The 144179-nt window shown below is 45.0% G+C and overlaps 2 protein-coding genes across 5 annotated transcripts; one reads left to right on the plus strand and one right to left on the minus strand.

Annotated features, from left to right (window-relative positions):
* The first annotated feature begins 3394 nt into the window (after positions 1-3394).
* On the plus strand, positions 3395-7832 carry anapc11 (APC11 anaphase promoting complex subunit 11 homolog (yeast)). Its single transcript, XM_038777881.1, has 2 exons — positions 3395-3906; positions 7146-7832. Exons 1-2 carry the CDS (start codon positions 3798-3800, stop codon positions 7289-7291), a joined length of 255 nt encoding a protein of 84 aa, XP_038633809.1. The 5' UTR covers positions 3395-3797; the 3' UTR covers positions 7292-7832.
* Positions 7833-16060: 8228 nt separating this feature from the next.
* card14 (caspase recruitment domain family, member 14) lies at positions 16061-114488 on the minus strand. Of its 4 annotated transcripts, none has more exons than XM_038777726.1 (22): positions 97083-97189; positions 95565-95656; positions 83255-83477; positions 82214-82351; positions 73747-74072; positions 69872-70042; positions 67410-67529; positions 65836-65961; positions 60092-60244; positions 54887-55006; positions 52841-52971; positions 52047-52135; positions 48911-48989; positions 43387-43576; positions 39022-39145; positions 32940-33183; positions 28088-28151; positions 25929-26052; positions 24980-25141; positions 22473-22597; positions 21204-21319; positions 16061-17167 (listed from the first exon to the last, which is right to left on the minus strand). In XM_038777726.1, exons 3-22 carry the CDS (start codon positions 83463-83465, stop codon positions 16963-16965), a joined length of 3018 nt encoding a protein of 1005 aa, XP_038633654.1. In that variant the 5' UTR covers positions 83466-83477; positions 95565-95656; positions 97083-97189; the 3' UTR covers positions 16061-16962. The 4 variants fall into 4 exon arrangements, with proteins under 4 accessions (XP_038633654.1, XP_038633655.1, XP_038633656.1 ...); XM_038777727.1 differs by lacking the exon at positions 97083-97189 and adding an exon at positions 114471-114488 and having other exon boundaries at positions 16963-17167; XM_038777728.1 differs by lacking the exon at positions 97083-97189 and adding an exon at positions 96402-96419 and having other exon boundaries at positions 16963-17167.
* Between the last annotated feature and the right edge of the window lie 29691 nt (positions 114489-144179).

The following is a 144179-nucleotide window of genomic DNA, read 5'->3' on the forward strand; positions in this document are numbered from 1 at the left end:
ATACTTCTTTGCAGTAGTCTGTTCTGTTCAGTATGACGGTGGCCCCTCCTTTGTCTGCTGGTTTGATGACGATGTTGCGGTTGGTCTTGAGAGTGCGGATGGCGTTGCGTTGTGCTTGGGTGACGTTTGAGGCTGCCTTGTGATTGCGAGTGATGAATCTGGCATTGACACGACTTCTGACGGCTTGAGCATACATGTCGAGTCTAGGGCAGCGGCCTTCCGGAGGGGTCCAATTTGACTCTTTCCTTTTTGGTTGCTGCACTGCAGATCTCGCGGTCTCGACCAATGTAGTCTACCTCATACGCTGCAGGAAAGGATGTCCCGAAGCGTGGTACATTGGCGAGACCATGCAGACACTGCGACAACGAATAAACGGGCATCGTGCGACTATCAACAGGCAGGACTGTTCCCTTCCAGTTGGGGAACACTTCAGCAGTCAAGGACATTCAGCCTCTGATCTCCGGGTCAGCATTCTACAAGGAGGCCTTCAGGAGACGCGACAACGCAAAATTGCTGAGCAAAAACTTATAGCTAAGTTCCGCACGCATGAATGCGGACTCAACCGGGATCTGGGATTCATGTCGCATTACATTCGGCCCCCACCAACAAGCCTGGACTTGCAGAGGCCTACCGACTGAACTGGCTTGGGACAATTCACACCTCTTTAACCTGGAGTTACCTCTCTCTCTGCATCTTTGATGATTTGATTGCCTGCAGGTGCTCGCATTCCGGGGCATCTCTGACTGTATCTATATAAACATTTCTGGAACAAGCCTTTCCATTCACCTGAAGAAGGAGCCGTGCTCCGAAAGCTCGTGTTTGAAACAAACCTGTTGGACTTTAACCTGGTGTTGTAAGACTTCTTACTGTGGAAACTTAGACATTGTGGAAACTTAGACATTGTTTCAGTGAATGTTTCATATAATGAATAGACTACTGTATTTCAGTGCATTTAGCAATAAGAATGTATCAATTAATTAGTTACACCAAGGTCTATGGCCAGCAGTGGCATAAGAAACCTATTCTCATGAGGCTGCGCAATGTAGACATTGAATTACCTTTGAGGGACACCAGTCAATCTTAAGTAAATGCCAATGTTTGATTAATAAATAATCTACTAAGTAACAGACATCTATTTGAACAAATCAGCTGAAAATTAGGGACCAATGACAGTAAATGAGGGATTAGACCATAGATAAGGATTCCCTGAAAGTAAGATCATGTGGCCAAGATCTCATTCTTAAAATTCTGCCTTCCTGAATTCTTGAATCATCTATCCGTTTGTTTGTGTTTAAAGTATGGTCAGCACGATAGCACAGTGGTTAGCATTATTACTTCATAGCGGCAGTGTCCCAGGTTCGATTCTCAATTTGGGAAACTGTCTGTGCAGAGTCTGCACGTTTTCTCCGTGTCTGTGTGGGTTTCCTCCGTGTGTTCCGGTTTCCACTCACAAGTAGTCCTGAAAGATGTGCTGTTAGGTAATTTGGACATTCTGCATACCCAAACAGGCGCCAGAGTTTGGCGACTAGGGGCTTTTCACAGTAACTTCATTGCAGTGTTAATATTTTTTTAAAATAAATTTAGAGTACCCAATTATTTCTTTCCAATTAAGGGGCAATTTAGCATGGCCAATCTACCTAACCTGCACATCTTTGGGTTGTGGGGGATGAAACCCACGCAGACACGGGGAGAATGTGCAAACGCCACATGGAGAGTGACCCAGGGCCGGGATTCGAACCTGGGTCCTCAGCGCCGTAGTCCCAGTGCTAACCACTGAACCACGTGCCACCCTATTGCATTGTTAATATAAGCTGACTTGTAACAATGAAGATAATTTATTTTATAAAGTGATTTCTTTATGCTTTTATGTTTAATGCTTTTCTTGCCATGTATTTGATCCGCTTATGTATTGTTTGATATTTTGTTTCTAAATTTTGATTCAGTTCTTATGCAAGTGTATTAAAGTTGTACATTTGACACCTCCAATCAACCAATCGAGTCTTATTAGAAGAAGGTAGAACAAGAGCTGTCAATCGTCAGATTGGTTGATAGACCAACCATCAATCAGGGTGAGGGATCCATTAATCATCACACAGGCGGATGGATCCATCAGTCATCACACAGGCTGGGGGGGGGGGGGGGGCAAAGTGGTGCAGTAGTTAGCACTGCTGCCTCAAGGTGCCAAGGACCCGGGTTTGGTCCCGGAACGGATCACTGCCCGTGTGGAGTTTGCACATTCTTCCCGTGTTTGTGTGGGTCTCACCCCCACAACCCAAAGATGAGCAGGGTAGGTGAATTGGCCACTCTTTTTGAGGCCCACCAACAAAACAGAAGAAAGAAAACAAACTGAGGGACAAAGCAAAAAAGGGACGCTCCTGTTAGGGGCACTGCCCGAACATAACAAAGATCAACGAAACTTTAAAAACATCAATTAAGAGTGCAATTAAAGGGGTCAATAAAGCACCCCAACTCCTGTGGAACTAGGTGGATTGGCTATACTAAATTGCCCCTTAATTGGGGAAAAAAAGAATTGGATACTTTAAATTTATTTAAAAAAGATAATCACACAGGCTGAGCGATCCATTAATCATCACAAAGCTGAGGGATCTATTTATAATCATACAGGGATCCATAAATCATCAAGCAGAATGAGGGATCCACCTATCATCAAGCAGAGTGAGGGATCCACCTATCATCACAGGCTGAGGGATCCATCAATCATCACACAAGCTGAGGGATCTATTGATAATCATACAGGCCCGGGGGATCCATCAACCAGAGTGAGGGATCCACCTATCATCATGCAGAGTGAAGGATCCACCTATCATCAAGCAGAGTGAAGGATCCACCTATCATCAAGCAGAGTGAGTGATCCACCTATCATCAAGCAGAGTGAAGGATCCACATATCATCATGCAGAGTGAAGGATCCACCTATCATCAAGCAGAGTGAGTGATCCACCTATCATCATGCAGAGTGAAGGATCCACCTATCATCAAGCAGAGTGAAGGATCCACCTATCATCATGATGTGGAAATGCCGGCGTTGGACTGGGGTGAGCACAGTAAGAAGTCTTACAACACCAGGTTAAAGTCCAGCACTTTGGACTTTAACCTGGTGTTATAAGACTTCTTACTGTGCTTACCTATCATCAAGCAGAGTGAAGGATCCACCTATCATCAATCAGAGTGAAGGATCCACCTATCATCAAGCAGAGTGAGGATCCACCTATCATCAATCAGAGTGAAGGATCCACCTATCATCAAGCAGAGTGAGGGATCCTCCTATCATCACGCAGGCTGAGGAATCCACCTATCATCACGCAGGCTGAGGGATCCACTTATCATCACGCAGGCTGAGGGATCCACTTATCCACGCAGGCTGAGGGAACGAGTGATCATTAATCAATCCCAATGTAACGCCGGTTTTTAGGAGGAGGAAAGCCACTCGCTTCTGCTACGGCGGACCAATCAGAGGCGTGCCCGGTCAAGAGATCGAGCCAATGACGGAGAGGCGCTGAAGGCTGGGATCGCGGTCTGAGCCAATCAGAATAACACGTTTAATCCCCCGAACGGCGGGGTTCTCGCCGCAGGGTTTTAAACATTGCGGGGGAGAGTTGGAAGTCCCCGCTGGGCTGAGGCCGGGGCGGAGGCCGAGAGAGAGAGAGAGGGGCGGGCGGTGTGGACTCCCCGCCGCAGGAGGATTGATTGCAGGCGGAGCCGGTCCCGCCACCGCTGCCCCGGGAAGTGAGAGGAGGCCCCTCTGCAGCCGGCCTGCGCCAGGCCCACAGCTCAGCGATGCGGGTGAAGGTGAAGCGCTGGAACGCCATCGCCACCTGGTTCTGGGTGGCGAACGATGAGAATTGTGGCATCTGCCGGACGGCCTTTAACGGCTGCTGCCCGGACTGTGAGTACCCGGGGGTAGGAGGTCAGCCGGGCCCGGGGGAGGTCAGCCGGGCCTGGGGGAGGTCAGCCGGGCCTGGGGGAGGTTAGGAATCCTCGGGCCCGAGTTAGGAGCCCCCACCCAGGCCCTGTCTAACACCCGCAGCCGGTCTCCTCTGGCTGTGTCGATCCCCTGCCCCATTGGGCTAAACCAGGGGCTGGTTTAGCTCACTGAGCGACATCGCTGGCTTTTAAAGCAGACCAAGCAAGCCAGCAGCACGGTTCGATTCCCGTACCAGCCTCCCTGAACAGGGGAATGTGGCGACTAGGGGCTTTTCACAGTAACATCATTGAAGCCTACTCGTGACAAGCGATTTTCATTCATTTCATTGGGGTCCGGGTCCGCCTGTTTGACTGACTGGCGCCTGGTGGGTGGGTGGGTGGAGAGGGATCTCTCCGTCCCTGTCCTCCGAGGCCTCCAGGCCTCTGCCCTGAGGTGGCCAGACTGCTGCATTGGCCCCACCGCCTGTTATGGTGACAGAAAGTCTGGCACCAGATCCTGCCTTCCACGGGCAGTGAATGAGCCTCCTGGATGTATCTGGCTTGAGAGGATAATGGCCACTTTGTTCATGGGACATTGTTTAAATCTTGGGGTGTCTAACATTTGAATGATGTCCACATGCGTGAGTAAAATGTATTTTCTAATCTTTTGTTTTGTTGGATTTAAATAAGTGGAGTGATGACCCGAAATCACATTTGTGTTTTGTTTGAATTCATCATTGGAAGTGGGCTTTGCTCCCTGGTCCAGCGTTTATTGTCCATTCCTCAATGTCCTTCAAGTGATGGCTGATTAGGACATTTCTGAGGGCATTTTGAGAATAAATCATATTGCTCTGGGCCTGTAGTCGTGTGTCGGCCAGACCAGGTACGGATGGTAGATTTCCTTGGAGGGCATTAGCGAACCAGATGGGGATTTTTTTTTTAACGTCAGTGGTTTCATGGTTATCTTAGACCTCCAATTCCAGATTTCTGTTCAATTCAAATTCCATCATTTGCCCCAGAACATTGCCCTGGGTCTCTAAATTACTAGCCCAGTGATAAAACCACTGTGCCACCAACACCTCACAGCAAAGCTGTTGTCTGGTCAACACTTTCCTTTCCATTTTAACTGTTTATATTATAAAGAGAACTACATTTTAACTTGAGTGGAGTTAAAAATGTTTGATTGGACTGACCTCTTGCACTTTAATTGTTTCTGTTAATAATACATATTGAATATTTTCTGCTGAATCTAGTCCTGTACCCCAAACAATACCCTGTTTACTGAATATATTAAATGATGCATCGTACTGAGAAAGCAGCTTTTAAACCTGCAACCTCTATTTCCCAAAGAACAAGAACAGGTTTTTTCATTCATGGGACGTCGGCGTCGCAGACTGGGCCAGCATTTGTTGCCCATCTCTAATTGCAGCCAAGAGTCAACCACGTTGCTGTGGATCTGGAGTCACAAATAGGCCAGACCAGGTCATTAAAGGACATTAGTGAACCAGATGGTGTATGACAATTGCCAATGGTTTCATGGTCATTGCTAGATTTTTAATTCCAGATTTTAAAAAAATTCAAATTTCGCTATCTGCAGTGGTGGGATTTGAACCTGGTTTACCTGGTCTCTGGTTTACTAGCCCAGTGACAATACCACCATTGATGTTGGAACTCCTTCCTTAAAGGTATCTGGTTATATCTACAATACCTGGACTGCAGTGGTTCAAGAAGGCTGCCTACCACTACCTTCTCAAGGGGAATTAGAGATGGACAATAAATACTGGCCTTGCCAGCAACAATTGTGTTGCAAGAATGAATAATAAAAATACAGGTATACCACTCTAAAGCTATGATTTCCTGAGCTACAACAACAATTTGTATTTGCAGAGTGCCTTTAACGGAATGAAATAACCCAAGGCTCTTCACGGAGGCATTATTTAACAAAGTATGACATTGAACCACAAAGAAATATTAAAGCAGCTGACCAAAATCTTAGTCAAAGAGAGAGGTTTTAAGGAGTGTCCTAAAGGAGGAAAGAGAGGTTTCAAGAAGAAATTTCAGAGTTTAGGGCAAGGGCAGCTGAAGGCATGGGTGGAACGATTAAAATTGGGGATGTTTGAGGCCAGAATTAGAGGAGCACAGATTTTTGGAGGCTAATGTGAGTGTAGGAGTGGCAGGCGAAGGGCATTTGGTGAGAGTTAACAGACTGAATAATAATAATCTTTATTATTGTCACAAGTAGGCCTACATTAACACTGCAGTGAAGTTACTGTGAAAATCCCCTACTCGTCACATTGCGGCACCTGTTTGGGTACACTGAGGAAAAATTCAGAATGTCCAATTCACCTAGCAGCACGTCTTTCGGGACTTGTGGAAGGAAACCGGAGCACCCGGCGGAAACTCATGGGGAGAATGTGCAGACTCCGCACAGACTGGCCCAAGCCGGGAATTGAACCTGGGACCCTGCCGCTTTGAATCAACAGTGCTAACCACTGTGCTACAGTGCCGCCCATAAATGAACATGCTGGAATCTAATAAAGTTCTGTAACTAAATAGAACATTTGACCTAAGTCCATGTTAATTTAGCAGATGTTAGGTTGCAAAACAGTGAATTTGGTTGGTTTTGGCATTAAAATTACGCTTGAGATGCCACAGATTTCTAGGAATGCTGTTAAGTTTTGAGACTTGAGTGCTTGCAAAAAAAGAGCAAAGAATGATTTCCATTTACATGTGATAAATGATTTTTGTGCTCAGTTTTATTACCTTTCCTAAAAGTTGCAAGATTGTAATTTGAACAGGGCACAGTATAAACGTGGATGCAGAAGACAATGACAGCAGGCTGAATTGCATATGGGTAGTTATAGCTGGGATTTCTTTCAACACCATTCAAGCAGGTTTTCTGGTGGGTGATCACGCGCAGATATGTAAAGTCACTAAAATCCATTAATAACCCCAACTCATTTAAAAAAAAAAAAAATGTTTAAACTGAAGTTGGACTCAGACTAGTGGCACCAATGTTAACTTTTGAGTAGAAAACTTTTTTTTTCAATAGACCTTTTTGGCTGAAGAAGCCAAACTAAAACTTTTATTGCACCTTGTGTTCCGAATGTTGCTTTTCTGATGTGAACCAATGATTTTCATTTTGTGCAAACAAGTACGTAAGAGAAGTTGGTGCTGGGAAATGTTGCACAGATTTGCTTACAGAGATGTGTTGTGTTTCAGGTAAAGTACCAGGTGATGATTGTCCGCTGGTGTGGGGTCAATGCTCTCATTGTTTCCATATGCACTGTATCCTGAAATGGCTGAACTCCCAGCAGGTACAGCAGCATTGTCCTATGTGTCGACAGGAGTGGAAATTCAAGGAGTGATAAGCAACTGGACAAATTGAGTGATGAATCCAAAGTCTCCGAATAAGACTTTGTACTGACATTTTCTTTGATTTCTCATTGATGGTGCAAAAAAACTTGAAACATGTTACCAAGGAGACTAATGCTGGTCAAACATATTGTTTTTTTTGTAAGTATTACATAAAATAGTGTAAAACTAGAATAACTAATCTGCGTGAAATAGTTGAATATCAAGTGAACAACCAAATGCTAAACATAAAAATAAACAGCCAATGTAATTTAATGGACTACTGGTCAATTAAAACTTTTTCATAAACATTGCTATGTAGGTTTTTTAAAATTCTCAAATCATTAAAAAGACTGACCCAGTTAAACCAATGGACGTCTATGGCTGCAATTTTGAAGATGTACAGTTTTAATTTGTACCTGTAGAAAGGAAGAAACCGGTTAGCTTTGGCAAAATATTTTGTAATGGAGAAACGACTTGTTTTTCAAACCAAAACTGACCATTTTTTGGATATGCTAAAATAAAGGATGGACTTCTTTAGAAGCTATAAAATTACTGAATTGTCATTGAATTTTACAACACAACGAGGCTATTCTTACTCTTGTGACATGTTCCTTGCCCTTTTCCTGGAGGTGAGTGATGGCAGGCAATAAATTAAGCTGATTTGTCAGATAGTTAAAGGGCACTTCTGAACGAATTACAATCTTTCCTGTGTCTTGCAGGATCTTGCTGTGTCCCTACCTGGGAATGTAAGAGTAGCTGTGTTACATGTGATTGAGAGTTAACTGAAAATGCCAGAAAATGGCAAAACTGCTGTTTCTCATCTAGCCTTGCCCTTGACTCTGGAATTCATAGAGATGGCAATTGCCATGAACCTCATCATGTCTCAGTTGCTCCACTGCTGCCAATGGATGGTGACTGCAGTGCTTTCCTGTCACCCTTGCTCCTTGAGGTTCAGCTGGGCTCTCTCTGCTCGCTAAGTGGAGGCTGCTGGCCTCCCAGTGGGCGGTGCTTCAAGTCTGTGTGACGAAGAACCAGGCACGCTTTTATAGTAAGCACTTCAACTTGTGTGGTGGTGATCGGAACAGTTGAAAACTAACTAGTAGATTAGTTGCAGCACAATAACAAATCTCCCACTCTTTAGCTCTCAAACTTTGCAACAAGGTTCAACCTCCATAAGTGTTCCTATTTATCTGTAGGGTCTTGATTATATTTGATTTGATCTCATTGCATTGAACATTGTTAGTTACTTAGTTTTTGATTCGAGAGAAAATAGGTAAGCATTTTTTACATAGTTTAATATGACAACCTGGAACTACCGCTTGTGTGCATAGTTTCCAATAATTAATTGATTGTTGCAATGAGAAGCAAATTGTTAGAATTAGATCAACGGTGTTTGTGGCCAGGAGTTATTCAAAAAGTCATATTGACTTGCATCACATTTAAAGACCTATTTTGAATTTAGTCACATCCATATGTGACCGTTTAGCATTGTGTAAGATTTGAGTGAGCTTGGTTCAGTTTAAAGTAGTACACAGAGCGCATATGACCAAGTCACGACTGGGTGTTTTATTTCCAGAGGTGGAGGATAGATGTGAGCGGTGTCCAAGGGGGCCGGTGAACCCTACACACATGTTTTGGTCCTGTCTGAAATTGGGGAAGTTCTGAGAGTCGTTCTTAATGTCCGAGATTCTAGGGGTGAGGGTGCCTTTGAACCAGTGGTGGCAATATTTGGGGTATCAGATGTGCCTGGAGGGTAGAGAGGCTGATGTATTGGCCTTTGCGTCCTTGATAGTCCGGAGGAGGATTTTGCTAGGGTGGCAGGCTCCAGAGTCGCCAAGGGCGACTGCGTGGGTTGGAGATCTGTCGGTGTTCTGAATCTGGAGAAAATTAAGTATGCGGGTCGGAGGCGATGTTCTATTCACGACGAAGGCTGTTTATCTCCCTTAACAATTGGTAGTCTTCAGCAAATGGGGGGGGGGAGGAGGTTTGTAAAAATAAAATGAGGCATACAGGGTAGGATGGTGGGTTGTTTGTTACAAAAACTGTCTAAGGTAATGTATATTTTAAAATGGAAATCTCCTGAATAAAAATATTTTAAAAAAAAAAAATAAAAGGGAGAATAACCAAATGGGAACATTAGTCCCTTAAACAGGAGAAATTATCATGAGGAATGAGTAAATGACAGAGATGTTAATCAAATATTTTGTGTCTGCACAGCAGAAGACGTACATTGCATACCAGAAATAGAGGGCAGCTAAGGGACTAATAAAAATGAAGAATTTAAAGTAATTAGCATGAGCAGATAAAAGGTATTAATGCAACTTAAGGGACTTAAAACCAACAACTGTCCATGACCTGCCAGCCAACATGCTAGGATAGTGGATACGCTGAATATGCTTTTCTAAAATTATTTTAAAATAAATTTAGAGTACCTTTTCCAATTAAGGGACAATTTAGCGTGGCCAATCCACCTATCCTGCACATCTTTTGGGTTGTGGGGGCGAAACCCACGCAGACACGGGGAGAATGTGCAAACTCCACATGGACAGTGACCCAGGACCCGGGTCCTCAGTGCCGTAGGCAGCAATGTGCTACCATGCTGCCCATGCTTTTGTAAAATGGCCTAGATTCTAGAAGGGTCTCGCCTGATTAGATATTGGAAAGTAGATGTAGTATAGTTAGATTTCTGAAAGGCATTTGATAAGGTGCCACACAAAAAGTTAAATACGCAATAGAAGGGCTCACAAGAGTTGAGGAGTAATATATTAGTATTGTTGGGGGATTGGTTAATCGACCAGATCAGAGACATGTGATGAAGTTCGAAGGTTGTAACTAGTAGAGTACCACAACAATCATTCGGAAGGGGCTTAACAAAGTTGATACTGAAAGGTTGTTCCGCCTGGTTAGGGAATCTAAAACGGGGGGCACAGTCTCAGGATAAAAGGTTAATCATTTAGGACTAAGATATAGAGAAATGTTATCACTTAGAGGGTGACGGATACTCTGTAATTGAACATATTCAAGACTTGGATATCGTTTTGGTGTCTGAAGGAAATCGAGGGATATGAGGAGCAGATGGGAAAGTGGAGTTGAAGCAGAAGGTAAACCACTCAATATGATACTGTTTCTTATGTTCCAAGATATGTTTTATAAAGAAAAAAGAACTTCCAAAATGAACCTGTTGCCCTACAGCCTCATTTTGGACTTTATTCTTTTATAGTCAATTTCCAACCCAAGTATTGGATCCCTATTAACAACATTGAGGGGTATGCAAAAAGGATCTAACTGCGCCTTCTATTTTGCTTCAGAAAGCTCATAGCACAAAAGTTAATAGTGAAACAAATATGCCATTTTATTTGCATTGTCAATGAGCTGCAGAACCCTTTTTCCAGTTTTATAACGCATTTGTTGAAAGTACACCAAAAAATTATACCCTGCAAATAAATTATTGAGTATCATGGAATGCAGTGAGAGCAAGTTATACATTGTTAATTCACATTTTACAGCACTGTCACTCCAAGTTTACAGTAACTACTTGGGAGTAACGTGGAAAAGTACACATTGTGCTTTAAAAGCATAACTTGATGTTTAGAGGGTTTGAATTGTAGGGTAAAATGTACTTTATTGTAGATAAAGTACCATTGAAGCCAGTTTTGAGAATTACTTGTTACAACATATACTTAACTAAAGTGTTTTCATGAAGGGAAAATTGCTATTTTCCTCCCTTTTCATACCTGTGTATTTGACAATAAAAAAATTAGGTATGTTGCTGTCGCAATATAGGGTGCAACCATTTTGGCCTCAACCCTGTTTAAAATTCTCAGCCTGTATGCAATACCACTGCGTATGCCCTTGTATAAAATGGGAAATAATGGCCCGGACTTTGTAGTCAGGTGAAGGAACAATGGCGACAAAAGTTGTTTCTGGATTTTGAGGGTGTTATCGGACACCCAATTCAGCGCACCACTGAGACCTGTGAGGGGCAAGAAACAGGGCGGTGCTGCTCTCAATTGTATTGAAGAATCCTCCGAGACAGGCAGAGCCTAAACCAGGGAGTTCAAAATTAGATGTAAATCATGTTTGGAGAGTGGAAAAAAAATAGGAAAGACAGGTGGGACTAAGAAAGAGACACGAGAGGCAGAAAATGTATAAACTATTTATAATTTACACCCTGAATTAACTTCTGAGAGAGGGAGTCTCCTCCCTTTTTTAAAATGAGAAGAAATCAAAACTTCTCACACCAATAAAAAAATCACCCACTCCTGAATGCAAACCCTAACTTTTTTTTTGCCATTGTTAGTGGCCAAGTACTACAGGTTCATGCCAAGGCATTGATTGCAGTGTCAAGCCTATTGACATGCACTACAGCGCACCCTGTGGAGTGGCAGTGTATCTATGACAACAACTTAACTGCATAAGGGGATGCCAGAGCTGTTACCTGATATATTCTGTTATAACTGAACACTGTTATCCTCATTATTATTATCTATGTAAATTCCAGGCCTACTGTCCTGGGGAAAGGGAGGAACAGCCACCTCAAATCATCTCGTACACAGTATTTCACTGGAGGAACAATCTGTACACAGTGCATTCTCAGTGCTTCTTTTCCTTTTCAATTATTCTTTTTTTAATTGAGAGGACCCAATTCATTTTTTCCAATTAAGGGGCAATTTAGTGTGTTCAATCCACCTACCCTGCACATGTTTGGGTTGTGGGGTCGAAACCCACGCAAACATGGGGAGAATGTGCAAACTCCACATGGACAGTGACCCAGAGCCAGGAACGAACCTGGGACCTCGGCGCTGTGAGACTGCAGTGCTATTACTGTGCCACCGTGCTGCCCCTCTTTTCAATTATACTTGTCCTATAATGAAAACAAACGTATAAATGTGATTGGAAATAACCTATTAGCACTGTGCTTATGATGTTTTGGCTAGAAATCGGTGGGGATAAATGTTCCCCGGGTCAGTTTTGGGTCCCAGATTCTGTGCTGCACAATTGTTGATCACAGCGCTTATGGCAATTTCTCTTTCTCTTGGTTCCACAAATATAGTTTTTTAAAAAATCAGCACTCACTTTTAGTTGGTGCCACAGGGCCGTTAAAGGATCCCGAGAGAAGCATGTTGAGGGGGCTTAACACATGCTTTAGATATCGTACCAACTGAATATCATTGGAAAGCCAATAAAAGGAAAATTTGCAAATGATACAAATGAAACAAAATGTGAAAAAGTCAACAGCTTGGCTCAGACAAATCATATTTTCCAGAACTGAAAGTTGAGCAATTGAAATCACAAAAAGAAACCCAACTCAGATAGAAACATGAATACAGAAAAAGCTAGCACCACAGAGCAGGGCCAAATGCCAATACATGTGTTCCCCCCAATAAAACCAGTGCACTTGGTTCCTGAATTTGAATCTATTATTCCCTCTTACAACCAGTGACAGATAAATCCAACAGCGCTAATACCTCCATGTTAGAAAGAAAATGACAGATATAACCGAGGTCCAAAGCTCATAGAGTTAATGTATGGACCAGTAGGTGGTAGACTACCCAAGAGAAAGGTAATATCATCTTCTTAAAATGTGTGCTGAGCTGGGGGCAGCACGGTGGCACAGTGGTTAGCATTGCTGCCTCACGGCGTCGAGGTCCCAGGTTCGATCCCGGCTCTGGGTCACTGTCCGTGTGGAGTTTGCACATTCTCCCTGTGTTTGCGTGGGTTTCGCCCCCACAACTCAAAGATGTGCAGGCTAGGTAGATTGCTCCTTAATTGGAAAAAATGAATTGGGTACTCTAAATTTATTACAACAACAAAAATGTGTGCTGAGTTTAGGACATTGTAATAGGATAAAAACAATAGTGGAAAGGAAAGAGTTCAAATGAGCCAAAGAGAGTTCAGGGTCACTTTCCCAATTAAACTGGTGGTGTTCAGCAAAGCATTTAAACCACCTGAATGTTCAGAAGATTGCACTGTGAGCAGCAAATAAAACAAAGGAACTGCATGAAAACTGATAAGTCTCACATGAAAGAGATCTGGCACAGAAGGTGGAGTCATCAGAGCAAATGTAACAGACGGGGAGATAGGAACAAATCTTTGTAGGAAACCTGGTGGGTAGAAGCTTACTCTTAAGTATAGTTGTGGGAGTTGGAGTGTTTGTAATAGATGTCTATGGAAAGTCTAAGAGACTAGGAGTGCGAGAGATTCAGGGAAAAAAAGAGACAGAGCGAGCCCGCCATAAAAGTGAGGTGGAAATTGTAAGCAGTGATACGTATGATAACAGCAAAAGCAGGAAGCAGCACCACACAGTCATAACTATAAAGTAAGAAGAGGCCAGAGTTAAGCATGAGTCAGATTGTTCAACATACCCTTACAAAGAGATAGGCAGAACTGGGCTCATCATGGGGCACTTTTTAATCAGAGGAAGTGAGTGGAGTTAAAGAAAAGTTGTTCAAACTGGGAACCAGTTCAGCTGCAGGTGGAGCTTTGACGCTGTTCAAAGAAGAAGGGGATGGTGTGGAGAAGGTGCTTGCAATGGGGGTATTTTTAATCCAGATTACCTGGTGAAAATTGGAAGTCAGTAGTTAAGATTGCTCACAAGACGTACAGCACGGTAGCATTGTGGATAGCACAATTGCTTCACAGCTCCAGGGTCCAAGGTTCGATTCCGGTATGGGTTACTGTCTGTGTGGAGTCTGTACCTCCTCCCCGTGTGTGCGTGGGTTTCCTCCGGGTGCTCCGGTTTCCTCCCACAGTCCAAAGATGTGCAGGTTAGGTGGATTGGCCATGATAAATTGCCCTTAGTGTCCAAAATTGCCCTTAGTGTGGGGTGGGGTTACTGGGTTATGGGGATAGGGTGGAGGTGTTGATCTTGGGTAGAGTGCTCTTTCCAAGCCGGTGCAGACTCGATGGGCCGAATGGCCTCCTTCTGCACTGTAAATTCTATGAATCCTATGAATCTATGAATTACTTATCAAGACTCGCTGCTCAGAGGTTTCAATTTTAACCTCTTCAGCAGGCTACAATGACCAGATGCCTTTTTTTTAAATGGAGATCGGGCTCCCCAATGGTGTCATTACAATCTGATTGCTATTTTAACAAGATGACTGATGAGGGAAGCCACTGGGACATTCCAGTCAGGCCAATGCACTGGGAAGAGAAATGGGAACAAAGAAGAGGGCTGAAAAGGAAAGTTATTTTACTTTTTCTGAACTTGTCCATCCTGTAGGAGGAAGAATGCTACTCTTGCCCAACAAAGGAGAGTTAAGGTGCCTCTGGCCTGTTTGAAACCCCCACCACTTATCCGAGTACAAGGACCATTCCCTTGATCCCAAGCAGCAGAACTGTTCTGCCCATAATTCTGTTCCCATCTGCCAGCCAGTTGTCATTTGGGGTTAATTCTGTATCCACTTGCAAATAATTTTTAATACATGATACCAAGCTCACTATTTATATATAAAGTTCCAACTATACGCTTCCATGTAAGGAAAGACATAAATGGAAACTCACTGACTGCTATCAGGAAGTGATGAGTTGGTTTAACAATTATAGCGTAACTGATTTAAGACAACATTTTATTTGTATTTAAAGGGACAAATCAGTTTGCTTAAATTGGTTGATTGATAAAAGTTGGATCATGCATAAAAATATTTAGACTGCTTTTAGAGATGCACATTATTCAATTGGTATGTTTGAACAATTTCAATACATTAAATGCTGAAGGAGCCAGACAGTAATTTATAATACTGCAGCTTAGATTATAGTTAACTAACACTTTGATAAATACTTAGAGTATCATTCACAATATTTTCTTGGTTCAAGCATATCTGACATGCCAGGTATCACTAAAAATACCATAAGTATTTAAAACATTTAATGGCTGTTTCATACAAAGAAAATGTACTTATGCAGTGTTTTCAGTTCAAGCAAGCCTGTAGCGAATTTTTTTAAAAAGCTAACACTTTAAATATATATTGTCTATATATATATATATATATATATATATATATATATAAAAATACAAAAGTTACAGTTAATAATGAAACAACAGATGGCAGTATAGTTATCTGGCACTAAGTTATACTATTAACCCAAATACTAAGGTGCCTTTCATTTGTTTTGCTAACAAAGAAAATAAAATACAATACCTCACTGGTACTGGGCAAACATGCAAGCACTGACAGATGTCAACATGTTTATCATTGTGACTAGCATGTTTTGGCATGTCCACAAAGTTTTGTGATATTCATCATTTTAAATATGGACTGTACACTATATAGAATTTTCTGGAATTGTCTTATTTTAAATGGATATTAAAAGGCTGCGATGGTGGCCACCAAGAGTCAGGTGACTTGCGATTTCTGTACAGTCTCGGGAAGATTTCAAGTCTCCCTAAAATTCCGAAATGAATGGCCATGATTGGGGTTCCTCCCTTGCATGGACACGCTAAGATAAAGCTGTTTGTGGAATTCACATCTCCTATTGTTTGTGGATTTTTCTAAAACTCCAAATCCATGGGACTTAAAAAAGGCGCCCCAATCTCAGATGAGCCGGCCTTGACGACGTCTTTAGGTGTCCACTCCCAATTAAAGTGTGGGAGAATTCAGTGAGAATCTCCCCAAGCTCCAGGAAACGACTATGTGTAGGAGAATTGTAATGAGAATTCCCACTTGTTTTCCCGACCAGAATTACACAATCGATTTTGGGGAAAATTCCGTCCAGTCTTCAAGCTCAAAAGTTCAATATTGTGTAAGATTTTCAGGGTAAATGAGTGAATAAATAAATAAATACATAATCCTCTTTATTTAAAACCACAGAAAGCTTTTTTCAATTTGATCGTACACTTGGAGGTAAGGAACATCCACATCTACTCTTTCAAAAGCACATTGCAGACAATAAGAGAAGGGAACCGCACTTTCAGTTCTCTCTCAAACCTGACAATAACAATTCTATAATCTTTCCCAAACTCAAAGATATCTCAAAGTAATTTACACCAGTCGGAAAAAAATCATAGCAGTTACTGAAGAATTTTTATTCCTTCCTGGGCTGTGGGCCTCCTTGGCAAAACCTACATTTGTTGCCCACCCTAATGAACTTTGAGACTGCAGCCCATCTGATAAGTGCAATAGAAGATCCTATGCAACCTTTTTGCAGAAATAAATCCATAAAGTTAATCATTGTCATAGAAATTCATTGCAAATATCCCCACCACCATGATTTACTTGCTTTTACAATACTGAATTATTTTAAATTATTTGCGAAGACTTAACATTCCAGGAGCTTAATGGAAACAATTGTTTTATTCACCGCCTAGCAAATCATTACATACGCGATAAGTTTTATTTTTGTTCTACCCAATAAGAGTAATCCCCTATTTATATTTCTCCTCTCTATTTCTCTCTCCTTTCAAGCTACAATCGTGTCAACTGGTGGGGATGGGGAGATGGGAGGGGGCATGCAGGGGAAACACATCTGAAAATATATGATAGACTGTTGACTTTTACATTAAATAAAAACATAAACTGAATTTCTAGAAGTCTGCATGAAAAATTAACACGAGCCTATGTTTGAAAACTTATCAACGGGAATTTCCTTTTCCACTCAGCCTATGTCTTAAGAGTGGGAAAAGTTCACCCACCAATTAAACTCTTCAGTTTCTCTTGTGCATAATCCTTAGACATGTACCCTAGAGTGGTGCTTGTTCAATCCAGACAATTTTCTTTTGCTCATCCTTTATTGCTGCTTTTACTAAGTTGACGAGTGAGTCGAGATCACTCCAGCCGTTGGCAATACTGTTGTACAGGCAAGGCAATGTGTCCAGGCAAGCCTCTTCCCTTCGCGAACACTCCAATAGCAAATCCTCTGTCACTCCATATTTCTGCAAGATTTTTCTGAACAAATCACAAATACATTAATGTGTCTTCTGCCACAGGATCTTGAAATGAAGGAAGTGCATCAAAACCCAAAATTTTAGTTACACCGACAAAATGCATTTTCTGGATGAGAAAATAATGGTGGCAATTCCAGTTAAAGATCTGCACAGCAGAAGAAGCACGGTGGTGCTGTGGTTAGCACTGTTGCCTCAAAGCGCCAAGGACCCAGGTTCAATCCTGGCCCCTGGTCACTGGCCGTGTGGAGTTTTCACATTCTCCCAGTGTCTGCATGTGTCTCACTCCCACAGATGTGCAGGGTAGGTGCATTGGCCACACTAAATTGCCCCATAACTGGAAACAATTTTGAAAAATATCTGCACAGTGGAATTTTGAGTCCACATCATTCAAAGGTGAGATGACGTAAGTAAAGGGAGTGGACAGTATCCATTGAATAGGACTGATACTGATCAAGACACCAACTTTGAGGGTAATTACGTATTAATTTAGTGTCTTTAATGTAAAGAGAATCCCAAGACATTTAGCAATGGAAATAGATGAGGAACAAATGCCAAGACATGGGTCAAAGATTTGGGATTAGTGTTGAGTAGATTTATTTATTTATTTTTATTTTTTAATAAATTTAGAGTACCCAATTATTTTTTTTCTAATTAAGGGGCAATTTAGCATGGCCAATCCACCTAGCCTGCACCTCTTTGAGTTGTGGGGGTGAAACCCACGCAGACACGGGGAGAATGTGCAAACTCCACACGGATAATGACCCAGGGCCGGGATTTGAGTAGATTTATAATGATGGAGAGCGAAATGCTGCCAATGTAGATTAGCAAGGACAGATGTTATGGGTGATATGGACGAATAGAACTCAATACAGGACAAGACACGAGTAGCTGAACTTTGGACAAGTTGGAGCTTATGGAGTGGACAAAACGACGCAGTAATTTGCCAATGTCCTGGCCATCATTGATGTCAAGGTCCGAAATGGGTCAGTTCACTTCATGTAACAAGTGGCTGAGTGCACTGGTCATAATAAAACCTGCGCACTTACAGCACGTTGGCTGTAGCATTAAACACTTGCACAGCAGAACTTGCTGTTCTGCAAACTAATCTGTTCCAGCATAATTCTAACACTTGATATCCAACTGACAATGTGGACATTACATTTTTCATACAATGCCAAGTTACCAAAATCAAAAGACATGCACACAAATTGCAAATGTGTAAATAAGCTTGCCTATACAAATTTTAGGCCGGCACAGTGGTACAGTGGTTAGCACTGCTGCCTCACAGTGCCAGGAACCCGGGATCAAATCCCATCTTGGATGACGGTGCCAACTTTGCACATTCTCCCTGTGTCTGCATGGGTTTCCTTCGGGTTTCCTCCCACAGTCCAAAGATGTGTAGGTTAGGTGGATTGGCCATGCCAAATTGTCCAAAGACCAGGTGGGGTCATGGGGTTATAGGTGGGCTTGGGTGGAGTGCTCTTTCAGAGGGTCGGTGTAGACTCAATGGGCCGAATTGCCTCCCGCACTGTAGAGATTCTATGATTCTATTCTCTGATTCTAAATTTTGCTCCTGTTATTTACAGCAGACCTGCTAAATTCTTTAAAGTAGATGGTGAATAGGAACTTTAGGGATTTAGCAACAGGCATGCAAGAGGAATGGTTGCAAATAAACAAGGATAAATAAAGAATAAAAGATCACACATCTATTCTACCCATATGCTTTCCGTGCCATTTCAAAAAAGAAATGGCATGCACTAAGTGGCGGTGGCGTGCACATAGACACAGGAAATGATACTTGCTCACACACTACTACTTCATACTTTGTAGTTGTAGAACCACAGATGATGGCGGAGCCACAGATGATGATGGTTAAAGGAAATCATTAAGCCATAAAAACATTCAACTGCCAGCAACACTTAATCTAGTAGATCATGATGTTGGTACAATTTGTGAGAAGCTTACAGAAAGGTAGGTCACATGAAAACTGGGGAAATTTGCATTAGGTGGCTCTCTGCTTTAGTGTAGCATTTTTGTGATCTAAACAGTGATGTAAAAACGCTTCTCAGCAAAGATTTGTAGGCACCAAGGGTGCTTTGACGCATCAGTGTACTGCGTGGATTGAAACCGAGAAAGGTTTTCAGCTCAAGTGTTCTAAATTTCTATGTTCCTTTGGGTACATTGCTGATGGATGAAGTGTGAAAGGAGATATCAATTACTTGTAAAAATGTTCATTGAGGATGAATATAAGAACTTTTACATCAGCACTTGACCAATTCATGTTGCAGGAGAGCAATTTTCTCCCATTTACACTGCTGACAACCGGCCTTCATAAATGTCAGCCTAAAAGTAGATCCACATTCCCCTTGACAATAAAGAAACCATTAGCGATTCAAAAACAGAACCTGTGCACTTATGCTGCTCTCCCGCTATCTGAATTAATCAAAAACTAATTTTAAAATGCCTTACAGCTTCTGCATATGCAGGTTGCATCCAAATGCCCTATTTTGCATTGAGCCAAATGTAAATGAATACATTATTAAAACTTTCCTACATTATAAATTTGCATACGTCTAAATTGTATACAGTTTAGTTGGCCATATATGGAATTTCTTAATATTGCATACATATAAATAACTGCTATCTGAAGCAAGTATATCATGGGCATGATTATACCGCAGCCATTGCACCTGGCACGCCTCCCAATATTCCCCGAGAATATTGGGGTTTGCTCCGGGGACCGAATGGAATGTGATGCTCCTGGCCTGCAGCACTCAACGCGATCTGGTTCACACCCAGATTTGTATATTTAAATGAATCCTTTAAATATGCTCAGCCCATTCTAAGCCGATGTCTCCCAGCTCCTGGGACTCACTAACCTTCCCCCCCCCCCCCCCCCCCCCTCCCCCCCCCCCGCCCACGTCTGGGGCTTGGACATTGGCATCCCAGGATGGTCAGGGACAGGGCAGGGCATTGCTTTACCACTGCCCCTGGCATTGCCAAAGTGTCGGTGTCAGGGGTGGTGCCAGGAGCAGTGCCAAGGGGCAGGAACGGAGAAGGATCATGGCCATGAAAGGGGTAGTCGTTTGATGGGGAAGTCATGAAGGGGGCCCCGAAGGGGCTGCATATAGCAGGGTTGCTGAAAGGTGGGGTGGGGGGGGGGGCATGAAAGGGAGTGTATATGAAAGGGACTGCCCTCGGCTATCCCATAGCAGGGGATTGCTCACTTGTGGGCATCCCGATGCCCTGATCCTAGTGAGGACCGATGGTTGGAAGGGAGCGGGGTCATCCTCATTCCTGCATGGTGTGTGGTGCGGGGGCGGGTGATCTGGACATTTAGTGAGAGGGGGTGAGGTTGCGGCTCTGGGGTGAAGGGTTTGGGGATGTTGCCTATCTCTGCGGGGGAGGGGCATTGGAATGTCCATGGTTGGGGGATGGGGGGGGCATCAATTTAACCTTGAGATTGGAGTGCCCTTTTGATCTCTGATGATCCAGTCTTGCCACTAAATGTTTGGGCGGATTGTGATGGGAATTGCATCGGAACAACCTGCGGGATTCTCACTGGTTTTCCTGCCTGCAACGACACCAGTCATATTTTGTGGGAGAATCGTCCTCCATTATTTCAATATAGAGAGCAGTTCCTAAATCAGTTTGATTCTCATTAATATAACAGCACGTGGACAAACCTGTGTGTGTTGATGTTGTAGTAAAGTCAGGCTACTGAAGTTGCTACCTTTCCCAGTAAACTAGACTACTTGCATGTCAGAGGACAACCCACTTTGCATTGATACGGCCAGGCTGAAATCCTCTGTTCTGCTCATGTTACACGTCCCGAATAGCATCCCGAAGGCTATTGTTCAATTTATTGCCAGCTTTGAAAATGTTACTGAGGGAAAACTGAATCTAAATATGCAATCATTGTTGCAATCCAGGCACTTATAACACTTGGAAGACAATGTGAACAGCAAAAAAAATATGTACCAGGAGTAAAGAATGAACTCTTATTCCATTGATCAATGCAATACAGGTTGACTTACTTAATTTTCTTAATGTTTTTCTCACAGAGACGGACGACAATGACAATTGGATAGATCTCCACCTTATGTAACCGCCTCACACAGTCTAGACCAAGTTCCAGTAGGCAGTGGGCATTCTGTATTGAAAAATCATGGAAACCAAAGCATTTTCATTTCAGTTTTTTTCATTCAATCAAGTTCTGCTGCACTGAAACTAAAAACTTTACTAAAAAGTAGCATTGGGGTTATGTAGAAAAACACATAATTCTGATTTATATTAAAACGGTTGATTATTTTAGAGTTAACTCATCTTGGCACAGCCGTCCTATAATTGCTACAACTAGACTAGGAAGAGAAACATCAGTTAGGTTTTCCACTCCTAATTATGAACTAAACTTTCCTTTGTCTTTTCACTTTATGGGGTGTGAGTTTGAAGTTAAAAAGAAGTAAACAGATTACAATGTGTTTTCTTTGTCTGCAGGTTAAACGGGTGGGGCCGAGTTCATATTGGGTGGTGTGCATCACATCTGTGGAAGCTGGTGGTTTGATGTGATAAATAGGTATTACTTATCTCATGGTTTCTTGTGTTCTTAAAAAGGGGATTGATATAACATAAATATACCAATACAGCGTAGGCAGTATACAACTAAACAAACTTGGCACTTTGTGGTAAAGAATTGACCCGATTTGGACGCTCACCAAATTCAGTCTCACCTCTTGTGACACTTATACTTCACTTCCATAATTCTGTCAGGCTTGCTAATTATAGGGCAGCACGGCGGCCGAGTGGTTAGCACAGCTGCCTCACGGCGCTAGGTCCCAGGTTCGATCCCGGCTCTGGGTCACTGTCCGTGTGGAGTTTGCACGTTCTCCCCGTGTCTGCGTGGGTTTAGCCCCCACAACCCAAAAATGTGCAGAGTAGGTGGATTGGCCCCACTAAATTGCCCTTAATTGGAAAAAATAATTGGATAATCTAAATTTATTTAAAAAAATAAAAATAAAAAAAGGTTTGCTAATTATTTGACTAATTCACCAGATGAAAAACACGAGTGCAATGGGAAACATGAGGGCAGTGGGAACAGTACAAAATGGCAGTGGCCAAGCATATTTTGTAGAAGTGTTTCCCCTATCTACTGATCAAGAATTAGATTGAAGAGGAACCACAGATAAAGGATTGATATAATGGACAGGGCCACAATGGCAGAGCAAGACATGGAAACAAAAGATGGGTGAAATAAAACCGCAACCCCAAATTAGTCAGAATAGTATGCTCGAAAGCGCCAATATTACCTTAGCAACTACAGCCTCGACTGCCGTCCGCGTGTAACAGGAACGAAGTAAGTTCTGTACTTCTTTCACACCCAAAATATCCCCCTTTCTGTCTTTCTCGGCATACTCTGCATTATTCAAGCACTCTTAATAAAAAATAGAAGCTCTAATTCAATATATATGCAATTAAAGAAATATCTATTTTTATTCGGATTTTCATTTTATATAATACACAATAGTTCAAAACAACCAGACAGAATAAAGCTAGTACAAACATAAACCCCCGAAATATGGCCTACTCCCCTCCCCCTTTCCTTCTCCCCGTCCCCCACATTCTTAACATTGTTTTCTATTGGTTATTTACATTTGGCTGGTAGCAGCATTGTTACATTAGTCTTTTAAACTTACAAGAAGTATAAATAATAAGGGATCTATTGAGAATGTATAATACAGTATGTATAGTAAATGGAATATTATAAATGATACAGGCGAAGCAGGCTCGATGGGCTGAGTGGCCTATTTCTGCTCCTACATCTTTGGTCTAATACATTAAATTTTCAAATTAAAGGAGCTTATACTCATGCATGAATCTCAGAAAACTAGTATGCAGGTACTGTGGGTAATAAGGACGGCAAATGGAATTTTGGTCTTTATGATAATAATCACTTATAGTCACAAGTAGGCTTCAATGAAGTTACTGTGAAAAGCCCCTAGTCGCCACATTCCGGCGTCTGGTCGGGGAAGCCAGTACGGGAATTGAACCCGCGCTGCTGGCATTGTTCTGCATTACAAGCCAGCTGTTTAGCCCACTGTGCTAAACCAGCCCCTATAACTAAACAGACAGAGAATAAAAGTAGGAAACTGTTACTGCAACTGCATAAGACATTGGTGAGACCGCAGCTGTGCACAGTTTATTTGAGGAGGGATGTAGTTGCATTAGAGGCAGTTCAGAGGAGGTTCACTAGATTGATTCCAGAGATGAGTGGTTTGTCTTATGAATGAAGATTGAGCAGTTTAGACCCATACTCTCTTGAGTTTAGAAGAATGAGGAGATCTAATTGTGGTATATAAGATGATAAAGGTATTGATAAAGTTTTTTAAAAATAAATTTAGATTACCCAATTATTTTTTCCAATTAAGGGGCAATTTAGCGTGGCCAATCCACCTATTTGCACATCTTTGGGTTGTGGGGGCGAAACCCACGCAGACACGGGGAGAATGTGCAAACTCCACACGGACAGTGACCCAGAGCTGGGATCGAACCTAGGACCTCAGCGCCGTGAGGCAGCTGTGCTAACCACTAGGCCACCGTGCTGCCCAGGTATTGATAAAGTTGATATCGAGCAGATGCTTCCTCTTGTGAGGCAAGCTAAAATGAGAGGTCATAGTTTTAAGATAAGGGTTTGCAGATTTAAAACCAAGATGAGGAGAAATGTCCTCTTTCAAAGGGTCGTGAATCTGTGGAATTCACTACCCGAAAGGATGTTGGGACTTTGAGTAAATTTAAGGAAGAGATAGACAGATTTTTAATTAGTAATAAGTTGAAGGGTTATGGACAAAGTGGAGTTGAGGCCTCCCCGGACAGGCGCCGGAATGTGGCGACTAGGGGCTTTTCACAGTAACTTAATTGAAGCCTACTCGTGACAATAAACGATTTTCATTTCATTTTCATGAGATCAGTCATGATCGTATTGAATGGCAGAGCAGGCTTGAGCAGCTGAATTGCCTACTCCTGCTCCTAGTTTTTATGTCCTTATACCCCTGTATCTATATTTTATAAACAACTATTTCAATATCTTGGCTGCTGTCTTGGGATCTGTAGATCTTTGGGGCACAATTTAACTGAATAGGAACAAAGTCCCACAGCGAGCGCATTTTGCCACGTGTTTCCCGGGACTCACAGCTCTGCTCATCGGAACACCTCGGTGTAGCAAGAGATTGGGGCTCCATTTTTAAATGGGGTCCCGATCTCTGGAGCCCCTACCACAAGTCCCAACCCCCCCATAAGCCCCAACACACTATAAGGAGGTATCCGCACTCCCCTCCCACAACTAACACCCGTGCAGGGCACCCCTGGCTCTGTTCGCTGCCAGCTTGGTACATTGGCCGAGCCACTGCCAGCTGGAAGTGCCACCTGGGCATCTTGGCAGTGCCCGGCTTCTATCGGCCACATTGCGCCGCGGCGCGCTGCCGTCCGGGTGCAGCGTGGCCATTCGATTGCACCCCTGCAGTTTCTTTCAGGTTGGGGACTTTATACATACACAGTTCGGTTTACTGTAAAATTCTACACTTGTCAAGATGTGACGTGCCAGTGAAACAAAACGCTTTTGCAGCCATTGCTTGGCCCATGCACACTCAGATCAGTATAGCCCTTAACAGGTCTAAAGTCTCCTTGATTCATTTCCAAAGCCTGGAGGTGAATGTCCCACTTCAAAGAACTCTTCATTGAAATATAAAATAAATAATCAGTCTTGGTCCTGTCCTACAGCTAAATGTAATATATTTGTTACTGATAGAAGATACCTTACCAGAAGCACACTTCTCATACTCTGCTTTGTCTTTCAGCTTCTCAAGCACAATCTTTCCAATTCGAGTGGGCGCAATGATGACTGGCCTCAGAGATGGTGGGTGGCAGGGCCTGACCAGTGAGTAGGGCATTAAAGTAAAGCAATTACCAGGAGGCTGGTCATCTAGAATAAATTATGTTAAAATGTTAGAAATAGAAACAATAATTGTAATGTGTACTTTTTGGATGCAAATGCAAAGAGAAATAATAAAGCTAAGGGGTGGTATTGAGTGGCAGATCTGGTACCCAGCCAGCACTAATAATATGAGGCAGCGTCAACTAGTATTTGATGAACCCAACATGCCATGACGATGCCACGGGTTCCTGGTTGCGCAGTGGTTATCACAGTTGCTTCACAGCTCCAGGGTCCCAGGTTAGATTCCCAGCTTGGGTCACTATCTGTGCGGAGTCTGCACGTTCTCCCCATGTCTGAGTGAGTTTCCTCCGGGTGCTCCGGTTTCCTCCCACAGTCCAAAGGTGTGCAGGTTAGGTGAATTGGCCATGCTAAATTGCCCTTAGGCTAAGTGGGGTTACTGGTTTACAGGGACAGGGTGGAGGCATGGGCTTAAGTGGGGTGCTCTTTCCAAGAGCCGGTGCAGTCTCGATGGGCCGAATGGCCTCCTTCTGCACTGTTGATTATATGATTCTATAATTTAGAAAATGAGCTGCAACCCATAGAGGGAGAAGTGCACATTTATGACTGATTGGACTCTACTGCAAAAGTCGAAGGATTTTAAATAGAAATGACAAACTTGATCTCAAATTTCATCTTTGCCATCCTTATATTAAAAGGTTCTGACTGCAGGGTAAAATCATTATTTGAATGATGATCTTTCAAGGTCATAATAGATTAAATGGTCACAACGGTTATCATAATAGATCCACTTCAGTCTGTGACACACTACTCTTACCTTGTTCTTTGTCAGGATTGATGGTACCACAGTCAAATGATAACCAGAGTGGATTTCTCTGACTTTTATCAGTGCTGACTATTCTCACAAGTTTATTTTGACTTGAAGATGTTTTCTGATCGCGCTGGAGAAAAAAAGCACAGCACAGAGTATTAGAAACAGTTCATGTAATAAATTTACCTTAAATGGGTGAAATTAGTTAAAGCAAATAGTCCTGGAAGGTTTCTGTTAAGAGGTTAATAAAATTCAAATGCGTTTCACACCGAGACTCCTGGCTTGTCATGCAAATGTTTGGAGGTTGGATGAAATATGATTACATGTGCATCATAGTTATTATAAAAGCTCAGGAGTAGTTTTGATTCAATCACAATAATTCAATGTCACATCTCCAACGCCCATCATGTTTCACCCACCATTTATGAAACCCCATAAAATATTATTAATGTGCACATGCACTGTGTGAAGTAAGACTTGGAAGCACAACTATGGACATATCTGGAGAAATCCAGCACTGTATTAAGGCAGCACCATCCAATCCATAAAATGGACACAGATAATGGAGCTGGGTCTCGGTATAAAGAACATAATATCCAACCAAGCATGAGTGGAACAGGAACTGTTCTTTTGTTGTACAAATTATTATTTTTAAAAAAATATTTTTATTCTCCTCCTTTTTCACATTTTCTCCCAAATTTGTGCCCACCAACAATAAACAATAAGCAGGAACGAATATAATGTCAATCCCCATATCAACAACGACCCCATCTTCCCACCAACCCCCAAACAACTGCCCGCAAGTTAACATAAACAAATAACAAAAATGAATCAGGAATCACCCATAGTCACCATTAACACATACAGTCTCCCTCCCCCAACCCTCCCAACACCCCACCCCCCCCCCCCCACTAATGTTCGATGTTATCCAATTCTTGAAAGTGCATAATGAATACGCTCATGAATTGTAGAACCCCTCCATCCTTCCCCTCAGTTCAAACTTAACGGTACCAAGAGTCAAGAATTCCAACAGGTTCCCCCACCACGCTAGGGCACAGGGTGGAGAGGCTGCTCTCCATCCCAACAGGATCTGTCTTCGGGCAATCAACGAGGCGAAGGCTACGATATCTGCCTCCACACCCGTTTCCAACCCCGGCCGGTCCGACACCCCGAATATGGCCTCCCGAGGGCCCAGGACCAGTTTCAAGGGCACCACTTGAGAGATTACCCTGAAAACCTCATTCCAGTAATTCTCCAGCTTTGGACATGACAAAAAGATATGAACGTGATTTGCGGGGCCCCCCTGCAACGCTCACACACATATTCTACCGCCTCAAAGAGCCAGCTCATCCTCGCCCTTGTGAGGTGCTCTCTATACCACCTTCTGCTGTATCAGCCCTAACCTTGCGCACGAGGTGGAGGCGTTCACTCTCCAGAGCACCTCACACCAGAACCCCTCCTCCAAACTCTCTCCCAACTCATTCTCCCACTTTGCTTTGATCCCTTCCAGTGGTTCCTTCTCCTCTTCCAAAAAGCTCCGTAAACCGCTGACACTACCCCCTTCTCCAGTCCCCCTCTCTTCAGCACCTCCTCCCAGCAATGTGGAGGCCGGCTCCTCCGGGAAGCTCGGTATCTCCTTATTGGCAAAATCTCGAACCTGCATGTATCTAAACATGTTCCCCTGCTCCAGCCCATACTTTGCTCCCAGCTCCTTCAATCCTGCAAACCAAACCCCAAGAAACAAATCTTTTAACGTCTTAATCCCCTTTCCTCCCAATATCCGAAAATTTCTGTCCCACTTCCCTGGCTCAAATCTGTGGTTCCCCCCAATCGGCATTTCCCTTGTCCCTGCCCCCAACCCGAAGTGTTGGCGAAACTGCCTCCAAATTCTCAATGAAGCTATTATTACCGGACTCCCTGAGTATTTCCCCGGGGCTATTGGGAGCGGCACTGTTGCTAGTGCTTTCAATCCCGACCTCCTGCACAAACTCTCCTCCATTCTGAGCCACTGGGAATCAACCCCTCTGACCCAGCTCCGCACCTTCTCCACATTTGCGTTGTAAAAATTCTTAATGGGTTTCCAATCCACCTTGCTCCCTTTGCTGGTAAAATCTCATCACTGTGAGCCCTTTTAAAATGTATTTTATTAGTCTTAAGCAACTCACCTTTTTAATTGATGGAATCTGTTGCGCCATGTTCTGAATCATCCCAATCAACAGTTGCTGAGCCCTAAACAGAAATAAGACATCTTTAGCTGACAGAAAATGGATAAATAAGATTCTTCAGAACTAGGAATCATGGAGAGTTTCCCCAGTAGCAGTAGCTAACTCAATATGGACTCAACCTGGGGTTTTTTTACGCATGTGATTCCTAACAGGATTGAGGTATCCAATACTATAAAGATGGTTTAGATAGAGAGCCTCATTTTTTAAACTAATGAAGACTAATTAAAGTCATCCTACTTTTCCACAACATATTTTTAAAAATTTTATTTATAAATTTAAAGTGCCTAATTTTTTTTTCCAATTCAGCGGCAATCTAGCGTGGCCAATCCACCTACCCTGCACATCTTTGGGTTGTGGGGATGAAACCCACGCAGAGACAGGGAGAGTGTGCAAACTCCACCCAGAGAGTGACATGGGGCCGGGATCAAACCCGGATCCTTGGTGCCGTGAGGTCCTACACCCTCTACAACTCACCACAGAATAATTACTAAAAATGTTTGTATGATTCACCAAGTGGTTGGTTTTGCCAACTGCATTATTTGCTAAGCTTTAATTGATTTGTTTATAGTTTTGGTACATAAACAATGTGGTTGAGTGCTAGGGTGTGGAAATATTTGAATGTCTTGTAAGCTAGGTCAAGTTTAAGCCTCAAGTGTCTCCAGCCACACAATATATGACATAATCACATCAGTAAATTCAGAAACTGTTGGTCGAGGAAAACAAACTTAAAGCACCATTCCAGAATAACGAGTCCTAGATTCACTGCACCATAAGTTCCAAACTTATAAAGAGAACAGGAAGGAAGGGCAGCACGGCTCTGGGTCACTGTCCGTGTTGAGTTTGCACATTCTCCCCGTGTTTGCGTGGGTTTCGCCCCCACAACCCAAAGATGTGCAGGGTAGGTGGATTGGCCACGCTAAATTGCCCCTTAATTGGAAAAAATGAATTAGGTACTCTGAATTTTTTAAAAAGAGAACAGGAAGGTTTATTATGTGGGTCAACCCGAGTGATGCACCTCCTTGCAGCCAATTACTAAATTAACATCTCTTATGGGTGTTCATGCAACAAAGGTGTGACAATTAAGCCCCTTTAAGGGGGCAGGCTCTATGGACCACTTGACCAGTTTAGGGCCGATCGCATGGGAGCGCACAAAACCTGGCCAATGCGGAGTTTGTGCAGAGCCTGAGAACAAGAGCTCGGGCAGTGTGGACCAGGGTGCTGAAGTGTAAAGACCTGTTGTATAGTGTTCTATGTCTGCTTCATCAATTCCTTCGACATTCATCAATAAACCCCATTGTTTATTACAGAAAGCATCTAGTGTATACATAGAACATACAGTGCAGAAGGAGGCCATTCGGCCCATCAAGTCTGCACCGACCCACTTAAGCCCTCACTTCCACCCTATTCCCCTAACCCAATAACCCCTCCTAACCTTTTTGGACACAAAGGGCAATTTAGCATGGCCAATCCCCACTAACCTGCATGTCTTTGGACCGTGGATGGAAACCGGAGCACCCGGAGGAAACCCACGCACACACGGGGGTGGTGCCATTCCGCGCAGACAGTGACCCAGCAGAGAATTGAACCTGGGACCCCGGCGTTGTGAAGCCAAAGTGCTAACCACTGTGCAACCGTGCTGCCCATGTCTCGAGCCACTACATTGGTGACAAGGTAAAGGTTTTCAATCGCAGTGACAGTCGTCGTGAATCGAGGGGAGGCGAGGGAGGGAGGAATAGTTGAGAAAGTAGAGAGGCCCGAGTAAGAGTTGGAATAATTTAATCCGCGAGTGGAAATGCCTTTAATTGGAAAACTAGACCCCTTCGACTAAGGGGTTGAGTTTGGAGTCAGTACATTGAACTGCTCCCGCTCGTCTTTACCCCTAATGAGATCACAGGTGAGGACAAGCAGAAGGTGATTCTTCTGACAGTTTGTGGACCCCAAATGTATAATTTGATTAGGAATCTCACGTTCCCGGAGGCACCCCACTCAATGAATTTTGACCAGATAGTGAAATTGGTTAAAGAACATTCCAACTCAAAGCCCTCAATTATCCTCCAACGTTATGGGCTGGATTTCTGATGTTCTGACCAGAAAGTCGGAGCCACCCCCGCACGATCCTCCATCCAGTGGGGGGCTAGCAGCCGCGCAGTGTAAAGTCCCCGGCTTTACCTGTGGATATGGCCAGAGAATGGCCGGGTTCGTGACCGCGCATGCGCACGCGGCGGCGGCCTGCAGCAGCCGAGCCGTCCAACATGACATCGGCCTGCCAAAAACTGCCCCCCCCTGAGACCAGCCTTGCCACCCCAGACCACCCGCCACCAGTCCCCCCAGCCCCTGACGAAGGCCACACTGCCAGCGGAACAGCTCCCCCCCCTCCCCCCGACTGCAGCAGTGCTGGACCCAGTCCGCAGTTGCCACGCGAGGTCCCCTAAAGGTGTGAGAATACATGTTCCACGCCGTCGGAACTCGGCCCATCAAGGGCGGAGCATCGGGGAAGGGCCTCAGGTAACATCCTGAGGCCGTCCATATGGCATGTGGTGTACGCCCCAAGTAAACCGCCTTTGAGGGGGCGGAGCATCGTAAAAATGGCGCCTCCCCCGATTCCGGCATAAACAGGGATTCTCCGGCCGATCGCCGAACGCGTTTTCAACATCTGCGATCGGAAAATCGGAAAATCCAGCCCTATCAGTTTAACTCTGCAGGAAGGGACCATGAACAGTCCATCTCAGCCTTCATAGCCAGGCCTCGTCAGCTTGCTGAGCACTGAGAGTTTGGGACCGCTCTTAGCAACATGTTGCATGACCGGCTGGTTTGTGGGATCCATAACCTTAATATCCAGAAGAAGCTTCTGATGGGGACCACAATTATGTTGGAAAAAGCAATCCAGATAGCCCAGGCAACGGAGTGCACCGAAAAAGGTGCCACTGAGCTTCTCGAAGGGGAGGTTCGTCAAGTATGATACGAGGTCTGCGGTAGGATCAACAAACACAGCTCAGAGCCAGACACAGTCCTCTGTACAGGACCAGAGCACAAGGAGTGGGAAAGAATCGGAATGTCAAAATGAATCCGAGGTGCACTGCTATCATTGCAAGGGGGGCCTGTCATGTTCAGGAGTTTGTGTGTGATGCACAATCAATGGACACGAAACGTAGGTGAAGTCCGAAACGAAAGGAAGAAGTGAGCCTGACAGCAGATGTACAGAAATGGCCTGGCTGCTGGGGCACACGGGTTCTTATACCCCGCCTCATAGGCGGAGCTACCTTCCTCTTAGCCAATAGGAATACGGAGAAAATGATACCTGGGCCAATGGGCAGCGAGCCCTCTGCACCAATGGCAGCTCACACTCCCAGGTACCGTAATACCCCTAGTCATACTACCACAGTGTGCTTCTGCTGCAATCGAAGGGGGAACATACAAGCACATATAAAATAAAAACAGCATCAGCAGCAATTCACAGCACCACTGAACATAGCGGAGAAGAACTCTGAAGAAGACTTTGAAGATCCTTGGAATAACCAAAACCCCAGTGGCATATAGAGGGCAGGAGGCCAATCAGCCTTGGGTTGCCGTGGAAGAACATAGGCCCAGTAAGTTGGGAAGAGACTGGTTACAGAAGATTAGGCCCAACTGGCAAGAAATCTTCAAAATATCTGTCGGTGTTCTCCGAGATGTCTTTTTAAAAACAAATTTAGAGTACCCAATTATTTTTTCCAACTAAGGAGCAATTTAGCATGGCCAATTCACCTACCCTGCGCATCTTTGGGTTGTGGGGATAAAGCATACACAAACACGGGGAGAATGTGCAAACTCCACATGGACAGTGACCCAGAGCGGGGATCGAACCTGGGACCTCGGCGCCGTGAGGCAGCATCACTAACCACTGCGCCACCGTGCTGCCCTCTCCGAGATGTCTTCCACATAAAACTGGGACGGATTAAGGGAGTAAAACAAAAATACACATTAATTCATCACCAAGTTCTTCAGAGCCAGACTGGTGCCACACACATTTCATCAAAATGTTGAAGCAGGCTAAAGAGATTAGAAGTGCTGGGTATAATCGGTGCAGTTTTCAGAGTGGGTGTCTCCGACAGTCCCTGTCCTTAAACCTGATCGGTTGATAAGGAGTTGAGGGGACTATAAGCTGAGAATACATCAAGCTGCCCAGGTCGAAAAAATTTGCCGGAGAATACGGCAGCCGGCGTCGGCGTGGCTGGGTGGGATTCGTCCCCCCCCCCCCCCCCCCGTCCCCGTCCCCGTCCCCCCCGGGATTCCCTGACCAGACGGGGAGTCAGAGAATTACTTGTTCCAACCAGCTTGCAAGACATCAACATTTATTGGATGATATGTATGAAACTGATCTTCCGCATTTATTTAATAATAATAATCTTTATTGTCACATGTAGGCTTACATTAACACTGCAATGAGGTTACAGTGAAAAGACCCTAGGCGCCACATTCCGCCACCTGTTTGGGTACACAAGAGGGAGAATTCAGAACGTCCAAATTACCTAACAGCACATCTTTCGGAACTTGTGGGAGGAAACCAGAGCACCCGGAGGAAACCCACACAGACACGGGGAGAAAGTGCAGACTCCGCACAGACAGTGACCCAAGCCGGGAATCGAACCTGTGACCCTGGTGCTGTGAAGCCATAGTGCTAACCACTATGCTACCATGCTGCCCTTATATTTCCACAAGAGCTGCAACGGTCTAAATAAAATACATTGACCGTGGTTCAAATCAGAAGTCTGGGTTCCCGGCACTGAGATCTCTGTCAATGTTACGTGCTTACCGGTAGTAATTTGGAATGGCGCCACCATCCATGTCAGCCATTGTGTTGGGATTCACTCTGAATGCTTTCCACTCACTGCCGCCTCTGTGCACGGTGTCAGTGATGTGCAGGATTTCATTGCACTGGATAGTAAATCCGCCCATAGCTCCATTTTCCTTATCAAATGTAACATTGACTCGGATGTAGAACGAATCGCCAGAGGTCGAAATCTTCTTCTCAATATTTTCCACCAATGTTTGATAAGCTGATTAAACAAAACATATACTTTGCATTATCATGTTTTCTCAGCCACAGTTTCACCTCAACATGTAGACATTCAACCCAAGATACAAAATTACGGGAGGTTTAAGATTTTTGATTAAATTTCATTATGATGGTTGAGAGGGAAAAACAAATACTTCAGACGAAATATTCCCGATTCACTGTCATATTTCTCATTTTTCTCTATCTGGGGAAAATACATAAATTAGAGCAAATAATTTGATGTGGTACAAGAAAGGTCCTAAGAGTTACCATACCTACCATATGCAATGTGATTTGCTGCCCAGGTGCTAGAACTTTGACTCAATAGCTGGGACCGTCATGAAAATGATCCAGCGGATTCTCAGTTGGCAGGATCCTCCACTTCACCGGCAGCGCACCCACGTCCTCTCCCAACGTTTTGGTGGTGGCCCCAATGGCAAATCCCATTGGCCGGCTGCAGGAACGGAGAATTGCCGGTGGGGGCGCGCCACGCGGAAAACTGGGCTGGTGGGACGGAGAACCCCACCTATGGTGTCTGAGTGAAAATCATTCACTTGCTCCAACAATTACAACAACCTCCTGTCCCCATTTTAATTCCCTAATGTTTGTAAATTCATAGAGCAAAATTCAGTTTGATAGGGCTGGCGTTGAGGGGGTTAAAAGAAAACTTCAAAATTGATTTAGGGAGATCATGGTCCTTTGAAATGCATGGGACTACTACACAATACCAATCAAACCCTGGATTTAAACTTGTGATTTTTTCCCCTACCAATGTATCTATGCTCCAGAGATTTTATTTTTTTAATTGTTGTGGTACAGATTTAAACTTCAATAATGTGGACTAGTTAATCCCGCTCAAAAAGCTTTCAAACACTTTGCTCCAAATTCTGTTTTTCAACACAGTCATTAATATATAATATAATAACCACTTATTGTCACAAGCAGGCTTCAATGAAGTTACTGTGAAAAGCCCCTCGTCATTATAATTTATTTCCAGATTTTCTTCTGCCTTTGACCGCCATATGGTCTCTTTTGGTTGACAAAATAATCCAAGTTGTAAATATTATCTCCAAGACTGCAGACAGCATGGGTTCCAACGTCAGCCACTAATGTCATCTGGTAATGATAGGAGTGACCACCGCACAGTCCCTGTGGAGTTGAAGACCTGTCTTCACATTGAGTATACCCTCCATTAAATCATGTGGCACTACCACAGTGTTAGAAGGGATAGATTTTGAACAGATCTAAAGAATAAAGAACAAAGAAAGATACTGCACAGGAACAGGCCCTACGGCCCTCCAACACTGTGCCGATCATGCTGCCCGTCTAAACTAAAATCTTCTACACTTCCGGGGTCCGTATCCCTTTATTCCCATCCTATTCATGTATTTGTCAAGATGCCCCTTAAACGTCGCTATCGTCCCTGCTTCCACCACCTCCTTCGGCAGTCAGTTCCAGGCACCCACTATCCTCTGCGTAAAAAACTTGCCTCGTACGTCTCCTTTAAACCTTGCCCTTTGCACCTTAAACCTACGCTCCCTAGTAATTGACCCCTCTACTCTGGGAAAAAGTCTCTGACTATCCATTGTGTCTTTGCCACTCATAATTTTGTAGACCTCTATCAGGTCGCCCCTCAACCTCCGTTGTTCCAGTGAGAACAAACCGAGTTTATTCAACCTCTCCTCATAGCTAATGCCCTCCATGCCAGGCAACATCCTGGTAACTCTCTTCTGCACCCTCTCTAAAGCATCCACATCCTTCTGGTAGCATGGCAACCAGAATTGAACACTAGGGTGGCATGTGGCACAGTGGCGCTGAGGACCCGGGTTCGAATCCGAGCCCTGGGTCACTGTCCGTGTGGAGTTTGCACATTCTCCCCATGTCTGCGTGGGTTTCACCGCCACAGCCCAAAGATGTGCATGTTAGGTGGATTGGCCATGCTAAATTGCCCTTTAATTGGAAAACAAAAATTGGGTATTCTGAATTTTAAATAAAAAAAGAATTGAACACTATTCTCCAAGTGTGGTCTAACGAAGGTTCTATGCAGCTGCATGACTTGCCAATTTTTATGCTCAATGCCCCGGCCAATGAAGGCAAGCATACCGTATGCCTTCTTGGCTACCTTCTCCACCTGAGTTGCCCCTTTCAGTGACCTGTGGACCTGTACACCTAGATCGCTCTGACTGTCAATACTCTTGAAGGTTCTACCATTCACTGTATATTCCGTACCTGTATTAGATCTTCCAAAATGCATTACCTCACATTTGTCTGGATTAAACTCCATCTGCCATCTCTCCGCCCAAGTCTTCAAACAATCAAAATCCTGCTGTATCCTCTGACAGTCCTCATCACTATCCTCAATTCCATCAATATTTGTGTCGTCCACAAACTTACTAATCAGACCAGTTACATTTTCCTCCAAATCATTTATATATACTACGAACAGCAAAGGTCCCAGCACTGATCCCTGTGGATCCCCTCTAGTCACAGCCCTCCAATCAGAAAAGCACCCTTCCATTCCTACTCTCTGACTTCTATGATCTAGCCAGTTCTGTATCCATCTTGCCAGCTCACCTCTGATCCCGTGTGACTTCATCTTTTGTGCCAGTCTGCCATTAGGGACCTTGTCAAAGTCTATATAGAAAACATCCACTGACCTACCTGCATCAACTATATTTGTGACCTCCTCGAAAAACTCTATCAAGTTAGTGAGACACGACCTCCCCTTCACAAAACCATGCTGCCTCTCGTTAATACGTCCATTTGCTTCCAAATGGGAGTAGATCCTGTCTCAAACAATTCTCTCCAGTAATTTCCCTACCACTGATGTAAGGCTCACCGGCCTGTAGTTCCCTGGATTATCCTTGCTACCCTTCTTAAACAAAGGAACAACATTCGCTATTCTCCAGTCCTCCGGGACATCACCTGAAGACAGTGAGGATCCAAAGATTTCTGTCAAGGCCTCAGCAATTTCCTCTCTAGCCTCCTTCAGTATTCTGGGGTAGATCCCACCTGGCCCTGGAGACTTATCCACCTTAATATTTTTCAAGGCGCCCAACATCTCGTCTTTTTGAATCTCAATGTGACCCAGGCTATCTACACACCCTTCTCCAGACTCAACATCCACCAATTCCTTCTCTTCGGTGAATACTGATTCAAAGTATTAATTTAGTACCTCGCCCATTTCCTCTGGCTCCACACATAGATTCCCTCCCCTGTCCTTCAGTGGGCCAACCCTTTCCCTGGTTACCCTCTTGCTCTTTATGTACGTGTAAAAAGCCTTGGGATTTTTCTTAACCCTATTTGCCAATGACAATCTAGCAACTCAAAACTGGGCTTCCTGAGGCACTGAGGGCCATCAACAGCTGAATTGTATTCAACCATAACCTGTAACCTCATGGCCCGGCATATCCCCCACTCTACCATTACCACCAAGCTCAGGGATTAGCCCTGGTTCAATGAAGAGTGCTGTAAGAGTAAGTTCATGCAGTGCACCTTGTAGATCGCACTGCTGCCACTGTTCAAATGTTTGTGGAAGAGATACTAATCAAGCCGACTGCTCTGTCTTGGATGGTGTTGAACTTCTTGTGTTGTTAGAACTGCAGTCATCCAGGCAAGTGCGGATTATCCCATCACGCTCCTGACCTGTGCCTTGTAGATGATGGACAAACTTTCAGGAGTCAAGAGATGAGTTACTCAATGCAGAATTCCCAGCCACTAACCTGCTCTTGTAGCCACAGCATTTAAATCGCTAGCCCAAGTACATCCTGTCTACCAAACCCCATCAGTCTACTCATGATCTTCAGCAAAGTGATTGGAAGTGTCATTGACAGTGCCATCAAATGGCACTTACTCAGCAATAACCTGCTCATTGATGCACCATTTGAGTTCCGTCTGGGACACTCTGCTCCTGACCTCATTACAGTCTTGATCCAAATTTGAATGAAAGAGCTGAACTCCAAAGGTGAGTGACCACCCTCGACACCAAAGCAGCATTTGATCAAGTGTGGCATCAAGGAGTCAGAATTATGGATGTTCTATGATGATTGTGTAAAGTTCAGCACCATTCGCATTCCTCTGACCCTGAAGCAGTCCCTATCCAAATGCAGAAAGACCTGTGCAATATCAAGGCTTGGGCTGGCAAGTGGCAAGTAACATTTGCGCCCCACAAGTGCCAAGCAATAACCATTTCCAACAAGAGTGAATCCAACCATCACCCCATGACCTTCAATGGTATTACCATCGCTGAATCCCCACTGCCAACATCCTGGGAGTTACCATTGACTAGAAAGTTAACTGGACTACCATTTAAATGCTGTGGCTACAAGAGCATGTCAGTGGCTGGGAATTCTGCATTGAGTAACTCATCTCTTGACTCCCCAAAGTTTGTCCATCATCTACAAGGCACAGGTCAGGAGCGTGATGGGATAATCTGCACTTGCCTGGATGACTGCAGTTCTAACAACACAAGAAGTTCAACACCATCCAAGACAGAGCAGTCCGCTTGATTAGCATCTCTTCCACAAACATTTGAACAGTGGCAGCAGTGCCAGCTACAAGATGCACTGCATGAACTTACCAACGCTCCTTAGACAGCACCTTCCAAACCCACGACCACTACCATCTGGAAGGACAAGAGCAGCAGATACCTGAACACCACCACCTGGAAGTCCCCCTCCAAGCCACCCACCATCCTGACTTGGAAATATATCACCGTTCCTTCACTATCGCTGAGTCAAAATCCTGGAGCTCCCTCCCTCACAAAACTGGGTGTAGCTGTACCTCAGGGAATGTAGTGGTTGAAGAAGGCAGTTCATCAGCACTCTCTCAGGGGCAATTAATGCTGGCTCAGCCACTCCCCGCTTCATGTAAAAATGAATTTTAAAAACCTATCTCCCCCTGCACCCACTGATTTAATTGGCTTCATGGTCAAGCAACGCCTTGACTTTAAAATTCTCATCCTTCTTTCAAATTGCCTCAGGCCTGAGTTCTGGAATTCCCCCCTACATCTCAGTGGCTCCCGCCTTCACTTTCCTCCTTTAAGAGATACCCCATAAAACCTCTGACCAAACTTTTTATCATCTGTCCTAATATCACCTTATGTGGCTCAATGTTATTTTTCCTTTTATAATGGATGCTCCTGCGACGTGCCTTGGGATGTTTTATTATATAAAAGGCGGTATACGAATATACGTTGGTGTTTTATTACATTGCTAGCTGCAATAACTAACCAAACAAGCATAGAACATAGAACAGTACAGTACAGAACAGGCCCTTGGGCCCTCGATGTTGTGCCGAGCAATGATCACCCTACTCAAACCCACGTATCCACCCTATACCCGTAACCCAACAACCCCCCCCCCCCCTTAACCTTACTTTTAGGACACTACGGGCAATTTATCATGGCCAATCCACCTAACCCGCACATCTTTGGACTGTGGGAGGAAACCGGAGCACCCGGAGGAAACCCACGCACACACGGGGAGGACGTGCAGACTCCGCACAGACAGTGACCCAGCCGGGAACTGAACCTGGGACCCTGGAGCTGTGAAGCATTTATGCTAACCACCATGTTACCGTGCTGCCCCATAGCAAATCTGATAATCTTACCCAATTCAAATTGAAATGAGAAAATCATAACGGAACAACATTAATTGGTAATCTTTTTTGAGAAGGGCCCAGTGACAGTCTTGTAACGGTTTTCTTGATAAAATGTCAACAATTTAATATTTTCTGAAATCATTGAAGGTATACTTGACTATGTTTGAACACATTGCATAGTTCCCTTAATATCCCCATTGACTGTTTGAACAGTTATTCCATTTGTAGTGGAACTCACCGTCTCCTTTGCGCCTGATAGCCAAACAACACATCCCTTTGATTTGTTTCAAGGTCCAAACAGCCTCCTCTAAACTGGCATCCTCAAGCACTGTCTTCTTTGGCTCTTTTCCATTATATTCTACCTGTGAATTCATCAGTGTCAATAGTCTTTCAGAGAGACATCAGGTCCAACACAGCCAAACAATCCCCTCTCCAACATAATTGTTGAGCGTTGTTACCCACCATTTGGTTACAAGATGTCAGTGATGGAATGGAAAGGTGTGAAATAATCTGAAAAGGCGACACTGCAAAAGTGAGAAAAGTTACAAAGACGTGTACAACATCTCTATAGCCTTGTCACTGTGTCATTGACCTACTGTCACAAATAAATTACTATGCAAAGGCGTAGTCAATGTCAACATTTCAAGAACAAGTCAGAACTTAGAAGTGTATTGACGGATATGTAAAAATGAGAGTTGGTGAAAGGGAACGTATTTCTACTTCAGCTACGGTTTGAAAGTAGCAATAGTTTTTTTATCCTCCTCTTTTCCTGAAGGCATTAACTCACTCCATGGGCGATGATTGCACTTTGGGACCTCACTCCTGCAGTCATTATTCATATGTCTTCTTGAATAATGTGGGTTGGCAGACTATCTCAGACTGTCGTTCTTACAATAATTTTCATGCAATGAAGGCATTGCTGGCCAGGCCCCCTTTTATTGCCCATCCTGAATTGCCTTCGAGAATGTGGTGGTGAGCCATCTTCTTGAAAGGTTGTAGTCCAGGTGGCGAAGGTAGGTACACCCACAGGGCAATTAGGCAGTTCCAGGATTTTGACCCAGCAACGGGGAAGCAACGGCCGGCGATATCGTTCCAAGTCAGGATGGTGTTCTGCTTGGAGGGGAACGTGCAGGCGGTGGTATTCCCATACACCTGCTGCTCATGTCTTTCTGTATGGTAGAGGCTGTGGGTTTGGAAGTGGCTGCCAAAGCAGCCTTGGTAAATCGCTGCAGTGCATCTTGTTGATGGTACACACTGCTGCCACTGTACGTCGATGGTGGAGGGAGCGAGTGTCGAAGGTGGTGAATGGAGTGCCAATCGGGTGGGCTGCTTTGTCCTGCATGGTGTTGAGCTTTGAGAGTATTATTATCCTCAACCAGTGTCCACCCACACATTCATTGTGTAGCATGGAGCTGGACATCAGCCTTTTTCACTTGCCTCACTCTGGAGGTAGTGCGTTTAATTCTCAAGACCCTACTGCCAAATTAATTAACTTAACACACCCTGGAAACTGAACCCAGGACCTCACCTACATCTGTGGCTCAGAAACCAAGTAAATTATTGCACCCATTTTCCAAATGGCAGTACCCAAGAACACTTTAAAAAAACAATCCACAGCATATCGGCCTTGGATGATGTTAGGATTTCAGCCTAATGAGGCACCCTATGCAGATGATAATGACACGTCTAACACTTGCATTAAGCCTCCTCTGGGAAACTGGTTAGCCCTGAGTGGAGTGGAGCAGGCACCAAATCAGATTTTCTGGACACACATGTGGCATGTTGGATATTTAAATTCATGTTGAGCCAGGATGCGCAGCTGCACTTTTGCCAGAAGCGCAGGACACCAGCTGGTTGCAGCTATCATTCTTCCGACCAACAACAACACCGCTCACCCGGCCTGCTCCACCCCCTCTCCCCAAACCTAATTGCAGGCCACCCAGTTCTGGAGACGTAATGCGTCTTCATGGCTGCCAGATGCTGTTCAACCCCGGGTAAAATGAAGAGTTTGGGTCTTGGATTGTGAGTGGGCTTGATGGGGTGGATGCTGCAGGGAAGGTTTCCCCTGATGGGAGGGACTGAAATTAGGGGGAACAGTTTAAAAATGGGGGGGGGGGGGGGGGGGGTGGGGGGGGGGGGGGGGGGTTGCGGGTTCCCGCTTGGGACAGGGAGGAGAGGATTTGTTTTCTCTCAGTGGGGGAGTTGTGTGTCATTCGAGCTTGCTTTCTGGCGATGTGGTGGAGGAATGGTCATTGGATGTTTTTAAGGCAGAGGGAGATCGATTCTTGACTAACAAGGGGCTCAAAGGCTATCGGGGACGGAGGGGGGGGGTTCAGCAGGAATGTGGAGTTGAAGCCACAATCACATCATCCATGAATTTATTGAATGACGGAGCAGGCTCGAGGGGCCGAATGGCCTATTCCTGCTCCTAATGTGTGATGTTTGTATGGTTCATAGAATCATAGAATTTACAGTGCAGAAGGAGGCCATTTAGCCCATCGAGTCTGCCCCGGCCCTTGGAAAGAGCATCCTACCTATGCCCACACCTCCACATTATCCCCACACCTCCACCATATCCCCTTAACCCCACCTACCCTTTTTTGGACACTAAGGGCAATTTAACATGGCCAATCCACCTAACCTGCACATCTTTGGACTGTGAGAGGAAACCGGAGCACCCGGAGGAAACCCACGCAGACACGGGGAGAACGTGCAGACACTACACAGGCAGTGACCCAAGCAGCTGGCAATCGAACCTGGGATGCTGGCACGGTGAAGCAATTGTGCTAACCACCGTGCTGCCGTGCTGCCCACATCTGAAATGGGCGTCACAGTGGCACGGCGGTAAACGCTGCTGCCTCACCGCTCCAGGGTCCCAGGTTCAATTCCGGCCTCGAGTCACTGACTATGTGGAGTTTGTATGTTCTCCCCATGTCTGCGTGGGTTTCCTCCGGGTGCTCCGGTTTCCTCCCACAGTCCAAAGATGTACAGGGTTGGTGGATTGGCCGTGTTAATTGCCCCTTAGTTTCCAGGGATGTGCAGGTTAGGTTATGGGGTTTCAGGGATAGCGAAGGGTGGGGGTGGTGGTGGACATAGGTGGAGTGCTCATTTGAAGGGTTGGTGCAGACTCGATGGGCTGAATGGCCTCCTTTTGCACCATAAGAATTCTATGAAACCGGGTACTGATAAATGTCTATCTCCAAAATCTTAATCAGAATGCCTCAAACTGGGGAAATTAAATCATTATTTGTAATCTTTAAAATTAAAATGTTTACCTCCTTATAAACAACAATTATATAATTTAGAAATGTATAGAGCCAGAACAGATTTTGAGAGTGTGTCATTAACTTCATGACCTATCATGCTCCTTATTTACTTCTCTCTCCTTTGTGTGCCTCTCTGTAAATCCCATCCCGCTGCACAGTACTTCATTGCTAACAGGGCAAGGTAATGATTCATTTAAATATCTGCCAGTTAAAGACGTGCAAGATGAAGATGGCGTCCCTAACAGACAGGTCCAAGGTAAGAAGCACCAGAGAACTGAACTGTTAACACTTTACTGTTAAACGTCACAAATGTATCACACATAATGCAGGAATTCATTTTACACCAACGGAAATCAAAAGATACCTTTTACACGAACTGAATATATTAATGCTCAGTAGTAGTGTCATAATAATAACCGTCTATTATCACAAGTATGAAGTTACTGTGAAAAGTCCCTAGTCGCCGCATTCCGGCGCCTGTTCGGGTAAGTTGGTACGGGAATTGAACCCACGTTGCTGGCCTTGTTCTGCATCACAAACCAGCTGTCTAGCCCACTTGAGCATATGGGGGCACAATGGTTAGCTCTGCTACCTCACAGTGCCAGTGACCTGGATTTGATTCTGACCTTGGCAGACTGTCTGTGTAGAGTTTGCACATTCTCCCCGTGTCTGCGGGTGTTTCCTCTGGGTGCTCTGGCTTCCTCTCACAGTCCAAAGATGTGCAGGTTAGATGGATTGACTATCTTAAATTGTCCATTAGAGTACAACAGTTAGATGAGATTACGGGAATAAGGCGGGCGAATTGTCCCTGGTAGGGGGCTTTATCAGAGGGTCATTGCAGATTCGATGGGCTGAATGGCCTCCTCCTGCACTGTGGGGATTCTATGATTCCAAGAAAATTCAATTAAGTTGATCCACAGATTGGATAAAGACCATCATAAGGATGCCACTAGCAAGCTACCTTATCATTTACAGCGGCGGAAAAAAAACATTCGATGTGTCTGCCTCACTATTGATTTGTCCTCTGTGTAACTTTGCTGTTCTATTAAATTGTGCAATTGTTTGGTCTTTGATTGTGTGTGCCTGTTGACGCTTCTCTGCTCCAAGTGCTGTTGGTTAAACCTAGGCATCGTGACTGAGAACGAAAAACTAAATTGAAAGCAGCGAGCATGAGAGCAGACATTTTGAAGCATTGAATCAAGCCCTGTTTAGACAGAGAAACTGGTGTCATCTCTGCATATCTCTGAGGCACAACACCTTCCCCTCCACGCTTCAATTTGGTTTCAAAAACAAATCACCCAGATGGAAAACGTTTTGCAGCATGGATAAAACCCTACCATCATGATCTGAAACCCTGACTCAAGGCCACAATTACTTGCTGGAGATCCAGGTTTGGTTTTGTGAATGAATATTCCAGTGGAATTGCCACCAATTATTTCAATCTGTTCCAGGATGCCATCACCATTGAATTCAAATAAAGATATTCTGCTCAGCAACTTCATTGGAGGAGGTCCTTGTAGGAAGCACCTGTGGAAAACAGGAAGCAAGAAATTTAGGAATTAGAATTGATTCTAGTGAGAAGAATTGACAACTATTGCTTTCCTTTCTCTTCATGTTTTGCAATAATAAACAAAACCCCAAAAATATAAACAAGTATATAAACAGAGCTGTTGTCAGGTATTTTCACTTTCTCACAATGAGGGTAAGGCTCTTCAAAGGAAACCAAAATTACTGATGGAATGTGAGATGTTATAGTACCATATAAGGCCAACTGTGTAATTGGCAACACGAGGGATTATCTCTGTCAAAACTGCCCAATATGCCTGACCCAAATATCTTTGGAGAGGTTCCTGAGCTCCTCATTCAGTTGGCAGCATGGCAGATACAAAAGATTTTTTTTGAATGTGAGACTTATTGAAGATGTGGAGCTGGATTCTCCGGTTTGAAGACTAAGTGCTGACGCCGGCGTGGGAGCAGTGGTGTTTTACGCCCGAAGAAATGGCGCAAAAGCTGCACCGATCCTCCGTCTGGTGAGGGGCTAGCAGGCACGCAGTGTAAAGCCCCATCTGCGGATATGGCCGGAGAATACACGCTCATGGAGACGGCAGCGCGCGGACCCGGCCTGCCAGCAACCGCCCCTCCCTGTACTCAGCCTTACCACCCCCGGAACACCCCCACCAGTGCCCCATCCCCCGCCAAATCCCCCCCTGCCCGCGGAACGCCCCCCCCCCAACGACTGCGGTGGCGCTGGACTCAGTCCGCAGCCGTCACGCCGGGTTCACGAGAAAAAAGACACGTGTTCCACGCCTTCGGGAACTCGGCCCATTGGGGGAGGGTCTCAGGTGATGTCCTGAGGCCATCCCGACGGCGTGCGGCACGTTCTTCGAGTACGCCGTTTTCGAGGGGTCGAAGCATTGCAAAAGCGGCGCCTCCCCCGATTTTGGCACAAATGGGGATTTTCTGGCCGATCGCGAACGCGATTTCAGCAACGCTGACCAGAGAATCTCAGCCGTGATCTATAAAGAATTGTATAATTTGCAAAGTTAAGATTATATTACCAAACACATCTTTAAATAAATAGTGGATCTGGGAGATCTCCACATTGAAGGTTGGATTGTGTGGTCAAATCCCGGCAGTACTTCTGACTTAAGGTTTACAGCACAGAAAAGGGCCTTCGGCCCAAGCAGACTGCTCCGGTCAAAAACAACCATTCTAACACCATTTTACAGTACTTGGCCAATAGCCTTGTATGTCTTGGCATCACAAGTACACATCTAAATACTTATTAATTGTTATGAGGGTCTCTGTCTCCACCACCTTTTCAGGCAGTGGGTTCCAAACTCCCACCACCCTCTGGGTGAAAAACCTTTTACTCACGTCCCCTCTAAACCTCCTGCCCCTTACCTTAAACCTATGCCCCGTGGTCATTGATCTCTCCACCAAGGGGACATTTTTCTTCCTGTCTATGCTATCTATACCCCCCATAATGTTTTACATCACAATCATGTCCCCCCACCCCCCCGCCTCAGTCTCCTCTGCTCCAAGGAAAACAACTCCAGATTGGGTAGACTTTCTTCATAACTAAAACTCTCCAGCCCAGGCAACATCTTGGTAAATCACCTCTGCACCCTTTCCAATGCGATCATACACCTCCTGTAATGTGGATTCCACAACTGCACATAATACTCTAGCAGTGGCCTAACCAACATTTTATACATTTTCTGCTCTTAAACGCTATGCCTCGGCTAAAAAAGGCAAATATACCATATGCCTTCTTAACCACTGTATACAACTACCCTGCTACCTGAAGGGACCGGTGTACATGCACACCAAGGTCCTTCTGACCCTTGGTGCTCCCCAGGGTTCTGCTGGTCATTATGTATTCCTTTGCCTTGTTTGTCCTGCCCAAGTGCATCACCTCACACTTATCCGGATTGCATTCCATTTGTCACTGATCAGCCCATCTGACCAGCCCGTCTATATCCTCCTGTAATCTAAGGCTATCGTCCTCACTATTTATCACCCTATGAAGTTTAATATAATTCACAAATTTATTGATAAATCCTCCTACATTGATGGCTAAATCATTTACATAAACTACAACAGCAAAGACCCCAACATGGATCCTTGTGGCATCCCACTGGACACAGGCATCCAGTCAGAAAACCACTCCTTGACCATCACCTTCTGCTTCCTGCCACTCAGCCAATTCTGAATCCAATTTGCCAAATTTCCTTGGATCCCATGGTCTTCACTATCAGTTTCCCATTTGGGACATTATCAAAAGACTTGCTGAAGTCCAAGTAGATTACATTAAATGCATTTCCCTCACCTACACATCTGTTCACTTTCTTTGGAAAATTTGTCAGATGTGACCTCCCTTTAAAAAAACCATGCTGACTGTTCTTGATTAACCCCTGCCTCTCCAAATGCAGATTAATTCTGTCTCTCAGAATTGTTTCTAATAGTTTCCCCACCATGGAGGATAGATTGACAGACCTGTAATTACCTAGTTTATCCCTTCCTCCCTTCTTGAATAACGGTATCACATGGCTATCCTCGAGTCCTCTGGCACCTCTCCTGTGGCTAGAGATGAATTTTTAATTATTGCCAGCTCCCCTGCTATTTCCTCTCTTGCCCTATTCAACAGCCTGGGATACATTTCATCTGGCCCTGGATATTTATCTGCTTTTAAGCCTGCCTGATCACGCAGAACCTCCTCTCTGTCTTTGTTAATTTCTTTAATTTTACCACAATCGTACTCCCTGATTTCTATACCTACACCATCCCTCTCACAGTGAATACCGACAAAAAGTATTAATTTAGAACCCTACCTCCAACCTCTATACATAAATAATCTCTGTGGTCCACAATGGGCCCTACTCTTTTCTCAGTTATCCTTTTACCCTTAATGCACTTGTAAAACAATTTAGGATTTTCCTTTATTGTTCCTTCCAGTATCCTTTCATGTTCACCTTTTGCTTTCCCAATTTCCTTTCTAAATTTCCTCTTGCATATTGTATACACCTCTAAAGAATCCCTCCAGTGCAGAAGGAGGCTATTTGGCCCATTGAGTCTGCACCAACCCTGCAAAAGAGCACCCCACCGAGGCCCACTCCCTCGCCCTATCCCCAACCCCGTACCCCCACCTAACCTGCACATCTTTGGACACTAAGGACCAATTTAGCATGGGCAATACACCTAACCTGCACATCTTTGGACACTAAGGAGCAATTTAGCATGGGCAATACACCTAACCTGCACATCTTTGGACACTAAGGAGCAATTTAGCATGGGCAATACACCTAACCTGCACATCTTTGGACACTAAGGAGCAATTTAGCATGGGCAATCCACCTAACCTGCACATATTTGGACTGTGGGAGGAAACCGGAGCACCCGGAGGAAATCCAGGCAGACACAGAGAGAACGTACAAAGTCCACACAAACAGTGAACCAAGGCCGAATCAAACCCGTTTCCCTGGTCCTGTGAGGCAGCAGAGCTAACCACTGTGTGCTTCTACTGTTTTGAGCCAACGATATCTGCTATAAGTCTCCCTTTTTCTTTTTACCCAATGTTGTATATCCCTCAATAACCAGGGTTACTGGATTTGTTGGTCACACCCTTTTTCTTTATGGGACGATGTTTGCCTTATACTCTCCCCATTTCCTTCTTGAATGTGGCCCACTTTCCTGTCACAGATTTACCAAAAGTGTCTGCTCCAGTCCACTCGGGCCAAATCATAAATATAAATATGCCACCAAATGAGCTAAGCTGTCAGTAATATTACCCCACAGTCATATCAGCACTGTGGGATAATACTTATTGCAATGGAGGTTAGCACAGGTTTGCCATCGATGCCATTGCACCCTTAATCTAGAGGGCAGAGAGGTGAATCATAATAGAGCACATTCGTTACACTAAGGATGATATGATTGCTGATGGACATAGAATAAATAGATTTAGACAGTCTCTAGACACGTTCATAGCACAAATCCATATATGTTACACCCATATCATGGTTAAGTAGCTGCACAAATGAAGAAACTGCTGTATTACTTGATTTAAGTAATATATGTCGTTACTAACTGTAGATGATGTTGAAGAACACTCGAGTCTTCGAAGTAAACTGAAAGAATTTATTAAGTAATGATAAAACTAATAAATGAGTTTGACGCTTCACTGAACTAACTCTAGCAATAAAGTAAGGATTAATAACTGTACAAACTGTATCTAAGCTACACGTGGTGTCTAGGCTGTGATCTTCCTCTACTACACTGCTGCTATCTGATTACTCCTGTGTGGAGAGAGAGATAGAGGGCGTAATTCTCCCATTGGGAGACTAAGTCCTGACGGCGGAGTGAAAACCGGAGTGCTTCACTCCGGCGACGGAAGCCGCACCCAGCCCCCTATTCTCCCGCCCCTGGGGGGCTAGGAGCGGCGCTGCGTCATTTACACGCACCGGGCCTTGGCGCCGCTTAAAAGCGGCGCCGCGGAAATGACGTCACCGGCCGATGCGCAGGTTGGCCAGTGCCAACCCGCGCATGCGCGGTTGCCGTCCTCCCTGCGGCGGCCCCGCAAGAAGATGTCGGATGGATCTTGCGAGGTGGCAGAGAAAATGAGGTCCTCCTTCAGAGAGGCCGGCCCGCCGATCAGTGGGCACCGATCGCGGGCCAGACTCCATTGAGGCCCCCCCTGGTGGTAGAACCCCCCCCCCCCCCCACACAGGCCGCCCCCCCCCCCCCCCCCCCCCAGCGTTCCCATGCTGTTCCCGCTGGCAGCAATCAGGTGTGGACAGCGCCGGCAGGAACCTGACGTGTTGGGCAGGCCGCTCGGCCCATCCGGGGGCCAGCGGCCAGCCGTGAATCTCGCCGCGCCGGTTTGGGGGGGTGGGAGAATCGCGTGTGGGTGCCGGGGCGGCGTGGCGGGACTCACTCGGCGCCCCGGTGATTCTCCCACCTGGCGTGAAGGGGGGGGGGGGGGGGGGGGGGGGGGAGGGGAGAATTCCGCCCAGAGCTTCTGGGAGCTCAGTTATACAGTGGGTCTTGTAGTGCCCTCTAGTGGTAGTTCCACAGCTAGGTGTTGTGATTAACCCTTTAGTTAAATGTCTGTCTACATATCATTACAGAAACCATGTAGAATGTTCGCCTGAGATTGAGGGCAAAATCATTTTGCCCAAGTAGTGAAAAGGGATGTGGGGGAGGAGGTGGGGGTGATGTGACCTGCACATATTTAGTGCATACTGCTATTAAACTATTTAAAGCAAAATATTTCTTTGTCTCTCCTCAGCAACACTGAAGAAAACAAAATTGTAAAAAATACATTGAATCTACTTAAATAAATGAAAATGTATTGTTTACCGGTCTCGTTCACATGGTGCCGTGGCTCCAGTCATAAACAGTAAGCTTTCAGGGGATGATTCAGGCTTTTTGAATGGTACTGAAATGAATTTGACACAATTTAGATATGATTTGTGCTGATGATGAAATGCTATGTTGTACTTACATTCTCAGTTCAATTTCTCTAAAGTAGAAGTTGAATTGCAAAGTGAAAAATAAATTTTACTGTTACCTATCTGAATGTAATATTGTCTTTAGTTTTAAGTTGAATTGTTACAAAGCATGTGCATCCACAACATGGTGAAAGCCTTTGCAATTTTTAGCAAGGCTATTATGTTACAGCTGGCTCTCGGTCGGACTTTGAAGGCAAATTCCACTCTGACATAATTAATATCAGTTGTTATTCATTGGTATTTGACAGTTTAAATGTTGTGAAGCATGGTCAGAAAGTCTCTCTCAAACTTTAGTTTCATTGCAGACCCATATATTACACAAGTTATCTGGAAATGTTAAGCCTACATCATTAGACGGGCAATGCGGTGAAAGTGCAGAGGTGCATTGCAACATGAAAGGATGTGGGTTTGTGCTCATGATTCCTCACGTGATCTTTATAATTTTCCATTTGAAAAGCTGCTGCACAAGCTTAAGTCAGTAGATATCAATAGTAAAATGTGAAATGGGTTAGCGGGTGGCTGAAAGAAAGGGAGCTTGGATGATAGGATAGGATGAAGAACTAATTAGGAAGATAGCAGGAGGAAAGAAGCACTGCATTGATGTAGGATCCATGTTGTGCACAATTTACATAAAGTGATTCAAGACATAAAATGCAATTTGATAAAATGTACAGAAGATACGAAGAAAGAAAGGAATCGTTTGTATTTATATAGCGGTTCAACATATCTCTCAAACATCATGGTAGCACAGTGGTTTGCACTGTTGCTTCACAGCTCCAGGGACCCGGGTTCGATTCCCCACTGGGTCACTGTCTGTGTGGAGACTTTCCAATAAAGGAAAATAAAGCCGTCATCCCTTGACACTCAATGATATTACCATCACCAAACCCCCCCCAACTATCAACATCCTGGGGGTTACCGTGGACAAGAAACTGAACTGGACTAGCCATATAAATACTACAAGAGGTCAGAGACAGTTGAGTAACTCACCTCCTGACTCCCCTAAGCCTGTCCACCACCTACAAGCCACAAGTCAGGAGCGTGATGGAATACACTCCACTTGCCTGGATGAGTGCAGCTCTCGCAACACTCAAGAAACCCAACACCATCCAGGACAAAGCAGCCCGCTTGATTGATACCCCTTCCAGAAACATTCACTCCCTCCACCACCAGCACACAGTAGCAGAGGTGTGTACCAGCTATAAGATGCACTGCAGGAACTTACCAAGGCTACTTAGACAGCATCTTCCAAACCCGCGACCACTACCATCTAGAAGGACAAGGGCAGCGGAATCCTGGGAACCCCACCTCCTGGAGGTTCCCCTCCAAGTCACTCACCACCCTGACTTGGAAATATATCGCCGTTCCTTCACTGTCCCCGGGTCAAAATCCTGGAATTCCCTCCCTAACAGCACTGTTGATGTACTTACATCTCAGGGTCTGCAACGGTTGAAGAAGGCAGCTCACCGACATCTTCTGTTGGGCAGCGAAGGATGGGCAATAAATGCTGGCCTAGTCAGCAATGGGCAAATCCCATAAATTAATTTTTACAAAATGAGCTTTTAAGACAGCCATTGAAGGTTGAAAAAGTGTGTTTCCTCCTCCTCTTCAAGCTGATCTTTCTCCCCCTGTTCTATTTCCTGCTACTCAGGTAGTGGTAAGGGCAGGACCCTCATGCGAGTTACGCTGCAGACAACCACAAATTTGGACACACGTCCAGGCTACACACCTGAATGGTCCAGCCAGCACAAATGCTACTTGAGCACGCTTGGCGATATTTCTGCCAGGCAACATGGCTTTTACTGCATGCAAACTCTTCAACTGTGCTTGGTTCCTGTTGGGCACCATCTGCTATGCCCCAAGAGTCACCCCTTGCCAGCATGTAGTCAGCCACTGATCTGATAACCTGCTTGGAACAAAAGCAGCACAAGGGGCTGACACAGGATGAATGAATCTTGACTGCTGCCAGAAACTAAGCACAGATCTGCATGGTGCATGGCCTATGGTCAAAAAATGAACTGTTCAGAAAGATATGTAAATTCTATATATTATCTGAACTTAAATTCTTATCGTGTTCATTTGAGACTTTAACCATTGTGTGCAAATTAAACTAAAACAAATCATTAAATACCAATTTCCCTCCACTAGGATGGTGATGGGGTACACACAAGGCAATGCAACTGCAGGCTTTGACACTTCGGACTGTGGGCAAACCTTCAATACTAAGTTCTCTGATCTTATTTCACTCCATCCATTGAGAAAGTAACGTAGCTGTCCCTACTAAGCCTTGGAGACTTTTGATGAATTTCCTGATAGAACAGCAAACAGGTAGATGTCACTCATAGCTACAGTTCCTATAGCAAGCATAACAGGATGGAAAATAATATTACCTTCAGCCTAATATTTAGAGAAATAACTATTGAAAAATATGACGAAGGATGAATTGAACAGAAATAAGACTGTCCCATAAATATACTTTATCTCTGGTCTCATCTTCCAAAAAATAAACTGTCAACAATTTAGGAAGATGTTGTGGGTGTGCCAGCTGTTGAGGTCCTGTGTTTGAGTGTCTGGAATGTGTTGGTATAATTTGGATGAAATGTGTTAGGTTGCTAGTTGCAGGGCCATACAATGCAAAATAGTCCATGGTGGGGAAGAGGAGGAAATTAACATGATTAAGCTAATCATGGTCGAATCCCTCTGCCAAAGCTTGTCCTGGAGACTTTTTACAATCAACAACTTGGGGACCGTATTATTAACTGTGCCTCACATGACCATCAGTTCACTCCAACTGCAAGCTCAAACCTGTGGCCATAATGAATGGCATTGTACCTGTGGTAGAAATTAAACCATCTTTGAAGCAGCCAGTCTTAATTTTGATAAACACTGTGGCGCATGGAATTATTCCTTATTATCAGGTTGCTGAGATTTCCATCATATTTTGCACTGTACCCCAGATCATGAATGAGAAAATGAAAACTCACTGACATCAGGAATATTTTCATTGCAACTGTCAGTATCTGTGCAATCATCTACTGATGTGAAAGCATCGTCATCAATAGAATATCTGTTGCTGTGAAAATACAAAGACAAGATTAGAGTTCCGTACTACAGAAGGTTTCTCCTCCCAGTTTTCTTTTGCCCTTTCCCTCCCGAAGACGTTGACACTTTTTTTAGGAGTTGTGTTCTTTGCTGGTTGTTACTTTATCCAAATGATCACTCTTCATGTTTGAGCCCAGAAGATGAGTGTTTGTAGACCATTGACTGGCTCAGCATGTCATAGATAGTATTGAGAAATAAAAGCACTGGCTGGTTCTCTCCCCCGCTCATGGGGTGTATTGAGGTGAATTATAGTAGGCCCTACCTGGAGGCCAGCTGATCAACACCATTTTAATCTTCTCTAGAAATGGCCATGAAGTTGTGGCATTGTCATAAACCCCCTTTAGGGATTGCAACTCATGGTTTTACCCAGTCTGACCTTTTTCTGACTCCGATTGACCCTTCACAGTCCTCTGAAGCCACTCAGCTGTGCCAAACCGCTGGCTGCAGCAACTCAGGATGAAGTCCCACCACCACCTTCTCAGGGCAACCAGGGAGGGCAATAAGTTCCAGCCTGGCAAGCAATGCCCGCATCCCCAGAATGAATAAAGTAATCATCCATCGGTCCTCTTAATTCAATGGTGAGTATAGACTCACAGAAAGGAAGTTCTTTAAAGCACCACGTAATGGTCTTTTATAGAGGCTGCCCTCGAAAGGGTGTGTGTGCTGTCCCTCTCACCTGAATGATTCTTCCATGGCATCTTCAGTTTGGCGTCTGTAGAGAGATTCCTTGCTGGGTGGCTCAACAAATGAAGAGCTGACACTACTCACTGACTCACAGCTCTCCGTTTTCTTTAGATTTGTATAAAACTGTAAATGAAACAAACTGGCCAATCAGAAAAGTAATTAAACACACAGCTACGTGACAGACACATGACAAATCATTGGGACTCCAGGATGAATCGATGAAATCTTAAAATTACAGCGAGACCATTTAGCTGTGAAATCAATAAACACTTCTTCCATACAAAGGATAGGAGCAATCTCAAACTCTCTCCTCAGAAAGACTCATGGATGCACAGTCAATTAGAAATTTCAGGACCGAGGTCAATAGATCTAATGGACCAGGCTTGAGGGACTCAATAACTTCTGCCTGTTCCGGAAAGTTCTGGCGGTTTTACATGTTATTGTCCCGGTAATAACTTTCCTCACATACTCTTATACAACTTCCAACTTCAACCAGAGATTTTGAATTAAAATTAAGCAAAAGAAAATAAATGAAGAACAAGTTGAAATAATCAAAAAGCAATAAATAATAATAATAATCTTTATTATTGTCACAAGTAGGCTTCCATTAACACTGCAGCGAAGTTACTGTGAAAAGCCCCTAGTCACCACATTCCGGCACCTGTTCGGGTACGCAGAGGGAGAATTCAGAATGTCCAATTCACCTTAAAGCACATCTTTTGGGACTTGTGGGAGGAAACCGGAGCGACCGGAGGAAACGCACGCAGACACGGGTAGAACGTGGAGACTCCGCACAGACAGTGACCCAAGCCGGGAATCGATCCTGGGACCCTGGAGCTGTGAAGCAACAGTGCTAACTATTGTGCTACCATGCAAGATATGTTTGTAGATACAAGTGTTACATTTGAAGATGAGAAACTGGCCAGCTGTTTCATTGACCCTGTTCTGTAGTAATTGTGTAATTTCTATACACCATGACCCCGATATCATGCCCACAGATGTGCACTTTCTCACCCCAAGACATCTGACAGCAAATAGGAGCAGAACCCAAGCTAATGTTTCTCTCCTTAACTTATTGAAGCCAGCTATAGTTCAACATGACTGACCTCGGTGAAGTCAACTAACTCATCACAGAGAGAGAGTTGAATCTTCACCTTCATTATCTGTTTGACTCAATGACATATCACACGATATATGTAAATATGGGTATATACATTCATATCTATATTCCCATATTTGCCGGTAGATATATGCCTGCCTATATTTATTTATTTATTTTAAATTTAGAGCACCCAATTTTCTTTCCAATTAAGGGGCAATTTACCGTGGCCAATCCACCCACCCTGCACATAATAATAATAATAATCGCTTATTGTCACAAGTAGACTTCATTGAAGTTACTGTGAAAAGCCCCATCTTTGGGTTGTGGGGGTGAGACCCACGCAGACACGGGGAGAGTGTGCAAACTCCACACGGACAGTGACCCGGGGCTGGGATAGAACGTGGGTCTTCAGCGCCATAGGCAACAGTGCTAACCACTGCGCCGCCCTACCTGCCTATATTTATAACTGAGTTAAATTTTGTACAATGTGATGTAATGAAACTGACATGTTGCACACAATAATATTTTGAAAAGATTCAAGGAGAGAAACAGAAAAAGTACATTTTTGGCAATCGGCGACCCACCCACAAAATAGCAATCTGACAATTCCTGCAATCTCATTAATGACTTGTTCATTAAGGGGACAAGCCTGGGTGCACGATGAGCAGATGGAAGAGAGGAATAGAAGGATACGTTGATAGGATTAGGTGACATTGGTGGGAGGAGGCTCAACTGGTGGAGACCAGTTCGGCCAATTTACAAGTTTCTGCGCTATGAATTCTGTGCATTTATCTCATATTCGGACTGGTTTTCACTGCGGATTTTTACAATTTCCAGGTTAGCCTGCAGCACCTCTTCGGAATGGCAACACAACACAGTCTCCCTCTTTGAACAGTTATTCCAAGTGGAAACTATATGAAAGATTTGGTCACATACATCACCCTGGCTGCTGCAGCTGCTGTCATCACTGTCACAGCTGATGGTTCGTGGATTCACTGCTTGCAGACGCTTCAGTTTGGGCTTCTCACGTGGTGGGGTTTTATTATTTGTTACTTTCTGTTAAGGAATAAAGGAAGGAAAATTGAAGCAACTATGTTCAGCTTTTCTGTTATAATAAAGTAAACAACAAACTTGCGAAAACAATTAGTTTCATCATGAGCGTCCTTCATTTCATTTTTTAAAATTTAGAGTTCATTTTTTCCAATTTAGGGACAATTTAGCATGGCCAATCCACCTGCCCTGCACATCTTTGGGTTGTGGGGGTGAGACCCACGCAGACACGGGGAGAATGTGCAACCTCCACACGAACCTGGATCCAGAGCGAACCTGGGATCTCGGCACCGTGAGGCAGCAATGCTAACCACTAAGCCACCGTACTGCCTTAAGTGTCCTTCATTTCTAATGAGGTTTATTCAGCCATCACAATGATAATTGAGTGCATCATTGGCATGTTAAAGGTAGGCTTCAGAAGCCTGCATCAGGCTGGCTGCATCTTGCAATATTGTCATGCTGGATTTCAGGATCATTGTTATTTATTGCAAGGTGTACGATTGATTTACAAAAACGACCTATTTTTCAAGGTCTCAGGAGGAGAAATGTCGATCTACATGACCAACACAACTCAACATCATCAGCATGACAATAATGTGCAAGACAACATGTCGCGAGGCATTTGTCCAGGCTCATGCAGGAGAGGTTTATTTCAGGTTTCAGTCTTGGCTCAGTGGTAGCGCTCTAACTTGTGACAAGAGGTCATAGGTTCAATCTGCACTCCAGAGACATGGGGGCCTAACCTCAGAGCTCCCCAGCATCAGAATTCAGAGGTACCCCAAATGTACACTGGGGAATCCCTCTCAAAATGTCACAGGTAGGCATTTGCATGGCAATTGCCCAGAAGTGCCAACATCCCCTAGGCAATAGCCCTGCACTTTGAACCATCCTAAAATGTGATTTAAATCACCAACTTCATATGGTTCCCAGAGGTTTGCACTAAATTTACTCAGAAAACTATCTGCTAACTTCTGGGTAACTATTGTAAAGAACCAGATCAACCGACCAACAGGACACCCGCACACTCCCAACCTCTCAAGGGACACCCTAATCTTCTTCAATATGGACCACCTCCCTCAAACACCACCCTCTGGCAGCACAGTGGTTAGCCAGGGTCCCAGGTTTGATTCCCGTTTGGGTCACTGTCTGTGCAGAGTCTGCATGTTCTCCCTGTGTCTGCGTGAGTTCCGCCGGGTGCTCTGGTTTCCTCCCACAAGTCCCAAAAGACGTGCTGTTAGGTGAATTGGACATTCTGAAGTCTCCCTCTGTGTACCCGAACAGGTGTCGGGTGTGGCGACTAGGGGATTTTCACAGTAACTTCATTGCAGTGTTAATGTAAGCCTACTTGTGACAATAATAAAAATAATTCTTATAAACCCGACCCAAACTCCACCAATGTGACCTGACTCACTTCTCTACACTGCTTATGAATACCACATCCTCCCACCTGCCCCACCCTGCCCTGCCCCACTATGGTCCGATAGTCACATGACCATATGACCATCATATGGTCAGAATTAGGGATGTTCTCTGATGATTGCACAATGTTCAGCACCATTCACATTCTGAGGCAATCCATCTCCAAATGCAGCAAGACATGGACAATATCCAGGCTCTGGCTGACAAGTAGCATTCATGCCACATAAATGTCAGGTAATGACCATCTTCAACAAGAGAGAATCTAACCATCACCCCTTGACATTCAATGACATTGCCATCGCTGAATCCCCCACTATCAACATCCTGAGGGTTACTCATTGACCAGAAGATGAACTGGACCAGCCGGTGAAACATCCAGTGTCAGCATACTTCAGGATGATTGGGCAGTTGCAGTCAAATCTGCAACTTCAGGAACAATCTGCAAACCCTTGCACTGCGGTGTAGTGACTGGATCAATGCCCCCATCATTGGGCGTTGTTCCTTTGTTTTGTGTTTGAGCCCCAATTAGTGGCTCGTCCTCATCTGATATGACAATAGATGCTTCGTCCTTCGCTGTCGAACTGCACGCAGATGTATCCATCTGTTCTTCTAGTACATCTTTTGGTGGAGTGGCCTCGAGTGTTGGGGAGTCTGCTGCAGGAACCATTTTGTTGGCATGAGATGATTCACCATAAGCCTTTGGAGCCAGTTTCTCTAGGATGGGATTATTTCTGCAGTTATCAGTCTGTTTGCAGTTGAGTTGCTTCCATCTGATGTGTCTGTTACTGCAATCTCACTTTCAGCCTCTGCATACGCCATCTTAGAACTTTCACACATATGGTTGTTCTGCGCAGACTGGGCGCCCCTTGTGATCACCTCGTTACTCCGGCCAAACCACCTGAATAGCGTTTCATAGACTTCCTGTTTAGCTCATCATGAGTCTCCACTTACCTCATCGTAATCACGGTCATCATAATTATATTCATAGTACTCATCATTGGAGTCATAATCATCTGCAGCGGCTTCTCCTGTAGTGTACGACATTGCACGTGGAATTATGTGTTCGCGCAAGAAGTGACCAATTTTAAAGTCAGCAGCGAGTCTTGCTGCAGAACCTTCGTCCAGCACTCTGTACTCTGGAACTTCAGGAGGACTGAAAAAGTTGAAGAAAGAGTCATTTGGTACAGTTTTCATCCCTGTTTTATCAGTACCCCGACCCTTATGCTTCTGCTTCGTTTTAATGGTTTTCAGTGTGACTTTTTCCTTTCGTCCAGTCGTTTTGACACCTTGTGCATCCCGTGATTTCTGGTTCATCAAAAAATTAAAAATCTAACTCATCAGTACATGACTCCAGCTGGCACGCTTTTGTGATGATCTCATTTGTGAAATACTCATTCGGCTCAAACTTAAACTCCAGAGTGAAGCTCATTGCCTGTTCAGGCTTTTGTAGATGCTTTAATATAGGGTCGTCATGTTCTTGTATCATATCGCTGAGTGTATTTGCATTTTTTAGACTGTTAACCAAACTTATGGAGTTCCCTTTGGATCCTCCATCTCTTCATCTGGTTTATCTTCCTCCACTTTAACTTTCGTTTGTATCTCATCGGATAACTGCACCATTATATCTCATTGCGAGTCACAATGATCCTCTGTTGCTGAGCTGTCTGGAATATACAGCTGCACAACTAGGCTCAGTGTTTCACACGCATCCACTCCTATGATGGACTCGTGCTCCATGTCCACAATGGAAAATGGTATGTTTATTGTGTACCCTTCAAGTTCACATGCTCCCAGCGTCTCAATCTCATGCCCTTTGTAGTCTTTCAGTAGTCTGGTTTGATTGAGGACTTTTGGTTTAACTCACAGCCTGTTCAAATTAGACAAACTAAGAAGGCTCCCATGTCGAGCTTGCATTTGTCATTGTGACATTCAGTATCACTGGAATCATCCATCTGTCTTCGATGGTTTCAGCATCACCAACACTATTGCCGTGACTGGTCAATAGGACTTCTTTGCTCTGCATTTTTGGCGTCGCCATGATCTTAGACAAAATCAGGTCAATAAAAAATAGGTCTTGAATGGACATCTCATCAATTGCGTTGACTGTTCCTGTTCGGTCTACGGCAGAATGCGAGAAACATTGCTTCGCAAAATGATTTGGAACACAATTTCCCAAATGCTGGACATTGCCCTGGCCCATGTCAATTGTTATATCGCTGGCATAAGATGGCGGATGCGGTCGGCCACTTAAAATGGCTGCCTGCATTGAGACCACATTTCTTATTTGACTGCGTCACAGTGCTGATGGCACTGGCACCTTCTTCCAGTTTGGCACCAAAATGTTTTAGGTTGAGCACGCTAATCTGCTGCACAGCTAGCTCACATAGCATGGCATATCTTGATAGCATTTTCTAGTTGCAGTTCTTCCCTTAACCTATCACGTACCTTGTCATTCGATATCCCGAACACAATCTGATTTTAAAGTACTAAAGTTGCACAACTGTGCCTTCAATCGCAAGTCAGTTAAAAAACTATCCAAAGATTCGCCAGGTTTTTGGGTATGCATATGAAATATATAACATTCAAACGTTTCATTTTTCTTCGAAGAGCAGTGCTCAAAGTACTTTATTATTTCCTTGAAGCTCCTGCTTTCTTCTTCGCTGTTAAACGCGGAAGTATTGTAAATCTCTATTGCTCAAGGACCTGCTACCGTGAGCAGCAATGCAATGCGCCTCTCGTCAGGCTGTGCATGCAGGCCAAGAGTGGCAACATAGAGCCTAAATTGTTGCGTAAAAACGCAGCAATTTTAATCTCTGTTACCGGTGACTTGAAGCTGGTGGGGTAGCTTCAAACCGTCCATCTCTAACTTCACAGTCTTCCCTTCTGTCGAGTTTCAGTTGCCCGTAGTTTACCAGGTAGGCAGAATAATTTTTGTTTCTCTTCCTTCGGCCTGCTTCGCCACGTCTTCTCCATTGTTACCTTTAATTGTTCAACGCTCTTGGTACCATGTTATGTTCCATGTTATGGCTGTAGTACAGATGGACACAGAACATCTAGTTCTTGGACTAGTAAGGTGATTTATTAACACTATTAACAGGTGGAAAGATAACTAACAAATTGTGATATAGACAGTAACGAATACATGAATTCTCCTGGAGCTGTTCCTAGTGCGACTTTCCTCACATACATCTTACTACCAACTCGCAGGTATCTCAAGTCACGTGATAGAGATTGCATTGCTAACTAGATACAGCACTGTGCACAGCCATATCACCACAGTTATCTTGCTCTGGATCTTTGTGGTATTTATGGTTATAGGCACAACACCACTGTGTTGAAGTGCCAACCCACCAACCGCAACATGTAACCTCACTTAAAAGGGCTCCAAAGAGCCTGCATCTACTGGAGCTCTAGGCCAGGCACTTCCTAGAATTCCAGGGAATGTGAGGGCAACATGAAAGTGAAGGTTACCCCGGCTCTCCATCCCTTTTTCTTTACTCTTGTGGCCAATAAATTGCACAACACCTGGGAACGCAAGTCAGGAAAATTAGACCATGTTTTTAGAAGGTCATGCTATTTTAGAGATTAAGTGTGGCCTCCATTTACTTCGCTACAAGTGACAGTGAAAATCCCAGCCCTTGCTTCAGAATAATGACTGAAAAATAGTCCTACCTCCTGTCTGTCCCTGCTTGACCTTAACTGCAGGATTTCCTTATTCAACTCACGATATGTGTCCTGTAGTTCAATAACTTGTCGACGACATAAATCCTTGTCCATGATCATTTTGCTAATTTGCAATTGGGCCTCATCCCTCGCTCCATAAGCCTGTGGAAAAATAAGAAAAGGTATTTTCTACACATCGCTCTCATTGCCTGTTACTATAAGAGAGCTTATGGTTTCTCTAAAAATGGCGCTAACCAAGGGACCATATAGTTGCATCACCTTTTTCATTAAACTGTGATATTACCATTGTGACAATGTGCTTATGTTTACTGTGTGTAATTTTCTTTTTTTGTTTTTAAATTTAGAATACCCAATAATTTTTTCTCCAATTAAGGGGCAATTTAGCGTGGCCAATCCACCTAAACTGCACATTTTTGGGTTGTGGGGGTGAAAACTCCACACAGACAGTGACCCAGGGCCAGGATTCGAACCCGGGTCCTCAGCGCCGCAGTCTCAGTGCTAACGCATGCTGCCCCTCATTGGGTGTAATTTAATGCGCAAAAAATAGATTCCCATTTAGGTTTTAGAGCGGGGCCTTGAGAATGGCCCTGCTATCAAATCGGACTCTGTCTTTTTTTCTGGCCTCGGTAGGGAACCTCACACTGATGCTGCACTTACCTCACTTCCTGCACTTACCTCACTTCCTGCACTTACCTCACTTCCTGCACTTACCTCACTTCCTGCACTTACCACTTAGGGGGTCTTAGGATATCCTCAACCCACCTCTTTCAGGGCAGGGCAACCCACCCGGATATGACACCTGCATGGACAACCTGGCACCTGCGCACCGGCAGCCTGGCAACCTGGCAGTCTACCTTCCAGCTTGGCAGTGCCACCCAGGCATCCTGCCAATGCCAAGATGCCCAGGTGTCAGCAGGTGTGCCAGGGTACCACTGACCACCCAGAGACCTCCAATGTCCTGGGAGAACCCCCCATGTGCTGTTACGCCTGGTCGACATATTTACATAGAATTTACAGTGCAAAAGGAGGCCATTCAGCCCATCGAGTCTGCACCAGCTCTTGGAAAGAGCACCCTACCCAAGGTCAACACCTCCACCCTATCCCCATAACCCAGTAACCCCACCCAACACTGAGGGCAATTTTGGACACTAAGGGCAATTTATCATGACCAATCCACCTAACCTGCACATCTTTGGACTGTGGGAGGAAAGCGGAGCACCCGGAGGAAACCCACGCACACACGGGGAGGATGTGCAGACTCCGCACAGACAGTGACCCAAGCTGGAATCGAACCTGGGATCCTGGAGCTGTGAAGCGATTGTGCTATCCACAATGCTACCGTGCTGCCAGGTAAATGAGACTCTGACGTAAATATGTTCATCTGGATCTCACCCAGCGAGGCCAAGATCCAGATGTCTCATGAGATCTAATGAGATCTCACAAGGCATTCGGAGCACCGCAAATCTCGAAGGAGAGTCCTCTCGTGAGATTTAACAGCCTTGTCACGTCACCGAGTCGAGCGTGACGAGGCCATTCCATTGAGCCCACTGTCTTGTTACAATAATAAATGTTCTTGGAGTCCAAGGGCCTGGGAGTTCAATAATAAAATGCCAAATTATACTTCCAGCGATGAACTGAAGGACATTATTTCATACCTATGATCTGAAATGAAGGGGGTGACTAAGGGCTAAGGGCGTGATTCAACGGCCATGCTGCGCCTGAAAAGCAGCTCGCCGCAGCGCAGCATGGCTGGTGAAAGCCGGGAGACCCCCACTCCCGGGATCTACTTGGTTACCTCACGAGATCCAACGCAATCTCGTGAGACGGTGCGATGTAAACCCCGTCCACAATTGACGGGATCACTTGGCGTATCTGTATATTGGAGCAAGGCAGTGAACCGTTGGAATGCACGCTTAGTCATTTTATCGCATAGGGCGTTCGGGCTGGGGGGATGATTGGGGATTGTTTCAGGGATCTCGGAGATCGGAACGGCATTTAAAAATCGCGCCTGATCTCTTGCTACAATGCGGAGTTCTGGAGAGTGGCGCCCCCCCCACTGTACATAATGGGGCTATGTGTGTCCTTGACCATGCGATCCCTGTTCAGGCCCCGTATTCACCTGTGAGTGCCGGGAAACACGCAGCAATTCCCATTGTGTTTCCCATTGCTATTCCCATTGCGATTCCCATTGCGATTCCCATTGTGTTTCCCATTGCAATTCCCATTGCGATTCCCATAGCGATTCCCATTGCGATTCCCATTGCAATTCCCATTGTGTTTCCCATGCGATTCCCATTGCGATTCCCATTGCAATTCCCATTGCAATTCCCATTGCAATTCCCATTGTGTTTTCCATTGCAATTCCCATTGCGATTCCCATAGCGATTCCCATTGCGATTCCAATTGCGATTCCCATTGTGTTTCCCATTGCAATTCCCATTGTGTTTCCCATTGCGATTCTCATTGCGATTCCCATTGTGTTTCCCATTGCAATTCCCATTGTGTTTCCCATTGTGTTTCCCATTGCAATTCCCATTGCAATTCCCATTGCAATTCACATAGCGATTCCCATTGTGTTTCCCATTGTGTTTCCCATTGCAATTCCCATTGCGATTCCCATTGCGATTCCCATTGTGTTTCCCATTGTGTTTCCCATTGCAATTCCCATTGCGATTCCCATTGCAATTCCTATTGTGATTCCCACTGCGATTCTCCGAAACGTAGTAATTTTTTTGGAGTTTGGGGAGATTCTCACTTAGTGGGCATGATTTTCCCAAAATTGAACAAAGTCCCCTCGAGAGCGCGTGCTTCCTATCGCTCACAGTGCCGGGAAACACATGGCTATTCAATGTGAGTCGCGTAGTTTAAGGGGCCTGAACGGGGAATGCACGGCCGAGGCCACACATAGCCCCGTTTTGTACAGTGGGCTATACGGAACTCCCCATTGTAACCTCCAAGGCCCCGGCCTCCCCTCCAGCCTGAACGCACTATGGGAGGCCCCAGCCCCTCCTGCATCCCCTCAACACCCATATCGGGCAACCCTTGGCCTGATCAGGCACATGCAAAAAATGCCAGCTTGGCACTTTGGCAGCGTTATTTGCCTAATTAGTCAAATGGGGCTGGATTTTTCGATTCTGAGGCCATGTCCCTAGGCCGGGGTGGGAACGGTGGCGTTTTACACCAGAAAACTGGCGCGAAATGGCCACCGATTCCCCATTTTGCTGGGGGCTAGCAGGAAGGCAGCGTACAGCACCTGGCTCTAGCTGCCGATACGCCCCGGAGAATTGTTGGATCCGTGGCTGCCCATGAGTTCCCGCCGGATGAGACCATGAGAGACCCACGCCATCGGGAACTTGGCTGGTCGGGGCGGAGCATCGGGGTGGGGGCCTCAGGTAATGTCCAGAGGCCGTCAATACGTGGCGTATTCTGGTGTAAACTTGGATTCTCCGGCTGTCTGTCGAACACGATTTTGGCGTCTCTGACTGGAGAATCTAGCCCAGGCATTTTCAATGTAGCCACCTTGAGTGGCCACGTCCCGATTTCAAAATGAATACTCGCAAAGAGTGCAGGGAAAAATAGACAGCACTAGAAAAACAAGCAGGTGCAAGGTGTGATGATATGATCTGCATACTCGTCTGCCATTGGGCCAGAACGTCGGCTTACCATTGGCCCTGGTCGGTCATGTGCCTCTCGACCGATTGGCCGAGAGGCTGAGTTAACCACGCCTCTATCAACGAGGTATAAATGCTCAGAAGCCTGACGATCGGCCTTTTCCACTGTAGACGATCGCCAGGCTGTGTTCTAGTTAATTAAAGCCTGACATTGGTAAATCACTCGCCTCGCGTGCAATTGATGGTGCATCACAAGGTTCCTGTGGATTGGAACTTGCAGAACCCAGACAGAACTGAAACTACTAGCCATTAGCATAGTAATGAGCTATCTCAGGGGACAAAAAGAAACATTGAAACAATCGGTACCAGGACAGAATCCCCGGCGCCAGCGGAGGCTAAAACAAAGGCAGGCCAACGGTTACATAGAGCCCGCCCAACGATCAGGGAACGACCCTGTTATTGGAGAGAATCGATACAAACGATTGGTACATGGTCCAATTAATTGGGACCAAGTCCAGGACAGCCCCGAAGGGCGCGAAACCCCTGGGGGTATAAAACAGAGTCCCCAAGGTCAGTTCGCTCTCTTGAGAACTCTTACCTTCTCCATCTTCACCTTGCCATTTGGCTCTCAGCGACGAGAGGCCCGCCAAGCACCAGCCAAGTAAGTCTAAGGTCAACGCACGCTACGAGATAGGCGCTCCTAGCTACTATTCTATACCAGTTCGAAACCAGCAGTATCAGAACCGGACAACGGCCATTGTTCTTCTGACTGAGTGGGCCACTCGAAGCCAAGTATAGGCTTTCAGTAGTAGTTGTAGTTTAGTGAGTAGAATTTGTGCATGAGTAATAATTGACCGTGTGTGTAAATAAATGTGCATTGATTTCAAACTTACTAACTGGTGTATCGAGTCATTGAGCAGTATTCGGCTTTGAACCTTGTGGCGGTATCAGAAAGATACCTGGCGACTCTTGAGCAAAGGTAATTAAAACAGAGCAAATTAAGGGAAAGCATAACGAGCAACAGCAAAGTCAGGGTCACGACCCATGGGTGGGTCGCGGGCGGGTGTCGGGGGTCGCGGAGCCGTCTGTCGCGGAGTTCCTGATCGCACAAATCTGCACGCAACAGCCGCAGCAGTCGGCTTTTAACAATGCCGGCTGCGAGTGGCCTTCAAAATGACGAGCGCCACTATCCAAAAAAACTGCGGGCGCACTGCACATGCGTGCCCGCTCATCGGTGCGCATGCGCAGAATTTGCTCAATCGGAGTCGCAGGAGAAGGTTTTTTAAAAATTCAATGTAATCTTCCTGCCTAAAGGGAGGCAGAAAACAGGTCACGACCCCCCCCCCCCCCCCCCCCCCCCGGAATGGTGGGTCGCGAATGTCGGCTGGCGTGCGTCGCGAAGGTCAGGCCGCGTGAGACGCGAAGGTTGGACGGTGTGTGTCGCGAAGGTCGGCCGGCGTGGCTCGCGGAGGTCGGCCGGCGTGGGTTGCAAAGGTCGGCAGGCGTGGGTCCCAAAGGTTGGCCGGTTGGTAAAAATGGGTCCTTGGAAATAAAGTTTGAAAAACACTGATCTAGCCCATGGTTCTTTCTTTGGCTAGGGTAATTATCTTCCATCTGTTAGTAGTAGGTACTCGGGAAGGTTGAAGTGTATTAAAAAATAATGCTGTGCATAATTTATATCATATATGACCAGCCCAGAACAGTGAAATAAGGATGACCTTAATGGTCATTAATCCAGCCATTCTTACAGTTTATTGTGAGTGTGTATTGCACCACGCGGCATTGAGATATTCCGATCAGGAAGGTTCAGTAATTATCTTTGGTCAATGGTGAAGTAGGCGATGTCTGTCACGGCAGCAGTAGGAATGTTAAATATAGTGTCTATGTCCCAGATAATGGGGAGATAAAAGAAACAAAAGGCAGAGGTTCTTGCTTCCAAGCACCTTCTACGATTCTTGCTGGAAGTGCATGACTGAAGACCATATTATGTTTACCCAAACCATGACTAACTATATTTGAAATATAGCTATTTGGCGGTAGGATTGAAGAGCTGTTGACACCAATACATCTGCAAATGTTACCACCTTCAGTAACGGGAAGGTAAAGATATAATTTAGTTACCACATCACGTTCTTTTTGCAGTTCTAAGACTTGTGCCTGGAGTGAGGTAATTTTATCTTTGTACATATCACAGTCAATCTTCAGCGTAGCACATTCCACCAGCATATTCTCCTTTTCATCCAGGTACTGGAAGGATAGAAGAAAGTACAACAGTTTGAAAGTTTTGGAACTCATGAGAACCTCAGTCCAGGGAGAAGGGAAAGACAAAGGCTGGATTTAGGAATAAAGATCAGATTAAATTTAACAATAAAAGCAATGCACACGTCAGAGTATTGGGTTGCTAAAACATAGGTGGATTAGTTCTGTATTAATGAAGAAAATAGTCATGCTGTAGGTAGCAATTAAGTGCGCACAGTGAAAGCTTTGTGAAGCGGCTTGGGCATTTTTAAATTGTCAATGGTATTTTACAAATGCAAGTTATGGTGGTAAATTTACTGTTTAACCGGACAAACCAGTTCCCTTAATATATTTTGATTTTTGTCATTGTTCAGTATCTTCCACTTAAAATGGGATTTCTAATCATGCAATATTCCCAGCCCAATTTCCTAATGCTGGTGGGCGGGAATGGAAATCGGGTTAGGAGCCTCGGGACACCGAGGACTCAGGGGGTTGGTCCTTGGCTTAGAAGTGTGGGATGGGTAAGGGCTTTGGCAGCCGATGTCAGTGATGACAGTGAGAGACAAAGTCTGGGCTCGGGATGCCTTAGGGCTCTTGGCAGACCTATGCTCCTCCTGGCCTACATGGATAGAATAGAAATGTGTTTTTTATAAACAAATTACGATGGACTCTTGTGACCAGTTGGTGCCTCCCATCAGCGGTAGAGAGAATTTCTGTGCGCTTTCCTGAATCCAGAAGGCAAAAACGAATGGCAGCCCAGAGAGGGCTGGTCTGATAGGACCATTACCTTGGAGGTTAAAGCTTGCCTGCGATGGGCAACTTCAAAGTCGGTGAAGATAAGCTGGGCTGGAATGAGGAGGCTGCATGCCAGTACCTGGACGCGGCCTGATCTAAAACACTTGCACACATCATTCTTGCTGTATTCTCTATTCTGCTTTACATGGATGGCTCAGATGCGTAGTGTTGAATAAAGAATACAAAGCTTTGTTAACGAAAAAAGCTATAAATTTATTACGCTACTAACTCAGATTCGCTCACATTCCTAAAGTAGAAGGTTATTATATAAAACTATGCTATCGTTAACTTACAGAACTCTCAAGTATACAACTGCTCTCTATGCCTGACCATCTTCCAGCTCTCTCCTAACTCTTAACTCCTAATCCCAGAATCCCCAAAGTCACATGATATATATGACTGTTCTGTGGTTCCCTCTAGTGGTAAGATGCATTATCATTAACTTGTTAACCCTTTACATCCCAGTCAATATACATATCATGACAATTCTCACCGGGGGAAGGTTGATGTCTTTCATTTCTGATTTCAAAAGGTGGATTAGGATTTGTGTCTGATGGGCAAGAGCTAGTTTGTGATTAAATGTCAGAAGTGCTTGTTTCTCTTTCCAATTTTGCAATGTCTCTTTTAAACCCATCTGCAAAGCTTAATGTTAGCTTGCTCACCTCATTCCTCAGACGCTCAGCCTGATCCAGCTCCAACCGCAGTGAATTCATCTCTTTCATCAGATCCTGCCTGTCCTCCAGAGCTTCTACACGGTCCTGTTCCAAGATATCTATTGTCACCTGTATTTAAAAATGTGAACATTTTCACAATTTTTATGTGAGCTGCATTAATTGGAAGTTTTCTGACAAACATTCCGTACATTGTTATATTCCCCCTGAATGACAGACTTGTTTAGTAATAGGAAAGATGACAGCAAGTGCTGCAAAGACAGATGCTACAGTATAAATTTCATTCAGATGCACAGCGTCTCTGGTTTAGCTAAAATTGCAGCAGTTACCTGATTCCGAAAGACCCACTCCCAAAACTAGGACACATAACTTTCACCGGTAGGGGGACTGCGGGAAATTGGATCGGGCTGTGGTTAGCACATCTGTGGTTAACAGAGGCAGCAGCTCATGTGAAAGCACAGCTACCTTCAAACAAATACAATTTTCATAATTGCGATATCCAACACATGCTTTAGCCTTTCAGGAGAAGATCTAAAACTGCTGGAGTTCTTTGGTAAAGTAGGGCACCCTTTTGGATAGGTCCAAGGACACCTTTGGGAGAGGTAAGGTGCCCTTTGGGAAAGGTCAAGTGTCATTTGGAAGTGTCAAAAGTAGACATGCGAGTAAAAATGGATAAACCCATCAGAATGGTCAAGCTGTCAATGGAACTGTCAAGCTATCAAGACATTTAAATATCCTGACCTTTAAAAAAACATGCTGCAATTTTTAAAAAGGTGCTTGCTATTTCACTATCTGTTGACATAAGCCTGAGGGTCATCATTATATGATTTGAGCTGCATAACTGATTTCATAATGTATTATGATCATAGTGGGGGTGCCTTTAAGTTCACAGTTTGATTGGCAGCTCTAAGTGGTTATAAAGGGCGCGATTGAATGGTCACGCTGCACTTGAAAAGAAGTTCACCACGGTGTGGGTGCCATTTAGAAGGCAGGAGACCCCGCTCTGGGGATCTACCCGGCTCACAACACATTGCAAGATCTAACACAATCTCGTGAGACATTGTGACGTAAACCCTGCCCATTGTGGGGAGGATCACTTTTTGGAAAATCTGACTACTAAAGCGAGACAGCTAGTCTCATTTTAATATGTAGTTTCCCAAGGTACTCGAGGCATTGGGATCTATCTACTCTGGCAAGTGCCATTCAGTACTGGTCTCCACAACGGGCACCAGATGGAAAAGCACTCATGGGAGTCTCCCAGGGGACTGAAGGCCCCAGGTGCGTGCCCTTTGGGCACAGTATTACCCTGGCACTGCTGTTGCCACCTGGGCACCCTGGCATTGCCAGCCTGGCATAGCAATGTCACCTGGGTGCCAGCTTGGCACTTCAAAGGTGCCCAGGTGGCACTGCCAGCCTGGAGGGGGAACTGTCAGGGTGCTAGGTTGGCATTACCAAAGTGCCAAGCTGGCATTGTTTGCACTGTGGCGATGGGGCCACGGGTGCCCTGTGCGGATGTTGGGGTAGGAGGCCTAGGGACCCTCCCATAGGACTTGAAGGTGGTCGGGGGTCACTTTGGGGGCTCCAGCGATTGGGACGCCATTTTTAAATGGCGTCTCGATCATTCGCTACACTGAGGAGTTCCAGCAAGCGGAGCTTCTTCGTGCATAAAATGGGGCAATGCACGGCCTCGGCTGCGCGCTCCCTGCTAAGGCCCCCTATCTAACCTGGGTGCCATTGTGCTTCTCGGGTAAGCCTACTCTGTTTGGGACTTTGGTTCGCCCCATTACCAATGCTTGACAATTTTCCCGTCTCTAAATGGGAGTGAAAATTCAGACCTATGTTACACCAGTGCCTACTCCTTAAAAGCACTTCAATGGCTGTGACGTATACTGGGACATTCTGAAGTCATGTAAGGTTCTATATAAATGCAAATTTGTTCAGTCTTCTTTCGCAAATGCTTTCCTGTACCTGGGGTGATTGAAATAATGGCTATCCAATCTCAATTATAAAAAATCAAACCTTGATATTTGGATTGGCAGGAAAATTGGAAATTAACTGTACTCCAGAAGGCGATGAGAGCAATGAGGGAACCTGAATGTTACAGAAGTTCAAATTGAAAGACTGTAATTAGACCATAATACGTAGGAGCAGAAATGGACCATTCAGTCCATCGAGTCTGCTCCAGCATTCAATGAGATCATACCTGACCTGATATGATAATCCTGAACTCCACTTTCCCACCTTATCCCCATAACTCTTGACTCCCTTTCTGATTAGGAATCTGTCTATCTCAGCCTTGAACATACTTAACAACCCATCCCACTGTGGGAAAGAATTACCCAGGTTCACTACCCTCTGATAGAAGTAATTCCTCCTCATCTCTATCTTAAATAAGAGAGCTTGAGGGAAAGATGATGATGGACAGCTTCATATGCACATTGCATTGTACTTACTGGGTTCAATTGCTGTTTCTGAATCCTTAATCTCAGTTTATCAATTTCTTCTTTTAAATATAAAAGTTCATCTTGTTTAGGCTTGAATGCATCACGCAGCTTAGAGGACATTCTCCGCTCAACATCAAATTCCAGTTTCAATTTCTTGTTCTCCATTGTAAGATTATCCACCTTTAAGTTAAGTCACACACAATTGCCATGAAATCATTTTTGGTCGTTCAACAAGCTGTCCCTTCCAGCTGAATACTATTGGAGAGATTTCTATCGATGTGGCACGAACGATTAAGGAGTTCATTTAATTCAGTGAGTCTCAATGTTTCTTTCTGGTTTGACTACGTCATTCAGACTTATTACCTTCGCAATGAATATAATACTTCAATTAGGCAAGTGATTTGATGCAGGCTATTTCAGCAGAGCACAAATGACAGAGGCTGCTGCAATTCAGTGACCCTGGATCTGCGCCGGCCACAACAGAGAATTGTGCAAGAGCTCCAAATTGGGCTGTACGCCAGGCCGATCACAAGTCACCTGACTTGCTCCACCCTGCGCAAACTGGATCTCACTCTCGCTGGGCGGGATCCAGATCTGTATATTTAAATGAACCATACCTGGAAGCCGGGTTCACCTGGCTCCCGGGACTCAACAGCACAACGGGCCTGAAAGGAATGGGAGTGGAGTGGTAAATATCGGGGCTGCCGATCAAAATGGCATCCCGTTTTGCGAACAGCCGTTCCTGCTGGTCAGATCAGCTCGCCAGCAGGAAATCCCTCTAAATGAGCCCTCGGCAGGGAGAAACTCCCCGTGGCCAAAAAAAAGGCAAAATGGCGTTGAATCGTGGGGTGTTTCTTGCCGCTGCATCCGCTGAGACTCACCCCGCCAGATGTGCCCAAAAGTGGACTTTATCATTTGTCTGCTGAATTGCACCCAGAGTTTTATTAATGGAGCCTCATCAACCAAATGCTTCTGTGTATAATCTTAAAACCAGAATAAAATTATTCTTTCATTTTATTTTTGAACTGTAAGTAACTTTACAATGAATTCTAAGGGCCGATATAACAGATTGTATATACACAAGGTGTTTTCTTTTTTTCTAAAGGGCAAGAGAGATTAATGATGAAACATCAATGTCTAAAATATGTACCTCTAATCCAGCTTTCAGCATTGTTTGCTGGAGACAGTGAATCATTGTGAATTACAGGTGAAGTTTGTGGTTAAATCCTCAAAATAAGAGTAAGGTGGGACAAGTTTCTTAATTATAAACTGATTTAACAGTAGCATATTTTTGACTTTCTTTTAAATTAACTACTAAAGATTCTTAAAGTTTGCATTTAGGTTCTTGTTCATCGGTGACCCAAAGTTTACTTCCTGTTACTGTTTTGGGCCCGTTTTATGTCAAACAGGGTTTAAGGTCTACAATTCATTAAATCATTGGATTGGGGAAGCAGCCGACAGCTTCTTCCCCGCTGTTACCAGACTCCTAAATGACCCTCTTATGGACTGACCTGATTAATACTGCACTCCTGTACGCTTCACCCAATGCCAGTGTCTATAAATTTATTTTGTGTACCTTGTGTTGCCTTATTATGTATTTTCTTTTCATTTTCTTTTATTTTCATGTAATAAATGATCTGTTCGAGCTGCTCGCAGAAAAATACTTTTCACTGTACCTCGGTACACATGACAATAAACAAACAAATTCAAATAATGTAAATTCATTCAAATCACTTATATTAGGTTGTAGAGATCAGTCAGTTACCAAATGTAATTGTTAAAATACAATCTTAATATTTATCAGTGAAATATAAAATGAAATTAAGGGCAGGCCACAAGGACAAAAGGATTGACCATTAGTAATGGCAGAATGGAGACCAATGTTGCAGCTTTCTAATTTGCAAAATATCAATATTGCAAACGAACAAAAATGCTCACCAAATCGACACATCTGCCCTTACCACTGTGATAAGAAATATGCAAGCAGAAATTAAAAGAGCTTTCACTGCCTATTTGTCCACAGTTGCAAAAGTTCACCTTATTTAAGTCAATTGATTTTAGTGGCATCGATTGATCATATGATAATAGAAATGTGACACTGAGGGATGAGGCTAATTCATGACCTACAGCCTCTTGGAAAGTTTATTAAATGTTGGGGGAGGGGAGGGCATCACACCCGCAAAGCCTTTATGCTTCATGTCTCCTTGTTCATATCTAATTATTTCTCAAATTGTGTAATTGCACACAGCTTTTCAACATTGCACAAACAACCTGAAAGCAATCGTGGTTTTATGTAGTTTGACAGCTGCACAATCTTTCAACGCAAGTTAAATTTCTTCAAAAACAGTTTTTTCAACGACATCCTATTATAAAATATTTCAGAGTTTAGAGAGGATAAATGCTTCGCTTATCTTAATATACACTTCAAGCCTCTATGTCGATGCCTTTGATTGACGGCTTATAATAATAATAATCGCTTATTGTCACAAGTAGGCTTCAATGAAGTTACTGTGAAAAGCCCCGAGTCGCCACATTCCGGTGCCTGTTCGGGGAGGCCGGTACGGGAATTGAACCCGCGCTGATGTCATAGAATTTACAGTGCAGAAGGAGGCCATTCGGCCCATCAAGTCTGCACCGGCTCTTGGAAAGAGCACCCTACCCAAGATCAACAACTCCACCCTATCACCATAACCCAGTAACCCCACCCAACACTAAGGGCAATTTTGGACACTAAGGTCAATTTATCATGGCCAATCCACATAACCTGCACATCTTTGGACTGTGGGAGGAAACTGGAGCACCCGGAGGAAACCCATGCACACACGGGGAGGATGTGCAGACTCCGCACAGACAGTGACCCAAGCCGGAATCGAACCTGGGACCCTGGAGCTGTGAAGCATTTGTGCTATCCACAATGCTACCGGGATGGCAATGTTCTGCATTACAAGCCAGCTTTTTAGCCCACTGTGCTAAACCAGTCCCACCTTTTATTCATTTTTAAATATTTGGGAAATATATTGTTTCAGATATGAGTTATGGAATGACTAAATAGCACTTTTGACATGACTTTCTTCCGGGTTAGGAATTAATCAAATGTCGACTGAATTTTAATCCAGTGCTATGTCTACTGTAATTGCTTGCAGTGAGTTTGGCAGCCCAGTTTTGTACTTTTTCTATTTATTTATATTGGTCAATAATTATAAACAGTACAGGCTGCACTAACACATTCCAAATCATATCCAATGCTGGGAGGTATAAACAGAGGTTAGATTATCTTTCGGTTGCGTGTTGGCAGAAAGTTTCCTACATCACTGAGCCTTCCTGTTGCTCAATCTGATGACGGCTGGAGCCTTCATCCTTCGGTATTAGAAAACACCAGCGTGGTGTTTCCAAGAAACCAAAAGAGCAAAGAGCATGGCGTTAACTTCCTTCATTTGAGTCACTGCTGGCCAGCTCTGTGACAGGACAACCAATACTGCTATCGCCCAACATGCAGAACTCTCCATCTCTCCTTTCTCTTCAGTGTTCTGTACTCCCACATGCCGACTTGCGATTATTCATCTAATCATCTCCCAAATCTAATATTTTGTGCAGAGGGCAGTACCTACTGAAACCGCTCCACCCAAGGCTGGTGATATGGTTCATTCCTGAACCAAACAGGTCGATTAGTGTTTCATAATGTCTGGTGGGCTAGATTTGCTACATAATATATGACTGGCCTACAGTATCAAGAAAACAGACTGACCCCCATTGCCCCATTATTGCAACTCACCAGAGATAAAAGGTGCGGAGTCACAGTTTGAGCATCGTCTCTGTTAGAACGTTAAGAGCCAAAGGCGAATTATATAATTGAATCAATTGACAAATGAACAATAAAGCAGTACCTGTTGATGTAACTCTCTGCTCCGTGTCACAGACATTTCTTTTTCCTGCAAGGTGTTTGTATACCGCATTAATATCTGATAATTCTCCTCCTTCAGACGAATCATTTCATTGTGGTGACGATTCCAGTCCACCTTAATCCTGCTCAGGTTCGCTTCAGCTGCCTTCAGACCCTTGAGCTCAGTCACCAGTTTCTGGTTTTGCTCTTCCAAACTTTGCACTTTCTCATGCAGCCGATGTTTGTGGCATTTCTCTTCCCCGAGCCACTTCTGAGCCTTCATCACTTCATTCATTAGAAATTGAATCAAACCCAAATTTCCTTTCTCAACTACAACAAAACAAAGTAGACCGGGTCATTTTGTTCTTTCTTAAATGCTTGTTGTCAGAATGCTTTACATTAGAGTATAACTGTGATGTGTACTAGTCTTGCCAAATACTACACCTCAATGACCAGAATGTCTACGTGACCAATACTCTATGTGTGTGGGTTCAAAGCATTGGCTCTCTATAAACAAAGAAATAAGAACTTTGCAGGCCTCAAATCGAATGATGACAATACTTGGCTTTCAGAATTGCAGTTGGAAATATGATTATTATCTAAGAATCGGAGGCGGGATTCTCCCATCCCACGGCAGAGTGTCCACGCCGTTGTAAATGCCGTCGCATTTTACAACGGCATGAACGGCCCGCTGCCAGGAGAAATTCTGGCCCCTACAGGGGGCCAGCACGGCGCTGGAACGGTTCACGCCGCTCCAGCTGCCGATTCCGGCGTGAACTGTGCGCCGCGGAATCCGCGCATACGCAGTGGCGCTGGCGCCAATGTGTACATTTGCGGTGGCCCCCTTCAACGCGCTGGCTCAGACACATGGTGCAGGAGTAGAGGGGCCGGCGTGTAGGAAAAGAGGCCAAGGGACAGAGTGGCCGGCCCGCCGATCACTGGGGCCCGATCGTGGGCCAGGCCGCATTGGAGCCCCCCCCCCCCCCCCCCCCCCCCCCCCCCGGGGTGAGAACCCCCCCACAGGCCGCCACCCGAGCAGGTGTGGACGGCGGCGGCGGGACTCAGCATTTTAACTACGGCCGCTTGGCCCATCCCGGGCCTAGAATCGGCGGGCCAGCCACGTAGAGCGACTCGCGACTGACGCTGCGCCAACTATGCCGGCACCAATGCCCGAGAATCGTGTGCCGGCATCGGGGGGGGGGTCATGGCCTGGTCGCAGGGATTCTCCGGCCTAGCCCCGGGCTGAGAGAATCCCGCCCCGGATTTGTTTTATGAGCTTAAATTCCATTGTCATACTTGGCTATGATGTCTACAATTTGTTACAGCAGCTGCAGTTTTGTCTCATTTTTGCATTGTTTATGACACATTTAACATAGTTCTTATAAATATGTAAGCATGATGGCTACGGGCTAATTTTAAAAATGAAAGTTGATTTGTACTATCTACAAGACTGCATTTAATGGCCAGTCTATTTGTAGGCTAGGAAAACAGTTGTGTTGATGGATGAATAGAATATTGTTATCACTGATAATAGTGATACTATTTGCATTATTCAAATAGTTACTATTTTTACTGAGACTGGGTTATGTTCAATAAACTATCCTTTCCAAAAAAAAACGGCATGATTGTGTCTTTTATGGTCACACCACAAAAACAGTTAAACATTCATGGAATTGGCAAGGATAACCGTTTCAAAAGAAAGAACAGCTGCAGTCGATTGAGGTCGTAACAACCCCACCACTCCCTTTGCATACAATAGACGTGGATACACCATCTGCTTTTCTCTCTTCTCCTTTCCCATAATCCAGGCCCCTAAACACTCTTTCCAGTGTTTCCCTCAATTTAGCATATCGTTTAGTGTTCAATTCTGGTCGCCACACTACCAGAAGGATATGGAGGCTTTAGAGAGGGTGCAGAAGAGATTTACCAGGATGTTGCCTGGTATGGAGGGCATTAGCTATCAGGAGAGGTTGAATAAACTCAGTTTGTTCTCACTGGAACGTCGGAGGTTGAGGGGCGACCTGATAGAGGCCTACAAAATATTAGGGGCATAGACAGAGTGGATAGTCAGAGGCTTTTTCCCAGGGTAGAGGGGTCAATTACTTGGGGGCATAGGTTTAAGGTGCGAGGGGCAAGGTTTAGAGGAGATGTACGAGGTAAGTTGTTTACACAGAGGGTAGTGGGTGCCTGGAATTCGCTGCCGGAGGAGGTGGTGGAAGCAGGGATGATAGTGACGTTTAAAGGGCATCTTGACAAATACATGAATAGGATGGGAATAGAGGGATACGGACCCAGGAAGTGTCAAAGATTTTAGTTTAGACAGGCAGCATGGTCGGCACAGGCTTGGAGGACCAAAGGGCCTGTTCCTGTGCTGTACTTTTCTTTGTTCTTTGATTCTTTGTATTCACTACTTACGATGAGTTCTCTACACCCAGGAGGCCAAACGCAGGTTGGGTGATTGCTTTGCAGAACATCTCCATTTAGTCTGCAAGCAGACCGTAAGCTTCGAGTTGCTTATCATTTGAATTCTCTGCCCCATTCCCACCCTGACGCTCTATTCTTGGGCTCTTACACTATTCCAATTAAGCTCAGTGTTAGGTTGAGGAGTGATTAGGAATTTGAAGCCTTCTGGACTCCACAATGAATTTTGAAATTTCTGCCCGTACCTCTGCCCCCGTTTTTTCAGGCAGCAGAGATTGATAATGATTCTGCTGTTGCCATTCACACTCACTTTGGACACAGTTTTTTGTTTCTTCACTTGTCCTATCTCCACCTCTTTTTGTCTTTCACCACTGTCCCTTTAGCTATTTAATCTTTCCTGCCATCCACCAAATCATAGGTTCTCACCTCCCCCAGCCTTTGTACTTGCTTAAAACCTGTTACAGCTCAAACTCTTTAACCTCAGATGTTTTCTCTATTGCCCTCTCCACTCTTGCTGCCTGATCTGCTGAGTATTTCCAGCATCTTCTGTTTTTATTTTAATATAATTTCAATTTTGCCGTAAACTGCTTCTAAGTAACTTAGCTAAAACTTTGCAAGTGTGTCAAGATGGGATGTAAATACAAACACACTTGTGAAAAGATGATTGTTTTTAAAAATAAATTTAGAGTACCCAATTCGTATTGTTCCAAATTAAGGGACAATTTAGTGTGGCCAATTCACCTACGCTGCACATCTTTTGATTGCGAGGGTGAGACCCATGCAGACACGGGGAGCATTTGCAGACGCCACATGGACAGTGACCCAGGGCCGGCATCGAACCTGGGTCCTGGGCGCCGTGACGCAACAGTGCTAACCACTGCACCACCGTGCCGCCCTGAAAAGATGATTATTAATTTGCTTTTGTGACACAACAACTCATCATAAAGAACCAGGCAGTAAAGAGAAGGGTGTGTCCATGTAGTGTGAAGAAAGGAGAGGAAGGATATACTTTTATAAGTTTGCAAATGCAAGTGAAAGAGATTATCCAGATATTATCAAAATTAGAGTTATCCCATCTTTTGAATAGATGTTTAAAGATGCTCTGCGCAGCGAAATTACAATTTTTGCCCCCTCCTTTTTCCTGGCAATATTCTTCCATCCCTGAGCAATTAGGATTAGAAAGCTGGTGTTATCTTTCTCCCAAGTCTATTTGTGATTGCCAGTTTGCTGAGCTAGCAGAGTTTAGCCAGGCAGCATTAAAAATGTTATAATTGGTCTCGATGGAGGGAAGATCTGCTGGGAGTTCCCACTCCTGATTTCTATTCAGTGACTTGCGCTATAAGTGGATGTGTGTGCATACCGGGTGAGAGCAGAATTTGGCTCAGTAATAATGCTTTAGTCAGTCAGTCTGCTGACCTCGCTGTCTCAGCAGACAAGTCATGAATGGCCACTTGAAACAACACCGCTGCAAGAGCTAATAACGTTCAAGGAAGGAAACAGGCGAAAGGGGAGAAAATAAATATCCCAAAGTGAGTTTTTGCATCTTAACAAGGGACCACTATTATTAAAACAAAGCAGAGAGGTTGTTGGTGCAGTTTGATAAACAACTTACTAAGCTCCCATCAAAAGGGCAATCTCATCTTCAGGCTGCTTTTCAAGATATTTTGTTAGGCAACAGGGAAGATATTTGTAAATGGCCCATCCTTTGTGAGGAGAGATTCAAATCTGGTGAAGAATTTGCATTGAGCATGTTCTCTAAAATGCTGGAGTAACACAAGGTACCTGCAGGGGGCAATGTTAGCTTGTGCATGCAGCCCTGTCACTGGGATCAGGGAAGTAGGATGATGAGATTACTACAAAGTACAAACAGAACATAACCAGTTCTTTATTAATTAGAAAATGGAGTTCAGCCGAATTGTTGGAAAGTACAGGCTGATGCCGTTCCCAGAATGTCTCAGCTGAGCCAATGTTTTAGGGGAGGCAATGTCATTTGACGATTAATCCAGAGACCCAGGGTAATGTGCTGGGGGCCCCGGTGCGAATCCCACCTTGGCAGATGGTGAAATTTGAATTCAATAAAAATCTGGAATCAAAAGTCTAATGATGACCATGACTCCATTGTTGATTGTGCTTACCCTGGTCTGGTCTGGCCTACCAGTGACTCCAGATCCATAGAAATGTCGTGTGTGGTCAACAAACCCTGGCCCACCTGTTTGTGGAGGGGAGGTTCGCGAGCTTGGGGGAGTTCGTTTGGGCTCCCCCCGGGAACATGTTTAGGTACATGCAGGTGAGGGCGTTTGTCAGGCAGCAGGTGGAGAGGTTCCCCTTGCTGCCCCCACGTGGGGTACGGGACAAGGTGCTCTCGGGGGTGTGGGTTGGAGGAAGGAGGATTTCGGACACATACCGGGTAATACAGGAGGTAGACGAGGCCTCGGTGGAGGAACTGAAGGGGAAATGGGAAGAGGAGCTGGGTGAGGAGATTGTGGAGGGAACGTGGGTGGATGCCCTGGAGAGAGTGAATTCCTCTTCCTGTGCGAGGCTTAGCCACATACAGTTCAAGGTGCTGCATAGGGCCCACATGACTGGGACGAGGATGAGTAGGTTTTTCGGGGGTGAAGACAGTTTTGCTAGGTGCTCGGGGAGCCCAGCGAACCACGCCCATATGTTTTGGGCGTGCCCAGCGCTGGGGAAGTTTTGGAAGGGGGTAGTAAGGATGGTGTCGAGGGTGGTGGGATCCAGGGTCAAGCCAGGCTGGGGACTCGCAATTTCTGGGGTTGCAGTGGAGCCGGGAGTGCAGGAGGCGAAAGAGGCCGGTGTTCTGGCCTTTGCATCCCTAGTAGCCCGGCGGTGGATCTTGCTCCAATGGAAGGATGCGAGGCCCCCAAGCGTGGAGGCCTGGATCAATTATATGGCGGGGTTCATTAAATTGAAGAAGGTGAAATTTGCCCTGAGGGGATCAGTACAAGGGTTCTTTAGGCGGTGGCAGCCTTTCCTGGACTTCCTGGCGGAACGGTAGGGAAATAGGCCCGGGGGGGGGGGGGGGGGGTTTGGTTCGGTGGGAGGGAGAACTGTGTACATGGGTTTGTGGGATGTGGCGGGTGTTATCTCTTTCCCTTTTGTTGTTTGGGTGTTTTTTTGTTTTTTGTTTTATTTGCAGTTGTTTTTGAAGTTGGGTGGGTGTTGTTCTTGGGTTTTTACCGTGGTTGTTCTGTTAATATTGTTGTGATGTTTATATTTTGGAAAAATCTTAATAAAAATTATTTAAAAAACAAAACCAAACCCTGGCCCAGCCAGCGCTGCCCACATCCCAAGAGCGAATAAAAACATTTTTCAAAAGTGAATCAGGCAAACACAATGGCCTACAATTTCCAAGCTCCAGGCATCATAACTGGGAAGTACCCCAAAGATGCGCTGGCGAACCCATCCCAGGTAAAGAATTGCCTGACAATTTCCCGGGAGCTTATTGTTCAACTGGCCTGCAAGGGGAACCATCATAAAGTAAGATATAAATCACAAACTTTGCTTGGTTCAGTGTTATGCGGCACGGTTGCACAGTGGTTATCACTGCTGCCTCTCACCGCCAGTGACCTGGGCTCGATTGCGACCTCGGGTGTCTGTATGGAGTCTGCACATTCTCCCCGTGTCTGTGTGGGTTTCCTCCGGGTGCTCCAATTTCCTCCCACAGTCCAAAGATGTGAAGGTTAGGTGGATTTGTCATGCTAAATTATCCCAAGTGTCCAATAATTGGGTGGGAATACAGGGATAGGGCGGGGGTTTGGGCCTAGGTTTGGTGACCGTTCGAAGGGTCGGTACAGACTCGATGGGCCAAATGGCCTCCTTCTGCACTGTAGGGATTCTATGATTCTTGCAGTAATGGGTACCCAGAAAAGGTTCACAGAATTAAAACCACTTCTAACTTCTGGTTGACTGTAATACTGACCACCCCCTCTCTTCTACCCCTCTGACCCCAACAGCATGCCTCCCCCCACCCTCCATGGGATATCCCAGACTAACCCCCCCCCCACAAGACTAACCCCCAAACTACAGTGGGACCCCCCCCCACTAAGCGACTCTCCCTCCCCCCCAAACTTGAACTGCCATCCCCTCAACCACCTTTCCCACCCCCCCCCACTGACCACCTGACCACGTGACTCCCCCCCCCCCCCCAACTGCCCGACTCCCCCTCACTCAAATTCTACCCATTGACCTTACGAATGTTGCTTCTCCCTAGCTTCTTAAAGTGGCTGGACCTTTAATTCACGGCAGCTAGTGCTGTAAAAAAAGAAGACCGTGGTTTCCTAACCCTCAACACAAGGCCCTGGGCACCTGCTGCACGGCCCTGTTCTTGCCCAGTGAGTAAGGAGCAACTTCATTTCCAAATAACTAGGTCGAAACGGAATGGCAATCCAACTCAGACTGCCGCTTCATGGAAGCCACAGGCCTTTATATTGTATCCATCAATGTGAAATGTTAGAATTCCCCCCCCACCCAATTCATTTATTTTCTTGAATAGAGCCTATCTGCATATGACAACATGAAATAGAATGCAGCTCAGGCCTATTTCTGCACTGTTACTAATATTTTCTCACTATGTTGTGTGATTATTTGTTTGTACTTTATAAATAGAGAAAAACTATGTTGGATTAAAACAAGTAGTCATTTATTTACACGGTGACCTTACTGATTGCAGAACCTTGCAGCACCAGACGATGGAACTTGGGTTAACAAGGAGTCAGCAGAATTGCTAATTACAGCCGTCATTATATTGGAATATCAGACAGGTGCATGGTACTTCCACAAAACAGGGCTCGCATTTAGATAGTGCTTTCCTCAATCCCCAGATATATCAGGGCCTTTACAGCAATGAAATACTCACTGTGGTAACGTAGGAAGCACAGCAGCTAATTTGAACACAGCAACCTGCCACAAACTGCATTAAGATATTGGGCAGATAATCTGTTCTATTGCGAGGACACCAGGGTTAGCTACCGCGCTCTTCTTCAAAATTGAGCCATGGGATCATTCCCATCCACCCAATCAGGCAGATGGGGCCTCACATTAATAGCTCATCCAAAAGACAAAAACACCGACGGCACGGTGATTAGCACTGCTGCCTCACAGCGCCAGGGACCTGGGCTCGATTCCGACTTTGGCCGACTGTCTGCGTGGAGTTTGCACGTTCTCCCCATGTCTGCATAGGTTTCCTCCGGGTGCTCTGGTTTCCTCCCACAGTCCAAAGGTGTGCAAGTTAGGTGGATTGGACATGTTAAATTGCCCCTTAGTGTCCAAAGGTTAGGTGGCATTGTGCGGATAGGGCTGGGTAGGATGCTCTTTCTTTTAAAAAAAAATTTAGAGTACCCAATTCATTTTTTCCAATTAAGGGGCAATTTAACGTAGCCAATCCACCTATCCTGCGCATCTTTTTTGGGTTATGGGGGTGAAACCCACGCAAACACGGGGAGAATGTGTAAATTCCACACGGACAGTGACCCAGAGCCGGGATCGAACCTGGGTCCTCGGCGCCGTGAGGCAGCAATGCTAACCACTGTGCCGCCGTGCTGCCCGAGGATGCTCTTTCTGAGGGTCGGTGCAAACTCAATGGGCCGAATGGCCTCCTTCTGCACAGTAGGGATTCTATAATTCTACCTTCACCAGTGCAATGTTTCCTCAGTACTGCACTGGAGAGTTAGCCTTGATTTTATGTGTTCATGACCTGCGGTGGGACTTGAACCAGGAACTTTGTGACTCAGAGGCAACAGTGCTGCTCACTGAGCCTAGCTGACACTAAGGCTGGAATTTGCCAGCCCCTCACCTCAGTGGGATCTTCCAGTGTCACATTCTTGCCAGCAGTCAGATAAGATGAGAGAGAGAGAGAGACATACAGAGCAATTCTTGTGTTCCACATAGAAGTTGGTTCAGAAAAATGTCAGTGGAAATTCAATGGAAGATCATAATACCCTCTCACAGTTATTGCATGGTCTAATTGCAAGAGTGGGCAATGGGAATAACTAACATGATAAAGAGGAATGTGCTTAAGAAATGAACCTTACCGAGTATGCTGCTACAATCTCTGGTGGGTTCCTTGCCGGTTATTAATGTATAAATTTCAGGATTATAAAACCCTAAAGACTCCAGAAAGGCAACACCTCCTTTCTTTCCCCGAGTTCTTAAGAGATCGAGCATATACCCTGGAGATAAAATTAACACATTAATGATCTTTAACTGCCTAGGCTAATGAATTCATTTTCCAACTAGTGACTAGTTGAAGGACCAATATTCAATAATAGTAAAAATAAGCTCAAAAATAAAAGTGCCGCCATTTCAAATGACTTGACTTTGCTCCTCCCATAGATCAATGATTTTTATCCCACTGGTTAGCTGACCTCAGACAGGCCAATGGTACAGGCACTGTGACTGATCCTAATGTTTGTGGTTTCGGAAGGGGGGGGGGTGGACATCAGTTTTCCATTCCTGGCTTGTTTCCAGCGAAACCTGATGGATCATTCCGTGAATTTAGAACATGGAATCCGGAATGAGAAAAGGCCATTCAGCCTTCCTATCAGTGATCTGTTAAATGCGGGATTGACAACCTGAATTGCGGAAAAAGCGCAATAGGGCCGCAGAATAAAAGCAGGTCTCAAGTTATTTCATCAGAGCCAGAATACATAGCTGGGTCAGCAGAACGTTTCAAATAAAGACTTCCTTCTACAAACTTGCAACAAGAGGATCAGATTGTGCGCTGGGTATAAACAAAGGCCCCTCACATCTGGGGCCTACGTTTTTAACTCCCGCTCAGACTGTGTATTAGCCGCAAATCTCTCTGTAGAATGAGATTTTGGCAGCCTCAAAACAGCACATAATTGGCTGTAACTTGGCACTAAATTGCCAGTTGCACTCAGAGAAACTGAAGGATGGCTGACATGAAAAGTGCCTCACTAATGTATCTAACTATGCCACATCTAACCTAAAAGTGCTTGATGAAATGGAAAGTATTCTGCTCCCGAGCAAGTAAAGCTAATTTAGTTTTTTTTATACCCCCCCCGCCCCCCCCCCAGTCCACATCAGCACAATTTTCAGAAATGCGCACTTACCGGTTCTCATACACCGGTGTTTAAGGTGAGGAGCAAAAAGAATCTCTTCCTCATCTGTCTCCCCAATGACATGGCACTGACGCAAGAAGGGTGTGACGTGGCAGGGCCGAACCTTGGTGGTGATTATGTGGCGCTGGCTCTCAATCAGGTCCCAGATTGAATCCTCATCTAGGTCCTTTATTTCCTTGTCATCTGAGGCTACTACATCCATGATGAATCAAGACTAGAAAAGGAAAAGTTAAAGATTATAGATCTACAAACACATATGCATTCATTACATACTATACTTGGCATGTGAAGCATGGGTTTCATTGAAAACTTAGAATGATCTGTTATTGTTGGAGGTAGTGCTGTGATCGGTACTTTCAGTACTACAGGTATCACACTGTGTGACATTGAATAGCTGCTATTTTATATGTAGACGCAGAACATATAATCGCAGAACTATTAGCTTGCATGGGCCTCTGAATTACTAGTCCGGTGGCAACTCTGCCATTATTTCCCCCCTGAAAATAAATGATGATATTGTGCCTCAGGCCTCACTTCCATCAGGTTAGTGAGCAACAGAGATCAATAGATTGCAGTGAAGCATGAGTTAGGATTGGTTTGTGGCTAATGTTTGTTAAGGACCGCAGGCGAGGAAGGACTGGGGGCAACTGGGAAACGAACGGATCAGGAAAGTATGTAGGTAGCATTAGCTTGGGGGAAGGAGCAGTGTGATTAGGCGTATGGCAGCGATTGGTATTCAGCAGAATCTGCATTCTATAAATGGGGGGGGGGGGGGGGGGGGGGGGGGGTCATGAGGAACTCTGGCTCAAGTGGGTATACTTTAACCACTCAGTTAATTGGGTGCAGCAAACAAGACGTCCCAGATGTGGGCTTTTGTGGCACATCAGGTGAGCTGCTGAGATGGATATATCATCTCCCCAGAGATTGTAAATATTGCGTCTCAATAAATAGGAGCTTATCTTATACGCTGGAATCCTTAAGGAATCGTGCCAGTTCCTAGTCTCTCCGTCTTCTATGTCTGTCTGTAATGATTCAGTTGTCAGGTGGGGAGGTAATCACAGTGTGCAAGGAGACAAAGAGAACAGAATCTCTTCCCCTGATATTGGGTGCTACATATAACATTTTCCATAGTCTCACTTTACTCAACACTATTTCATCATTGGCTCAAAGTTTCAAAAGCAGTAAATCAGAATTAAAAAGGTAGGAAACATGGATCAAAAACAGGAAAAATGGCCATAAACATGCCAATGGAAAGCAACAAGAAATTAATGGAACACCTAATTCAGACTCCTGTCCGAGTGACCTCAGACCCTAGGATCTACGTAAAATGTTCCGTGAGGTGCAGTGCTCGTCGACACTTGAAAGTACTAAGATCCCTTTGTGTGCATTTCCAAATCCGAGGGTGCGATCTAATGGCCATGGGGCGGTGGCGGGGGGGGGGGGGGGGGGGGGGGGGGGGGGGTCTCCCAGGCGATTGGAGGCCCCAGGGTGGTCAGCCTCTGGGCAGGGTGGTACCCTGACACTGCTGATGCCACATGGACACCTAGGCACTGCCACTTGGGCACCAGGGCAATACAACCCAGGTGCCACCTTGACACTCTCACCTGGGTGCCACCCTGGCACTGTCACGTGGGTGCCACCCTGGCACTGTCAGAGTGTCCAATAGCACTGCCAGTCTGGCAGGGGAACTGCCAAGGTGCCAAGTTGGCAGTGTCAAAGTTCCCAAGTAGCATCTTGCTCATGCCAGGGATTAGGCCCAGGGATGCCCTGTCCTTGTGAGGGGAGCTCAAGGATGCTCTACTCGGTAAATTGGGGCATTGGGAGGACCCAGGTGTCACATTGGGGGACCAAGAGATGGGGGTGCTCCGATCTCTTGCTGCACTGGTGAGTGGAGCACCTCAGTGCAGGAAATGAAGGTAAGTGCGGCCTCGGCTGGGCCTTCCCGCTGAGACCTGCAAAAAGAACAGTATCCCGTTTAATAGTAGGGTCTTTCTCGGCACTGGAAGCGCCCCAGGCTCCTTTCCAATGCTGCCCAATACCAAAACCACCTCCACTGCTGATGAATTAATTTCCCTGGTAAATGTGACGTGACATGATAACTCATTGTTATAAAAGTACTAACTCACGGTGACAGTGCCATGGGCCATCAACTAATTAGACATATGTATATAAGAGTCATGTCTGGATAACAGAAAAATATTTATGTGGCGGAGTTTCAGACTAATTATGTATGCATTTGGCTTGTCATTTTACTGCAGTTTCTTATTAGTCATCAATCTGGATGAGTCAGGACATTGTTACTACACGCCAGGAGCTGGGTGGGGGTATGATCAGAGCAGATGATGGAAACGATGACTGTACTTATCATTCGATGAACTATACATATGATTTGTGATAACATTTTCATATTCATCTGGATGATTACTGACTGCTTGGAAAAAAGGCAAAACTTGTCACAGCTTGCAGACATATGAAGCAGTGGCAGAAGGTGAAATGTGTAATTTTTGCACCTGTGTCTGATTTTGCCATTGGTGAAATGAAGATCGACTTCTTCGTTTTTTCCGAATGTCTTTTTACCTCCCATTAAAGTTACGTTTCCCAAGGGTCTTTTCACTGACCTTGAAGAGTTGCAAAGTCGACGTTTGCACGTGCATGGTTGTTTGTGGGTTGTGGCTTCGGAACCCACACAACGTAACTGGGGCAGAATCCGCTCCATTGGACTCTGGGCTGGTTTAGCTCACTAGGCTAAATCGCTGGCTTTTAAAGCAGACCAAGCAGGCCAGCAGCACGGTTCGATTCCCGTACCAGGTGCCGGAATGTTATGGACATGGGAATAAGCATTTTTAAGATGGAGAGGATATGGTGACCGAAGCTCAGCTCTTCCAAATAGGATACTGATGTGATGGTATTGTGAACAGCGGTGAGAAAAGAGAATGTGGTGGAGGCCAAAGTAACATGGCAACACAAAGGCAGTGGAGAGGCTGAGGGAAGTAGTGGTGTGGGAGAGTTGAGTATTGTCCATGCACATGGGGACCCTGACATCATGCTTTTGGATGATGTCACCGAGGTGCAGCACGCAGATGAAAACTAGGAGGGAGCCAAGGATGGATCCTTGAGGTCGCCAGAAGTAACAGTGTGGAAAGGAGAAGAGAAACCATGAGATTCTCTGGCTATGACTGGATAGATAGGGAGGGAATGAGTTGAGGACAGATGCATTCAGCTGGACAATGGAGAAGAGGGGTTGGTAAAGAAGGATGATCTAGACAAGAGGGTTGAAGAATGTAGAGAGATAGAGAAGAATGAGGATGCATAGTGCTACACTATCAAAGTAACAGAAAATGTAACTGATGACTTTGAAAAGGGCTGTTTCAATGTCGTGGCAGGGTTGGACACCTAATTGGAAGGGTCCAAACCCGCAGAAAAGATGGACACTTAATTTGGTGTTGATGACATGCTCAAAGACCTTGTTTGTAGATGGGGCGTTGGTTTGTAGATGGAAGGATCAAAGGAACTTTTTTGTTTAAAAAGATGATGGCGGATTTGAAAGGGAGAGGGGCAATATTTGAGGGGCAGGAACCATTAATAATATCAGCTAAAATGGGGGAGCAGAAAGGAAATTCCCAGCAGTCAGTGAGAATAAAGTCAAGTAGTCTCACATTATAGCACGTGACCAAGGTGAACTTGGAAAGGGCACAAGGATAGATAGGAGAGAAACTAGAGAAGAGGAGATAAGAACTAGGCCAAGAAAGGAATGCAGCAGGGGCAGATAAATGGCAGGTCTCAATCTTAGTGACCACTAGGTCTATGAGGTCCTCATGTTTATTTTTGGAGGCGAGGATGGAGGGAGCACGGAAGATGGGTTTAAGAAGATATTTGGTAGGAGAAATAAGCTGGGGCTAGTTTTAAATTTGAGAATAATCATGAACATTGCACAGTTTTGGCAGGGGAGGATAAAGAAGGACAGGAAGCTAGTGAGCTGTGGGGAGAGAGGGCAAAGTGGGTTAAGACGATGGTGGAAACCATCAAGGATGAGAAGATCAGTTCTAAAGACGACGGAAGTAGTAAAACGATGATATCGCAGAGAGAAACTCACAATGGTGCTTTGGTGATCAGTAGAACACAAGGATTTTAAAGGAGAAATGAGAAATGAGATGGGAGGCATTTGGTGGAGAAGAAGATACTAGAGAAATAAAGGGACGGACTAAGATTTCAGCCAAAAAGGTCAAATCGCCATCACAACAGTTTTGGATGAAGTAAATGGTGGAAGGCACAACAATGCAGGGGGATCAGGAAGCTCGTAAATGGACAGCTATTCTGAAAGATGGTTGGCGCAGATTATTGATCTACTCACAGAGTCCATAGATCCATAGAATCCCTGCAGTACAGAAGGAGACCATTCAGCCTATCGAGTCTGCATCGACCCTCTGAAAGAACAGACAACCTAAGCCCACTCCCCCACCCTATCCTCGTAACTGTCGTTAACCTGTCCATGTTTGGACACTAGAGGGCAATTTAGCATGGTCAACCCCAATCCTAACCTGCACATCTTTGGACTGTGGAAGGAAACCAGAGCATCCGAAACGGAGGAAACCCACGCAGACACGGCGAGAATGTACAAACACCATTCAAACAAACAGTCAAGGCCTGAACTGAACCCGGATCCCTGGCACTATGAGGCAGCAGTGCTAACCACTGTGCCATCGTGCTATCCTTGTCATGGGATCACTAATGGGAGGGCTAAGTGCGATGGAAAGGAGGTTAGTTAGACCAGCCTTTGGCAGATATGCTGGGTGAGGTAGCTGGCAAGAGAGGATAGGACAGTTGGAGTTGCTCATAAGAAGGTATCCATATGGGCAGCAAGGTGGCACAGTGTTTAGCACTGCTGCCTCACAGCATCAAGGACCCGGGTTCAATTCCGGCCTTGGCTGACTGTGTGGAATTTGCACGTTCTCCCCGTGTCTGCGTGGGTTTCCTCTGGGCACTCCGGTTTCCTCCCACAGTCCAAAGATGGGCCGATTAAGAGGACTGGCCGTGATAAATTGCCCCTTAGTGTCGAAATTCTATGGGCCCTTTGGAGAATGGCAAGAAAAACACAAAGGTAAGCTGTGGGTTTATCTAACCCGGTCAAACCTCTGATTGCAGCAGAGAAATAAGATGACGAATGTTGAATGCTTAGGGTAGGCATATTTGGGGATGAAGGGCGGGTAGTGGGGAAAAGTACCTGAGAAGAGGGAAATAAAATGATGCATAATTAAGTAACATGAGAAGGAGGAGCCAGGGGAGAAGGAACTGAAAGGGAAATAAAAGAGAAAAAAGGAGGTAGGAGTGATAGGCTCTGGTTGGTAGTTCTATGGCAACCTCTGAAGCTAAAAAGAATTCTGAGGGATGGCTCAATCGAAACCAAAACTGGTAAATACAAACGGTTGCCATGCTAGCATTATTACTAGCTCTATCTGCTAGCTTGTTTGATATTCATGATATCACCTTTGGTACACAGTACAAGTTACTGGCCAAGGGTCCATTAACATTTTAGAGTTATTGGCCTGGGTGTTGTGGTAGAAATGTTGCTGAAACTGTCAGCATTCACTGTAATTACCCTCTGAAAAGCTACTTCTGGAGTCTGTACATGTGCAGATAAACATGGAAATTCATATGTTTCAGTGATTCCATGCATCCCTTTAGGGTGAATGTTGAAGATTTCCCAGCCCGTCAACTTCCACTCTTATGGTACTGGTTTGGCTGTATAGACCCTTGTGAAAGTTGCACCTTGTTGAATGAGTTGTAATTGACAGAGAGTAGGAATAAATGGGTGTTTTTCTGATCGGCAAGCTGTAACTAGTGGTATGCCAGGGGGGAATCAGTGCTGGGCCCTTAACTATTTACAATCAATATCAATAACTTGGATTAAGAGACCGATTGTACAGAAGCTAATGTCAGAGCCTGGATGTGAAGACACAGACTAGGATGCTTTTGGTAGAGACAGGTCCAACATATATGTGTGTGAAATGCATGTGCATCCTCAGTTTCCATTCTCTATTCAGATTGTCGATGTGTAATTTGTACCAGTAAGCTGTTTCAAAGGTAGTCAATGGTTTGGTTACCATGTTTCAAGATTACCGCTTTACCTTAAGTGCCGATACTTTTCCTGGGTTTCTCCATGCTTTCTGTCCTTCTCTTTAATAATACGCCATGTCCTTGGGCTTGAAATCCATCTCTGACGGCCAGACTCGATACACCAAAGCTCTCCTGATTTTTCTTTCCTGAAACCTTCACCTTAAATGCTCTCCTCCCTCCCTACACGGCATTCAACCCATCTGCAGGAATTGAATTAATAGTGGTCCCTTCCAAAGCCAGGGGCTGGTCCCGCAGTGACGGTATCCTTGGATTCCCGCCATAAGTTAATTGATAGTGGCTGTAGTCCCCAGCAACCTTGAGCATGTATTTTTGAATGTATTGCCCAAGCTAAAGTAGTTGTCAATTAACAATTCAAGTAGTCAGCTAAAATTTTTCAAAGCATTTTGTCAATCACGACATTTCTCACATATCCCATTGCTAAAAGGATTTGTTGCTGCGGCTGCGTGCGTTGGTTATTCAATTTTTTACACATACACCTGAATTCATTATTGGCAAATTCTCTTCTATTGCCTGTTTAGAATCTAACTGGTGCTCCAGACCCTGTTCCTATCTGTCACTATTTTATCAATAATCACTCTGTGGTCTTCACCATACATTACCATTGACAGACTAAAGCTAGTTCTACGCCCACAAAATGTACTTCTACAAAATGTACATCTACAAAATGTGGGAGGAAATTATTTTTAATCCCATATTTGACGTCCATCTGATATAGTTTATTTTTAATTTAGAGTACCCAATTATTTTTTTTTCAATTAAGGGGTAATTTAACAAGGCTAATCCACCAACCTGCATATCTTTGGGTTGTGGGGGTGAAACCCACACAAGCACGGGGAGAATGTGAAAACTCCACACGGACAGTGACCTAGAGCCAGGATTGAGCCTGGGTCCTCAGCGCCGTGAGGCAACAGGGCTACTCACTGCACCACCGTGCTGCCCTTTCCATCGCTATAGTTTTATTAAAGTATCTCACCCTCTTGTATCTTTTACAAATACCATGAGCGGGATTCTCCCAGCCCTGGGCCGGTATGGAGAATCTCCACAATCGGGCCAAGCCACCCCGATGCCGGCATGCGATTCTCCACAGAGCGGAGAATCGGCGCCATTGGCACCGCCGTGGTTGGCACGGCACCGGTCGCGGGCCGCTCTCCGCGGCCGGCCCGCCGATTCTCCGGCCCGTAAATAAAAAAACAAGTCCCGTCGGCACCGTTCTCTCCTGCTCTGAGCCGGCGGGACCTCAGCGTTGAAGGGTCGGATGGCAGCCTGTGGGTGGGTCCGACCCTGGGGGGGGTCTCCAATGTGTCCTGGCCCGCGATCAGGGCCCACCGATCAGTGGGCCTTCCTCTCTGACTGGGGGCCTCCTTTCCTACGTGCCGGCCCCTGTAGTCCTGCGCCATGTTGCGTCGGGGCCGGCGACTTGAAGGAGGCCACTGCGTATGCGCGCGTTGGCGCCGGTGCCACTGCGCATGCGCGGATCCCGCGGTGCACAGTTCGCCCCCCTGCAGGGGCCAGAATTAGTCCTGGCAGCGGCCCATTCACGCCGTCGTAAAACGCGACTGCGTTTACGACGGCATGGACACTCAGCCGCGGGATTGGAGAATCCTGCCCCATATTTTTCATTATTATTCTTGACAAGTCTCATGTATTTCTCATCCAGTACCCCTGCATCCTTTAACAAAATCTTCAAGCTATGGACAGAGGGATGTGCAAATTGCCGATGTAGTGTAGTAGTAATTTCCTTCTTCTCCTTTATATCCCGATCCACAGCTGCCATTGATACCTCTTTAACATTCTGTCTAGAGATAATAGGACTTAAAAGGAATAATGTCCTGAATGTGTAAATTGCAAATCTATAGATCTCCCAAAAACAATCACTTTATCATGCTCCATGTCCAACTTCATTTGGGCCTATTTCATTGAAGGTTTACTTAACAAAATCAGTACTGATAAAGTGATTCACCTCTGCTATTTTATACAGCATTGTCATTCTTTAGCGATTTGGACATGCTGCCATAACTGAACTGAAGACTGCACCCCTCATTGCCGGGATACCTATGTGCCGGCAAGAGACCGGAATATCCCGCCGGCGTGAACAGCTGGTAAATCCGACCTATGTTGCTGGATGAAAGGAGATGCCCCTTGACTTGGCATCAATTTCAAACTGATGTCGAGAAAGCGGAAATCCATGCGTCAGAGATCACGAGATCTTTGTGGGCATGTTTCTTTGAGGTCAATGATGTGTTGTGTAGCTTCACCGCTGACCATAAAATCCAGGTCATTGTCTCAGATACATAGTATATAATGGTTGCTTTTTAATGTTCTGTAATGTAAACATAAATATTTGCTGGAAAGGAATGACTTTGATGTCTTAAGGATTTTTCATAGATTTATGCAACATTTATTTTGTAAGTGTAACTGAACACCGGGAAGAATCAGCCCTGGCTATACAGTCTGCTCCTGATAATGTGAAGTCCCATTTTGTTTCTATATTAAAAGTTGAATTTGAAGTAAGCTATGCAAATAACATGCTAGGTGGGAACTTGGTGTGTACCCGTAACAGCTAATTTGGATGAAGTAACTTTTGGTTATTAGCACAAAAGCAAAATCCAGCAGATGCTGGAAACCTGAAATAAGTTGTGAAAATGCTGGAAATGCACAGCAGGTGTGGCAGCATTTATGGAGAGAAAAATGGAGTTGATGTTTCAGGTCAATGAACTTTAGTTCTGGTGAAAGGTCACCGACCTGAAGGGTTAACCGTTTTTCTCTCCACAACTGGTGAATATCCCCAATATTTTCTCCTTTTAGTTCTAATAGCAGATTGTCCACACTTCTACAATTAAGTTAATTGACATCCAAACCAATACCTGTGCTATGTGTGTGCTGCTCTCCATCTAATAAAGTTGTAAGTGCAAGTTCTTTCCAAAGATACAAATCCAATGCTCGACAGATCTGCCACATGGATCTCTGCTGTTCCAAGAGGAGCTGGAGGTAAGTCTGCTGCCATGAAAGCATTTGAAAGGTTCAAATTTGCTTTTAAAATGATTAATTCTAAATAGCATCTGGCTACTTCATTAAGGTGACACATTGGGTTAATTTCTCAATAATTCAATCTTTATTGTCACAAGTAGGCTTACATTAACACTGCAATGAAGTTACTGTGAAAAGCCCCCTAGTCGCCACATTCTGGAGCCTGTTCGGGTACACAGAGAGAATTCAGAATGTCCAAATTACCTAACAGCACGTCTTTCGGGACTTGTATGAGGAAACCGGGAGCGCCGGGAGGAAACCCACGCAGACACATGGAGAATGTGCAGACCCTGCACAGAAAGTGACCCAAGCTGGGAATTGAACCTGGGATCCTGGAACTGTGAAGCAACAGTGCTAACCACTGTGTTACAGTGCCTGCATAATACCTGTACAAAGAATTACTGCAGAGACAGTGATCCAAGTTGGGAATTGAACCTGGGACCCTGGAACTGTGAAGCAACAGTGCTAACCACTGCGTTACCGTGCCTGCATAATACCTGTATAAAGAATTACATTATTTTATCTGTAGAGGAGATGACCATCCTGAAAGCTGCTCACAAAACATCATGAAAGTCGAGGTTTCGCAGAGGTGTCAGGGTTCAAGGCTGCACCATTCAAATTTGTCAGTTCAAATGAAGGAAAGGCGACCAATACAAGAAATGCTGGATAAACCCAGCAAGTCTGGCAGCATCTGTGAAGAGAGAGAAAAACACAGTTAACATTTCGAGTCCATATGGACTCAAAATAACAACTGTGTGTTTCTCTCTCCACAGATGCTGCCAAACTTGCAGAGTTTATCCAGCATTTCCTGTTTTTGTTACAGTTTTCCAGCATCCGCAGTATTTTATTTTTATTTGAAAGTTGGTCAAACCTCTGGCACTTCCTCAGGGTAAGAGTGACCTACATGGAGGCAAGTGGGTGTGGTGACAAAACAATCCGATTGTAGATTTGAACTGATTGTTGGACATTTTAATCCCTGCTATCTAAATTTAATCCTTCCTACTTATGTTTTCAAAACTGAACCTGCGGGGATTTCCAGTGTTACGGCACAATGAAAATGAAAATCGCTTATTGTCACAAGGAGGCTTCAAATGAAGTTACTGTGAAAAGCCCCCAATCGCCACATTCCGGCGCCTGTTCGGGGAGGCTGGTACGGGAATTGAACCGTGCTGCTGGCCTGCCTTGGTCTGCTTTAAATGTGTCCCGAGTTGGTTGCCCTCTTTTCTGCAAGAGGGCAGCAGTAGACTGATCATTCTCATCTACTTACTCCGATAGCAGTGGCCAAGTTGTGAACTTGGTGCGGCCGCATTTGGAGTATTGCGTGCAGTTATGGTCACCGCATTATAGGAAGGATGTGGAAGCATTGGAAAGGGTGCAGAGGAGATTGCCTGGTATGGAGGGAAGATCTTATGAGGAAAGGCTGAGGGACTTAAAGCTGTGTTCGTTTGAGAGAAGATGGTTAAGAGGTGACTTAATTGAGGCATACAAGATGATCAGAGGATTAGATAGGGTGGACAGTGAGAGCCTTTTTCCTCGGATGGTGATGGCTAGCATGAGGGGACATAGCTTTAAATTGAGGGGAGATAGATATAGGGCAGATGTCAGAGGTAGGTTCTTTACTCAGAGAGAGTAGTAGGGGCGTGGAATGCCCTGCCTGCAACAGTAGTGGGCTCGCCAACATTAAGGGCATTTAAATGGTCATTGGATAAACATATGGATGATAAGGGAATGGTGTAGATGGGCTTTAGAGTGGTTTCACAGGTCGACGCAACATCGAGGGCCGAAGGGCCTGCACTGCGCTGTAATGTCCTATGTTCTATGTAACTATTTAATCAAGCTTGGTTATTTTGTTTCCTTTCTCTTTCACACTAAGGCAATAATTTACCATTTATGAATGGCACCGCAAGACAGCTCTGCTTATTGTGATTCTTGTCAAAGGTGATCATTGTTTTAAATGTTGAAAACAGCGCTCTACACTACCCCAATATAATTTTTCAGTCTCGCTCCAAGAGGCGGCAAGAACACAGATCAAAGTAAACCAAAATCACTCAGTAGGGGTTGAGTACCATAAGTTCATTGTTGGGAATATGGCAATGTATCTGGTCTGCCTTGTCCCAGCCCCAGGAATACTTTTCTTTCAGTGGACATCAACATGTTATCCTGAGCAGTAATGAAAATGTGCAATTTAGAAATAGAATGACAGACCAAAGATATCCCATAAGACCATAAGATACAGGAGCAGAATTAGGCCATTCAGCCCATCAAATCATGGCTGATATGTTTCTCATCTCCATTCTCCGGCCTTCTCCCCATAACCCCTGACCCCCTTATTAATCAAGATCCAATCTATTTCTATCTTACAAACGTTCAGTCATTTGGCCTCTACAGTATAGGACATGCCATCGGGCAGATATGTATGTACCTAAGATGAATGAATTCAATATTAACACTTTGAAATCAGGATTCTTATCACAAACTTATGTAATAGTGCTGAACTAACTTTCCATTTCATTCATTTAACAGCATCAATTATTAACAACTGATGACTATAATACAAATCTCCACTCTAACTTCGGTTTTTACCAGATTTTAGGCAAATCTCAGGACTGCCCAGATGCCTCAGTCAATAGAATCAGTAAGCAGGGATCTCCTTGACATCGTGTCAATATCACTCCAGAGCTGGCAGAGCACAATAAGAGTTATTTGGGCAACAAACCTTCCCTTTGTTTTCCCGTCAGGAAATGGCAAACTTCCACTCCACACCAAACACTGATGACTTAGCTGAGGTTAGGAAATTGTCTTGTGACGAACCATAGGTGTGGACAGGCAATCTGCCACTTATAAGACAACACATTGGTACACTAATATTGTTTACTACTTAAGTTACATTTTTATTAATTAAGTAACTCGATAAAGTAACACAATTGCTTGTCTAAAATCATATTTTCTTTTGGCAGGAGCCCCGGTTGATTGCAAACATAGGTACTCAATGGTATGTAGATGAGCATCAGAAATGCTTACTTGAGTCACAGCCAAGCCAAGAATAGCAAACCTGCTTTATTAGCCTTCTGGTTGTGTAGAATCACCGATTACTTGCTATCTTGCGAATGATAAAAATCGCACAAAGTATTCCACTTACGGTAAAAAGATCTTCACAGTTCCTGAGTATTCCTGGCCAAGTGCTCGACTGCAGAACAAACGGTTCACCTGCCACCTTCCTAAGAGGCACAACTGCAGAAGAGAGATATCGAGGCAGAGAGAGAGAGAGAGAGAGAATAAAACAAGGAAGTAAATACCTTCAGGAAATAAAGACCTGCTGTAGATTAACTCTTCAAGAACCTAAACCATTAAGAGACTTGGTAAATAGTCACTTTCTCCCCAATGGACATTGTGGAAAATCTAAATTTTCTGTATTTTTGATTTTGGCCGCGCACATAGACCAGAATTCTCCGGCCGTGGGGAATCTCTGTTCTCACTTGCAGCGCTCCCTTGCCTGTAGATTTCCCGTGGCGCGGGGTGACTTCCATAAGAAATCCCATTGTTAAGCGGTGGGGGGGCCTGGGGGGAGGGGGACGGGGGACGGGACTGGAGAATCTCACCCATGATGTAGTGAAAGTGAGTGTGACATGGCCAATAATCAAACCCTTCCTCGCGTGGGGGCAGCGGGGGGGGGGGGGGGGGGGGATTGGAGGGGAGGTTAAAATCAACAAATTTTACAGAACAGCAATTTGATACTTCATGCTGGTTTCTGAGTGTGATCCACAGAGCCATTCCCCAGACCTTTTCCCGCATCCCTTAATTTTTCAATTTTGAAATACTTATCGATTTCTCCCTCAGAGGGAAATGCAGATTCTACACCCTTCCACTGTCTCAGGGAAGGCTTTCAGATTCTGACAATCGTTTGCTTAAAAAAAAAAATTCCCCTAACCCTCCCTAACCTAACTCTGTTTGATGTGAAATTTTGCACATTAGTTACCGACTATCAGTGAGCACTGAGTGTGAGAACTGACTCATTGCCTTCTGATCCTAATCATGCAGTGTCTACTGACTTCTTTATAGTTTTCGGAAAAGGCATTGCACAGGCAGGATAATACAATCAATTCTGAAGATCTCTCAACACACTTGTACCTCCCTTCAGTCAAGCACATCCCCTCAGTCAAATATTTCAAATGTTTATGCATACGGTGTGCATCAATCGTTTTGCACTGACTTTACAGTTCGAAATAAGGTGACGGCAATACATATGTATTTTGGATGCGTGGGAATTTGACTAGGCTAGCACAGCAGTAAATGCACACACATTCCACATATTGACTCTACTGAGCAGAGGTGCACATGCGATACCTGCCACGCTCAGAGACTTATACTTCATTATTATAATGACAATTAAAACAAAAAAAAACAAAACAAGATCACACACAAATTATTAGTAACACCAGAAACCAAAGCCCTGCTAAATCCTCTTTCCAAACCAACACAACATGTGCATTTGTGACAAATCGCTGTGGGAATTAGAAAGTGACTGTGCAGCCACAACAAAAGAGTCCATTTTTAAAGCCTTTTTCAAAATGCAAGTATTTTCATACCTGTCTCTATTCAAAACATTAAAGAATCGCACAGTCAGATACACAAAAATGCACCTTGTTTTTTTTTTTACCTTTCAAATAATAATCCTCTTTACCAAACCCAATCATGCAGAATGATGCCAGAATTCAAAGCCTCCTGTAAACCCTGCTGAGAAATTACAGCACCCACACAGTGCTGTCAGCCTATCTGTTGTGTTCCAGTCAGACTGTTGTAATTGTATTGTGGACTAGACTATGCTTGGGATTGCTTGAAAAGGCTGAGCTTTTATTTATGCTTTAGCCCGAAGCTGTGAGGAAAATGGGTGAAATACTGTCCTTTTTAAATTAAAAGAAACTGACAAGGATTTGTCTTTTTCTGTTTGAAATATGTGCATTCGTAAAATTATTTTATGTTGCCATTGAAATGTAATCTAATTCGTTGTTTACCTAGGGATAAATTTCCTTGGATCCTGGTCTCCCACCATAACTTTTCTGGAAGATTGGGGGAATTCTTAGAAGAAAATTGGGTAAATGAATATTCCAGAAGACAATCTCCTGTTCTTCGACTCAAGTTAGGGTAGGGTTTTTGGAGAACTTCCATGGAACCTCTTTCCTCTGGATTTTTAAAAACATTCCTGATCAGTTTTTACGGATTTTCACTACCGTGTAACTCACGGAACTTCCTGAAACCGAGCAGCCTTCCACAGCCTCATGAGATTTAGTTCCATGCAAATCTGCCATTCCCTGCTTCCCAATCCTGGAAGTGGGGATTTACTCTGGATTACGAGGGGTGGGATTCTCCGCGCCACCGCACCCGTATTCCGGTGCAGCGCGCCCCCACTGGCAGAGGGATTTTCCGTCCTGGAAGCCGACCAATGGGGTTTCCCATTGTGGGCACCCCCATGCCGTTGGGAAATCTGCGGGCGTGAGTGCGCTGCCAACGAAACGGAGGATGCTGCCAATGGAGAATCCAGCCTGAGGCTTACTTATGTGGTATATGTGGTACAGGTATAGGTGATCACTGAAATGACACAATAACTTGCATTTATTTGGCACCCTTATATAGAAAAACATCCAAAAGCACATCGCAAAGGCATTATTACACAAAAATGGATGGCAAGCCAAAGAATGAGATATTACGGGAGATGACCAAAAGTTGCATCATACAAGTAGGTTTTAAGGGTGGCCTTAAAAAGAAGGTGGTCGAGATGTTTGGCATGGGAAGACTAGAGCAAGGACCATGGGCTGGTTGTCAATGGTGAGATGAGGTTGAGAAGAGCACAATAATCTAGTGACAATGAAATGGAAATGTTAAGTGTAAATTTAAAAAAAAATAACATTTCGCATTGTTTTAAATAAGGTCTTTTCGTTAGTTTCTGCATTCTTGAGGATCAGTTGGGGGTTATTTATGTCTCAACCTCATTATTCCACTGTAAGCTAACGTCATGCCAGGATAATGATATTGGAAATAATATTGGAAATAATAATAATCTTTATTGTCACAAGTCGGCTTACATTAACACTGCAATGAAGTTACTGTGAAAAACCCCTGGTCTCCACATTCTGTCTGTTCGGGTACACAGGGGGAGAATTCAGAATGTCCATATTAGCGAACAAGCACATCTTTCGGGATTTGTGAAAGGAAACCAGAGCACTTGGAGGAAACGCACAGACACAGGGAGAACGTGCAGACTCTGTACAGACAGTGACCCAAGCTGGGAATCGAACCTGAGACCCTGGGGCTGTGAAGCAACAGTGCTAACCACTGTGTCACCGTGACGGAAACAATTTACTAATTAAAATAACAGCAAAAATATCTTTTCGTTCGCTGCTGTTTGGTGATATTGAAGTCTTGGATTTAAATGCGGCGGTTAATAATAGTAAGATGAATACGATTTGTTGTCCACAGTAACAGCTCAATTTTGTAAGGCAACAACTTCAAGTCTGTTTAATGGAATTTGCTTTTGTTCCACCACAACAAAGTTTATCAAATTGAGATCTGTGGACCCCAGTAGGCTTCCAAAGGAGTCTACAAGGCCATCAATTTCCTATGGGCGGAGCTTTAGGGCCCTCTCATAGGATGGGCGGGTCTGTAAAATAGTGAGTCATTCAAAAGTCCATTAACTTCGATGTGGGGATGCCGGCGTTGGACTGGGATGAGCACAGTGAGAAGTCTTACAACGCCAGGTTAAAGTCCAACAGGTTTGTTTTGAATCACTAGGTTTCGGAGCACTACTCCTTCCTCAGGTGAATCTAACTTTGCCATTAACTTTGTCAGGGCTGTAAAATCCCATTGGTGTAAAATTCCACCCTGTGGCTTTGTTTTCCTGGTTACTTACTGGCACCTTTTTTTTGTGTTTCTCAAAGTCTGTTCAAATCCTTATTTGAGTGAAACAATACAAATAAGAATAATATTAGCATAGCTGGCAAGTGCATCAGATGTTATCTCATAGGATTTCCTGCTGCCTATTTTTGCCCATCAGAATGCACAACCTTAAAGCAACATTGCATTATGTTAGCATAAAACAAAAAACAGGAGCAGGAGTCTTTGAGCCTACTCTGTCATTGAGAAAGATCATGGGCGGGTTTCTCCGACCCCCCCACCGGGTTGGAGAATCGGCGGGGGACGGCGTGAATCCCGCCCCACTGCTCCGACGGCGGCTGCCGAATTCTCCGCGGTCAGTTTTTGGGCGGGGGCGGGGATCGCGCCGCGCCGGTCGGGGGCCGTTGGCAGCGGTCCTCCCCGGTGATTCTCTGCGCCACGATGGGCTGAGCAGCCGCCTGTTTTTGACCAGTTCCGCCGGCATGGATTAGACAAGGTCCATACCAGTGGGACCTGGTTTTGAGGGTGGCTTGCGGAGTCCTTGGTGGGGCGGGGGGGGGGGGGGGGGGGTCCGGCCCCGGGGGGCGGCCCTCATGATGGCCTGGTCCGCGATCGGGGCCCACCGATCTGCGGGCAGGCTTGTGCCATGGGGCACTCTTTCCCTCCGCCGCCCTGTGTAAGGCTCCGCGATGGCCGGCACAGAGAAGAAACCCCCTGCGCATGGGCAGGAATCACGGCAGCGGTTCTGCGCATGCGCCAGAACACGCTGGCGCTCCTTCAAATGAGCCAACTCGCGCCGGCCGGCGGAGTCCCTTCGGCACCGGTTGGTGGGGCGCCAACTACTCCAGCACCGGCCTAGCCCCCGGAAATGCGGAGTATTCCATATCTTCCGGGCGGCCCGACGCCGGAGTGGTTCACTCCATTCTTTAGCCCCTGTACGGCCCTTCCCCGCTGATTGCGGGAGAATCCCACCACATGTCTATCTACCTGTATTGCACCTTTCTGCACTGTCCCCATATCTCTTGATTCCCTTGATATTCCCTTGATTTGATGTGCCTGCCTATAGCTCTCTGAGGTAGAGAATTCACAGCGCCAGCATCCCAGGTTCAGTTCCCGCTAGGCTCAGTGTCTGTGCAGAGTCTGCACGTTCTCCCCATGTCTGTGTGGGTTTCCTCCGGGTGCTTCAGTTTCCTCCCACAAGTCCCAAAAGATGTGCTTGTTAGGTGAATCAGACATTCTGAATTCTCCCTCTGTGTACCCGAACAGGCGCCAGAGTGTGGCGACTAGGGGATTTTCACAGTAACTTCATTGCAGCGTTAATGTAAGCCTACTTTGACAATAATAAAGATTATTATTATTAGATTTACCACTCATTGAGTGAAGAAATGTCACCTTATCTCAGCTCTAAATGACCAACCCCTTATTCTGAGATTCTCGCCCTTAGTTTTCAATCTCCTCCCATCCAGTGGAAACATCTTCCTCACCATCTACCCCATCAAGCCCCTTAAGAATTTCATCTGTTTCGGTGAGATCAACTCTCATCCTTCTAACTCTTGGGAATTATAGGTCTGATCTACTCGGAGGACTACACCCTAATCCCAGGAATCAGCCAGGTAAACCTACTTTGTACTCTCTTTAAAGAGATGTAGATCCTTCCCACGAATAGGAGACCAAAACTGTGGACAATACTCCTCAGTGTGGTCTCACCAAGGCCATGATTAATTAGAGTAAGATATTTTTCCTCTTAATTCTAAACTCTTTGCAATGAAGTCGAACATACCATTTGCTTTCCAATTTTGTGATTGATGTGTGTACCAACATTTCTCAATCTCCGACCATTTAAAAAAAAAAATTCTGTTCTTCTATTTTTCCCACTAAAATGGAACATCACACTTCTCCACCTTATATTCCATACGGCACATTCTTGCCTACTCAGTTAACCTCTTGAAATCTTTTTGTATCCTTGTTACAGCATAAGTTTCACGGGGGCGATTCCCCGAGCCCCGCGTCAGGCCGGAGAATCGCCGCAACCGCGCCACGACGCCCTGATGCCGGCGCGCGATTCTCCGAGGTGCGGAAGGGTTGGGGGTGGCCTGTGGGTGGGGGGGGCCTCTGATGGGGTCTAGCCCACGATCGGGGCCCACCAATCGGTGGGCCGGCCTCTCCCCCCCGGGCCGGCCTCTCCCCCCCGGGCCTACTTTCCTGCGCAGCCGGCCCCTAAACACCGACGCCATGTTGAGTTGGGGCCTGTGCGCTGAAGAAGACCCCCACGCACGCGCAGGTTGGCGCGGCCCAACTGCGCATGCGCGAGTTGGTGCGGCGCCCATTTGGCGCCGGGAAGGGAGGCTGGAGCGGCGTGAACCCTGTGGAGGACAAAATCGGTCATCCCCGTGCCCGTTCCATGCCATCGTCAAACGTGACGGTGTTCACAACGGCACAAGCACTTCGTCTCCATTTTCAAGAATCGCCCCCCACAACTTTGTATCATCAGTAAAACTTAACTTATTACACTCAATCCACTCATCTAAGTCATTGATATTTACTGTAAATAGCTGAGGACAGAGCACTTTGGAAACGCCGATTCATTGCTCTACAGATTAGGGGAATTTCAGACGGATACATTCCAATTAAATCTATAATTACGTAGCACTGATGCGAACATGCCAAATGGTGTCATCCCGTGCTATAGTTTCTTTGTAATGTTTTTCTTTTGTTGCCAAGAGCATCAAAGAAAACATGTAAGCTCTTCTTGTGCTGTGGAAGCAACACAAAAAAAATTATTTTGGAATTTTCTTTCAGTTACAATGAATGAAATTCACACTTTGCCACAAATTGATTTTCTGACGATGACTGCTCTCTGTAACTGATTTTTTTCCCCTGGTCTCCAACTTGTTGAACAGAGATATTTATTTCTTACATGATGAGAAATAGTACTGGGAGAACAGCTCTGTTAATGATTTTTTTCTGTCGTCTGGAGCAAATGCAGCTATTTGCAGACATATCTGTTCCCTTTAGAGTGTGAAATCTGATAGTTCTGCAAAATGCCACATTTTCTCCAAGACTTTTATGGGCTGCACTATTCACTCGATTTAGACAAAAGTGATGGTTTTGACTTTTAACTCTGTGCAAAGTTTCCAGACGAGCCCGTTCAATTTCATACTCAGGTTAATCAGGAATTACTGTAGTAGGAAAGCACAGTGCAGTATTTACCTGTACGACTTAGGTTCCTTCATGGCACATTGGTGTTTCTGGGGATGAAGAGTTCTAAATTGAGCTTCAAGTGCCATTGAATAAAAAGAATTGAGCTGTTAATTTCAACGGGAGTTCAGTTCATCTCTCAATTAGCTTAACTGAAAATTCTGGACTGTGAGTGGAATTGTATTGAGAGTAGAATTTTATTGAGTGATGCAATACAAATAAGGAGTTTTTTTCTCTTTCTTCGAGTAATTAAGCTTTCAAACTAAAATAAATGGGGGCACTGTGATAATTTTTACAAGTTATGAAACTGAGTATTGTGACAATAACCAACGCAGACGAGAAAACAATAACTCGATCCCTGACCAGTGCTGTATTTGTTGATCCCAGGAAGAGTGGCAGAGAGGGTGGTTTTAATTGGACTCAGCAGCCGGAATTCTCTGACCATTATGATTCAGTTTTCCCACCGACAGCCCACCCCTGCCCATGGTTTCCCGGGGGCGTGGGGTGGCTTTCAATGGTAGATCAATTGCGCCGCTGGGAAACACGTGACTGGGGGACGGGAGAATCCAGCCCAGTATCTCAAGCTTTGGAAAGAAAGATTCAGTTTAGCTTTCATTTCGAGCTTGTTAATTAAAAAAAAATAATTCGATTAAAGGTTTCATTTTATGAAACTCAAAATGATCAAATCCATACAAACAAAATACCATTTTAAAACTCATACCATAATCCCCCTCTTGTCCACCCCCCCCCCCCCCCCCCCCCCAACCCACTGACTGTGACCAATTCCTTAAGATAAAAGCCAAAGGTCACCACCTCCGGTAGGCCCTGGCCCAGGACCCACCCAACATGGCCACCAACCTCACCCCTAGGACGAGACACCTGAGTCCCAGTCAGATCTCTCCCCCTATAATCCTGAAAGAAGCTTTCCAGAAAAATGACTCCCTCCTCTCTCCCCTCACCATACAAACAAGCTGGGTTCACTGAACCTTGTCCAAGTTGGTCCAACAAGTCGCAGCCCCTTCCCACCTCACTCCCATTCACTAGCTGAAACTTTACAGCTGGCAAAGGTAAACCCCACCCAGGGTGTATGCTCAAAGAACAAAGAAAATGGCGCTTCCCAGTCCTTGTCGGCTACGGAGAGTAAACAAAGCCCAACAACATGCTGGTTTAGCACAGGGCTAAAGAACTGGCTTTTAAAGCAGACCAAGGCAGGCCAGCATCACGGTTCAATTCCCGTACCAGCCTCCCCAAACAGGCGTCGGAATGTGGCGACTAGGGGCTTTTCACAGTAACTTCATATGAAGCCTACTCGTGGCAATAAGCGATTTTCACTTCATTTTTTTCAACACCCATACAACACTTAAACTTCCCCTGGGAGTTACCCTGACTACTACCCCCGTCGACCCGCATCCCAAACATACAGCAGGTACAAACCACAACATATCTCAAACCAAATCCTCCCAACCAACCCGATAAGTCCCAATCAAATCCATTTATTCAAGTCCAAGCCGATGCTCCTTGCCAAAAACTTCCACCTATCTCCAACATATTGAAAAAATTGATCTCTCAACCCAAAGGTCACTCTTAGCCTCGCAGGGTACACTACTCCAAACCTGACTCCAACCCTGAATAGCGTTGACTTCACCTTATTAAAATCTACACGCCTCTTCGGCAATTCCGCTCCGACATCCTGATCTATTCCGATGATGCTTCCTTCCTACCTTGTGTCCCGATTCACTTTGGCCCATTGCAGAACCCGCTCCTTCTCTTGGAAGCCATGAAATCCAATAATCACTGCCTGTGGTGGCTCATTTACCCGAGTCTTCCACCAGAGTACTCGGTGGGCCTGATCCAACTCAGGAGAGGACAATTGCCTGATCCCCCCCCAAAAAAAGTTTGACGAACATCTGAGAAAAGTACTCAGTCGGCGTTGGGCCCTCAACCCCCTACGGCAACCCCACAATCCTGAGGTTCTGTCTCCTCAACCTGTTCTCCATGTTATCCACCTTTGCCCTCAGGATCTTGCTCCTATCCTCTACAGCTTCCAATGAGATGATTCGTTCCCCGTGCTGCGACAAGACCGCCTTCACATCCTTCAGCAGCTCTCCATGCGCCTTCACCAGCCTCTCCTGGATCAGGTCAAATGCCTCTTCAGTTGCCCACTTTAGGGTAGGCTTGGTAGTAACGGCTGTGCTCTCATGTTAGCTGGGTTGCGGACAACACAACAGACCACCATGACATTTCATATATACTCTGGTGTAGAGGATGTCCCTGGAGAGGCCCAGGCAGCAGAAGTGTTGCTTTGGGACATGGTTGATTTGCTCCATCATGTTCCTTGTTGTTGCAAGACTCTCATTGTAGGAGCACTCATCCCATGTGGTCAGGAAGTGAATCATTAACTAGGTGTAAAGCTTCCGACAACCACCAGCCAGCACCTGGTTCTTTGTAGTGGACCAAAGATGGTAGATATGGGGCTGACTGCTGCAGGATGAAAGCATTGATGCTGCTGCCAGGATAGCAGGCATTCACCAAGAGAATCTTGCGATCATGGTCAGACACCAATTGGACATTAATAGAATGGTTCCCCTTATGGTTATGGAACATCTCTGTTAAAGTGGGGCCTGCAGAGCTACATGTGTGCGGTCATTGCACCCTGCACCATTGGTATTCGCACCAACTGCGGAAAGCCAGGTGTTCTCTCCTCTTGCTTCTCTCTGGTCAGTGAGGACAGACTGACTCCTTCTGAACACGGCCTCTGTCACCTACCTGAACAATGCTTGGTGGCGAACTGTGAGATGTTGCTGATGCTGCCTTCTCTCAGAAGGAAGGATCCACTGGTGTAGAAACTTAGGGCACCGGTGGGCTTGATGGTCACTGGCAGTGCCAACCCAGCCCTGTTATGAGGCAGTAGATTGGGTTGGAGCAGGTGGCATGGTTCAGTGGTCACCCCGTTGTTGAAACACTGGCACCTCACCTGCTGCTCCTGGCTGAGGTGGAGGGAGGAGAAGTGATCACTAAAGACCCTTGGTGAGTAGAATCATCCATTAATAACCCACCTCCTCTTGCCCTCTCTGTTGTCTGTGCTCTGTTTCTATACGGTGCTGCAGTTCATGAGGGAGTACAACCAGCCCCCATTTCTGAACCAGGCTTTCCAGCTCCTCTGACCTCCTTGTCAGGATCCATCACCACTCACTTGACAATCATAAAAATGAGCACAATTCCTCCAATACTGTAACACAGGCCTACCATTAACTTTATGCCAGTAATCAAAAGCACCATAGCTGGAAGTCAGATGGCTGGCCCTCTACCATAACTTGGGGAGCAGCGCGAGGGGGTCCCTTGTGCAGCTGAACGAATGCTCAGGAGAGGGCTCAGGAGAGGCCATTAACAGGGCCTGCAGAACTCAAAGCGGACATTTGGGTGCCAAGTCATGCCTGGGTGATATCTGACATCACAATCTGACCATTCTGCTTGCTCCTATAGTGCACACAAGGAGCACGCCTGCTCTTGTGTCATGTCAGAGTAGGGGTGCATTAATTTACATTATTTGCCTTCAAACAAAAGAAGCAAAGTGCATTCTAAAATGAATCCACCGGTGAGTCATTCTACCAATGGCTTGAAAATAACTGAGCAACTGTATTTTCAGCTGTCATTAATGCTTTCCACAATTATAACAATTCCATTGCTTTAAAATTCAAATAACCTTCAGATCCTCTCCCCTGACAAGATAATATGGTACTTCAATCAAGTCGGTTGCTTCGTGAAGGAATTTTATAATTAACTTATTATTCATGCAAAACATCACTTACATAAGTCCAAGATCCTAAATTTTAAACCTTGTTCAGTAATAGTTCTCAACATTCAATTTATTTAATGATGTGAAAGCATCTCAGACATGGAGCATTCTAACAGTTAATAATTGTTTTTCTTATTTCTTTTGATTCCGTGGATTGATTTCATTCTCATCTCACACAAAATATTGATTAGGAAAATGTTTATCATTCCCTTTCACAATTTCTCATTTCTTAATTCACATAATATCACAAGCTATCGGTCCAGATTTTATGCCAGTAATGGCAATGAAACTGTTATTGCTTGTGGTCATTGTTCCTCTGAAGCTGAAAACAATGTCTGGAGTTTGGACACCCGCAGAATAATTTGGAAATCCATAAGTTGCTGTTGGTGATTTTAGGCTTCTCCAAACGATGAGCTGTTCTGGTCTCACCCAAAGGACTGCAATCAATTTGGAATCATTAAACTGACGGATTTTTCCGTTCTTGTGCTCATAGGGTGGAATTTACTGCCCCTCATAGTTAGCTTCATTTAAATATGTCTGCGGCGGAGTATCCCAAGGCCTGGGATTCAATGCCCACACTTTGGATAACACGCTGTGGTGCCGTCTAGCACATACCCACAAACATGGATTAGGCATAATGGCACCTGGATGGGGGCTCTCCCAGGCGATCAGAGGCCCTGGATGTTTGGGCTCTGGGCAGGGTGGTACCCTGGCACCCTGGATGCCACCCAAGCACCTTGGCACTGCCAGCCTGGCACCTTGCCACCGTCAACCAGGCACTGTGGTAGTGCCACCCGCTAGGCTGGTAGGGGCACTGTCAGGGTGCCAGGCTGCCAGTGCCAAAGTGACTGGGTTCCAAGTTACCTTGCCAGGGATCGGGACTGGAGGTGCCCTGCCCTTATGTGCTGGGCTCAAGGACCCCCTAATCGCTAAGTAGGACGTTAGGTGGGAGGCTGCAGTGAGGGGGTGGGGGTCGAGAGATCGGGGTGGCATTTAAAAATGGCATCCCGATCTCATCCTGAACCAATGAGCTCAGCTCGTTAGTGCAGGAAGTGAGGTAAGTGCAGTCTCAGTGGGGCGTTTCCCGCAGAGGTCCCCTCCCCCAAAATAAAGTCCCATTCGATAGCAGGGTTGTTTTCAGCACTTCAACCACCTGGGAAAGACCCAGCTATTTGTGCCCAAAACAGGACTCTATTACATGCTGCCAAAAAGTGATCATTAATCTTATTTTCAAAAATTAAGCCTCTAATGTACTCGCCATTGCAGCCTAGTGTTGAATGCTGGCCTGTGAACCAGCGTGCCTAACTTGATACAAACAGATAGCTCGAATATCTTCTTGAGGAATGAGATACGAGAATGAAAAGTACATGTAAAAATCTATTTGGTGTGACTGAATAACTAGGAATTCTGAAAAAGGATACTTTTTCTTCATCATTCAAACAATTCTCAATTGGTGTAACGGCACTGTTATCGTGACCACGAAGCACATGGTGGGTCAGCAATAGATCTCCCCACGGGCTTCGTGCAATACGAATGGGAGATGCATGGCGGGAGTTCAAAACCGGCAATTCCAACTTGGACCGGCATCTCTGTAGATCCCCAGGCTGGGATGCAAGTGTTGGAGGCTGCGGCAGCGACCCTTTTTGTTACTTTAATAAAGTGAGTTATCGTTAGAAGTCTGGCCTTGGCAAAGTTATTACAAGCACATATGCACATTTTTTACTGCTCAATTATCTTATACCATTGAGACTTATTAACCATGTACACATTAGGGCCTGGTAGTTAATCAGCCTATACCTTGAGGCATGGTAAATGTGCAGGGAATGAGCCACAGAAGTAACACCTGAGCAAATGTGTAAAGGGAAAGAATAAAATGGTGCAACTGCATTCAGTTCCTCTAAACACCAAATGGGACATTTCAGAAAAAAGACTTGACCTTAACAAGAAATAATCAACAACTGGGTACATGGGCATCATTGTAATAGCATTAGAACTGATGAAAATATACTTTCCTCCCTCGAAAAAGAGCAAAAGCCAATTGTTAATTTGACTTGCTCAGCTGCTGTAAGCTTGGACAAACTTTGGAATGAGCACTAAGGAGTATGAATGTGATAGGTAAAATAAATACTATTCTGCCTTGCTAAGAGCAGGGTGGAGAGAATATTTCAAATATGAGAATTCAAAGAATGTAAAGTTCACTCTGTTGCCATGTAAACCTATCTCATGTGCTGCAGGGGAAAGTGTTCTTACATACAGCATACTGAAATTCTCCATAATAGGCACCACTGTGAATACAACTGATTTTCTACCTCATTTATTACCATTGGTAATGTTGCTAATACTCAGATGTCATGGTGCAAAAAGTATTTCCATGATCAAAAGCACCAATAAACATACAGGCGAACTGTAGCTCGTACCTCCCACAACTTAACGTCTTATTGCTATTAAACAGAAGCCTTCTCTTGCCTGTAGCACAAAGGAGGAGACAGCTGGGAGTAATTGCCAGTAACCCAAGAGCCAAACCCAATTCCCTCGGGTCTAATGTATGAGTCATAAGTTGTTTTATTACATAGGTTTGGGGACTGCTTTCCATTTGGGAACAGAAGTCTGTTCATCTCTAATTATTATGTTTTTCTGGTTAATTACAGAAAATATTTGGACGTAGTGTTTCTAGTACCTACCACCGGTAAATGCAATCCCGTAAAAAATAGAATCCTGCTGTTGGTAGTGCCTCCCAAATAAACGTTGGTGTGTTTATGCTTCTCAATCTGCCTTACAATTTGGATCTAATGACAACCTTAACTGGCAGTGACATAGGAAGAAGATTTATTTCTTGTCTTTGGTTGAACATCATGGCTATCATTGCAAAAAGAATCCAACCCTGATCATTCTGTAATGTCGTGGGACCTTTAAGACATTGTTAAGTCATTATTTCATGAATAGAGTTAGTGATGAAGCACTTCATGATTATTTTTTAAGTGTATTTTGAAACCACTCTCCGTTCCCTTTCTTTTGTGAAATGAACTGCAATAAAATGTCCCACCTCAAAATGTTAACTTGAGGGGCAGCATGGCGGCACAGTGGTTAACACTACTGCCTCATGGCGCTGAGGACCCGGGTTCAATTCTGACCTCGGGTCACTGACCGTGTGGGGTTTTGCACATTCTCCCCGTGTCTGTGTGGGTCTCACCCCCACAACCCAAAGATGTGCAGGATAGGTGGATTGGTCACGCCAAATTGCCCCTTAATTGGGAAAAAAGGAATTGGGTACTTTAAATTTATAAAAAAAAGAAAAATAAATTAAAAGAAAAAAATGTTAATTTGCCGTTTACATTTTTAGATCCTTACTCCTCTGTTGCGCATTCCCAACATCATGCCTTGTTTGGTAATAAGCAATGTATTCTTAGTTTCCTTCACTAGTTGGAGAGATAGTAGCTATTATTATTAGTAGTAGTATTAAGCAACTAATCTGTGCGTCAGTGACAGAGACAGGAAAAGAGCAGCTGGTGTCCACACAATCGCCTGAGAAGCAAAAAAGAGAGACGAAAAAACATATTCCCAATTTAGGGAAAGAAAATATTTCACTTTGAGCTCCAAAGGCAAGGAGGCAAACTTCAGGAGACTATGGAACTTGTATTACAAATCACTGCTATCTTTTTTTTTCCTTTTGAAACTCAAGGCATCTTCAACTTGCAAGGCCCATCCACCTGGAGAAATGTGATGCTCCACGAAAATAGATTATGAGGGCCAGAGAAGTTGTTCAGCAGTAATTCTGAACTTACAATACCGTTATAAACTCAGTTACGGCAGATGATGGAAACTCTTCAAGGGTTTTTACAGCTAGACTAATAGCATAAAAGCGAAAGTTCACATCAATTCACATTATTTCAGTAGAATTTGTGGGAACATCAACGATGGATCCTGTGGAGGATCAGGGAATCAATGACACCTACATCTGGAGTTCTGCGTTTAACTACACACGTGCCGATGGTAATATTCACAGTCCGTTTCACAGTTTTAATATCGGTGAACACTGACAGTTTTGCTGTCATTACAACTGCAAAATTCGGACCAGTATAAAACCTGCTAATATCCTTAATAAATAAACATTTAAATTACTTTTAAATTTTGGAATACTTTCAGTTAGGGAATATCTTAACACGCAGTAGAAATATTTCCCCCACTTTGAACCAAGAATGCTTTCTGAAATTCAATCATTCTTCTGGGTCACCATGGCAAGTATTTTGTACCAGTGCGTAATAGCAGCAATGGGATTATCTGCTTTCTGAATGGAGATAATGACCAGGACACCAAGAGAACTTCCTACTCTTCAGTTATGACGTTCTTAACATCCAACAGCGCAGCCAAATTATGCATTTTTATTTCACAGCTTGAGAACAGCAGCTAGTCCTCCTCAGTGCTGGAAGGGCCAATCTTATTTATGTGCTCATATCCTAGTGTGTGGCTTGAAACCACATAAATCTTTGGTCCGAAAGTGAGAGTGCTGCAGGTGACACAAAGTCAACATTGAAATCTTTTCTCATAAAGGTTTCTTTAAAGTATATTTTAACAAGTTATTTATTTACCAGACATTAACGACAGTCATAAGGAAATAAGGTAATTCATCATCGGTCAATGTTTATGTAAAATGCTATTTATTCAAAGTATCGAATACCTTTTGTAATGTCCTCGATAACATCTGATCTTGTCAAACACAAGCATTATTTGCTACCTACATTGATCTCAAATTTTCAGTTAATTGTTGATACCTATTTGAACACAGTAAATGCTAGTCTGCTTCAAGCTATATTCAAGTAAGGATAACTTTATTGTCTTGCTCTATTGACTGCAATATGCCAGCAAACATCGAGCCAGACATTCTTTCCATGCAAATAAATCCATCTAGACACTCTATCAGACCATAGCCTTCAGTCCCATTTGAAGAACTTTATTTAAAACCTTTTTGAAATGGCAACTAATAGATTCCCTTCATCCAAGAGTTTCAATACTTACTCAAATAATTGCAATAACTTTTCAAGACAGGGCCTATTATTTTAAAAACAATAGTCCGGAGTCTAATTGATCCCGCCAGCAGAGAGCTCGCTGGATTTCCTTAAAATTCTGGTATTGCCATATTGAGCGGGCTGCCCAATCCCAAAGTTCACGGCAGGCTCCCCCTCCCCCAACAACGCAAACCCTGGTCAACCCCACCACTCCCATTGACAAGGAAGGCACCCCCAACCCCTCATTAAGGAGCAGTGTCCTTCCCACACCACAGGAATAATGCGTCACCCCCACAGCATGCACATATGAGAATATGAGAGAGATTGAGACCTCGACATGACGACCCTGTCCCCTCCATCAGCCACTCCCATCAGCCCTCCCATCAGCCAACACAATCAGCCAACCCCATCAGTCACCCCTTTAGGCTCCCCCATTCAGTACAAACCCCCTGGCATTGCCAATGGTGCACTGCCCCCTGGCGCCATGGCACCTACACCCTGACACCTGCACCTGGTGCGGTGGAACTCAAAGGGAGGTCAAGGAGGTCATGTGCCCCTCTGCTACTGCAGGCTGCAGAGGGGAGGGTTTCCCCAAGGATCCTGGGGGTTGGGTGGGTTCAGGCTGCAAGGTGAGGGCTTGACCCCGGGACCACCCCCCACTGGGATGGAGGTCCCATGGTCTGCCCCTTCCAGACTTGGGCAACCTGCAGATCATACTTGACATGGTAATCTCAGGCAGCCCCCTAGTGAACAATATCCTCCTGGTCCCACTTGGTTAACTCTGAAGTGGGCTCCTCACCACGAATTGCTCTGCCTGATAGCTGAAGAGCACTCCAAGCAGTTCAGTGAAGAATCAATGCAGGAACACTTTCGCTTTCCTAACATCTGTCTCCTCAGAGCTATGCTTTTGAAACTGCAGCTGTTACAAGTGTCAGAGGCTTCCCGGAAAGTCCACAATGCTTGAAAAGACTTCAAATCCTGTGAGATCATTTGAAATGCAAAATATCCATTCAATTTCACAGAGCAATACTGTTCACTAACTTGTGATTGACAGTTTAATGATTCAGACACTTCTGCCTTTTGGGGATTGTTTATTCCACTTTCCCTTCATGCTTGAATGCATCTCAAGTACTTTGCTGCTAACCACAATGTTCAGAAACACTGTTGCTATGATTGACAGCTCCTCACCGTGCATCACACAAGCTCACCCGCACGTTGATTCTGTCTACACCTCCCACTGCCTCAGGAAGACAGACAGCATTATCAGAGACCCCTCCCACCCAGGTTTTGCCTTCTTCCAGACCCTTCTATCAGGCAGAAGATACAGAAGTGTTAAGACCCGTACATCCAGACATAGGAACAGCTTCTTCCCCTCAGCTACTAGACACCTCAACAACTCCCCCTCGGACTGATCTGTTCTCTGTAAGAACACTATTCAAGATGTCCTATGCAGCTCTTGCTCATGTATTTGCTTTGTTTGGCCCCTTGTTCCACACTGTAACCAATCACTATTTGTCGATGTACTCTGTCGATTATTTTTTTTTGTCAACTATGTATGTACTGTGTACATTCCCTTGGCCGCAGAAAAATACTTTTCACTGTACTTTGGTACATGTGACAATAAATCAAATCAATCAAATCAAAGTAGCTAAGTGGTTTCACTTCCTCTTTTCTAACAGCAGAAAGCATTTAGCTGCTGTTTTGAAGGCATTTGTCTGAGGGTAGATAGGGTGGCAGGTGGAGAGGGTGGCAGCTGGGTGAGATGGTAGATGAGTCAGGGGTAGCCAGGTCAGCAGTTAGTCAGGTTGGATCAGGGGATGCTCGGATGTTGGGGGATTGTCAGATCGAGTCAGGAGGTCAGATGGTCAATGGACAGTTGTCTCAGGTCAGAGAGCAGCCAAGGGATCAGTGGGGTTGTCAGGTGGTCTGGAATGTACCCGGCATAGTTGGGATTTGAGGGGAAATCAGGAAGCTTGGTGTGAGTGATTTTATTTTATTTATTATTGTCACATGTATTAATATACAGTGAAAAGTGTTGTTTCTTGCATGCTATACAGACAACGCATACTGTACATAGGGAAGGAAGGGGTGACTGCAGAATGTAATAGAACATAGAACATAGAACGATACAGCGCAGTACAGGCCCTTCGGCCCATGATGTTGCACCGACATGGGAAGTCAAAAACTAAAGGCCATCTAACCTACACTATGCCATTATCATCCATATGCTTATCCAATAAACTTTTAAATGCCCTCAATGTTGGCGAGTTCACTACTGTTGCAGGTAGGGCATTCCACGGCCTCACCACTCTTTGCGTAAAAAACCTACCTCTGACGTCTGTCCTATATCTATTACCCCTCAATTTAAGGCTATGTCCCCTCGTGCTAGCAACCTCCATCCGCGGGAGAAGGCTCTCACTGTCCACCCTATCTAACCCTCTGATCATTTTGTATGCCTCTATTAAGTCACCTCTTAACCTTCTTCTCTTTAACGAAAACAACCTCAAGTCCATCAGCCTTTCCTCATAAGATTTTCCCTCCATACCAGGCAACATCCTGGTAAATCTCCTCTGCACCCGTTCCAAAGCTTCCACGTCCTTCCTATAATGAGGCGACCAGAACTGTACGCAATACTCCAAATGCGGCCGTACCAGAGTTTTGTACAGCTGCAACATGACCTCATGGCTCCGGAACTCAATCCCTCTACCAATAAAGGCCAACACACCATAGGCCTTCTTCCTATCAACCCTATCAACCTGGGTGGCAACTTTCAGGGATCGATGTACACTAACATGTAATGTTACACTAAATACTTTTAAAACCTACACGAAAATCAGTGTGTGTCTTTTACAGTCACAGCACTTAAACAGTTAACCACTCACCGAATTAGTAAACAAATTCCTTTAAAAAGCAACTTTAGCAGTCAACCCAGAAGCGGAAAGAGAGCGGAGCCACTCTCTCAGTCCTCACCTTGCTGTAACTGTATCCTCAGAAGTGATATAGAACATACATTTTAAAATGTAAACCAATGAGACACTTATGCCCTCTAGAAACTTGCTTAAAACCAATTTGTCATCAACTAAACTTCACAGAAACTCAAGCAGGCAACCCTGGAATGCAGGTAAACAACTCAATTAAATAAAAATGACTGCGAACTTACATTGCTCTTGAAGTAGTTTACTGCCTTGGCATGAATAATTAAATCCCAGTAGGCCACTGAAGCCAATGAACAGATTAAATTTTCTTCTGGCACGTAGGTTCTTCACAATGATCAGAAAGGAAATGTCTAGAATTAGCTTGTTTTAAACGTCATCTAAAATGATCATAGTTCAATCTAACATCACGCTGTGCTTAATGGAAGCTATATTTTACTCACCTGCAGACAGGAGTACCTTAGCTTTTGCTGCCTTCAACCCGAGAGAGAGCAACATCTCAGTTCTTAGTGAAGGCAGAAGACAAAAGAGATGCACAGTAGTTAAACTGGTTTGCCAGTAACTCTTTAAGGAGCCCGAATGGGAAAGGGAAAAACGGACAACAATTTATGAAACAAGTACAGCAATGAATGGATTGTCTAAATGAAATGAAATGACACACTCATACATAGAACATAGAACAGTACAGCACAGAACAGGCCCTTCAGCCCTCGATGTTGTGCCGAGCAATGATCACCCTACTTAAACCCACGTAACCCGTATACCCGTAACCCAACAATCCCCCCATTAACCTTACACTACGGGCAATTTAGCATGGCCAATCCACCTAACCCGCACATCTTTGGACTGTGGGAGGAAACCGGAGCACCCGGAGGAAACCCACGCACACACAGGGAGGACGTGCAGACTCCACACAGACAGTGACCCAGCCGGGAATCGAACCTGGGACCCTGGAGCTGTGAAGCATTGATGCTAACCACCACGCTACCGTAAGGCCCCATGTTCTGGTACAACCTGTTTTTTCTTTCAGCTGTTTACTGCTCCAATTACTATACTATGTGTAGTTTGTAGAATTCAGATGATCAAGAACTCCCATGGGGATTTGGTGTATAACTATTTGGACAGATAATAAAACAAAGTCTTCGGCATCTTTTTCAGTTTCTCACTGAGGGAAGCATTCTATATTTTGCAGCAATGGCTCAGTGAGTTTAGCATTCTTTCTTGTGCTTCTGAGAGTAATAGATTCAAGTCGCAATCCAGGCTGGCATTTCAGTGCAGTATTGATGGAGTGCTGCACAGTTGGGGCAGTTTCACTAGGATGCAAGGTTAAACTGAGGGCCCAGTTGGTCTCATAGGTAGATGTTAAAGGTCCCATGGTACAATTTAAGAAGGGCAGTGGAGTTCTTGTGTTCTAGCCAATATCTATCCCTCGACCAACGCCTCAGATAGATCAAACTAAAGCAAAATACTGCAGATGCTGGAAATCTGAAATAAAAACAGAAAATGCTGGAAATACTCAACAAGTCAGGCAGCATTTGTGGTACAAACCAGAGTTAATACTGCAGGGCAGATACAAGTGATCTGCTCATTTATTTAATTTCTGTTTATGGGACTACACTTTGCACAAATTGGCCATGTTTCCTATATTAGAATACTGACCAAACTGCAAATAATAAACTTAATGTGTAGTAAGGTGGTGTGGGATGTTGAGAGGTGCTATTTAAATGCACGTTCTTCCTTTTCATTTTAAATACATTCGCGGAGAAATTGATTTAACCTGTCACATGGCCCAAGACACACGTGGTATTGGGTCTTGAGACTCACTGACATGCAACGGCTGATTTGTAGCCAATGACTGTGCATGCACAGGCAGCCCACTGGGGAAGATGATTAAAACTTTAGGTTGACACGTGACTGACAGCAGCCTCCGAGTAGGTCCAGACAGAGGATTAGAATTATTTAGGAAACAAGGCAGTTGCAATCGGGAAGGAAGGAGGCAATCGGGAGGGAGAGAGGAGGGCAATTGGAAGGAGGAAAGTAATCGGAAAGGGGCTGAGAAGAGTCAGGTAACAGTCTTTGACATTGCAGTGGACCCGTGAGGAACACTCCTGATCCTCAAACTTCTACATTCAACTCATTTGTTAGATTCATTCATAGAATTTACAGTGCAGAAGGAGGCCATTCGGCCCATCGAGTCTGCACCGGCTCTTGGAAAGAGCACACCACCCAAGGTCAACACCTCCCCCCATCCCAATAACCCAGTAACCCCACCCAACACTAAGGGCAATTTTGTACACTAAGGGCAATTTATCATGGCCAATCCACCTAACCTGCACATCTTTGGACTGTGGGAGGAAACCGGAGCACCCGGAGGAAACCCACGCACACACGGGGAGGATGTGCAGACTCCGCACAGACAGTGACCCAAGCCGGAATCGAACCTGGGACCCTGGAGCTGTGAAGCCATTGTGCTATCCACAATGCTACCGTGCTGCCCACTTTTTTTTTCAATCAGAACCTCTGCTCTGCTGCCCTCTGCTGCATGCTTACCTTCACTCAAACTCCTCGGGTCACTTGCGCAGGTACACCTTCAACTTACGCTGACCGCACTTCACGTATGCAAATCTCCCCGGAACAGCCAATCAAAAGCTCTGCTCTGCTGCCTTCTGTTGGTGTCATCTTCTTTCCAGAAGGTTCACTGTCATGATCTCCACCCCAGTCTGTCCTGTGCTGTCCTTGCACATTCCATATAGTTCAACTGCACCATCCATTTTCTGCTCTGCTTGCCTCTCCTAATTTTTCCATCAATATTTTGTTCCAAAAATTGTCAGTCTCCCCTCTGCTCTAAGGTTGTGATTTCCAAGGTTTTGACACAATCATAGTGAAGTAATGGAGACATATTTCCAAGTCAGGAAGGTGTGTGGCTTTGAGGGGACCTTGCAGCTCGTGGTGCCCCTGTGCACCTTCCACCCTTGTCCTTCTAGGTGGTAGATATCACTGGTTTGGAAAGCTCTGTCAAAGGAGCCTTGCTGAGTTTCTACAGTGCATCTTGTAGATGGCACACATTGCTGCCATTCTGCATTGGTGGTGGAGGGTGTGAATGTTTAAGGTGGTGGATGGGATGTCAACCATTTGGGCTGCTTTGGAATCAATGGTGTTGAGTTTCTTGAATGTTGTTGGAGCTGAACTCATCCAGGTAAGTGGGGAGCATTCCATCACACTCCTGACTTGTGTCTTGTAGGTGGTGGACAGGCTTTGGGAAGTCAGGAGGTGAGTTACACACCGCAGAATTCCCAGCCTCTGACCTGCGCTTGTAGCCATAATATTTACATGGCAAGTCGAGTTATATTTCTGGTCAGTGGTAACCCTCAAGGTGTTGATAGTGGGCGTATCAGTGATGGTAATGTCATAAATATTAAGGGGAGATGGTTAGATTCTCTCTTGTTGATGATGGTCAATACCCAGTACTTGTGTGGTGTGAGTATAAGTTGCCGCTTACCAGTCCAAGCCTGAATATTGTTTGTAGCATACCGATACGGGCTGCTTCAGTATCCGAGGAGTCACAAATGATGTTGAACACTGTGCGAATGTCACCCTCCATCACTTTGCTGATGATGGAGGGTAGAATGATGGGGTCGTAATTGGCTGGGTTGGATTTGTCCTGTTTTCTGGGAACACATGGGCAGTTTACTACATTACCAGGTGAGTGCCAGTGTTGTAGCTGTACTGGAACAGATTAACTGGGGGCCGGCAAATTCTGGAGCACGATAAGTCTTCAGTACTATTGCTGGAATATTATCAGGGCCCAATGCCTTTGCCGTATCCAGTGCCTTCAGCAGTTTCTTGAAATCACATGGATTGAATCAATTTTGCTTATTACTGGCGTCTGTGATGCTTTGGAGGAGGCTGAGATGGATCCGCACTTGCGGCTGAAGGTGGTTCTAAATGCTTCAGCACTGATTTTTACACTGATGTGCAAGGCTCTCCATGATTGAGGATGAGGCAATTTTTGGAGCCTCCTCTATTCACAGGACAGCAGAACTTATATTTGGTCCATTGGTTATGGGATTGCTTAGCGCTGTCTACCGCATGCTGCTTTCGCTGCTTGGCATGCAAGTAATCCGGTGCTGTAGTACCACTAGGCTGACACCTCATTGCCCTCCTGTAACCCTTGTGGAATCAGGCTTGATTGCCCCGCTTGATAGTAATGGTAGAGTGGGAGATATGTCGGGCCATGAGGTTACAGATTGTGCCGAATACAATTCTGCTGCTGCTGATGGCCACAGCGCCTCAGTTTTGAGTTGCTGGATCTGTTTGAAATCTATCCCATTTAGCACAATGGAGGGTTTTGCTGTGTATCTACAGGTCAGAATACTCCGGCTGTTCACTGGCGGTAGAATTCTCTGGTCCTGCGGGCAGTGCGCCCCCGCTCGCTGGTTTCCCGGCAGGATGGGGGGGGGGGGCTTTAATAGGAATTCCCGTTGGTAGCGGTGGGAACAGAGAAACCCTTCGCCAATCAATGGCGGGCTGCCTCCTGCTGCCGAGAAGCAGACAACTGAGAAGCCAGAGAATCTCGCCCATAATATTTTCCGTGATTCCTTGCCAGTAGCCTTGCAGCTGAACAGGGCCCCTTTAAGAGAATTCTTGCATAATTCTATCAGAAATGGGCGTCATCGAACGTTTTGAACGGGTAACCGGGTAGTGCAACATCGCAGCCAGTATTGTGAACATCTGAATAAAGCTCTTAGTTTTTGCTGAACATCCACGGCCTCCTCAATTTAATCTTTAATGTGAAGAACTGTATAGTGGTCAGTCATACCAATACTGTCATGGGCAGATGTATTTGAGACAGGCAGATTGGCGAGGATGAGGTAAAGTAGGTATCTAGCAGATATATCCATTGGAACCCGTCCAGCTCAGTCAGTAATGCTGTTACCGAGCCACTCTTGGATGGACATTGAAGTCCCCCACCCAGAGTAGTACATTCTGTGCCAATTGTTGACCTGATGCATGGACCTCTTGGAATTCACACTGTTTCAGACTTCCAGGGCAGCTCCACTTGACTGTATAACACTGTTCTTCCACCTCTGGTGGGTCTCTCCTACTGGTGGGACAGGACCCTACTCAGGAAGATTGACGGCGGTTTCTGGCACTTTTTCTGTAAGGTATGATTCCAAGAGTCTGACTATGTTAGGCTCTTGCTTGATTATTTTGTGGAACAGCTCTCCTACATTTGGTGGCAGCCCCCAGACGTTAGTAAGGAGGACTTTGCAGGGTGGACAGAATTGGGTTTGCGCTTGTCATTTCTTGCGCCTTTGTTAATGCTGGGTAATCCATCTGGTTTCATCCCTTTTCGATTTTGTGATAGTTTGATACAACTGAGTAGCTTGCTCGGCCATTTCAGAGTGTATCTAGGAGTCAGCTACACGGCTGTGGGTCTGGAGTCGCATGTTGGCCAGACCAGATAAGGACAGCAGATATCCTTCCGAAAGGACATTAGTTTTTATTGGCAATGGTTTCATGATCACCATTACGTAGACTAGTTTTTTAATTCCTGATTTATTAATTGAAGTGAAATTCCATCAGCTGCCACGGTGGGATTTGAACGCGTGTCCCTAGAGCATTAGTCAATGGCTGCCAGTCCAATAACATAACCTCAATGCCTCCCCATATGTTCAAGGCAGCCCAAATTTGCAAAGGAGAAAAAAGGCATGGGCCCAGAAATGTATATTCATATTAATTCACCAATATGGTAGGTGGCATACTTCGGACTGGATTCTCCGATCGCCAACGTCGAAATCGCGTTCGGCGATTGGCCGGAGAATCCATTCTTATGCCGGAATTGGGGGCGGCGCCAATTTTCCGATGCTCCGCCCCCTTAAAAGCGGCATACTCGAGGAGTACGCCCCAAGCCATCAGGACGGCCTTAGGACATCACTTGAGGCCCCCCCCCCCCATGACTTTCCACCCCCGATGCGGCAATTCCCCGATGGCGTGGGGCGCGTGTTCTCTCACTTTTCGGGGACTTCGCTTGGCAGCTGCGGACTGAGTCCAGCGCCGCCACAGTCGGGGGTGGAAGCCATTTCACGGGCAGGGGGGGCTTCGGCAGGGGCTGGGGGGACTGGTGGGGAGTGCCGGGTGTGGCGAGATGGGTTGCAGTCTTTGGCAGGCTGGATCCGTGTGTGGCTGGCGTCATGTTGCACGGCGTGGCCGCCGCAGGTTGTCACTGTGCGCATGCGCGGCCATGGCCCCAGCCATTATGCGTCCGTATCGGGGCTTTACATGGGGCGGTTGCTAGCTCCCCACTGGGTGCAGCATCGGTGCACAGGCAGCACTGATGTTTTGGTTGTAAGTCCAGACGGATCCTGCAGACATAGCTGCAGAATCGGATAAACCAGTCCTTCACCTTAAAATGAGTGTGTGTGCCCCATTCGCCATATTGGATGCCTAGATGGCAAATTTGTGCTGATAAAATGGCCATGGCTCTATTGATGTTCACATATTGTTTAAGCACTGCCCAATTGTTTTTTTAAAATATTTTTATTCGCCTCCTTTTTCACATTTTCTCCCAAATTTACACCCACCAACAATAAACAATAATCAGCAACAAATATGTCAATCCCCATAACAATAACAACGATCCCATCCTCCCACCAAACCCCAAACATTAGCCCGCATGGTTACATAAACAAATGACAAAAAGGAATCAGGAATTATCTATAGTCACCCTTAATACACACAGCCCCCCTCCCCCCAACCCTCCCACCCATCCCCCCCAAATAATGTTCGATGTTATCCAGTTCTTGAAAGTGCAGAATGAATAATGCCCATGACTTGTAGAACCCCTCCATCCTTCCCCTCAGTTCAAACTTAACCTTATCAAGAGTCAAGTATTCCAACATTTACCCCTGCCAGGCCAGGGGACAAGGTGGAGAGGCTGCTCTCCATCCCAGCAGGATCTGCATATGGGCGATCAACGAGGAGAAGGCTACAATATCTGCCTCCGCACCCGTTTCCAACCCTGGCTAGTCCGACACCCCGAATATGGCCTCCCGGGGACCCCGGGTCCAGTTTCACATGCACCACTTTGGAAATTACCCCAAAAACCTCCTTCCAGTACTCCCCTAGCTTTGGACAAGAACAAAACACATGAACGTGATTAGCGGGGACCCCCCCCCCCCGCAACGTTCAAACACATCTTCTATTCCTTCAAAGAATTGGCTCATCCTCGCCCTCACGAGGTGCGCTCTGTACACCACCTTCAGCTGTATCAGCCCCAACCTCGCACACGAGGTGGAGGCATTCACTCTTCGGAGCACCTCACACCAGACCCCCTCCTCTATAACCTCTCCCAACTCTTCCTCCCACTTTGCTTTGATCCCTTCCAGTGGTGCCTTATCCTCTTCCAAAATAGCTCCGTACACCGCTGACACGACCCCCTTCTCCAGTCCCCCTGTCGTCAGCACCTCCTCCCAGCAATGTGGAGGTTGGTTCCTCCGGGAAGCTCTGTATCTCCTTCCTGGCAAAATCTCGAACCTGCATGTATCTAAACATTTCTCCCTGCTCCAGTCCATACTTCGCTTCCAGCTCCCTCAATCCTGCAAACCGACCCCTAAGAAACAAATCTTATAGCGTCTTAATCCCCTCCTCTTCCCATTTCTGAAAACTTCCATCCCACCTCCCTGGATCAAATCTGTGGTTCCACCAAATCGGCATTTCCCTTGACCCTGCCCCCAACCCGAAGTGTTGGCGAAACTGCCTCCAGATTTTCAATGAAGCTATTATTACCGGACTCCCTGAGTATTTCCCCAGAGCTATCGGGAGCGGCGCTGTTGCTAGTGCTTTCAATCCCGACCCCCTGCACAAACTCTCCTCCATTCTGACCCACTGGGAATCAACCCCTCTGACCCAGCTCCGCACCTTCTCCACATTCACCGCCCAGTAGTAGTACATCAGGTTTGGGAGACCCAAACCCCCTGCCTGCCTTCCCCTCTGTAGCAGCACCTTTCTCACTCTGGCCACCTTCCCTCCCCATATGAACGAGGTAATCCTTCCCTCAATCTCCCTGAAAAAAGCCTTTTTGGCAGAAAAATCGGTAGGCATTGAAAAATAAACAGAAATCGCAGCAACACATTCATTTTAACTGCCTGTACCCAACCCCCCAGTGACAGAGGGAGACCATCCCACCTTGCCAGGTCAGCTTTCACTCTCCCCACCAAACTAGTGATGTTGTATCTGCGAAGCCTTCCCCACTCCCGGGCAACCTGCACCTCCAGATACCTAAAGTGAGTCCCTGCCCTATGGAATGGCAGCCCCTCCCCCCCCCCACCCCTGCCCCCACCCCGGCCGGGACACCACAAAATACTCACTCTTGTCCAAGTTCAGTTTGTACCCCGAGAAAGACCCAAATACCCGCAGTAACTCCAATATTCCTCCTATCGACATACTCGGTTCTGACACATACAGCAGCAAGTCGTCGGCATACAAGGACACCCTATGCTCTATCCTCCCCCGCACTATTCCTTCCCATGCTCCCGAACTTCTTAATGCGATGGCCAACGGTTCGATCGCAAGTGCAAACAGCAGGGGGGACATAGGCCATCCCTGCCTCGTCCCATGGTGGAGAGAAAAGTATCTCCAGCTGATGTTGTTTGTGCGGACACTCACCCTCGGCTCCTTATTTAGTAGCTTTACCCAGTTCACAAATCTAGGTCCAATCCCAAACCGCTCCAGCATTGCCATCAAGTACCACCATTCTACCCGGTCAAAAGCCTTCTCGGCATCCAACGCCACAACCACCTCTGTTTCCTTCCCTTCCGCCGGTGCCATAATGATGTTCAAAACCTCCTAATGCTCGAGAAAAGCTGTCTCTCTCTCACCAACCCCGTCTGATCCTCACCTATCACCTTCGGGAGGCACGACTCCAGCCTACCCGCCAGTACCTTCGCCAATACTTTTGCGTCCACCTTCAGAAGTGATGCGGGCCTATACGACCCATACTCCATCGGATCCTTATCTTTTTTTAGCAACAATGAAATCAATGCTTGCCCCAAGGTTTGTGGCAACACCCCCTTCCCTATCGCCTCTTCAAACATCCCCACCATCAGGGGTGCCAACTTATCCTTGAATTTTTTATAATATTCCACCGGAAACCCATCCGGCCCTGCCACCTTCTCCGACTGCATCCTTCCAATCGCATCCTTTATCTCCTGCTCCACTATCGCTCCTTCTAATGTAGCCCTGTCCCCCTCCCCTCGCCTCGGGTACTCCAACCCACCTAGAAATTCTTGCATCTCACGGTCTCCCCCAGGTGGCTCTGACCTGTACAACCTCACATAAAGCTCCTCAAAAACCCTGTTAATCAGCTCCGGGGCCACCACCACCTTCCCGCTCTATCCCTCACCTGGAGAATTTCCCTTGGCACTGCTTCCCTCCGGAGCTGACCTGCTAACATACGCTCCGCCTTATCTCCATGTTCATAAACTGCACCCCTTGCTCGTCTCAGTTGGCGCACCGCCTTCCTGGTGGACAGACGGTTGAAGCACGCCTGTCGTTCCTTCCTCTTTTCCAGCTTCGCTGGGTCCCCATCTTCTGCATAATTCCTATCTGCCTCCAACATCTCATCTATTAGCCTCTGCCGCTCCAACCCCTCCTCTTTGTCCACCCTGGCCTTAAACAAAATCACCTCACCCCTCACCATCGCCTTTAGAGCCTCCCAGACAACTGCCTTCGACACTTCACCCGTACAGTTGAAACCTACATATTCCTTAATTACCTTTTCAATTTTCTCACAGAACAATTGGTTCCCCAAAAGCCCCACATCCAGTTTCCACCCCGGCCTCTGTGCTACCCCCTTCTCCAGTACCATATCCACCCAATGCGGAGCGTGATCTGACACTGCAATTGCCGAGTATTCCGACCCCCTTATCCCCAGCCAACAAAGCCGATCCGCGAGTATAACTTATGGACTGCTGAGAAAAACGAGCACTCCCGTTCCCCTGGGTGCAGGAACCTCCAAGGATCCACCCCTCCCATATCCACCATTAGCTCAGCCAGCGCCTTCGCCCCCCCTCCTGATGGGACCAGCGAGCGCGGCCGTGACCTGTCCAACCTTGGCTCCTGCACCAAGTTCCAGTTCCCCCCCCCCACAATCAGCTCGTGTGTGTAAGCATTCCCAATTGTGACTTTCTTACAGTGCAGTTCGTGTAACCCGAGTAAAATGGGAAACGAAAAGTTTCTTTTAAAAAATACTTTGTTTCGTTTCTATGACACAATAATGGAACCTCCAATTTTATATTTGAAAATTGGAGGTTAAGTGAAAGAATCTAAGACTTACTGAACAGAAAGTTCCAATTGTTAGGTTGACTGACAAAACGATTTATTTAAATAGCTCAATACTGATCTCTTTTGGAACGCAATTTGCTGCAACTTAAACCTCAGCGAGCCAATGGAGCTTATGAAATAATATGCATTTCATTCGGGCAATAAGCCTGACAAACAGTAAATTATTTTCTTAATCAGTTATCACAAGCTGTATTTGAACATGATGACCTTGTTATTGAGCAAAATATTATTTAAGTTACATTCAATAGGTGCTCGATATAAATAACAATTTGTACAGAAAGGTGCTGGTTTTTGTGATGGAGAGGATATGGCGTCAGGAGCTTAGCTTATGATCAAATAGGAAAGTGAACAGTCTGTTTCAGCCTGAAGCAATGACCAGAATCAGTGAAGACAGCTGTAAACATGGAAAACGACAACTTGGATCTACTCTGCCTTTAGCATAGGAAAACACCCCAAGGATCTTTACAGAAAGGTTACCAACCAGTTGGTGAATAAATTCAAGACCAAGACTGATAATTTTTTAGGCACTGGAGTAGCGATAATGTGGGAAAGTAGAATTGATATTTGTGTTCAATCACAATCTTACTGAATGACTCAGGTGATCATTTGGCCGACTCCTATTCCTTATGTGTAGGGCTGGTGTTCTAGAATTAGGGAGGGGTGAGGCCCAGGGCGGGTTTGTATGCAAGGATGAGAATTTTTAAATGGAGACCTTGTGTTACGAAATCCATTCATTCTCGATCTCTGTGTTCTATGTAAGCTTGTGATCTGTGCAGATTGTAACTTTTAAAAATTAATTCATGGCATGTGGACGTTGCTGGCTGGGCCAGCATTTATTGCCCACCCCTAATTGTCCTTGAACGAAGTGGCTTGCTAAGCCACTTGAGAGGGTAGTTAAAGTCAACCACATTGCTGTGGATCTGGAGCCACATGTAGGCCAGACAGACCAGGTAAGGATGGCAGATTTCCTTCCCTAAAAGACACTCGTGAACCAGATGGTTTTTTTTATGACAATTGGCAATGGTTTTGTTGTCATCATTAGACTTTAATTCCCAGATTTTTATTGAATTCAAATTTGACCATCTGCTATGGTGTGACTCGAACCCAGGTCTCATTGAAAATATCACTGCGCCACCACCTCCCAAGTTGTTCCACCGCTCACTGTGTTGGAGTGTTGTGATAGGTCACCAGATCAATTCAAGGGCCAATGTACAGCACCCCTTGAACTGTCAGTTTTTAGTCATCTTTCAGCCAGCAAAGGTCCTAGGTAGGAAACAAGTGAGGGGGGGGGGGTGGGGGGGAGTTGATAAGAGGTCCTAGTTAAGAAAAACAAAGGAGCAGTGGAACAAGCTCCAATCTAAGAAAGGGCAGCACGGAGAAAACTTTGAGGGAAGTGGCTCGTGAGAAGCCTGGAAAATCCACAACGACAACTGAAGATTTTTGAAGATTTTGATTCTCGGTGGCCAGCGAATCATGCGCACATGTTTTGGGGTTGCAAAAAATTGGGAAGATTCTGGGCGGGAGTGTTTGCGGTCTTAGCCAGGATAGTGGAGCAGGAGGTGGATCCAGACCCTTTGGTGGTGATATTTGGGGTCTCAGAGAAGCCGGAGCTCATGGAGAGGAGGAAAGCCGATGTCTTGGAGAGGAGAAAGGCCAATTGCTTCATAGTGCCAGGGTCCCAGGTTTGCTTCCCCGCTGGGTCACTGTCTGTGCGGAGTCTGCACGGTCTCCCCGTGTCTGCGTGGGTTTCCTCCGGGTGCTCCGGTTTCCTCCCACAGTCGAGAGATGTGCAGGTTAGGTGGATTGGCCACGATAAATTGTCTTTAGTGTCCAAAAAGGTTAGGTGAGGTTATCGGGTTACGGGGATAGGGTGGAAGTGAGGGCTTAAGTGTGTTGGTGCAGACTCAATGGGCCGAATGGCCTCCTTCTGCACTGTAAGTTCTATGTTCTATGTCTTGGCCTTCGCCTCTCTGATTGCACGGCGACACATTTTGCTGGAGTGGCGGTTGGTATCACCACTGGGGGTAGCGGCTTGGTTGGGTGACCTGTATGACTTCCTGTGATTAGAGAAGATAAAGTATGAGTTAAGGAGCTCTTCACGGGGGTTAAAAGAAAGGTGGGGGATGTCTGTGACCGTGTTTGAGGGGCTGTTCATCACAGGGGAGGTGGCGAGTGAAAAAGAGGAAAAATATGTACAGACTGTACAGTTGATTGTAGGGAAAACGTTTCCCGGGGTGTTTGTTTGCTGTAACCTGTTTTGATACAAGTTTGTAATAAAATACATTTGAAAAAAACTTACACTTTCTACAGAACCTCTGTGTTCCCTTTGCAAATACTTTAAAAATCACATTATTACGCAGTATTTGTAACAGATGGTGAACTGGACTCCAATGCTTAGCAGGATGGCTAATATTGCTTTATTCATTGCACACTGGCTGGCTGCTAAATAAATCAAGGATGTCAACATTGTAAACGGTTGGACAGGTCGAGAATGTTTCCACTTGTGAGAGAATGCAAAACTTGGGGCCAAATTGCAAGGAAATGACTAATAAGCAGAAATATATATACTCGGAAGTGGTTGAGGTAAATAACTTAGATCCTTTTAGAAATGAAACTTCCTGAGTGTACGTGACAGAAGGAAATGCTGAAAAGGCTGAGATCAGGTAGATAGAAAGGAAGGAGACTCATATGCTCCAGGGACCAGGTTCGATTCTGGCCTTGAGTGACTGACTGGGTGGAGTTTGAACGTTTTCCCCATGTCTGCGTGGATTTCCTCCGGGTGCTCCGGTTTCCTACCACAGGGATAGTTTGGGAGGGGGGGGGGGGGGGGAGGAAGAGGGGGTGTAGCCTATGTAGGGTGTTCTTTCGGAGGATCAGTGCAGAATCGATGGACCGAATGGCCTCCTTCTGCACTGTGGGGATTCTAGGATGTTGAGTCTCAATCACCAGCACAGACATGTTGGGCTGAGTGGCTGCTTTGAATTTTATATAATTCTATATAAACATTGCAGAGGTCCACCAAAAAGAAAAATAACTTTTGTACCTCACAACACCCTCCGATGCACTAAAACTGATGGACCAATAGAAACTTCAAACAAACTTCAGCCAGAGTTTCTGAATGTTACCGTTGTACATCAATTTAATCAGAAAGCTAAAATTCCCCTTATTTCAAAGTTTTTTTAACTTGAGTTTTACAGGCACAACAGGAACAATAGATAACTCTTATTTACATTTTCAGATAATATATCCCAACAGCCTGCACGAAAAGCGCCCTCCAGGTGTTAAGCAGTACAACTATACAACTGTGCTAGTAGTAACGCATTACAGATAACAAAGCGGCTTTTTAAAAGAAGCAATATGATAATTGGCAATACTCTAGATATCTATGTGTTAAATAGTTACTAAGCAACAGTCTCACTAATTGAACTTGCATTCAATTTACATCCCAAGTTGCTTATCTTCCTCTTTAACCCCGTTAATGTCTAGTTGAGGTTGGTTCAGTTTTTTTTATCAGCCAGCTCAAACCTTTGGCATTTTATTGGCATGATTCAAATCTCCTTTTGAACAGAATGCTCAGGATATCATTGTAATGACAATAAGTCAATCGGTGAGGTTTCCTCACAGCCGTGATGTTCATGAGGAGCAGAGAATATTAGTTGTGAAGCTCCCTTGGGTGAGCCACTTGATGTGTCTGACAGAATAATGAAACAGGGTTGTTGGGTTTCTTATCTATTTCTGGTTTTTAGCAGCGTTTTCTCACTTGAAGCTTTAATCAAGAGTGCTGCAGTGCTAGCTGGTAATAAATTCTAAAACCTTTGGGAGTACTGGAAAGACAAAGGTAGTCATCTGCCCCCTTAAGCATCAGAAGGTACATTCCTGGGACTGCTTATATTTAATTCAGAAATATTTTGGACTGCAATCCCCTTTTGTTACTACAAATCGTGGATAAAAGTAAGTCTGCAGGTTACCATGGTAGACCCAGTTGACTGGAGAAATATGAAATAAAATGATCAATGATCAAGATAACCGGCATGCAGAGGTAAATAATCAAACCAAAGCTCAAAACGCGGAACCCCTTTCATGTCAGAAAATCAATATGACTTCGCAAATAGGCTGCATACAGTTGTATCAGAATGGCCTTCAGAGAGAAAAGTAAGGGTGACTCTTTGGTGAATAGATCAAAAACATGCAGCATCTTTTCAACCTACCCTTCAACACTAGACAGTTATGGGATTGAAAGAATTGAGGTGTCGAACAGATGCTTAATGGGCTTCAAACCAACCACAACGATATTTATTATTTCTTGTGCATTTCAAATTGAAATTTGAACTGTTCAACAAGTTTCTTGAGGAAGTACTTTTGATGATGATCCACTCTGCTGAGTTATAAAATATAATAATTCTGTTGACTAAATAACAAACGATTACACTTCAAACTGAACTAGTTGGTTCAGAAGCATATCTGATCATCTTGAGGACAGGAAAAGTTCTATATTAATAAATGTATAAAAGAAAATTATTCCCATTCCCTCGCCCAAACGGGTCATTCTAGTATATGTTATCACTGCAAACGAATGGTTAGGCATAACCACTGGATATTCCAGATTTAAGAATACCCACGCTGAGTAACAATTTCACAAGGCCTTCTTATCTTTGTTTAATTTGGAAATGAATGCTTGACAAAAATAAAACTGGAATGCAAGATAAAAACAAATTCAATACCCCAGTCCTGTTCAATCGTAACTAGAAATTTTAAAAATCAAACAAAATCCATAGCGAGGGTGGCACGGTAGCGTAATGGTTACCATGGTTAGGACAGTTGTTTCACAGTGCCAGAGACCCAGCTTGGGTCGATATCTGTGCGGAGTCTACATCGTTCTCCCCGTGCCTGTGTGGGTTTCTGCTAGGCGCTCCGGTTTCCTCCCACAAAGTCCCGAAAGACGTGCTTGTTAGGTGAATTGGACATTCTGAATTCTCCCTCTGTGTAGCCGAACAGGTGCCAGAGTGTGGCGACGAGGGGCTTTTCACAGTAACTTCTTGCAGCGTTAATGTAAGCCTACTTGTGACAGTAATAAAGATTATTATTATTAGAATCTCAGCTGAACCATCCAACAATTAAATAAGGATGCAAAAATGAAAATGTTGCTATGGTATTTGATTAAAGCAATTAATGCTTTTACATAGTATAATTGCAATATTAGTATGAAAAACCATATTTCGTCTGGTTGGTTTACCACAATGCTGCATTGTAACCAAAGTCCTTTGAAACATTTTGCACGATCTGCTTCATCATTCCAATGCACCCGGCTGATGTCCCCCATCTTTTACATTCCAGTGACTTCATAACTTTTGCGGAAACATCTCAACTTGGCAACTGGCTCTTCCAGACTGGAGGCATCGGAGTCTACAGCAAGGGCTGGTAATTCGGTGTAGTCCAAAATAGAGTATCTCAGTTCTAACACCACCATCTCGGCGAATGGTATTCTGGTAGCTGGGATTGTATCTGTCCACCCCTTTGAGGGGATGGCAGCTTCTCTCATTCTCAATGATCAACATATTTTCCAGCTTCACAGCCTCTGTAGGTTGATGACAGAGGATACTGGCCCAGTCCTGGCAGCAACTCTCTTAGGTAACTATTTTGGTCCTCCGCTAAAGTTTTACACGTACACTAAATCTTCTGATTGGAATGACCTGTCCATCTTGGCTGTATCATGGTGGCCTTTCCATGGGGCTTGCTTAGCCTCCACCCTCCCTGACAAAATTTGGAAGAATGAGGTCAAGCTGGGTCATGAGATGCCTGCCCATTAACAGGAACCCCTGTAGTGGTATGATGGGTTGTATTGTACAAGAGCAAGAAGTCCGCTAACCAAAGTAGTGGTGGTCGATTACCTTGTTTTTGAATTGGTGCTTTGAAAGTTTGGACAGCTCTTTCAGCCAGCCTGTTTAATGCAGAGTGGTAGATGGTTGTCCTTATGGACCCCATTGGACTTAATGAAGAATTGAAACTCTTTGATTGTGAAGGCAGTACCGTTGTCTGAGCCAATCACCTCAGGAAGGCTGTAAATGGTGTAGATGTGGTTCAGCTTGTCCACTGTGGCCGCTGCATTGGTCGAACGCATTGGCTGAACATCCATCATACAGCCACTTCGATTGGGCGTCTACCACAATCAAAAAGGTCATAACCAAAAGGGACCTGCAAAGTCGATGGGGAGCCTTGTCTACGGATGCCCTGGCCACTCCCAAGGTTGCAAACCTGCTGCAGGTGGAAGGTTGTGTTGTGTCTGACACTGTTCGCAATGGTTGACCATACTTTCAATATCCTTGCTGATCCCTAGCTACCAAACATAACTCCTGGACAGCACCTTGCCCATGGACTGACCAGGATGACTGCTGTTCAATTCTTGGAGAAGAGGCTGCAACCCCAGGGGTGGCATCATGACTCTTTGAAACCCCAGAAGGGAACCCTGTCTTCACAAGTAATTTTGTCCCAACGTTGCATATAGAGCCTAATCTGTACTGACTTCTCAAAATGCCAGCCCGTGAGAACCATCATTTTAGCTCTTGACAACACAGGGTCTCTGTTGGTCCACACCGTAATGTGGCCGGATGAAATAGGTGGAGTGTCAAGAAAATCAGCAACTGTTTGTTGCAGTGGAAGTCTGCTAAAAACATCCGCATTTGATACCTGGGTTCCTGGTCTATGCTGTAAGGTTTACGAAGATGCAGCCAAAAACAAGGCCCATCTTTTCACTTGGGCTGATACCGCTCGGTTTATCTTCATGAAAAATGTAAAGTGATTGTTGGAGACAATGGTGAAATGTCGGTCATAAACATATCGCTGAAATTCTTTCAAGGTATAAATGACCAACCACTCGACTTCCTCGGCCTACCTGGGAATATCTCTTCTTTGCATGCGATGATGTTCTGGATGAAAAGGCGACAGGCCTTTCCACACCATTTTCCATTTTGTGTGAGAATGACGCTGCGATGCCATATGGTGATGCATCGCAAGTGACCAAGGTGGGTTTATCCGGATTGAAATGGACCAGAAAGGTCGACGACTGCAGGGCCTGTGTGACCTCGTCGAAAGGCTTCTTCTGAGAATCTTTCCACTTTCAATGTTGTGGATTCTTCAGCTGTTGATGCAGGGATGCCAAAATGGGGTAAAAAGTGGCTGGAATAATTGACCATCCCTAGAAAGGACTTCGATTCTGACGTGTTCCCTCATTCTGGGACCCCTTTTATTGCCGTTATCTTATCTTCAAGTGGGTGCAATCCCTTCGCATCAACACTGAAACCTAAATACGTGACTTCATCAACCTGAAACATGCACTTCTCTCACTTTAACCAAATACCGGCCTCTTTAAACCTCTTGACTTCTCCCAAATTTTCTCTGTGTTCCTCTGGTGTTGCCCCATCAGTAGGATATCGTCCAGATACACGACCACCTTCAGAATTCCCTGCAACAGGCTCTCCATTGTGTACTGAAATATAGCACAGGCAGCTGAAATACCAAAGGGCAATCTCCTATATTGGAACAAGCCTTTGTAGGTGTTTATGGTGACGAACTTTCTTGACTCATCTTCCAGCTAAAGCTGCTGATAGGCATGTCTTAAATCCAATTTGGTGTATTTGAGGCCTCCTGGCATATACATCTTCCATCCTGGGGATAGGATATTTATCTACTTAAGCCACACTGTTCACCATCATCTCATAATCACTGCAGATTCAGACTGTGCGGCCTGGCTTTAACACTGGGACGATCGGTGCTGCCCATTCTGAAAACTATATCCAGTAATTACCCCCCCCCCAGGTCTTCCAACTTCATCTCCACCAAGGCGCCCGTCTGGCTTGACAAAGTTTTGACGTTTCTTCCGGCTCTACTTAGTTAGATCTTTGCTTTTGTTTCTTTGATGCACCCTGGCTCTCTCTGGAAGACCTTGTGGTATTTCCATAGAAGCTCCTGAAAAACTCCGTCGATGACCTTTGCCTTAATACCCTGTATTTTGCCCTGTTTGTTCTGAAATGCTTCTTGGAATTTCCTTATATGCCATGAAAATTACTTTGATTAATTCTAAAAATCTCTATCCAGCTTAAATTGATTTGACGAAGCCAGCCTCGGCCCAAGAGACTTGATTTTGGCCCTTTACCACGATGATAGGTGACTGTGCTGACTGATGTTGGTACATTATTGGGGCCACTGTTGTCCCCAGTATCTTCAGGGCTTATCTGGTGTATGTTGCCAACCTGCTTTTTAATTTAAAGGTTTGGACCCCACCTTGCAAACATCGATGCGTCTGATCTCCTATGACAGTGGTAAAGGCTCCTGTATCAATTTCCATACTTAGTGGTCGACCATTCAACATTTACACTACTACAGTTGGGGCTGATGTATTTACTTTCAAAGTATTCAATCTGTGAACTTCAGATTCTTCTTCGGAGTCATTCTCTAAACTATGCACTGGAGTCAGAATTCTTTTTTGTCCCTGGTAGGTTTTGCTTGGCTCTGTGTTTAATCCTGATATCTCCTCTTCTGTTACAGGCAAACCACATTGAATCTTCAAATTTACATTATGTTATAATTCCCTCGAAGACCACCGGGCATGTTGATTGATCTTCTTGTGGGGTTCCTGGCGAGTTCCCGTATTGAGTGGGTGGAGGCTCGCCCAATAGGGACTTGCTGGCAGGTTGCTTAAACACTGTGACCCCCAGACCTGGGCTAGCGTTCCCGATGGTCCCGGGCTGGGACAAGAGCGTTGTGCGCCGCAACTCAGAATTAAACCTTTGCTTTGCCTAGCCTGGCCTCCGCTGCAGTTATCACACCATCTTTCCTGGAGGTGATCACCCCCGCACCGGTCACATTCTAATAAGCTCCAAGCCGGCTGACCTGATTTTCTGTATCTCTGCACCCTGTCTTGCTTTTCACTCTGCTGCTCACTGTTTTCTGCACCGTCACCTTGGCTCCACGAATACCAATCTTTTCCTGTCCAAGTTGGTTTACCTCACCTGCCTGCACGATTTATAATTCTAATGCACCTTTTCAGCGCTGTCTGTAACCTGAACAATTTCCAATGCTCTGGCCAAGGTAATTTCTGTCTCTGCTAGTAATACTTTCCTATATTGAGTTTATTCATACTGTCATGACACCCTGGCTCGGTCAATTCCAAACCCACTTGATAGTTTACTCTTCTAAGGTTGTCTACTTTCTCTGCAGACTCGACTTTTTCGTTCTAGGCTTGAGGTTTATTTTTCTGGCAAGATTGTCTACTTTTTCTGCAGACGCAGCATAATTTCAGGTTCACAGCAAAGGATGTGCCAGGCACTGACTGTTTTCAGAACAATAGAGCTATTCTTTCACTTCGGCAAACAGGTGAAACAGTGTTCCTTTCACTTCCAAGGTCTAAACATTTCTGCTAAGTTCTCTCAAAAAGCATCAAGCAGGAACCAGTCACTGACAGTTGTCAGGCAGGACACTGTCCTTGGCCAACCCACCAGTTGCCAGTTAACCAACTGAACCAAGTTGCCCCAAAGCTGGCTTCTAAGATGCATGTTGTGCAAAGAGTCCGGCTTCCCCCTTCCAAAATACAAAACCTGGGAACACAGATTCCTGGCAAGCAGGCTGCTTCACCTTTGAATCTTCTGCTTAAAGGCACATTCCGATCATGGATCCTTGGACCAAAATAATAAAAATAAAATAAAATAAACAGGAACAAAGGAAACACACAGGAAGGAATCTTACAAGACCACAAACAAATCTATCTCTCAACATATTGTTGAGTGTTGATCCGAATTCACACTGCTCAGCCAACTGCCTGAACCATGCCACGGACACTGTGATCATCTCCCCTTGGAGAATTAAATTTATATCTCTACATAAAGACTGATGGATTTGGGTTGTAGTCTTCCTTGACTAATGCAATGAGCTGTTCGAAAGTTTTTATATCATGGGCCTCTGGAGATGTGACTTCGAATAAGTCTGAGTACCGCAGGCTGTCAGAAGGATGACTGCCTGCTTTTCCTCCCCCCTGATTTCATTGGCCTTCAAAATTATCGGAGACACTCGACACATTGGATCCACTGTCCCTTTTCAGGGAAAATTGTTCCAATTTCTCAATCAATGGCACTTCGGTACTTACATGTTTTTGCGGCAATGTTTTATTAAGTGTTCGATGTGAGGGCCGCTCTCCTGATTTGAGGCAAACAACAAAAAGGGCTCCGATTTACCTCATCGCCAGACGTAACAGCTGCAAAGTAAAGACAACCAACTCGGCAAATAAACTAACAAGGGTTTTATTGGGGGGAACAACTTTATGTGCAGCAGAGATAAGAATGCTTCTGAGCTCCAGACTCCAACTGCCAAACAATCGCCTCTCCAGGATTGGCCTGATGGGTCATGTGAACTCCGATAACTCCCCACCCATGAAGTGAGCACATCACGTTAGAATTAAGAAATTTTTAAAAAGGATTTAAACCCGTATGAATAGATCACATTGGTAGCAGCTGTGAAGTGGTAGATGATATTGTCACAAACAGGGATGAGAAAGAACTGAACCCTTTTCCTTTATTTGTAATTGGTAAAAGTGCGCTATTCTCTGCAACTGTATCTTCCCTCAAGTACGTGTGAGAGTGATGGAGCGTTAGCCCTTCGCTGTGCATAATCTTCATCTTTCTTGAAAAGGAAGATGTTTGTGTTTCTTACCCTGTGCATGGTCAGTTGAATTATCAGAAGCAAGCTTTTGTGGATTATTTATTCACCCTGAAGGGCTAATGCTCCATCACTCTCACACATACTTGGGAGAAGATACAGTTGCAGAGGATAGTGCAGTTTTATCAATTACAAATAAAGGAACAGTTTGACGTACACGGGATTGGTTTGGCTTCAAAAAGAAGTGTACGTGGCCAGCCCATTGAAGAAGGCATTTGCACTCCTGAAAGATTAGTCTAAGTAGATTACCCAGAGTTGTATCTCAGAGTTACTGCAGAATTTCCTTCGAAGAGATGGATTTTTCAGCAGGTCTCAAAGATGGTTATTTGTGGTAGAGAATTCCACTCACCTCCATCCTAAATGGGAGGACCCTTATTTTTGAACTGTGCTCCCTTGTCCTAGATCGCCCTCCCCCTGGCACTGCCCCTGCCCCATGGCACTTCCAGGTTAGCACTGCCAGGGGCCAGTGTCAGGGTTCCAAAGGGCGGTGCCAGGCATGACCATCACGGCTGAGCTTCCAGCATGGCCATCATGATTGGTTTCCATTTTTCGAAACCAGTCGTGATTCACACCGCCGTTACGTCACACTGGCGGTTGGGAACATCTGACGACTCCGGTAGCAACAACATTAAGCTACTTTTGAATGCATGCAAATGAATGATAATCAGGTTCATGGTTCATGTCATTGCTGGTCATGAACCTGATTACATGCTGGTGGGGAGGGGGGATCTGAAACAGATTTTACTGCCATAAATCCCGTTGTGGCTCTCTGACGAGTGTTAGAGGCCATAACGGGATTTGTGCCAACGGTACAAGGGCCTTGAAAGTTTTGCCCAAAAATTCTGCAAAGGAGTTAACTGAATGGGAAAAAAGTTGGCAGATGGGGTTATAATGTAGGAAAATGTATTGCAGAATATTATTTAAATGGGGAGACTGCAGAATACTACTTTGCAGAGGGATCTGGGTGTTCTTGTACATAAATCACAAAAATTTAGCATGCAGATACACTAAGTAATTAAGAATGTTGGCCTTTATGGCAAGGGGATGGAATGCAAAAGAACAGAAGTCTTATTAAAACCGTACAAGACATTGGTGAGACCGCATCTGGAATATTGATCTTACTGTCATGTGAGAGTACCTTTAAGAAATGGGTGTTTCTAAATGGGTGCGTATATATATATCTGTAGTGCGAGTACCTTTAAGAAATGGGTGTTTATTACTGCAGTGATGTCAGAGAGTGGGTGGAGCTGGGCTGTCTGTCAGCTTTTTACTTTTGCTTTAGGCTTTTTGCTGCAGGGTGGGTTTGGTTTCATTTTAGTTTTGGAGAAGCTGCAACCAGAGCAGGATGTGTGTGAATCTCTGCAAGCTCGTGAATGTCCATTTGCTGACTTCAACGTGGTTACTGTTCTCAGTAGTGAAGTTAAGCCTGATGTCTTTCTGTTTTAAAGGTATTTTAAGTCTAATGGATGTTAAAAGGACAGCTTAATCATTATTTAGTGTTGTATTCTTTGGGGGTTGTATTTGAATTGATGGTTGCTAAAATGTTCACTGTATGGAAACTGTATGTTTTAAGAAGGTTAACTTAAGTTCATAGAAAAAACATTGTTTTGCTTCTAAAAATACTTTTCCATTTCTGCTGTACCATACCTGTAGAGTGGGCCATGTGCTCCCCATACCACAATCTATTAAAAGTTGTGGGTCAGGTGAACTCCATGATACACTTTGGGGTTCTCTAAACCCTAGCCCATAACATTACTTAAGGAAGGATATCTTGCAGTGGAAGCAATTTAAAGAAGGTTCACTAGGTTGATTCCTGCGATGAAAGGGTTGTCGTATCAGAAAAGGTTGAGCAGGTTTTGTCTATACTCACTGCAGTCTAAAAGAATGAGAGGTGATCTTATTGAAATATGCTGAAACATACAAGGCTATGGGCCAAGTGCTGGAAAATGGGATTAGAGTACTTCGGTGGTTGTTTTTCACAAACACAGATGTGATGGGTCGAAGGGCCTTTTCTGTGCTGTCGGCCTCTATGACTCTAATATTCTGAGTGGGCTTGACAGGGTAAATGCTGAAAAGGTTTTCTTTCATAAAATAAGGGCCCATGGAACTATTTAATTCCCATGTGCAGAAGGAGGCTATTTGACCCATCGAGTCTACACCAACTCTCTGAAAGAGCACCCTACCTAGGCCCACTCCCCCACCATTCCCCGCAACCACACCTAACCTGCACATCCCTGGACCAATCCACCTAAACTGCACACCTTTGGACTATGGGAGGAAACTCCGGAGCACCTGGAGGAAACCCACGCAGACATGGGGAGAACGTGCAAACTCCACATTGACAGTCACCCAAGGCCGGAATTGAACCAGGGTCCCTGGTGGCGTGTGGCAGCAGTGCTAACCACTGTGAATCCTCCCGTTTAGGATGGTGGTGAGTGGAATTCTCTGCCACCGAAAGTAGTGGGGGCCCTGCTATTGAAACATACAGGGCTGAGTTAGATGGATTTTTGACTGGCAAGGGAGTCAAGGGTTATGGAGATAGGCAGGAAAGTGGTGTTAAAGCCACAATCAGGTCAGCCATCTTATTGAATTGTGGAGCAGACTTGTTGGTTGAATGGCCTATTCATGCTCCTATTTCTTCTGATGGTATAATCTCACTGTAACGTTCTAAAATTTCCTTGATTCGGGAACATTTTTCCTTTAAATTAGAAAATTGCGTACATCACTTCACTATTTTGGAAAGGTCAAAGAGGAAAACGGAGCTATTATAAATCAGTGAAATAAATATCTGTTGTGGGGAAACTTTAGAGTCCACAATTAAGGACAGGGTATTTGATCAGAGAGGGCCAGCATAGATTTGTGTACAAAAGGTCACACCTGACACAAATTCGATTATTTGAAGAGGTGATTAAAATAGTGGATCGGGTACTACGTGTATGTTATTTATATGTATTTCCAGAAAGCATTTGATAAAGTCCCCAAAAAGACACTGCTAGCAAATGTTGAATCTCATGGAACTGAAGGCATATTATTGACCTGGTTAGGAAACTGGCAGAGTAACAGCAACCAGAGAGGAAGGAAAATGGCAGATAATGTAATTGGCAAAACGTGACCAGTGGTTTTCCTACAAGAATCTTTTTTGGGGACTCGACTATTTATAATGACTTAAATGCCGAAGACACAAAGATAGGTGGAATTATTGGCACCGCGGATGGAAGCATAAAATTACGAAGAGATATTAATAATAAGATAGGTTTCAATATCAGCAAATGTGAGGTCATATACTTTCAACCTATGAAGCATAGAACAGAGTACCTTCTCAATGGTGTAAAACTAGAAACAGCGGGGATGCCAACATGCCTGATGATCCAAGTTCATGGATAATTAAAATGGCATAAACAGGGACAGACACTATTCAGAAAGGCGAATGGAATGCTGGTCTTTCTGTCTAGAGGAGAAAACACAAGGGGATGCAAGTTGTGCATCAGTTAGAAAAAGCCCTGGTTACACCACACCTGGACAACTGCCAGTAGTTCTGGATACTAAGAAATTATGGGCGCAATCTAACATTCATGTCATGCCCGATTTGGGATGCGACGTGGCCGGTAAATCTCACAAGAGGCCTCTTGCAAGATTCACCCAGGTCGCCACGTCTCGGACGATCTAACAGCATCTCATGAGACATCATGATCTGGATCCTGCCCTCAATGGGCGGGGCCTAAATTTCCATATTAAATGTGCATTTAGACATACTTACATATGTCCCCATCCGAGCCAACCAACACCCGGGATCTACCGCCTTGCCAAGGAGACCCCTAGCCGGGAGCCATTTGACACTGGTCTTCATAAACTGGGACCGGGCGGAATGGCGCTTGGGGGGTGTCCCAGCGATTGGAGGCCCCAGGATGGTCGGCCTCTGGGTAGGGTGGTACCCTGATGTAACCTAGGCACCTTGGCACTGCCAGGCGAGTGGAGTTCCTCAGTGCAGGAAATTACATTAATTGCGTCCTTGGCTGGGCCTTCCCTGCTGAGGCCCGAAAAAAAATCACAGAGTCCCGTTTGATAGCGGTGCCATTCCCGGTGCTACAAGCACCAAGAAACAGCCCGCTAGCCCCACCCACAATGGGATTCGGTTTGTTTTCGTTAAATCGCGCCCAATATATTTGCTTTGGACAGAGTACAGGGTAGATTTACCAGAAATGATACCTGGGCCCCACAGGTTAATTTACAAGGCAGGTTTAACACTAACTAGGAGAGATTACACAAACTAGGATTACAGTCCATAGAATTTAGAAGGTTAGGGAGTGATTTGATCAAAGTTTTCAATATATTAAGGAGAACAGATAGCATAGACAGAGAGAAAATACTTCCGATAATTGGGGAGTCTAGGACTAAGGCGCATAGTCTAAATATTTGAGCCAGATCTTTCAGGAATGACGCCAGGAAGCATTTTTACATGTAAAGAATGGCAGAAGTTTGGAACTCTCCTCTGTAAATGACTACTGATGCTGGATCAATTGTGAATGTTGAGATTGATCATTTTTTGTTACCAAACGATATTCACAGAATCACAGAAAAATACAGTGAAGGGTGTGGGGAAAAGGCAGATAAATGGAGTTAGATCCCAGATCCGCCATGATCTCATTGAATTGTGGAACAGACTTAATGGGCTAAATGGCCTTTTTTGGTTCCTACGTTCCTGAGATGATGTTCTCTCCTCTTCTCTAGTAAACACACACTGTGGCCTCACAGATGCTGCGATGGATGGCCATACTGTGATAAATTTGAGATGTCTCGCCCCACCAGCCTGGACTATTCCCTAACCTAAGGCGCATGACTGCCTCCTGGATCAAAGTGACCAGTTAACCACCCCTCCCTCATGTTCTGCATTGTCTGCACCTTGGACTGCAGCTCAATGCCTCTGAGCTGAAGTTCCTCAAATTGAAGGCAGTCACTATAGGTGTGGATGTCCTGGATCGTGGCACTTTCAACAAACTCCCGTGTGCTGAAGTCGTGGCACTCCAGCAACTTACCCCCATTTTGTTTTATTTGTTTCATTAATTAAGGTTTATGTATTTAATCAACTTGGCTTATTTTTATTGTTTTCAATCCAACTTCTATGTAGATTAAATGAAATGTTTACCTGTAACTTAACCCGAAGACACTTCTCATGCTCCAACGTCAGTTTGGGATTTTTTTCCTCCGTACTGTTCACAGACTACCCTTTTCTCCCACTCCCCTGATTCTTTCTTCTCATCCAAACATGTGAATTGGGAGCAGGAGTGGGCCACCCTGCCCCTCAACCCTGCTCTGCCATTCAATAAGATTGTAACCTCAGCCCCACATTCCTGCCTACCCCTCAGAGCCTTTCACCCCCTCGTTAATCAAGAATCTATCCAGCTCAGTCTTAAAAATATTCAGAGGCTCTCAGCCTTGCCCTTTCTGGTCTGTTTTTTTTCAGTGCTCTGCTCCACACTTGCCCTTTTCTCCCACTCTCCTCTCGGTTTTGCCCTTTTCTCCCACTCTCCTCTCGGTTTTGCCCATTTCTCCTGCTCTGCTCTCGGCCTCACCTTTATTCCCTGAAACAAAAAAACACATTTTCACTAAGATTTGCTTTGCGCTGCCGTTTACACAATACTGATTACTCATTACTCCATTAATGTTTAAGGACTATGACCTTGAATTGTTAAATATTCACAGGGATAAACAGCATTTTATGCAGTGATTTTCATCTTGTATAATACTTTAAAATAATGAGCTGCAAATTCATTCGGCTTTTGTATCAGTTACGTGGAGAGGCACGGAGGTGAGAGAAAATGCGGGATTTCTAAAAAAACATACTTAGAAACTTTTGAGACACCTTTCCTACTTTCTTTACCCTTCAGTAAATAGGGTTATGCAACCACTCAATTAAAAGCTGCTCTCGTTAGGAAAACACACTGGCATGTTACTCTGTGCTCCATTACTAAATTCAAGTTTGGACCCATTGTTTTTGTGGCAGGAAATATCAGCGTTGACAAATGGAACTCGAACAAGGTATTCTTAAACATTTCATTCCCCATCCTTCACTTGTATCACAACAAGCAGGCCTTTCTGCGCCAGTGAGTAGTTTTTATTTCCATTTCATGCACCATGTCCTTATGGCCTATCTCAGTAAGAATGCCAGTGTAAACATTCTTCAGAACACTCATGCTCATTGCACGCAGGACCTTTACAGATAATGGGTGCGGTTTAACAAAAATAAAAGGGTACGTTCAGGGTGCGAATCAAGGGGTTGTTGCCTGTGCTTGTAGCATCGGGAACAACCTGATTATCTAACAGCATTCTGGGTTTTTTTGGACCCCGGTGGGGAATGACCTACGGAGGCTACCCTTAGCTGCATGTCCTGCATTGAGGAACCCCAACAGGGCACCCCCAGGCCCGAAACCTGATGTGGGCAAAATGGCAAAATTCCAGCCTGGCACCTTGGTATAGCCAGCCTGACACACTGGTAGTGCCCCTACCAGCCTAGCAGTGCCACCTGGGCACTTGACAATATTAGTGTGGCACTGCCAGAGTGCCAAACTGGCAGTGCCAAGATTCCTGGGTGGCATCTGCAGTGTCTGGGTGCCAACCACCGGTCTCCGATTGCCTGGGAGGATCCTTCAAGTGCAGTTCTGCCCAGTTCTCAGTTTGTGGGGGACCAGTGCTGAACGGCACCCAGCTGGAGACTCCTTGGAGAGACTGATAGGTATTAGCTGGCCTTTCAATCTGGCAGCAGCATAGCTAAGTAAGCTTTTGAGCTCTTTTAATATGCGGGTCTGGGCCCTGCCCATTGTGGGTGGGATCCAAATTACGAGATCACATTAGATCTCGCAAAGCTTAACGACCGTTGGGAATCCCAGGAGCAGTATCTCCCAGAATCTACTGACCGTTCCTGTCCCAATTCCGGCAGGACGCAGTTGGTAAATCATACCCAATGTGTTTGTATTTGTGTGTATTGAGGAGGTAAAGATTTGAACGTTAGGTCCCAGAGTTGGAAAGGCCATGTAAACACACTGAGCAAGCCAGATGCCTATGATTTTCCTTAATCATTATTCCTCGGGCATTGAGCTGGAATATGTATAATTCAATAAAATAATGTGTGCATAAATTATCACATTTTGTCTCACATTTTGTCATTCTGAATTTCTGTACCCACACTTATAATGTAAATTGCCTATTGTTACAACCAAGTCCGGAGGGCTGAATAAGTTCCTCCCTTTTCAACTTCTGAGGTGGATTAGAACAGAGTTCACATTTTTTTAAAAAATCGTGATTTTTTTTTCAATTTAGTAAGTACTTGACTGTATGTAAAGTTACGTGAAGAAATAGACCAGCCGGATTACTTGCGTTTCAAGCAAAGGGTTTGTTTTATTGTTAAAAACTCACACGGGTAAAAGTATTTTGACTTTTTGAAAGGGTACAAACATGTCCCATATATGTATATACACACAACACCACCACATAAACAAACAATCACCACAACAACACAACACGCACAACAGACACACCTCAAACATCTTCTGCTGCCAAAGCTATCAAGATGCCCCCCCCCCCATCAGACCATATAGGGATCCCTCAGCACGCTCCTCGCATGTTCATCCTTCTTTGCTCCTGGTAATTTCTAGAGGCAGTAAATCTGGTGACCTATTGTCTTATGTTTTGCAGAGTTCCAGCAATGCAGGTGTGAAGTCCATCAGAAACTGCCCAGACATGTCCCCTGGTAATCCACATCAGAGGCTTCTAGAAACGTGGCCAATTTGTAGGTCAGGTGACTTCCGCAGCCATTTTAAAACATAAGTGTCTTTGCAGTTCCAGCTGTTTCTTTCCTTTCAAAATTAATCCAGTGTATTCCACCGGTTGACGAAGCTAATGATCAATATTCCACATTGCACATGACTCAGCGTTGTGACATTATACAACCTAATGCTCCAATTACAACCTCCCATCAGTGAGCCTCTAATTGCTAGAGGTGGGGGTCATTAACTAGTTTGCTCCTCAAATATTATTTTACACATTTTACAGTGTGAAAGGCAGACATTTGTAGATTATTAAGTGTTATAGTAACTATTATTGACATTAATTAAAATACACTTAACAGCACTTAAGTCTCCCAACTGTTCAACCTGTTCTCGCAAAGTTACAAGAGATTATTAGGAGTTGTATTGAACCAGATAACGTGTTCTGGTTATGATGTGCCGCGAGAAATGGGAGCAATTTGAGACGAATTTCCATTGTACAACAATAAAGCTAACTGTCAGCTTGGCTCAGTGGTAACACTTTAGCCTGAGGCGGAGTGTTCTCGTTCAAGCTTCAGTTTGGAATTTAACATATAATGTAAGATAATGCTTCAGCACTTTGGGACCCTTGCGTGGTTGGAGGTGCTGTCTTTCTAAAGAAAAGCCCCATCTCCCTGTTGAGGAAGATGTCAAAGGTCTATAGCATTTCTTCATTCCCCAGTCAACAACTGAAGCAGATTAGCTGCCTATTGACCTTGTTACTTGTGAGATCTCACCATGTGCAGATAGCTTAACGTATTTGCTTGGCAATGATTACATTTGAACTAATAATTTGCAAAGTGTTATGAGGAAATAAACAGCACTATATAAAGGCAATCTTTTTCATGTGCATTTACTCCTATAGTGTATGAGTATTAATACCATAAATACATTAAATAACAACAATGCATCTGGAAAATAAGAATTGAAGTATCTAAAAATGACACAGTTTATCTAGTCAGGTATAATAGTGCTAGCTTTATTCAATAGACTATGGCAGCCATGCAAGTTACATTTAATCTGACGTCATGAAACTGATGTGACTGAGGTATGTTTCAAAGATAAAACAGGTGACTTCGGTAACAGTTT

The sequence above is a fragment of the Scyliorhinus canicula genome, chromosome 18 (assembly GCF_902713615.1).
Source record: "Scyliorhinus canicula chromosome 18, sScyCan1.1, whole genome shotgun sequence".
Lineage (NCBI taxonomy): Eukaryota > Metazoa > Chordata > Chondrichthyes > Carcharhiniformes > Scyliorhinidae > Scyliorhinus > Scyliorhinus canicula.

Excerpts from the sequence above, each read along its gene's own strand:
- anapc11 (XM_038777881.1), top strand. The coding sequence starts at position 3,798 with ATGCGGGTGAAGGTGAAGCGCTGGAACGCCATCGCCACCTGGTTCTGG. Across the intron at positions 3,907-7,145 it reads TAACGGCTGCTGCCCGGACT|GTAAAGTACCAGGTGATGAT; the intron begins GTGAGTACCCGG and ends GTTGTGTTTCAG.
- card14 (XM_038777726.1), bottom strand. The coding sequence starts at position 83,465 with ATGGATGTAGTAGCCTCAGATGACAAGGAAATAAAGGACCTAGATGAG. Across the intron at positions 39,146-43,386 it reads CAGGGTTTCAGATCATGATG|GTAGAATATAATGGAAAAGA; the intron begins GTAGGGTTTTAT and ends ATGAATTCACAG. Across the intron at positions 25,142-25,928 it reads CAATCCTGACAAAGAACAAG|ATGACCAGCCTCCTGGTAAT; the intron begins GTAAGAGTAGTG and ends AATTTATTCTAG.